Genomic DNA, 144,179 nt, shown 5'->3' on the forward strand with positions numbered 1-144,179 from the left:
TCGATAGTATCACAATAACATTAGTTCAGTGCTCTTAATAAGGTCTCAGTGGTGTTACAATGATAAGATCAAAGTAGTGAAAAATATTTTTTCTTCCACTTGTTGAAGAAATAGAACTTGGCACAACTGCCTATGGAGATATATCAAGGATCTGAATACAAGCACAAGGGACCAACTTAAGGAAAATCAAGTAAGTATTGTCAAAATGCACATGCAAGTCTAATGAGGTGTCAAATCAGATGTATGTAATCACAAGGCAAGTATGTACATAAGCTTTTAGATTTTCAATAATTCTTGTTTATAGCTAGTCTAAGATAAAGAGTGTATTCTCTAGATAACATATTAGAACCTTAATCCTCTTCCTCTAGGATTTACAAGTAGTCTAGGGTCTCAAGTAAAAGGTCCTACTATTGATTGAAAGAATGAAAAATTATCATAGGATTCCATCCTCCATGATTATGTAGAAGATATAACTTATGAAATTAAATTATGTTCTTGGTATCACATGTTGTGCTTGCAATTATGTACTACATGTATAAAAATTATGGCTTAATACAAAGAAGACACTTCAAGGAATCCTTCCAAGGTTTGTCAATATATAGGTATGATTCTCTTAAAGGTATGATCATCCTATTTTTTAAGTTTGCATTACATTACTAACATCGTTATGTCTAGTTGCGTTATATCATAATGATTCTTGTTTTGGGTGATTCATCACTCCATAAATATACCCTCCTCATATTCTTAATTGATATTATAGAACCCTAGACAGGTTCTTTGGAAAGACCCTAACCTAAGGGTATGCTAATGTTAATCTCTGAAACCCTAAAACTGCTTAGGGTTATTGGGAAATGATATTTGAAGTTTTTTGTTGATGATGTCATGTTTGGGGTTTTGGTATGACCATGAAAACCATAACATTTTAGGGTTGAAATGATGTTGTATGAAATCCCGAACCTTTCAAGTTTTGGTAAAGTAGGGTTTTCTATGTTATGAATTGAAACCCTAGATCCTTAGGTTTTTGTTAGGTCTATAAGAAAAACCTTTGTTATGTATTTAAAGTAACATCCTAGGAATAAAACCCTAGCTATATATGTGTCCATTGATTGAAAAGCTTGGTCTAGGTCGATATATGTCCAATATATTAATGTTGTCTGACATATGATGTGCTTATGCATGATAATGAATTCCTAGATATGAATGTTGATCTAATTATTAATGATCATGAATCCTAAGGTTTGGAAATAAGCCCTAGTCTAAGTTTGATGTTCTAGGATAATGTTGTTTACATCAAATTTTAGTAGATGCTATTCATGATATTGATTAGTTGTGATTGGTTTTGATTGTAGGATCTCATGTATAAAATCTAGGGTTTACATGAAATCCTAGTAGGATGTATAACATATGAAATTTGAAAATTGTTAGATACATTAATTTGATTTGATTCTAGGTTCTGTTATATGAAAGATCGTGTCATGTCATTAAAAGAACATTCAAACCCTAGATATAATGAGTTTGATATCTTGATGAGCTATGAATTTGATTTAGGGTTTGTAACAAAACCTGAGCAAGGAGTTGAAGTATTAAAGTATAGTCTCTTGTTGATTATGTTTGTAAAATGGTTTCGTTATTATAAGATTTTTTGATATGGCTAACTTCATGTTTCTATAGTTTTGGTTGTACTTGCTATCTAAGTTGTGCAGGTACACAATCTCCAAGATGGTGAAGATGATCAAAAGAAAAATTATGATGAGAATGGTAATCATAAATCTGATAAGAAGGATGGAAGCCATGAAATATACTTTGATGACGAAAAGAAGAAGCTAATCTCCCTAGGTTAATAGGGAGCCCAGATAGAAGAGATCTCCCTGAGTTTAAGAGGGAGCCTGGATAAAGAAAATCTCCCTGGTTGAGAGGGAGAGCATAGTTTTAATTGGAGAGAGAACTTTGAAGGATATATTGTTTTATGTGAAGTTGAAAATGAAAGATTCGGTTGATAGACCTACCATGTTGAGAAGTAACATTAGGAAAACCCCGAAGGTTTGTGTTTATTTATGAATATGTGAAAGTATATTATTGATTGGGGTTGTGTTTAAATCTCTTGAAGTTTTTTATAACACGTTGGTTATCGATCAGTTTGATCGGGAGATATTTGTTGTCCTTGATCTGTTGGATCAAGGAGAGGATTTGTGAGTGAAGCATTGCTTGGGAGGACATCTCGCCAACACTTTGTGTTGATGTCTAGGTCCCAAAGTAGGGAGGGTGGCGTGGGCCATAGAGATCCGAACATGGATACACACCTAGATCCTTGGGTTGATGGTTAAAAAGTAAGCCTGATGGTACCCAGAAAGGTTGAAATCTTGAGTCCATCTTATTCCCACCCGAATAGATTTCCTTGGTCAGGAATCTAGTCCGTGGCATTATGGTGCCTAAATTGTTGAGAGATCAATGGATAGATTTCCCTCGTCGGGAATCTAGTCCATGGCATTGTGGTGCCTAAACTTCTTCGTAGATGATGTGTTTTGAGATCTTCCATGTACCTCTTTCGTTATTTGTAAATATGAATACCTCCCTAGTTAAGAGGGAGTGTCGAAGAATGTAACTAGGTTCGGTCTTCATAATTGTACTTGAAGTCAAAACGTAATATTTGTCAAAAGAATTTTTTGTTATTAATTTAATTAACTTATTAAAACATGAGTTTCATGCTTGGGTCAATTGTCTTAGGTCAAGCCTCCATTGTAGGCTTTAGGATTATTTATTTGGGTCAAAGTCAATTTGTTGTTTGGTCAAAAACTCCTCCATCAAGTTAGCCTCTTCTCCATCAAGTCGGCTTCCCTAAAAATAATTCATGTCGGCCTACACAGAGACACACCTCTTCATAATTATCATGTCAGCTCGTTTATGAACGAACTACTATATATACAAACCTAATATTTTCGCATTATACAACCTTAGAAGTTCATATTTTCAGACAAAAAGTTTCGGTACTATAACATAGAACAAAAGTTCACATTCTAGAGATAATTTCTATAATCACAAAGAGATGGTTTTGGAAATCACAGTGAGATAAATTTCGTGCCTTCATAGTGGACAAAGCTCGGTGATATTACAGTGAATACAGCTAGGTATCATTGCAGTATAGCAGTTAAGATGTTATTACAGTTCAGTGATGTCATAGAAGTTCGATGTCATTATAGTGAGGAGATCAATGGCATTACAATGATAAAGATTGGTTCCACCTTAGTGATGGAGATCAAGAACAGGAGTACATTGTCATTGTTGAACCGAAGTATATATGTTACAGTGTTTGTCAGGCCAGGGTAACTCCAACAATTAATGAGCGCAAGACAGAACTGATGGATTTATTCATTAGACAATGATTTATTTATACATATACACAACGGATCAGTTCATCTTCTAGATGACTGTCCAGCTTCACCTCATCCATTTCGGATTAGGTGTCAACATTCCCCCCCTTAATCTGAAGGGATGTTGGTGAGTCCAAGCATCGTTTTGAATCTTTCAAGCTTTTCTCTTCCAAGCGCTTCGGTGAAGATGTCTGCAATTTGCTCGTTTGTGGAACAATGACGGAGATGGATTGTTTTGGCCTCAACATGATGTCGGATCAGATGATATTTAGTATTGATGTGCTTAGTACGATCATGGAACTTTGGGTTCTTGGCCAATTTTATTGCAGAGGTGTTATTGTATTTGTTTTACCTGCAAATCTTCAAGAATTTTCCTGAGCCACACAATTTCTTTCGTTGCTTCAGCTGCTGCCACATATTCTGCTTCTGTTGTGGAATCTGCTGGTACTGATTGTTTGCGTGAGCTCCAGGAGACAGCTCCCGATCCAAGACTCATAGCATATCCTGAAGTAGATACCCCAGTTTCTTTGTCTCCATCGAAGTCTGAATCAGAGTATCCAATCAAGTTGAAGTCGTCCACCTATGTATACTTGATTCCAAGGTCTTGAGTTCTCTTCAAGTACCTTAGAACTCTTTTTGCAGCATACCAATGTCCCTCACAAGGCCTTTGCATAAACCTGGAGAGGATTCCAACAGCAAATGAAATGTCTGGTCTGGTAGTAGTGAGGTAGATGAGACTTCCTACAAGCTGTCTATACTTTGTTGCATCCTCAAATTCCTTTCCTTCAGTAGATGTGAGCTTCAAGTTTTGTTCCATTGGAGTAGAAAGGGGATTGCACTCTGTCATGCCAAATCTGTATAACAAATCTCCAATGTATTTCTTTTGAGAAAGAAATATGGACTTTGGATGTTGGGTTACTTCAATGCCAAGATAGTAATGAACATAGCCCAAATCAGTCATTTCAATTTTTTTTCCTAATTCTTTCTTTATGGATGCAATATAGCTTTCATTGTTCCCTGTCATTAAAAGATCATCTACATATACCACAAGATATACAACTGTTTTGCCAACTTTCTTGACAAATAAAGTTGCATCATCAAGATCAAAATGATTGAAGTTGAGTTTCAGAAGATGCTCAGTTAGTTTTTCATACCAGGCTCGTGGTGCTTGTTTGAGGCCATACAAGGACTTCACAAGTTTGCATACTTTGTGTTCATGTCCTTTCACAGCAAATCCTTCAGGCTGGGACATAAAAACATTCTCCTTTAGATCTCCATTCAAGAATGCAGTTTTTACATCCATTTGATGGACTTTCCAACCGTTCTGAGCAGCTAGTGCAAAGAGTGTCCGGATGGTGGCCCATTTTGCTGTGGGAGCAAAAGTTTCCTCATAATCGACCCCTTCCTTCTGTGCAAAACCTTTTGCCACAAGCCTAGCTTTGTGCTTGTCAAGTGAGCCATCAGCTTTGTACTTGTTCTTATAGACCCACTTGCAGCCAATTGGTTTGGTTCCAAATGGAGGATCAACCAGCTTCCAAGTGCCATTCTTTATGAGGGCATCGTACTCCTTCTGCATCGCTTCTTTCCATTCATCATGAGAAGTAACTTCTTTGAAGGAAGTTGGTTCAAAATCTGTAGACAAGTTCAATTCACAATCATAAGTAACATCCATATCAACAGGTGAATTAGAGTTATCTACATCACCTCCATCTTGTCGGTTTGTATTTCTGGTTCCTGTTTTTCCAATTTCATCAGGATGAACACTTTCAAGTGTCTTTGTCAGCCACTTTGGGGGACCTTTCTGAGATGGTCCAGGCTGTTCTGTTGATTGAGTTGGGTCTGAATCAAGATTGAGTCTCCCAATTCTATCAATTACATCACTTAAAGCATCATCCGTTGTTGGAGTGTCATGCATGGGAGATTGTTCTTCAGAAGAAGATTCCACATGTTGATCTAGTATAGGAATCCCCCCTTCAAGATGTGGAATCTGATTATCAAACTCTTGGAATGATTTCGGTTTTGTGAATCTATCCAAGCGATCAAGTTGCCGCTCAACAACACTGTCAGATTTGGATGATTCAAGAAAAATGACATCTCTAGATAAAACAAAATTTTTATTTACTTCATCATAAAGGCGGTATGCTTTAGATGTGTTTGAATACCCCAGGAAGATACACTTACGACTTCTAGCACCAAGTTTGTTTCTATGTACCTTTGGTATTAAAGTATAACAGGTGGAACCAAATATCCTGAGATGTTTTACCGAAGGAACATGTCCATACCACAATTCATAAGGAGTCTTGTTTCTTATAGCACTAGATGGACATCTATTCTTTATATATGCAGCACATAGAACAACATCAGCCCAAAACATTGTCTTTACATTTTTGAAGAAAAGCATGGATCGTACCATATTCAAAATTGTTCTATTCATTCTTTCGGCTACACCATTCTGTTGAGGATTATAAGGCACAGTTGTTTGATGTTTAATCCCATGTTGGCGAAGATAGTGTTCAAATTCATTTGATGTATATTCTTTTCCATTATCAGTGCGAATAGACCCAATATGAGATTGTGCATCATTTTCAATCCATTTATGAAAATTCTTGAATGTTTGAAAAGCATCAGATTTGTTCTTCAAAAAATAAACCCAACACATTCTGGTGTAATCATCAATAAATGTCATGATATGTTTATTTCCATTTGCAGAAGAAACAGGCATTGGACCACACAAATCTGAATGAATAAGTTCAAGCTTCCTATGTGCTCTTGAATGTGAATCATGAAAAGACTGTTTGCTGTGCTTTCCTAGAATGCAAGCATCACATTGTTTATGTTTTCTAGGAATTGTAGGCAAACCAGCAACACCATTTTTCTTCAACAAGCGGAGACTATCATAGTTTAAATGTCCAAATCTAGCATGCCATAATAAACTTGATGGAAGTGCACCTTCTTCATGATGAGAAATATATGAGAAATGTTGTGCATGAGCAGAGGTTCCTTGCAGTTTAAGAAGTCTTTCTTCTTCTATACCCCTCATGACAAGTGAGTGGTCAGATGCCTTTCTTACCTCAAGTTTGCCATCAAACATGTGAATGGAGTGACCTTGCTGGCGGATGTGGACCAGGGACAACAAGTTTCTCTTCAGCTGTGGGAGATATAGAACATGATCCAAAAGAAAGTCTGGAAGACCAGGCAGTTTAAGCCTGATTGTGCCAAGCCCTGATGGCTTGATTTTTGACTGATCTGCAAAGTATACTGCTCCATCAACATTGTCAGTGAAATCTTCAAAGAAATCTCTCTTATGAGTCATATGACAGGTTGCTCCTGAATCAAGCAACCAGTCATTTTTCGAAGAAGCAAGTGAAGCATTAAACAAATCTTCATTTACTCCAATGTTACATTGTGCCTCAATATAGTGAGCGGATTCAGGTGCTTTACCTTTGTCTGTGTCATCAGTTTTACCTTTCTGCTGATTTCTTCTCTGCTCAACCTTGTCCCATGGTAGCTTGCATGTAGAAGCATCATGTGATCCATTTCGTTTGCAGCGAATTCAATGCAGATCTGCCTTTTCTGCTTGAGGATGTCTGCCCCCCCTGCCTCTGAAGTATCTTCCTCTTCCTCTTCGTCCACCTCTTCCTCTTGTAGAATCTTGAGCAGGATGCTTTTCTTTATGAGCAAGGCAAACAGTCTCTTCAGAAGATTCAGGAACTGTTTTCTTTCCAAAGGCTTTCTCTCTTTCAGCAAACTTTTTCACAAGAGTGTCAAAGGTTATATCTTTAAGATTTCCATTTGCTTGTAAAGACTCAAGATAGTTAGAGTAGGTAGGATAGAGTGCTTTGAGAAAGGCAATAAGAGAGATATCCAGCTCAACCTTAGTGGATTTAATATCATGCACTATAGACTTTATTTCAGATGCAAGAGTAAGAGGATCATTATTTTTCAGTTCAAGAGTGAAGAGTTTAATCATGAGCTGAACAACTTCAAGTGCAGAATGTGTATCATAGAGTTCTTTCAGCTTTTGTAAAGATTCAAAGGCAGTGGAATAGGATGAAATATGACGACTTACTTCCTCATTTACAGATGCTGCGATCAATGCAAAGGCTTTGCTGTTCTTGTTTTCCCAAATGGTGAGTTCTTTGTCTGATGTGGGCTACACAGGGTCTTTGTCTTCTTCTCCGACACACACTCCTTTCCACAGCTCATTGTAGATAAGGGTGTGTTTTACCATCCGAGACCATTCAGAATAGTTCTCCTTGCCAGTGAGAACTATTCCGACCATTGAAATGATTGAATGCATTCTGTAAAAAAAAATCTCTGCTAAAAAAAAACTTCTGTTGATAAAAGACTTCTGCTGGAAAAAAAATCTTATGCCACAGCTTTATGCACTTTATGCCACAGCCTTATGTAACTTCTGTATGTAACAATGCATCAGTTATTAAAAACAGTCTTTTACTTGAGAACAGATTCAATGGTGTTCCATTTTCCTTCATACATCAAAGGCTCTAAAACATTTCATAGAGCACTACTGGAAAAACTTTGAAATAGTGAACTAATGTATGAACAACGCATTCAAAAACTCAAGCGCATTCAAAGAACACTGTTTGGACAGGTTTTTATAATTGCTCAACTTCATTAACTCACACAGTCTCCGACACACAACTTTTACCAACGCATAACCACCATTCAAAACTGCATGCAACATTCCGCTACACATACAAAGTAAGGGAGCATTCAACTTTCGCAAAAATTAGTTTCTGGCAACAACCGATGCCGAGAGCAGAAATATGTCAGAAACGCAGTCACCATTTCAAGCTTTAATAAAAAACGCAGTCACCATTTCAGTCTTCAATAAAAAACGCAGTCTTCAAATCCACGGTCACAGCACCAATGTATATACCATGTCAGTCTTCAATAAAAAAACGCAGTCCACAGCACCAATGTATATACCATGTCAGTCTTCAATAAAAGAACGCAGTCCACAACACCAATGTATATACCATGTCAGTTTCTATACAATACAACGCAGCGTTTCTTCAATATAACGCAGACTTCAAAACAATATAACGCAGGCTTACTTCTATACAATACAACGCAGCGTTTCTTCAATATAACGCAGACTTCAAAACAATATAACGCAGCTTCAATACAATACAACGCTTATGTATAAACATTTGTATATACTGATGACAATACTCTGCTCATATACCAACCATGTTACAGCAATTCCATGCAAAACGCAGCGATACCACAGTTCTGAAGTGGGAAATCTTGAGTATTACGATACCAATAGATACACAAGCATGCGCTTCAATAGAATCTCATAAAAAACGCAGCGATACCACAGTTCAAAAAACGCAGTCTATGCCACAGTCTTTACAAAAAAAACGATACCATGTCACCATTACAAAAAACGATACCTCAGTTTTCAACGCAGCCACCATTGCAGTTACCATTAAAAACGCAGTCATGGTTCGACAGCAGAGCTTCAACGCAGCGTTCCAGGGAATACATGAACGCATCAGGCTCAAAAACGCATCAACGCTCAAAACGCATCAACGCTCAGGTAAAAAACGCACATCAATTACTCATGGTCAGAGGGCGCAGTCTTCAGAGGCGCTTAGGACAGAGGTTTCATGAGGCAGCAGAAACCTGGCAGAGGCAGGAGTTATTTATGGGACCTGTGCTCTGATACCATGTTAGGCCAGGGTAACTCTAGCAATTAATGAGCGCAAGACAGAACTGATGGATTTATTCATTAGACAATTATTTATTTATACATATACACAACGGATCAGTTCATCTTCTAGATGACTATCCAGCTTCACCTCATTCGTTTCGGATTAGGTGTCAACAGTGTTGAACTGAGATATAATTGTGTTCTGTGACCAAGCTATCAAACATACTACTAGAACGTGTCCAAGTTTTATCATTGCAAGGAAGAACACATTCAATAATTCAATGCTACTCACAAGGCTGACTTGATGGAGGGAGTCTCTAGTTTGTAAGGTTCTTGGTTGTCTCATCTTGAATCTACTAAAGGAAGAACTTTGGCTGGGTTTTCCTCTAGAGTGGGGTTTTTCAGTGGCAGTGTGCCTACATCTTGTGTCCTCTTCTATTTGTTGCATGGAATTAGTCTTGATGATAAGAAAAGATAATTCTAAAGAACAAATAATAATAATGAAAACATCACAAGATAATGTCATAATAAGAGAAATTGTTTAACTGCCACCTCCTTGGATTTCTCAACGGTGAGGATGAGTGTGACTTAGTGACTAAGTGACAAAACTTAACATATGGGACAAGCCTTAATGTACAGGATAAGATGACAAGGTAAAATTAAATGGGGAAGGATAGGGATCAAGACCCAATGAATCCTACAAGAATATGAGCTAGGTGACATAATATGAATTTTGTAGGTATGGTCAGTCTTCATAATTTATATTTTAGCCCTTGTAATGTGTAAAGAATTTGTAACACATGTTCTTCTTGTCATTTTGATTATTTATCCCTTTAAATAATTATATTTAATACACGTTCTTCATGTGGGATTGAAAAGAGAAAAATTTCAAAATTTGAATTTTGAATTTTTGGCTCCAAGATAGTCAAGTCGGACCAAGTGAAGAGACACAACCATTTGTGAAGGTAGAACAATATATAAAGGCATTAGACCTCATGCAAGAAAGAAGTTTATGGGCATCCAAGCGATGGACAAGAAGGGTGAAAAAGAAGAATGAGGATCTATCTCTCTCTAGCTCACATTTCTCTCTCTAGATCTTGCACGTGTGAATTTTGGACAAGTTGCGGGGTCGAGTTGTAGGGCCGAAGTTGCAAGGCCAAAGTAGTAAGGCCGAAGTTGCAAGGTCAAAGTTGTAGGGTCGAGTTCCAGGGCAGTTTGAACACTTGACATGAGGGTTGCAGAACAAGTTGACCATATGCTTTGTTGGTCAATTTGACCTCATAATTGACTAGCAACATTAGATGTATCTCTTGTTGAACTTAAGAATTTCTTTAAGAAAAAGGTTCCTAGGTTTTTCCCCTAAGTTGATTTTCCTAGGGTAAATCTTGTGTTCTCTTTGTGCATTGTGATCTCTACTATCCTTTTGCTTTTATGGTTGAATTTCTGAAATGTAATTTCTTTATGATAATCTAGAATTGTTAAAAGAACATCTATATCATTAGAAGTAATTATCAATATCTCAGAAATATTGTGCTTGTATATATTGCAATTGAAAACTCAACAACTTCGACAATTATGCGACTTGAAAGAGATGGTGGATCAAATAATATGAAAATTGATTCTCTTTCTTATTTTGGTTTTTAGAACAATTTTTTTAAGCTTTTGGAATTTATATTTTCCTTTCTTTTGTTTTGGTGTTTTTGGTTAAAAACAAAAACAAAAGAATGCTTTTGCTCTTTAATTTATAGTGATGAAATGATCACCATATATGAATAAATGGTTTAAAAAACATAAGTAGGGAACATGCTAACCTAAAGGTAATGACTAATAATATTCCATAGGTGTGTATCCTTGTAAAGAATGAATAAGTGTGGTTCATTGCAAATGAGGCTTTTAAAATATGAAAATGGTGAAACAATGGTTCATTAGGGTAATTTCAAAGTGGGGAAAGAAACCAAACTATAATCACTTCAGAGTACATTGGGTAAAGGCCAACAAATGATATTAACTTCATGAATATAATTTTCTTCAAAATACATGAGGACATGACATGTTAATTTGCCTCCAGCTACAATGCATTGATGAATGAGAAGGTTTTGAATGAAGACTAGGATTTAAAAAGCTAATGGTGAGGGAAGTTGAAGTTCTATTGTATCCAAATCAAAAGCCAATAACCTAGAATTTGAAGGGCCAATGGCTCCCTAGGCAAACAAAAAAATAATTCTTTTAGAAGGGAAAGTTTGAAGGATTTCTAATGTTGATATAATAGTGGGAGATGTGCCCAGATTATCCATAAGATTGTAACTGTAGGTGGCTTTTGCATGCAAGTTGTATGTGGCCCACTTCAAAGATGCTTTAGGAACATGAGGATGAGGATCAATAGTAGGTTGAGGTATATGTAAGGGGCCGATGGATGATGGTCGTATTTCTATTGTTTCATTGGATTTAGGGTTGGGCATTCCATGTGTGTGAGAGCATGTATGTAGGTGAGTTTCATTCTATGCAAGAATGCAAATGGCATGTTTGATAGGATAAACATTGGGATATGGATTAGAGGATGAGTTCTTCAAAGCCGTTTAATCATTACCCACTAATTTATTTTGGGGAAGGGATTCAATACAACTTTGGGTTGTTGTGGAGGAATTGCTTGTAATCATGGGAAGAGGTTTGAAAGAGCCCTCATAGTTTCCATCCATTAGAACTCAAGCATTTCAAGATAATGATGCATAAAAATTTCATAGATCCCACAAATGGCATAGAGGAAGTTCATCTCTAGACAAGTGTTCTTTCCTTTTTGGGGTTGATTGTTGTTTCACTTACCATTGTTTGATTGAATAGGCTAATTGCCTCATTCCTAAATCTAGTTTGTCTCAAAGGGAAAATTCTTACCAAATTTGTGTTACCCTTCTTGTTAATTTTAGGATAACAATGGTATGTTCTATGCTTAGAGCAATTTTACTTCAATTTCTTTATTAGCCCAATATATCCAGTTTAGCAATCACATCAACATGATAGTAAAATGCAGATATAACATAAACAATAACTATAGAAGACTAGCCAAGACAAGAAGACACAAGATATGGCACTAGCAAGGGACAAAACCCAATGTGGGGAATCCTTGATCAATTCTTCTTATAATTCTTCAAAAGTTCAGCATAGAGAGAGAGTACAATGTATAACATTCACTTGTCCAATTACAGTGAAAATTTGATCAGTCAAACAACAGAAACAGAAAGCCCTAACCATAAAGTCAACGATAGTCAACAGGGCAAAATTCTTCCTCAATTCAGTTTGGTCAAACCTAGTCATCTTTGGCCTCCAACAAAAAGTATAATCAGCCCAAAAACAATTCGAAAAGGTCTAGTCAAACCTGGTCAACAAAAGTCAATTATGCGGCCAGCCCTAGCACAGTCAACGCTGGTCAAACAGGAGTCAAATTCTCCTTGGATTTCATGCCCAGAATTGCGGCCTGCTAAAACAGAAATCCTCCACCCAAAATTGTGCCAAAACAAGTCAACGCAAATCAAAATAGCTTCTACAATTTTCGGTCAAATCTGGTCAATGGCTGGAACAAAAAAACCTTCCTTTCCTTCGCACGTGTGGAGAGCAGCTTTTGATTTTCGTACCCAATCAATGAAGGAGAGAGAAGATGTGAGTGATTGAAGTGTGTCCAAATGAGGAGGCATCATGTATTTATAGGCAAGCGTTGAGGATGAATAAACGTGACTATTGGGCTTCTGAGCCTACATGAGTTTGTTGGCCAACCTTGACAATTTATCCATAATCAAAATAAATTCATAATTTCATTTGTACATGTCAGAAAGGGATGATATTTAGATCAATCCTACACCTCTCGGAGAGAGAAATCCAAGAAAAATATGAGCTGTCAAATGTGAAGTTTGGCCCTAGTTGCCAAAATTAACACTCACTATCAACTAAGGAGAACTTCACCTGTCAAACTGTCTGACAATTTGTACCATCACTGCTCTGCTTTGATATGATCTGTTGAACTATAAAGAAAGAAGAAATGATCAAGAATGTATCATACCATTCTCCACTGGGCCGAAGTCAATCTCCAATAAAAGAGAGTGTGCCATACCACTCTTAACCGACCTGAAGTTAGTTTCCATTGATCCCAGATCATTATCAACATCCTAGCATAGGGAGTACAGTAGTACAAGATGCACCCATCGGTAGTATTATGGTCCCTATCCTCATTTCCCTACTCATTGGCCAGATGAGAGGTACTTCCCATGAGTCTCAGACTGCATGGATAGGATGTGCCAGTAGGAGAAGGTGAACCACTCATCTTGCTCATATGCCATAGGAGAAGGTGAACCACTCATCTTATGCATATGCCACCATGGGGTATCACAGGGGAAGGTGAACCACTCACCCTGTACATCGCACACCAACAGGGGAAGGTGAACCACTCACCCTATGGTCGCTCATCGCTCCAAGAAGTACCGCAAGCCCCCAAGAGCTCCCAGAGCTCAACATCCATCTCATACGGAACCCTCATAAGAGGGTCTCTCCACGACTCCAAGTCGTTCACGAAAGGTTAATAATTTGACCTTCCCCAGGGGCTTCGTAAGAATATCGGCGACCTGATCATCAGTCCCAATGTGTTGGAGCCTTATTTCTCCCCGTTGTACCATATCCGGCATAAAGTGGTACTTGATATCAATATGCTTGGAGTGGTCATGAAACACGGGATTCTTTGAAAGACGAATCCCACTCTAGTTGTCACAGAAGATCACGGTGGTATCTAACACATGTCCAAACAACTCACTAAAGAGCTTCCTCAACCAAACAGCTTCACAGGAGGCCAAACTAGCAGCAATGTATTCAACCTTAGCGGTGCTCAAGGCAACTGACTTCTGCTTCCTACTCATCAATGATATCGAAGAAGAACCTAGAGAGAAGCAACATCCTGTTGTGCTTTTACGATCCACCACACTGCCAGCCTAGTCTACATCAGAGTAACCATGGAGCCTCACATTCTCGACAGTGTATCTCAATCCATAAGTGATTGTCCCTCGAAGATATCTCAAGAGATTCTTGGCAGCAATCCAATGTATGTGATGAGGCTCGACCATGAACTGGCTTAATGTATTCACTACAAAACATATGTCCAGACGAGAGTTCACCAAGAACATCAGGGCCCCCACGAGATGACGATACTCAGAAGGATTTCCCAAATCGAGCTCAGCATCATTTTCGCATAACTTCTTGAAGTTAAGTTCCATCGAAGTAGTCACGGACTTGTAGTCCACCATCCCAAATCTTTCAAGTATATTCACAATATATTTTCCTTGATAAAGGAAAATCTCGCCTGGCTTTTGCCAGACCTCCAACCCTAGGAAGTATTGCATCAATCCTAGGTCCTTCATCTCGAATTCAGAAGCCAACTCCCTCTTACATTGATGAATAAGAGCGTCTGCACTTGTCAGAAAGATATCGTACACATAGAGTACCAAGATGAGAGGTCTATCATTCTCAACCTTAAAGTAAAGGTTCGGATCAACTTCACTTCTTATAAATCCCAGCTTCATTAGATAGCTATCGATCCTCTCATACCAAGCCCGGGGTGCTTTCTCCAACCCATAGAGGGCTTTCTTCGACCTGCATACATGTGTTTGATGATATTGAACTTTGAACCCCTCAAGTTGTTATACATAGACTTCCTCATTAAGTGAACCATGCAAGGAGGAAATCTTGATATCCATCTAGTGAAGATTCCATCCTTGCGAGGCAGGAAGGGCTATAATCGAACGGATGGTGGTGTAGCGGGAAACCGGTGCAAATATCTCATCATAATCTACACCTTCCTTTGAGAGAAGACTCAAGCAACGAATTTGGCCTTGTACTTTTCAGTACTTCCATCAGTTCCATGCTTGATCTTGTAGAGCCATTTCGAGGTGACAATAGATTTGTCCTTGGGTATAGGAACCACATCCTAGAAATCGTTTTTCATAATCGACTCATGCTCTTCATTCATTTCATCCTTCCAAACTTGGTGTTTAGCAACTTCTTCGAATGTGCAAGGCTCAGATTGAACAATGGTGCTCATAGCAGTTAAGTAACCTTGGTACCTATTCGGCTTCTTACTTTCACGAAATATCCCCCTAGGTGCAACATGTCTCTCGGCATCTTCGAGAGTCTCCCTAATCCATGAGGGTCTCCTTTTCGAGGAGGAGGTCTCATGAGGGGGTGGATCAATGGGATCCATTGGTTCTTCAATATCGAGCATCTGCTCATCCTGCGGTTCTCCTTGATATCCGGAATCTGCTTCTTTTTCATTCCTTGGAAGAGGAAGGTTACTAATCTTCCCAAGGGAAGCATACTCATTGAAAGTGGCATTGTGACTTATCTCCACTTCTCTTCGACCAGACACATAGATCCTATATACCTTAGAAGTTTCATTGTAGCCCACAAATGTTCCTTTCTTCCCAAAAGCATTCAATTTGCTTCTCTTTTCTTTCGACACATGAAAATATATGGGGCTACCAAAAATTCTAAAGGGAGAAACATCAGGCTTCTTACCAGTGAAAACTTCTTCGAGTCTTGGAGTCCAATGCTTGATGAGAGACTCTATTTTGAACATACACAGCGGTGTTTGCAGCTTCGGCCCATAATAACTTTGGAAGGCTTTGATCATGAAGCATGGCACAAGTGGCTTCTACGATAGAATGATTCTTCCTTTCAGCAACACCATTTTTATCAGGAGTATATGTAGTAGTAGTCTCCCTCTTAATTCCAACTTATCTACAATAATCTTTGAACTCATTTGATTTATATTTGGTTCCATTATCGGTCCTCAATATTTTAATCTTCTTCCCAATTTGATTTTCGACCAAAGATTTGAAAGAACGGAACCATGAGAATACTTCATCCTTCTTCTTCAAGAAATATATCCAAGTCTTGCAAGAGAAATCATCTATAAAGATTGCATAATATAAGTGTCCTCCTAATGAGTTCACGGGCATTGCACCAGATAGATCATAATGAATCAATTGCAATATGTCAGTAGTCTTGCTATCACTTGAGGGGAATGATTCCCATGTATGCTTTCCTTCGGCACACCCCTGACAAACACCTTCATGTTCTACTTTAAATTCGGGCATACCTGTCACCATCTTCCTCGCATCGGGTAGAGCCTTATAATGTAGATGAGAAAACCTCTAATGCCATAATTCAGATTGAAGTGATGTGTCGTAAGACATAGCTCCCAATGGGCTTCCTCCAACTTGATATAGGCTATCAACCCTGAAGCCAAGTGTAAATGCATCTTTGAAATTTTTATTCCACACACATACCTTTCCATCGATGAATGCCACCTTGAATCCTTTGTCCTCCATCGATGAAATAGATACCAAGTTCTTCTTTAGATCAGGTATATATAGTACTTCTTATAGATGAATGGTATTACCTTGATTCAATTGAAGAGTAACATTCCCAACTCCCTTCACGGGATAGGTGGCATTGTCTCCAAGGATAATTTCTAAATTTGTATCCCTTTCAATCAGATTTGAAAGAGCTTCCTTATACCCAGTGAAGTGCCTTGAGGCACCACTATCAATCAACCAATTTCCCAAAGTGTCCGAAGGAGATGCAGTAGAAAGGCAGATATAAGATAGAATTATTTTTGCTTGTTATCAACAACATTAGATTCATCATACTTGGTGTTTCTTGATCTCTTGGGAGGGTAACCATTTCCTTGATGAGAAGTGGGAGCATTCCTTTTTCCTTGGTTTTTGAATCTGTCATTCCTTTGATTTTTGTTGCCCCTGAAATTGTTGTTGTTGTGGTTGTCATCATCATGAGGTGTATCCCTTCTATTAGGACATTCCCTAGCATAGTGACCAAACTGTTGCAAATGAAGCATCTTCCCTTCCTTCCATTTTTGAAACCCTGCCTTCCTTGACAATGCTTCTTTGAACCTGCATTGTTCTTCTTTTTAGCACGAGCGGAGAATGCAATAGAATCATTCCTATTTGAAGGCATATCTAGTTCCATCATCCTTGTTTCTTCTTAAGAGCATCTAGTCAGCAATTCTTCAAAACCTAGAATCTTGTCGTTGTTAAGAATAGTAGTGTTGAACATGTGCCATTCACAAGGGAGTCCTCCAAGGGCAATGAGGGTAAGCTCCCTATCAGCAATAGCTTCTCCAATCGAAAGAAGATCATTTTATATCTTTGTAATCCTCATGAAGTAGGATTGAATATCTTCATCTCTTCCTTTCTTTATATCCTTCAGTTTGTTCTTGAGGAAAAGAATTTGATTTGCATTGCTAGATTTGAACATGCCAACCAACTTGTCATATATCTCCTTTAATGTGTTCAAATTGGAAATGTAAGCAACTAAATGCTTATGAATAGAATCCTTGATGATCTTATTGGATTTGACTTCACCCTTATTGTATTTGGTTTTAGCAGTAGCCGGTGCATTAGAAGGAGGTTCTAAAATCTTTCCCTACTCATAATCCATCACATCTTGCTCTTCTAATGTCAAATCAAGAGACATCTTCCATGCATGATAATTAGAATTATCATGAATCTTATCATCAAACTTGAAGTAGGACGTGGAAGCCATTGAATCTTGTCTTTGATTAGTGATTACTCCTCTTGGTGATTCCTCTTCTCACTCTTCCCTGGGCTTTGTCTTCACCTCAACTCCAATACCATGTTAATTTTAGGATAACAATGGTATGTTCTATGCTTACAACAATTTTACTTCAATTTCTTTATTAGCCCAATACCAATATCTAGTTTAGCAATCACATCAACATGATAGTAAAACGCAGATAGAACATAAACAATAATAGTAGAAGACTAGCCAAGACAAGAGGGCACAAGATATGGCACCAACCAGAGACAAACCCCAATGTGAGGAAACCCTTGATCAATTCTTCTTATAATTCTTCAAAAGTTTAGCAGAGAGAGAGAGTACAATGTATAATATTCACTTGTCTAATTACAATGAAAATCTAATCAGTCAAACAACAGAAACAGAAAGCCCTAACCAAAAAGTCAACATTGGTCAACCGAGCATAATTCTTCCTCAATTCAGCTTGGTCAAACCCAGTCAACTTCGGCCTCCAACAACAAGTCTAATCAACCAAAAACAATTCAAAAAATTCTAGTCAAACCCAGTCAACAAAAGTCGACTCAGCGGCTAGCCCTATCACAATCAATGTTGGTCAAACAAGAGTCAAACCTCCCTTGGATTTCATGCCCAAAATTGCAGCTTTCTAAAACAGAAATGCTCCACCCAAAACTGCACCAAAACAGGTCAATGCTTGGTCAACGCAAGTCAAAACAGCTTTTGCAATTTTCGGTCAAATTTGGTCAATGGTTGGAACATAAAACCCTTCCTTTCCTTCACACATGTGGAGAGTAACTTCAGATTTTCGTACCCAATCAATGAAGGAAAGAGAAGATGTGAATGAGTGAAGTGTGCATAAATGAGGAGGCATCATGTATTTATAGGAAAACATTGAGGATGAATAGATGTTGAGCCTACATAAGTTTGTTGGCTGACCTTAACAATTTATCCATAATCAAAATAAATTCATAATTTCATTTGTACATGTCAGAATGGGATGATCTTTAGATCAATCCTACACCTCTCGAAGAGAGGAATCCAAGAAAAATATGAGTTGCCTCATATGAGTTGTCCAATGTGAAGTTTGGCCCCAGTTTCCAAAATTAAAAATTCTTCTTTCCCTTGGTTTGTTGTTGTTAAGAAGGGTATTTATAAGCTTGGTTTTGTTAATACAAATAAGGTTGGACCAAATTAACATTGGAAATGGAAGCAAGGATTTTAGGGAATGCAAATTGTTGATAATATCAAGGCATTGTGGTGCACCTTCAAGGAAAGGGGCATACTAGTTAGGAAAAGAATATACGGGCTATGAATGAGGTACTAGTGCTTTGTTATCCATTGTAAGGTGGATTGAAATAACCTTGGGGCTTAGCAAGTCCTCCATAGAATATGATAACCCCTCCATAATGATCACCATAAAGACTAGAATCATGGTTGATAGACATATGTCCAAATTAATTGGCAGCGTAAGGCATTGACATATATATAAATTTTGTATCTTCTAAGTGAAAACTTCTTCAAATGCAAATAATGCCAATTCTTCAATACGCACATCACCACAATAAGTATCTAATGGATCTCCAGAAATGCCTACATTTACTTACTCTTTGCTTTCCTTTTAAAAGATCATTTTTGCAATTAATCCTTATGGACCCAATTTTACACATTAGTAATAGTCAAGCCCACTCTTACTTGTCACTCTTTTCCATTATATAATGTTGTCTTTGGTGAGGAATCTCTTTTTGAATCTCCAACAATTGCTCTAATTTCTTTAGCTAAGAGATATAAAATCATGTCTTTTAGAGTGTGTGAAGACCTTTGATTGAGAGTCAATATTGAGCGGCAAATTGTTTAACAAAATGGATTTGGCATCATCTTCCTCTACTATAGCTTCAACTTTAACTAGTTGTTTGATTAGAGTTCTAAGATTATTATGTGGCTAGGCATAGTGACTTTGGTAGATATTTTTAATATGACTAACTATAGCTTCAAAGAAAACTTTTTATTGCTACTTTTGCTCCCAATAGCTTATTCGAATTATACCAAACCTCTTTGGATGATTTTTCTAGATTACATGATGCAACTCAAAGTCTCAAGGAAGGAAGACCAATAATATATTTGATTTTCTTGCATGTACTCTATGATTCCAATAATTTGTTTGGAGTTGTAGGCAATTTCTTAGTCCCTTTTACTAATCCCCGCATGTTTTTGTTCATCAACTACACCTAGGTTTTCACTTTCAAGTATAGAAATTTTGATCAATGATTTTTTCTAAAGAAGTTTGCATTTTGAAATTTTTGTGTAAGTTTTTCTAGAAACAAACAAAAACTCTTGGAGTATACCTCTACAAATTAGAGCTCCATAAATACCTATATGGTGAACTAATATGTGGTGACTTATTATATAGGGGTGACAAATTGATGTATGACAACTAGCAGCAATGGTTATAGGTTGGTAGCCACTGCTTTAATCTAATTTATTTTTCCTTGGTAACTAGCTTCCATTTTTTTTTTCTCTTTGGTAATTGCCTTTTGCAAATTTTCTCTTTTAGTGGCTAGCTTCCATAAAAGATTGCACAACTATAGAATTTTCCTTGTTCACTAGTCATCCTTTCCTTATTGGTGTTGGTTCACATAGATTGATAATTACTCCTTTATGATATTATTTGAAATGCATTTGCATCAATCTATACAACAAATTCAACAATATGCACTTATATACCCCTATGGTAGTCTCCTTCGCTAGGTAGCGACTTTAATCTTACAACATTATATAAAAAATTATCAATCTTCCCACTATAATACCATGCTATAAGACTAAGCTAGATCACTAAATCTCAAAACCCTAGATAGGGTTGAGAAAGAGATACACAAAATAACACAATATTATATTAAGGAAATACTTCACAGAACTACAATGAGATTTTTATACACATATTTCAAGAGGCCATAATTGTTCAAAATACTAAACACTAATTATAACCAAAAACCTAGAGGCCACTAAGGTGACTTTTATTGACTTTATTACATATATAAGCTTTATATTCTTAACACGTTTTTTCTTGAAAAACCAATAAATGACAAAAGACATTTTGTAACTCCTAAATATACATAGTCATCAATGTGTATTAGATCCAAGCTCTAATATATGGAATGCCATGTCTTATGATTCCATGTATATTGTAAAAATCAAGAAATTCATTCAAAACAATACCTCCTACTATGTTTAGGTAATTGTGTTTATCCTAAGATCATTGATTTTCCTACCATTCTCTTTTTCAACTAAAGCTTTGAAATTTTTGAAAGTTCCAAACACTGAATGATTTCAATTCCATGAAGTGTGCCCTTGTTTTCCTTGAAAAATAATCGATAAATATCAAAAATACTTTACACCTACTTAAAAGTGTGTTATCACTATACCACAATCATCAATATGGATTACCTTGAATACATGCAATACCCTTGCCTTATCATGCTCAAACTTAGTTTGGCATTGTTCATATGCTATGCATGCCCCACAGACTCCCTTTTTTTTATTATCTTTGATAAACCACTCACCATGTTATCTTTGTTTAACAATCCAAGGTAAAGTTAATTCATGTGCCCATCCTACAATCAATTCCTTGAGATGGCATTCACCAAAATTATTAATGCCTTCCTGTGATTCCTTCAAATCTATAATGATAATTTCTATGTACTTGTTTTCCCATAACATTGTTTGTTGTTTCGTTAGTCAAACAAACATTTTTTTTAATCGAAAACAACAACAAAGTTTTCATATCCAATTTTGCTTTTGGATTGCAAATTTTATTTCAAATCAAGATATACGGACCACTTTTCATGCCATTGCATTGCTATCTAACAATGTCATTAGCACTTTGACTTAGGGTACATCTTCATGTTTTATAATGGCTTCACTTTTGCAGTTATAATGTTTTTCTCCCATTGGTGTATTTGGTTGTCCCAACAAACTCAAGGTAGCAAACATTATGAGGCTTCCTAGTGTATGCCCATGAGATAACAATTAGAGTTAACCACGTTACTTTCAAAAGAGCTGCTTCTATCGTTGTTTCTATCACCATGATCATCTCTATCTTTATTGCTATCTCTACCACTACTAGAATTTGATCCAACCTTTTTCTTTATCTACCAAAACCTCTTTATTTACCATTGACTTTGTATAAAGTTCCTTGTCTTCATTTCACTCAAAGTCTTATATGCTTATAAATGTATAACAACTACTTCATCAACTAACACAATAGTGATCCTATTCACAACAAGAATGCAAATGTACCATACAATGTTTGCAAACTATTTAACTAGATGGTTACATATTATTTATCATTGATCTTTTCACATTTGAGAGTTGTCTTGTTTTCTTGAAATATTTTATGATTGAATCATGTTCAAACAATTCTATAAGTAATTGTCCATAGCAAAAAAAAATTGAGAGTTGTCTTGCTTTCTTGAAATATTTTATGATTGAATCATGTTCAAACAGTTTAACAAGTAATTGTCCATAGCAAAAAAAGCTTGAATTTGATTTAAGGTCATGTCTAATGTTGCATGAAGTTTTTGAGCTGCAGCGGAGGTGGGGAGATGATGGGTTTGAGGGACCATTGTAAGTTACCCTAAATTTGTTGATGACAAACAAACAAGGACACAAAATATATATATATTTTTTAAACAAAAAAATTGAATTTATTAAAAAAAATTAAAAACTAAAATTCTAAAAACTAAATCACCTATCACTTTTTGAGAATCACTATATATCAAAAACTTGCAATAAGTAAAATTTCATGTCACAGTTCTCACCAACCGCTTCTAAGAGAAAGATTGGCACTAAGGACACACAAGAGGGGGGAGGTGGGGGTTGTTTTAATTTTAATTGTGAGATGAGGAGCATTCAAAGACATCAAGTCCCAACTCATACAATCACACTCAGGTATTTGGTTCATATGCAGCACTGATGCTGACATAATTTAAATTTAAAATGTCCCACGATCCTTCTAGCGTTGCTGAATTACTTCATTTGATGTCATATCCGCTCTCTATGGTATTTTTGCAAACAATTCCTGATCACATACCTACCTCTTTTCTTCATAGAAAAGTATTTTGTATTGTTAGACTCTACATTATCTCCATTGAGGCTTACATACTAACCAATTTGTAGCTCGCAAGGAAGCACACACCTATTTGTTTAGCCAAACAGTAAATTTCTTCTGCAGCCTGCTAGAAGTGTTTCTGATTCATAGTGATCCTGTTGATAGAAGTCTAGGAATCATTTGTTTCTTCATCATCTTCTTCTGGTTTCACAAAAAATTCAATGTAAGAAATACGATTCTGTGGTTGCTTATTGCCACTAGGATCTACAGGCTGCTGCTGACCAGGTGCAGGTCGAACAGAAACCAAATGTTGAATCTTCAACAGCCCACCTGTCCCAATTGTTAACTTGCTCCCTCTGCTATCTTTTAAAACACCACTTGGAATATTTGCAGTAGTTGCATGGAGAAACTTATATTTATACCTGCAAATGTAAAATTGTTGAAGAAAACATAGGAACTTGAGAACTGTTCTTAGTTTCCTGAGTTGAAACTTGTCAATGAAGAAAGCATATTGACAATGATGCTGAAAGGAATGAACACTAATGGTGTCATAGCATCAAAAAGCAAGGATTCAAGTCACTGAGAATACTCTGTTTAGGGGAATATCTCATCAAATTAAGCAGTTACCTGTAAGAAACAAAGTGATCACACTGGAATGCAATGAAGAGATCAGATTCAGCATTATAAAAGAAGTCAATCTGTAAAACAGAAATCCAACCAAATATGCTTAGCACATGAATTTGGAAACAATAATGAAATTATGAATTTAAGCATTGCTCGTAATGCTAATAATTCAAACAACATATGAGATACCTGCAAATCACCATGACCCTCACCCCTAAAAGTAACAACAGGAGGATCTGGATTTAAAGATAACTGGATGCTGGAACCTGGCCATTCAAGGTCCTCTATTGCTTCTTTCAACGCAGTAGACTGGAACAACACAACAACTGATCAGGAATAATTAAAAACTGAAACAGCATATGTTATTTCTTCTCTTAAATCAGATATCAAATCTCATATTTTTTTATATTGAGTCTTTTCTAAACCAATGCCATATAGCCAATCTAATTCAAATGAACTACCCTATGTTGATGTAGATCCCTATATATCTTCTCGCATAATTTTTGAAAGACTTGGATGGTGGATTTCTTTAATCAATTGCATAAGTTGCCTACACCTATAAGTTTAGTATTTCCAAGGCTTATAGTCTAATCTGGCTCACTGGAATCCTGAAAAATACTTTACCTTAACTGCAAAACTTACTGGCATCCTACCAGTATTCTCAACATTGAAATCCCAAGGAATTGTTTCTGGAATCCTGGTCCTGATTTCAGCATATATAGAAGCATTGTACGAATCAATTAACCTGGAAAGACATGACTGTAAGATCACTTTTTAATTTAATTTAAATCTTTCAAATAATGAGATCAATTCACGGTTTCTGTGATGATCAATTGAAATAAAGAAAATTGTTAAAGACATGTCAAGGAAGTCCTTAGTTTCTATAGGAACGATGAAATCTTGGAATCAAACAATAAGGAATCTGCATCTCTCAGACAGAAAAGATTCATTTAAGGTGTTCAATTTGCATGTAAGATTGAGAACAAGAAAGTATGGGGCCAACATAGACGTCAGTACTATTATACTGTCTATAAGTCTTAATACTACAAAATCTTGGATATTAGGTAGCCCATTGGTATTTGCTTGAGCATGTTATGATCATCACCAAACATTCGTAAATTCAATCCTAACCTAAGAAAGCTTAGTCCCTGCATTAAACTAATCTCTCAGAATAACAAGAACTCTACCAAACGTCTTTAAAGTCAAGCCTATCAAAGGAACATTTGAGTCTTAAATCAAATAATGCAGTAAAAGCAGTGCTGCTATGTGAATGTAGAATCTAAGGCATTTATGCAGAAGCTGTGGACCTCTTCAGCTGAAAAGAGGTGCCAAGTCACTATATGCATTGAGATGACAACCTTAAACGTATTCCATTCATCCACATCCAGAACTTAAATCTAGGAGATGTGAATTGGGAATTCAGCATGTCAGGCTTATCATAGCAAAATAATAAATTACTTCACACATCTGAAACATATGAAATATGACAAATAAATCTTAGTGGAAGTGAAAAACGGATATATTTGAGAATTCATGGTTTTTAGAATATACAGAGTTTATATGATAAATGCAACAGACTTGAAAACTTCAATCATGCTGACCTTGTCAGTCTACCTCCCAAATGCCGACTTCTATGTTTACACTAGTCAAACAACGTGATCAAAACCATGATGGACTGGCTGGATATGTAATAAATATGTGCAATAGAAAGGGAAGTTTCGTGCATTTTTGTGAAGAATTTTCTTCTCAATCTCATCTTTATATATATAATAATTTATGGACAGATCTAGACAAAGATCATCCATCAGTAGAACCACTCATTTTTGTTTCCCCGAATTTATGAATTTGTTGTATGATTCAGCACTTTCAAAATTCACTGCAATAATCATCTTCTTTATAGCCAAATAAGATCTTATATGTAACCATTTTGCAACTTTGAAGCAGATGTATTCCAGAATCCTATCATGGGCTTCTGTAACGAACTAAATTCTTGATATGGAATGGAGCAGTATGATAGCCGAACAATAAAGGTTATCATTCCAGCTTGTCCAAATATGATATGTTATTCTGTTCTTCAAAAATATGATCTCTTTTACAGAGCATGACCTTCTTTGAATAGGCATACACAGACGTCATATTTGACCATGTCTCTCCCTTTTGATTTGAACATATATATTTACTATTTACTATACTCTTTACTATCCTCCAGGCTCCCATACCATTTCCTCCTGGTTTAGATGGAAAGCATCCCTGTTTTCTGCCCGGTTTAAGAAGGAAATTAGATGATGTGAAAATCAGATTTATAATATCATTGCCAGAGACTATTTACACAATAAGGGTTCTTCTGGAAATGCTAAGCTGGTGTGCATTAATTAAAATGACCTCATCATCAAAAGGAAGAACATTGAAGGGTCCTTGAAATGGTAGCTTTCTGCAGGTGCTGAAAATGATAACCACATCCAAGAGTGCCGTCTTACACAGACCAAGGCTTCAACTTCAAGTGATTCTGATCATTTTTGCATTCTTCCCAACATGACATTCAGTGGGAGCATCCTCTGCCGCCACTTTTGAATATTCACTTTGATATCTCTTCATGAAATTCACGTGGTAAGCTTTTAAGTTTTATGTATTTGTCCTCTTTGCACTTTGTAATGTCATTTTGGGGTCCATCTATTGCTTTCTCCTCTTTTAAATATCAACTAGATACACTTGCTGCCCTTGCATGTCTTCCCTTCTCTTCTGGAACTGTTTACCCATAAATGAGCTTCATAATGTCCTGTCCACCTACACCTGGCTACTTCACAATATATGTAAGTCCACTGTCCAAATGTGTCAATGGATTTTCTTATAGCAAGTTCTGAAGTAGTTAGTTTCTCTGGGATAGATGCTTCTTGCTATCAAGCAAAAAGGTGTTAATGGTACCATTTGGATTAGTGGCTGGAACAATGGCAAGTGAGGTGATGAACAGAGAAGTTGGGCTCATCGAGTGCTTCAAAGATTGAATATTTGTATGCACATCCATACCCTCTTTCAATGCTCATGATTTGTAGCGGTTTTAATTTTTACGATCGTTGAACATAAAGCAACGTTACCATAATTAGTGTTAAAATTGGCAACTAGGGCCAAACTCCATGTGGGTCATCTTATTTATGGCAGCTGATATTTTTCTTGGATTCCTCTCGTCGAGAGGTGTAGGATTGATCTAACAATCATCCAATTCCGACATGTATTTATGGAGATATGAATTTATTTGTATATACTTGACAATTTGTCAAGGTCGGCCAGCAAGATAAAGTGTGTGGCACACCCCCAGCTTAACCTCAACGATTCATATAAAAGGAAGATACCTTGTGGCATTATTTCACATCATCTCAACACTCATCTTCTCTCTTCATCTCATTGGGCCAGCGTAGGAGCAGTTTCTCTCACACGTGCAAGAGGAAGGATGAATTTTCTGTTTTAGGGCAGCGTTGACTGTTTCTAGGGCAGCGTTGACTTTCTGGGCTGCGTTGACCAAGCGTTGACCTATGCATGCTGTTTGGGTGCTGTGTTGACTGAATTGTTGACTAGCATTGACTGGTTAGGGCTGACCGCAGGCCACTGATTATTGACTGCTGTTTTGACTGTTGACTGAGGGCTGTTTTAGGCTGCTGAAGTTTGCTGTTGAAGACCAAGTTCTTCAAGGTTGACTAGAGGTCAATCTCGGGCTGTTTGACTAGCTTTGACTTTATTGGTTGCTGATTTATTATTGCTGATATAAAATATCAGACTTGTGATATTGTACTATCTCTCTCTCCCTCTGCTGAATTATTGAAGATTATAGAAGAATTGATCAAAGGGTTTCCCCACATTGGGGTTTGTCCCTGGCTAGCCGCCACATTTGGTGTCTCTTGTCTTGGCTTGTCTTCTGTTGATTTATTTATGTTCTATCAGCATTTTACTTTATGTAATGTGATTGCTAAACAGTGAAATTGACATTGGGTTAATAAGAAGAAATTGAAGTAAATTGCACTAAGCATAGAACATACCATAACTTAACAATTAGTAATTCCCGTATTAGTCATCCCACTCTCTGTGATATTCCCACTTAGCAATATTGCTAAGGGGAAATATCAATTTTGCCAATTTTGTCATATTTTGCACTTACACTTAGGAAAAGTGGGTTGTGGAACCCCACTTGAGTTTTTGGAGCTAAGGCAAGGGGCAACTTAGGAGAAAAGGGAAAATCCAATGGTTAGTGGATGGTGGCGACCACTCCAAGGAGGAAATACAGCCCCCTCTATGAAATACACATTCCTTGGAGGGAAAGATGAGAAGTTCGATGGCTGGGCTCCACATGGGCAATTGGGAGGCACAATGACAAACTAGGAGGAGGCACTCATTTTGGGCATCTTTGATCATTTGAGCATTCACCTTGACTAGCACGCTTGAGTTGGAAGTCAAGTCTGCATGCGCTGTTGAGCACAAGATATTTTCAGGGGAGAATCTCACCCTTTTTTCGGCGAACCTCGAGTGCCAGCCCTAGGAGGGAGTTTCCATCATTTTCAGATCGATTCGGGAGCATTGCAGCATGGTTGTGGAGTGGATTCAGCAAAGACTGCAAGGGCCTCCGTAGTGCTATTTCGTGCCACACGTGGGACACAAGGAAGAAGAGGAAGTTGGGGCCAATTGTTGCGAACATCAGCATCGAGATAAAATCAGCAAGGGTCTGAAAAACCAAAAAATCATAAAAATCGGGAAAATAGCAGTGAAAATTGGCAAACATCAACAAAATAAAGATACCATAAAAATCTCTTTAAAAATTAGCAAACATCGGCTAGGCCAAAAAATTGTGATTTCAAGGTAAAATCGGGTTGTTATCGAGATGTTCATAACATTGGATTGGGCTGAGATTTAGGAGGGGTTCCGGGAGGAGATTTGTTGAATATCTTAGCCATTTTGGGGGCATTTAGCAGCAACATTTACAGGTGGGTCGAAATACCCAGCAGCTAGAGGAGGAGGTAGGGAAAATTGGGCAAAACTCTGAGGTCAACGTTTGGCCAATTCCTTTGTGGGTTATTGGAGGAGAGCCTGGGGTTAATTTCTCGGAATTTTCTACGCACTGGAGGAGGTCCTAGCAGCCATTGTTTGCAGCCAGCAATGCAGCTTCCCAAGGGGCAGTGTAGAGATTTGTTGCAGACAGCTACCCTTGTGTTCGAGCAGCTGATTTCATCACCTGGGCATTGTTAGCTTGCCTTGGGCAAGCCCAGGTGCATGCATTCCGATCTTATCTTGTACCTAGCATTTACATTAATAAAATGACTCAGCTCAGCACAGTTTATGACATTTTTTGGGTGTTTAGTGTGGTGTAAATTTGTGTGTGTGTTTTTGATGTGTTTGCTTTGTTTATCATTGTAAACTTCCTTTAGGAATATTACAGTGGTACCAAAGCTCATAGTCTTGGCTCAGCCTATGGGAGCAGTATCTGTCTATGACACCAGAAGACCAGAAGAACATGACTTATTGGAGGCAGAGGTACAGAAGCAGGGAAAGGCAATTGCAAATTACCCCAGGTCCAGTGATAGTTGAACCAAAGGTTGAAAGGCCAAACATGGGAGATAATGAAGGAGACAAAATGGGTAAAGAGGAGGAATTTTCCCAACACCTTCTAAATGTCGTTCGGGATTTGTCTAAAGGTATTGAGGAATAGAGGCAGCAAACTTGCAGCAACAACAAGGGAAAAGGGATTCAAGGGGAATTCCAATTTGGTGAAGGCTTCGACACTTTGCAACACCACAAGGCTAATGGCCCTAATGCATCTCTTGTTCCCAATACACCACCCAGGTCCACTATCCCCACATTTTTAGCATCCGATGTTGGAGGGTCGCAAGGGCAAGAGGAGATGCCCATGGGGAACTATTTTGTGGAGTATCAGTCCTGAGGCTATTACCTTCACGGACTTTTTCCAGTTGAAGGGTAAAAATAAGAGAAAGGGGCAAGGCAGATGAAGCTACGCACATGGTACCAATTTGCAGTGCACCATGTGGAGATTGTTCCTCTTGAATTTGGATGGTTCATCCAAGAGCTCGGCGAAAGCATGGGTTGAGAAGTTAGATGTCTACTTCCAATTCAATCAGATGACAAAGGGGGAGGCAATTAAAATTGCCACATTGCATTTAGACGAAGAAGCCCACCACTAGTGGTTCCATGGGCTAACCACGATGGGGCATGCAGGAGTTAGAGCCTATGAGGATTTCACTAGGAGGGTGTTGGAGCGTTTTGGGAGGAGAGACCCGAAGGAGCACTTTGGGGAGTTGAAAAGGCTCAAGTAGACGAAGAGTGTTGAGGCGTACATCTCTGAGTTTCTGAGATTGTCAGTGATGGTGCCTGATCTATCAGAGGCCAAGAGGGTTTTCATGTTCGTAGAGGGGCTAGCAGAGCCACTGAGGGGATTGGTGAAGTCCAACAGGCCCACCACCTTGCAGGACGCAGTTGGGTGAGCGCGAGATGTGCATGATGCTCTACCTAGGGCTAGAGCGTCGGTACCACCCAGACAGGGGTTCCAACAAAGGGGGAGAGACACTAGGGCTCCACCATCGAGACCCAACCATGGGTGTGGACAGTTGGATGAGGAGAGCTAGAGAAACCTATGGAAGAGGAAGTTATGCTTCACTTGTCAGGAACCGTGGGCACCAGGCCATAGATGCACAGCAGGAAAGGCCCACTACATGAGGTCTACTCTGATAGTGACTAGGAGGACGATGTAGAGTTGGAGGCAGGTGGAGATGACAGCATGGCACACGTGGAGAGGGGACCACCACCACCAGAGGGAGCCCCTTTCGCACCAGCAGGAGGGGTCCTTGCGTCCATATGTGGGGTACCTAAGTTTTTTACATTGAGGATCAGAGGCATAGTGTAGGGGCAGCGTGTCTCAGTTTGGTGGACAGTGGGGCCACCCACAACTTCATCGATGCACAGATGGTGCAAAGGAGAGGGATCACGACCGAGGAGTTTGAGGGGTTCTCAGTCCTTGTGCCAAGGGACAGGACCATGCAATGTACATGTTATGTTCCCGCTCTGACAATGACCATGGGGAACTACTTTGTCACAGATAATTTCTTCGTGGTGGATGTACCAGATGCTGAAAAATCTAGGGCAAAGTAGTGTAGTGTGATTCTTCGTAACTTGATAACAATTTGTGGAGTCTTTTTACTTTTCTTATTAGCTTAATCTTCTTCTTATTATTATTAATGCATGCGTGTGTACTTATCAAACTGCTACCAAAACATAAGAACAAGAACACAAGATGTGGGCTCTCTACCAGGGCCAAAACCTCTCTTCTCTTGTTAAATTCGAACAAGTTATTTAAAACATATAAATAACGAAATAAACACAATGCAGTCTCAACATCTAAAGATCATCAGCTGAAAGAAAACAAACACACAAGTGACACCGATATTTTTGGACAAATGTCCCCAGAAAAACTCAATGCGGGAAAACCGATACAACTATTTTGAGGGTTTATTATTATGCAATATTTCCTTGAGTACAACTGGGTGCCAAATTGGCTCACTCGACAGAGAAAAATAACTGGCAGCAATACCTCTACATTCGGAAACGGGTATTCAGAAAACTTGTCCCAGGAAACCCTCTCCAGCGACTCTGAAGCTCTACGCTAACCCTTCTGGCCTCTACATCAGCCCCAAACCCCTCTACGTCAGCCCTCTGAGGTACTGCACAACCTCTAGGACCCCCTACATCACTCTAGCTGCTCTCTGCATGGATGACGCAGTCCCTCTAGCCTATGTGTTATCTCTGCTAGGCTCTGCGTGGCCTGCTCTGGTTGCTGCTCTCACTCTCTACTTCTGCACTGGTCTCTTGGCACTGTCTTTGCCTCTCTGTCCAATACTCACTGCCCCTTGCTGTTGATCACTGATTCGACATTGCTTAGCAACCCTGCTCTAGCAAATCGAATGACTGATCACTCTAGTGTGTTCTCCAACTAACCCTCAAGCCTCCTCTTATAGTTTCCCTATTGGTCCTTCAACGGCCGAGATTACATCTCTAATCAATGGCTACGATTAGATTTGGTTTGATCCATGTCTTTTGGAACCTTCTAACCCAGTTTTATATTAATACCCATTAATATTTTATTTTTCCTAAGTTTAGACTTAGGAACTCCATTAAAAATATTAATTATTTTAATATCTCCCAAACCGGGTACAATCTGTCCAAACCATTTCTGGGTCTTGGAGATCTCATGTGCTTTAGCCTCTCCACCAATTTTCATGGCTAGAGCACATCTGATGCTACCCCAAATCAACACTCCCTCTTAGCGAGGATTGTGCTCTAGTAATACTCCACACTGAGCATCACTCTGATTATACGGCACCGGTACCTGTGCTGATGCTAGGCCTCCCCACCCAACATCCTTTGCACTGTTGCATCCTGTATTGTTGCCCATGGCTCTGCCACTGCCACTGCTACATCCGTACAACAGCTCCCTCTGCATCTGTGCTGCTACTGGTCCATCCTCCCAACACTACATCTGCACTGCATCCCCCTCTCATCATGCTGCATCATGCTACTGCACTACAACTCAGTTACTGAGAAGTAAGTGACTAATCCACCCAACTTCTGACATTCCTGTCAGGCTAGAAACACTCCCAATGTTGAAGCTCCCTCTGTCGCTAACAAGTTCTCCCTCTACTGATCTCTGTGTTGTTGCAACAACTCCTTGCATCTCGCACCGTTGCACACCTCTTTGTGCCATCCTGCACTAGTGCAACACTCTTCGTGCCTCTCGCACTGTTGCAGCCTGCTAGCCTCACATTGCCCGTGGACTACTGCACTGTAGCACTCTCTACCGCTTCATCCGCATCTGTTTCTAACAACATCCGCCAGTCCTGCTACTCCTCTTCGGGGCTCCCGTAGCAAGGTTTAATCCAAGAGGTTGGGTACCTCAAGGATCCTGCCCCTCATCGCCTATAGTCCTCCTGAATACAGCTCGATGTCTCCCCACCTCTTCTCTAGGGGTACGTGAGCACTCATGGCACAATCGTCATCCTCCTCGACTTCCTTCTACACCTTTGCTGGCGCTGCCTTAGAGTCAAACGCCTCTCCCTTGTTCTTCTTCCTCGGACACTGGTTCGCATAATGACCCAGTTCCCCACAGTGGAAGCACTTGACCTTGGAGAGGTCCTTCTTCTTCCTCTTCTCCTGCTTTCCCACAGATGCCAGAGCTACATCCTCTTCCTCTTCCTTCTTGATCCGGACTCCTTTGTTGCTACTTCCCGCCTTGCTCAACCGCTTGATCTCCTCTTGATGAAGAGTCGCCCACAATTCTTCCCAATCTGGAAGATCCGCCCTACCCAGTATGCTCTGGACAAATGTCTCCCACTCCTCAGAGACTGTGTTAAGTGCGGTCCTTACCATCATCCCTTCATCCGGCGTGGCCCCTCTGGAAGTCAATTGGTCCCAGATCTTCTTCAACTGACCGAGGAAGAGATTTATCTGCTCCTCCTTCTGCATCTGGTATGACCGTAGTTGATTCTCAGGTAACATCTTCCTCTGCACGGAAGTTTGTTGGGACGACGTCTTCAAGGTGTCCCACATTTCCTTTGTCGTCTCCTTCTCGACAATATGTTGGACCACATGATCCTTGACCCCATCAAGGATGATGCATTTTGCCTTAGCCATTGCCTCCTCGTACTTCTCATTTGCTACCGGGTCATCTGGGATAGCCATTGTTCTCAAGGAGAAGCCCATGATGTGATGTCTATCTAGAATGGACAGGATCCTGGCCTTCCAGACCACAAAGTTGGATGCCCAGTCCAGCCTGTCCTGATCCGTCAGCCCATTCACGGCCATCTCGTTGCTCTTCTGTCGGCTCCTCCGAGTCTTTCTACTTCCCTTTGGAAGTTCTCCTTCGACTCTTGCTGAGTCTCTCTACTTCTAACCTAGAAGTTCTTTGTTGGACTCCCTTTGAGTCTCGATTTCCCTCCTAGAAATCCTTCTCCCAATCGTCAAGTCGCCCCTCTCCGATCGTTTGTGCACCGGCAACACTGATCCGGATTCCTTGGCTAGAAATTCGCCTCGATAGCAACTCCCTCTACCTTCGCTTTGCCCTGTTAGGTATTGTTCTGACCATAGTACCCCACCAACTTTGCTCCCGCAAATTGCCCACATCTTCCTATGCCCCAGCAACTGAAGGACCGAACCTCTAGGTTCTGCGCAATCCCAGCACTAGCAAAAACAGCTCCCTCAACCACTGCGTCAACCCTCCTGGTCTCTGCATGATCCTCTCTCTGCCCTCCTCAGCCTCTGCGCTGGCCTCTCTGGCCCGGACTGATGATGCAGTCCCTCAGCGTCAACCCTTCCTCTGTCGCTTTTGCAAGGATCAACTTATGTCACTAGGGACAGTTGATTCTGCTGCAAATGCTCTGCTTAGCTAATGCCTTCAGCTTTCCTGTGATCTGGAACCTGGCTTTGATACCATGTTGAAATTTCTAAGTCTATCTGTTAGAAATTTAATCTGTATTCTCCTGGTTTATTTCTTCTACTTGTTAAATTCGAACAAGTTATTTAAAACATATAAATAACGAAAAAAACACAATACAGTCGCAACATCAACAAATCATCAGCTGAAAGAAAATAAACACACAAGTGACACCGTTATTTTTGGACAAATGTCCTCGGAAAAATCCAATGCGGAAAAATGGTGCAGTTATTTTGAGGGTTTATTATTATGCAGTGTTTCCTTGAGTACAACTAGGTGCCAAACTGGCTCACCCAAACAGAGAAAGATAACTGGCAGCAATACCTCTCTATTCGGAAACAGGTATTCAGAAAACCTGTCCCACGAAACCCTCTCCAGCGACTTTGAAGCTCTGCGCTAGCCTTTATGGCCTCTGTGTCAGCCCCAACTCCCTCTGCATCAACCCTCGAGGCACTACGCAGCCTCTGGGACCCTCTGCATCACTCCAGTTGCTCTCTGCATGGATGATGCAGTCCCTCTAGCCTTTACGCTGTCTCTGTTGGGCTTTGTGTGGCCTGTATTGGTTGCTACTCTCGCCCTCTGATTTTGAGCTGGTCTCTTGGCACTGTCTTTGTCTCTCTGTCCAGTACTCACTACCCCTCTTTGTTGATCACTAATTCCACTTTGCTTAGCAACCCCGCTCTAGCAAATCAAATGACTGATCACTCTGGTGTGTTCTCCAACTAACCCTCAAGCCTCCTCTTATACTTTTCATGTTGGTCCTTCAACGGCCGCGATTACATCTTTAATCAACGGCTAAGATTAGATTTGGCTTGATCCATGTCTTTTGGAACCTTCTAACCCAGTTTTATATTAATACCCATTAATATTTTATTTTTCTTAAGTTTAGACTTAGGAACTCCATTAAAAATATTAATTATTTTAATATCTCCCAACCCAGGTACAATCTGTCCAAACCATTTCTGGGTCTTGGAGATCTCATGTGCTCTACCTCTCCACCAATTTTCATGGCTAGAGCAAATCCGATGTTACCCCAAATCAACAGATCACGAACGAGGAGTTTGAGGGGTTCTCAGTCCTTGTGCCAGAGGACAGGACCATGCAATGTACATGTTATGTTCCCGCTCTGACAGTGACCATGGGGAACTACTCTATCACAGATAATTTCTTCGTGGTGGATGTACCGGATGCTGAAGAATCTAGGGCAAAGTAGTGTAGTGTGATTCTTCGTTACTTGATAACAATTTGTGGAGTTTTTTTACTTTTCTTATTAGCTTAATCTTCTTCTTATTATTATTAATGCATGTGTGTACTTAATCAAACTGCTACCAAAACATAAGGACAAGAACACAAGATGTTGGCTCTCTGCCAGGGCCAAAACCTCTCTTCTCTTTAGCGGAAAACCCTTTAGTGAATTTCTCTTATTGAAGCTTCTATTGATTAATGCCAAACCCTAGACCCCTGACTAAGAGATCCTCCAAGCACAGGTCAAGTCTTTACTCCTTTTTGCACCATATACCCCGGCACTTCTTCCGGCACTTTGTTTCCTGACACTTCGTCCTCCTTCTTCCGACACTTTGTTACTATGAATCTTGTTCCTCTTCTTTGAGTCTTCTAGATGAGATGTTCTTCTTTGATCCCTTGCTCAAGTATACTTCAACTTTGACCAACCAAGATCCTTCTTGAGTGTATGACTGTTCTGTTGTTTTGCTGCCCTAGTTTCTCGCACGTGTGGAGAGTATCCTTAGTGTATTAGGTCTTTCTTCCTTCGTTAGAGAGAGGGGCTCCTTCGCTTGTCTTGAGAGACCTTGTGAGTATAGTATCAAACCCAAAAAACACAAAATTATGGCATGTTTGTCCCTGTTGTAGCATCTGCAGATTTCTCCTCCTCTTCCTCACACGTGTGACTGTTTCTAGCCCTAGAAACAGTCCTTTATCTTCGTTGCCCTTTATCCTTCTTCATTGCACCTTGTAGAACCTTTCTTCTTGTCTTTCTTTGTTCTCTAGTCTTCTTTTCCTTGCAGATTTCAAAGCATAATTGATGTTTTTCATTTGGAGTGGACAGCCTCCTTAAATAGAGGATTGTCCCTCCATTTAAGCCGACTTATAGGCCGACTTCATTGACTGTTAGCAGGTCAAATTGGAAGGTTGTTTGTAGGCTGACTTGGAGGGCAGTTTCGTGGCTGATTTGCTGAGCAGAATTCACACATTTTCTATGGTGGTGTAGCATGCTTGAAGGAGCTTCTTGAAGGTGTCATTACATAGGATCAGACTTGACTTTTCTTGGAATTTCCCCTTGACTTTAATATATATTTGTACATAGTGTAACATCCCTTAAAGCCTTCAATATTTTCTCTTGACCATTTGACTCACCTATAGCACTTTGATATGTGCTAGACCTAATTCAATGAGCAAGAAACTCATTGACATATCTTATAAAAATAATATTTCTTTTTCTTGAATAAGTACAAATATCAAAAGTACATCTATGAACACCGAACCTAGTTACACTTCCTTCAACACTCCCTCTTAACTAGGGAGGTATTCATACAACATTACAAGGTGTTTGGCTATTATCAATCTTGAAGAATTCACATAAGAAAAACCGGATTTGCAATCCATCTGTTATAGCATCATATCCATCAACATTGTCATAGTGCAAGGCCTTGACTAACAGCTCCATCTCTTGACGAGACCATGAGCTACAATGCTGGTGAGACCAATGATTTATAGATAGCTTCATCATTGTCTCTCAAGGTACATACCCACCCAAGTGTTCTCCAAGTATGAACTTCTAGGACTATTCTTATCTTGGGTTCCCAGCACTCAAAAGAATATCGGTCCTCTTGCCTACTCTTGTCTTGGATGCCCTACACATCCTCAAAGAGTATCGGATGCCAGATGATTACCTAATCCTCCCATTCTTTCTTCCCAAGTGAAGACAAGAATGTTGTGTCTATCTTGTGTCTACATTTCCATTCATGGCCTTCATCTAGACTTACGGTTGTTAGTCTTGGTCTAGTGCATGACCCATGAAATGGAAAACACAATTGTCACTCATTTGTAATCAGGGGTGATTCAAAACTCCCTCTTGATCAAGGACTTGTCAAAGCTCCCTCTTAACTGGGGACTCTTTTCTTAATCAGCAGCTTCTTCTTCGTGGGTCCTTCAGATGCTTGATCTCCTTCCTTTCTTGATGTTATGAAGACTTTCTTCGAACTTCTTCTATGTAGGGCACCATCCATCGATCACTTTCCTTCTTGGTTTGTCATGTCATTGCTTTGTGGAAAGTGACTATCAGGTTTTTCTTGTCATCTTGGCTACTCCTTTGTCATCTTGTCCATGCTTCAGAATACTCTTCTCATGGATGCTTCATTATACTTTCTTGATTACATGTTTTGACCTAGTAGCCCATCATGGCTTCACCCTAATATTGCTTCAACATTGCCTTTTCTTTTGTTGGATGGCTTCTTCGTCACAACATCTTTGTGGAGTAGAATCAATTATCGACACTTTTTACATCTCCAAGGCCTTCATAGATGTCAAGGGTCCTTTCTTCCTCTATCAAAGTTGTCCTGCCTTCTTTCAGGAGAACTCTTTTAAGGCATTTTGTCAGATAGTGAGTCTTGGTGATCATGGTGTCCTTCACATGCTTGATCTCTTTCTTCATTAGCTTCTTCTCAGATAGATAGGTCAACCATCTAATGTTTCTTTGTGAGAGCATTCCTTCATTGCTTGCTTTCTAGACTTGTCCACATTTCTTCTTGCTTCTTAGTCAGCAATCTTATGCTCCTTATGTGAGGATATTCTTGGTGAAAGAGATTCTTTCATGCCTGATCATGTTATATAACTGTACCCATGACTCAATAATATACAAATGAAAACATGACTTAAACTTTGATGCATACATACCTCATCTTGATTCTCCTTTGATCATCTTTTGGTGTGGCCCTTCTTGCTTCATCTTAGCTTGCCTGCATATCATTATTTTCTTGAAACCCATGAATGGGATTCCCAATGAGACATCTGCTTTGGTTCATGAACCTTCTTTTGAAGATTCCATCATAGGATCTTAAAGATCCTTGCCTTGCAAACGTTTTCTTTCTTTTGATGATGTAGGTCTTCTAAGATTCTTATCATGATCAATTTTCTTTCATCATGTGTAAGGTCTATACTAAGTATGCTTCTTCTACATGAATATCTTGAGCTATATCTGCCATGCTCCTATATTCTAGAAGATATTTCTGCTTATGCGTTTTCGTTCTTATCATAAATGCTACATCTACATGAGTATCTAGAACTCTATGTACATCATGTTGCTAGATTCTAGACAATGCTTCTAGCCATGCAATTTTAATTTATTCCTACATGCTCCTATCCTACTCAAAACTTTGAAAGAAGTCTAGAAGTAAAGAGTTTGACCTAGTCATAGTAGAGATCCGAAGGATCTTCCTTCTTTTGCTTCTTTCCTTCTTTCATCTCTTGAGTTATGCGAGCTTCTTCTCTCTTCCTTTTGTTGTTGTCCTTTTTAAGCTTAGGACAATTCCTTTTGTAGTGTCCATATTCTTGTCATCCAAAACATTGGGTTTTGGACATGTCTTTGTTTGTTTGTTCTTCGTGGACCAAACATGCCAAATTTACCCTTTCTTTTGGTCATGGTAGCAAATGCTTGCTCCTTTGACCCCATATCTTCTTTTGCCTTAAGTCTGGTTTCCTTTGTTATGCATAGAGACCACATTTCACTGAGTGGTTGCTTCCTTCTTGGCATATATGCTAGATGTGAAGTTTCCCCACTCCTCAAGTAGAGCATTGAGTACTACAATTGTCATCTCTCTGTCAGACATGACTTCCCCAAGCTCTTGAAGTTGATATCTCACTTCAGAGATTTTCATGAAGTAGGGAGCTATTCCTTCCTTTGTTATCTTCACCTTGTATAATTCATTCCTCAGATATATTACTTCTCTGTTGTGGATACCGAGAATAGCTCTACTAGCTTATCATAAATTTATTTCGATGTCTCAAACTTGGAGACACAAGGAATGAGAGAGTCTTTGATTGATCTTATCAGAATTCTTTGAGCTCTTGTCTCATTCTTATTGTACTTGGCTAAGGCTTGAGTCTGTTCCTTAGCATGGATAGTGATATTCCCTTTGACATGCTCTAGGAGTTCATTTTCCTTGAGTAGTATATCAATCCTCTCCTTCCATGCAAGAAAGTTATTGGTACCTACCAATTTATTGCTTTCCTTGCAAAAAGACATTGATGTATATTCAGAAGGGGACATGTACTTAATAGATTTTGAGATGTAATGGATTTGCTTCCTCCATGAAGGCTTGATGGCTTGTCTTCCATGGATCTTGATGTTATTCAAGTTTCCTTCTCCAAGTGGACTTACTTGGTGATGATGTTTCCTTGAAGACTTGTAGCTTGATGTAGGTCCTGCATCAATCTGCTCTTCTTTGTAGGTGCCTTTATGTAAGGCTCTTCGTCTAGCTTTGTAGACCTCCTTGATGATTGATGGATTGTATACCCTTCTTGTCCTTGAAGTGATTGAAACTTCTAGGCTTGATGCTTCAAATTTGTAGATGCTTTTCCTTGATGAGTGTTCTTGAGTTGCCCTTTCTTCGATGTGTCACCTTACCTCTGATACCATGTTGAAGAATCTAGGGCAAAGTAGTGTAGTGTGATTCTTCGTTAATTGATAACAATTTGTGGAGACTTTTTACTTTTCTTATTAGCTTAATCTTCTTCTTATTATTAATGCATGTGTGTGTATTTCATCAAACTGCTACCAAAACATAAGAACAAGAACACAAGATGTTGGCTATCTGCCAAGGCCAAAACCTCTCTTCTTTTGAGAGGAAGACCCTTTAATGAATTTCTCTTATTGAAACTTCTATTGATCAATGCCAAACCCTAGACCCCTGACTAAGAGATCCTCCAGGCACAAGTCAAGTCTTTACTCCTCCCTGCACCATATACCCCGGCACTTCTTCCTGCACTTTTTTCTCCGGCACTTTGTTACTATGAATCTTGTTACTCTTCTTTGAGTCTTCTAGATGAGATGTTCTTCTTTGATCCCTTGCTCAAGTATACTTTAACTTTGACCAACCAAGATCCTTCTTGAGCGCATGACTGTTCTGTTGTTCTGCTGCCCTAGTTCCTCGAACGTGTGGAGAGTATCCTTAGTGTATTAGGTCTTTCTTCCTTCATTAGAGAGAGGGGCTCCTTCGCTTGTCTTGAGAGACCTTGTGAGTATAGTATCAAACCCAAACAACACAAAATTATGGCCTGTTTGTCCCTGCTGTAGCATCCGCAGATTTCTCCTCCTCTTCCTCGCACGTGTGACTGTTTCTAGCCCTAGAAACAGTCCTTTATCTTCGTTGTCCCTTCTCCTTTCTTCGCTGCACCTTGTAGACCCTTTCTTCTTGTCTTTCTTCGTTCTCTAGTCTTCTTTTCCTTGCGGATTTCAGAGCACAATTGATGTGTTTCATTTGGAGTGGACAACCTCTATAAATAGAGGACTGTCCCTCCATTTAAGCCGACTTATAGGCCGACTTCATTGACTGTTAGTAGGCCGACTTGGAGGGTTGTTTGTAGGCTGACTTGGAGGGCAGTTTGGTGGCTGATTTGCTGAGCAGACTTCACACATTTTCTATGGTGGTGTAGCATGCTTGAAGGAGCTTCTTGAAGGTGTCATTACATAGGATCAGACTTGACTTTGCTTGGAGGTTTCCCTTTGACTTTAATATATATTTATACATAGTGTAACATGCCCTTAAGGCCTTCAATATTTTCTCTTGACTATTTGACTCACCTATAGCACTTTGATATGTGCTAGACCTAATTCAATGAGCAAGAAGCTCATTGACATATATTATAAAAATAAAATTTCTTTTTCTTGAATAAGTACAAATATCGAAAGTACATCTATGAAGACCGAACCTAGTTACACTTCCTTCAACACCAGACACCAATGTGGTGATGGGTGTCCAATGGCTCTATTCTCTTGGTCGAGTCACTACTGATTAGAGGAAGTTGGAGATGGAGTTTACAAGGTCGGATGGCAATTTGGTTGCCCTTAGGGGCATGCACTCTTACCCTCCACAGACTGTCTCAGCACACAAGATGGAGGTTGATCTGAGGCAGGGTGACATTGAGTGGGCGATGAAGTTGAGGATTTCTAAGGCTGGGGGTTAGCCCAAGCCACCACAACCTAACTTACATGCCATCCTAGACCCGTACCAGGTAGTGTTTGGAGACATACCACTAGGGCGGCCGCCTGACCAAGGATTTGAGCACATGATTGTGTTAGATCCGAGGGTACGGGTTGTGATTACCACCCCGTACGGACATCCCAAGGCTTACAAGGGTGAGATTGAGCAGGCCATGCATGAGCTATTGGCAATTGGGCATATTAGGCCTAGCTCTAGCCCTTTTTCTTCATTAGTTGTATTGGTGAAGAAGAAGGACGGGACATTACGCATGTGCATAGATTATCGGGCCCTCAACAAGAAGACCCTGAAGAACCTCTACCACATCCCACACATAGATGAGCTGAGAGGGGCCAAGTTCTTCTCTAAGATAGACTTGCATTCGGGATACCACCATATCAGAATGAGGAACTAGGACGTCCCCAAGATGGCTTTGAGGTATCACTATGGGCACCTCGAGTTCCTGGTTATGCCCATTGGGCTAACCAACACACTTGCCACTTTCTGATCCTGCATGAACCACTTATTTCGTGGGCAGTTGCAGAAATTCAAATTGGTGTTTTTCCATGATATTTTGATCTATAGCAGGCCCTGGGAGGAGCTCTTGCAGCAATTGGAGACGGTGTTGCATATTTTGGAAGAGCAGCGGTTTTATGCTAAGCTATCCAAGTTTGAGTTCAGATTGACGGAGATGCTCTATCTGGGGCATATCACTGGGGAGGATGGCATGAGAGTTCATGAGGAGAAGATCAAGGCTATCCGGGACTGGCCAGTACCTCGAAATGTGACAGAGTTGAGGGGTTTCGTGGGTATATGTACCTACTACAAGAAGTTCGTGAAGGGCTTCTCCCAGTTGGCAACTCCCCTCACCAATTTGACAAAGAAGGGGGCATTTGAGTGGACAGATGGAGCGTAGGAGGCCTTTGAGCGCCTCAAACAGGTTATGAGTAGTTGCCCAGTGTTGGCACTCCCAGATTTCGCATAGCCCTTTGTACTTGAGTGTGATGCATCAGGGGAGGGCGTAGGAGCAATCTTGATGCAGGTGGGGCACCAAATAGCTTTTGAGAGTTAAAAGATACTTCCCCACGAGAGATTATACTCCATAAACGACAAAGAGATGCTAGCCATCATGCATTCGATAGCCAAGTTCAGACAGTACTTGGTGGGTAGTAGGTTCCGAGTGAAGACAAACCACAATAGCCTCCAATTCTTTTTGGAGCAGAAACAACTGCAAGAGAGACAACAAAAGCAAGTGAGCAAGCTTTAGGCAACCAACTTTGACATTGAGTATGTCAAGGGTAGGCACAATGTGGTAGTTGATGCGTTGTCAAAGAGGTCGGCAACCATTTCATTTTTTTTTTATCTCTTATATTTCTGCAATCTTCATAGGTGTGTAGATCATCTTCCGGATTCATTGCATTAGATTGTTGTTGCTCGACGTTTCGAACCATCAACGGTGGTTCATCATCAGGAGAATTTGTGAATACGGTCTTATTAATCAATTTAATAAATAGATGTAGGAGATGCCAGAGATGTATTTGCCGACAGATCTTAGGGTTTGTTTAAACTGTTATTTTAAAATATTTATTCATTTATTTTATTATTATTATTATTATTTTTTATTTTTTTTAGTAATCAATTATTTATTTATTTTATTATTATTATTTTTTTTTTAATTTAATAAATAGTTAATTAATTAATTTTATAATCTATTTATTTATTTATTTATCCTATTTTATATATTTATTTATTTATTTTAATTGAATTGTGATTTACGAGGGTTCTATTATGTTTATTATTATTTAATTGTTTTGTTATTTATTTCTATTGTTTTAAATAAATTTAGTTTTAAATAAATTTATGTTTTAAATAAATTTAAATAATTTCAATCTGCTTTAGCTGAACATTCAAATAAAACTAAACACCAAATTTGTATAGAGGATACATGCATTCTTGCCAAAAGTGATCACTACTTTACTAGGAAATTTAGAGAAGCCATAGAAATCAACAAACACCCAAATAACCTAAACAGAGACGATGGATGGACCATAAGCAAAAATTGGATTCCAGTCCTTTCAGCGAATCTTAACCCTCCCTTACCTCACTAACCACCATCCTCTTCTAAATTACCCATATGAGGTATCTATACCATTAATTTTAATCTTAAAAGGCGGAAATTAACATCTTTTTAAAATCAACTATATAAGAGCTTGAAGACATCTCAGCTTATGAAACTCAAATCATCTAATCCTCTAACTATGAAACTATCACTAATATTTGAAATTATACTTAATCAAGCCAAGCAATTTGAATAAGATATAAATTAGAATAATATAAACAAAAATTTAAATCAACATCATAAAAGCTTAAAAAACCTCAGCTTAAGAAACTTTAATCTTACAATACTATGAGATAATCTAAACAAGTAATTAAAATAAAACCTAACTAATATAACTAAATTTATTATAAAAAATTGAAATAAATAACAAAACAATTAAATAATAATAAACATAATAGAACCCTCGTAGTTCACAATTCAATTAAAATAAATAAATAAATATATTAAATAGGATAAATAAATAAATAAATAGATTATAAAATTAATTAATTAACTATTTAATATATATATATTATTAATCACATAAATCCAAAAATCTAAAGTAAAAATTAACAAAAATTTAAAATCACCCTCAACTTAAGAAACTTTAATCTTACAGTACTAATCAAATAATTAAAATAAAACCTAACTAATATAACTAAATTTATTTAAAACAATTAAAATAAATAACAAAGCAATTAAATAATAATAAACATAATAGAACCCTCGTAAATCACAATTCAATTAAAATAAATAAATAAATATATAAAATAGGATAAATAAATAGATTATAAAATTAATTAATTAACTATTTAGTAAATTAAAAAAAATAATAATAATAATAATAAAATAAATGAATAAATATTTTAAAATAACAGTTTAAACAAACCCTAAGATCTGTCGGCAAATACATCTCTGGCATCTCCTACATCTATTTATTAAATTGATTAATAAGACCAATATTCACAAATTCTCCTGATGATGAACCACCGTTGATGGTTCGAAACGTCGAGCAACAACAATCTAATGCAATGAATCCGGAAGATGATCTACACACCATTTCATTTATGAACATTTCGCCAGATTGGAGTGCGCAGTTGCTAGTGGAGTATTCCAAGTTATCGATTTGCATGTGAGATCCTTGATGGTGCAGTGACGGATGTCCAATACAGGGTGATGAACGAGGTGATTTACTATCAGGGCCGGATTTATTTAGTGCCCAGCTCCTAATTGAGGGAGAAGATCATGTAGCCTACCCATGACTCACCATTAGCAGGGCATCAAGGGTTCACCAAGAGATACAGGGCTATCAGGGAGCGCTTTACATGGAGGGGCCTTATCGATGATATTGTGAGGCATGTCTGGGAGTGTGATACGTGCAAAAGGAACAAGGGTAAACAGACAAACCCTGTTGGGTTGTTATAGCCTCTTCCTATCCCTGAGGAGGAAATGGGAGAGAATCTCGATGGATTTTATCACCAGGTTGCCTACAATCCAAGGCAAGGACTGCATACACATGGTGGTAAACAAATTGATGAAATTTGCCCACTTCTTTGCTATTTCGACCTGGTCCTCGACCTCACAAGTGGCTAAACTATTTTTCAGGGAGGTGTTTCAGCTCATGGTCTTCCGAAGACCATTGTTAGTGGCTGGGACAACGGGTTCATGGGGAGATTTTGGTAGGAGTTGTTTTGACTGGTAGGTACGGAGCTCACCCCAACTACTAGTTACCACCCCCAGACAAATGAGCAGACGGGGATTGTAAACAAGTGACTAGAGGGCTATCTATGCAACTACATGACGAGCCAACAACGTGCAAGGATACGGTGATTGCATTTGAGTGAATACTGCTACAACACAACGTACCACATATCCATAAGTATGTCCCCATTCAGATCTTTAAACAGTTATGATACATTATCTTTCGCTGATGTGATATTTGGAGATAGCAAGGGCCTAAGGCCCAAGGATTAGATTTGAGAGAGCCAAGATATTTTGCGGGCTCCCAAAAATAACCTACAGACTAGACAGAACCAGCAAAATCTCTACGCTGACAGGGGCCGAGCAAAAATGAAGTTTGAAGTTGGGGATTTGATCTACTTAAGAATTCAGTCGTATAGACAATCCACGCTCAAACAGAAGGGGGTCGAGAAGCTCAAGCCCCGCTTTTATGGGTCGTACAGAGTCACCAGGAGAGTTGGGGAAGTGGCGTATTAGCTGGAGCTACAACCGAGTTGCCGAGTTCACAACATTTTCCATGTGCCTTTCCTGAAAAATGCATTGATGCAGCTACAGAGTTACCGCCCATGGATGATGAGGGGCAATTGTTTCTGGAGACAGAGGCCATTTTGGACACCCATGAGGGACACTTGCAGAACAGGGTTATCAGGGAGTTTCTAATTAGATGGAGGAATCTACCCGATGAGGATGCCATTTGGGAGGGAGAGCAAACACTCCAACATACATCATTGCAGTTGCTCGAGGACAAGCAACATTTTGGCAAGGAGGACTGTGATATTCCCACTTAGCAATATTGTTAAGCGGAAAATTTCGTTTTTTCCAATTTTGTCATATTTTGCACTTCCTGTTGGAAATAATACTGAGAGGGGAGGTGAATCAGTATTTACAAATTAAAAACTTTTTCATTTCCATAATCAGATTTATATACGCTACTTCAGTGAAGGGAACTCGCGTGTGCACGCAACTGTTCTTAAGGCAACCAACATATATCAAGTGAACTTATAATTCAGATAATTCATCATATGCTGATCTTTAATTAGTGCATCAGTACTTTATTAAACATTAAATAGTAACCATGTGCAGTAATAACATAATAAACCATCACACATAAGCAACACACATGAACACCAAGATTTAAGGTGGAAACCCAATGTGGGTGAAAACCACCTGCTGCTATCGTCTCTGTCTTCTTTTAATAATAAGAAAATATGTTTACAATCTTGTATTGGTGCAGACTCATACCAGTACGTAGGCACCCACCTGCAGAAGGCTACAACCTTTTCTCGTTTTCCAGCTGCTACTGGAAGGGAGCTACAACCCCCTAGCTCTTGTAATAGCCGATTCGTTTACTAGTACGTAGGCGCCAACCTATAGAAGGCTCCAACCTTCACTCATTTTCTAACTGCTACTGGAAGGGAGCTCCAACCCCCTAGCTCTTGTACTGGCCGATATGTTTACCAGTACGTAGGTGCCAGCTTACAGAAGGCTACGGCCTTCTCTCTTCCTCCAAGGACCACGTTTCATAACTTTTCAGACTGGATACTCCTGGAACACAACACCACAGTCTGAAGGCCACGTTTCATCCAATTTTCATATTGGACCCATCAACAACATTGAAGCTCAAAATTAATCACCGCTGCAATACAACCATCAAATACATCTGCATCAACCAATCACTAAAACCCAATCATCAATCTCTGATATAACTGAAATAATCAATTATTGAAACCTCTGAATCTCTGACACAAATGAATCAAACAATCACTGAAACCTTTGGTGTACTGAATCAAACAATCACTGAAACCTCTGACATACTGAATCATACAATCACCGAACCTCTGACACAACTGAATCAACCATTCATTCAAACTTAATCAAATTCAACCAAACAACTGGAACAAACAGATCACTGTAACCAGTACACAGATCTGAACCCAGATCACTGCATCAACAACCAGAACTAACTGTAACTTCAAAAGGCATGTGTCAGAATGTATACGCTCCTTCAATGAATCCAACCTGCATTTATACGCTACTTCCTTTAGCCCAACCTACGTATATCTCTAAAGATACTGAATCATAAAACTTCTGAACCACAAACTGTACCAATCAATGACATTCTGAAGATCTATTGTCATATTACAGAGTTCTAAACAGATAGCAACAAGGATCACCCTTCCTTCTCAATCAATCAATCAATCAGACTCAATTTCCTTATACATTCAGTTCTACTTTCAGATCTAAGAAGACATCATTGACAAACAACAGTAATACAACAGCAAAACAGCAATATTGATCTGATAGATCAGTCATCCCTAAACATCAAGCTTTTCTTTTGCATTTTGTCACATCTGTAAACACAATTGCCATGCAATATGTCACATCTGATATCTCTTCTGTAGATTCATCTAATTATGATATACAAGTGAGTTGTTCTACTACAAGTGGGTTGCCATCAAGTACAACACATGTATCATAATGCCAACAATCTCCCCCTTTGGACTTGATGGCTGCCATGTTGGTGTTGATTACTGCAAGTTGTAGAGCCTATTAGAGATAACAAGCAACACCAAAATACTCTCCCCCTTTGACATCAAGGGCAAAGGGCGAACCAAGATACTCTCCCCTTTTGATATCAAGGGTAAAGAGCTGACCAAAATGAGGACTTTCATATCTGAACAGCTAAATATAAACATTGATCATGCTCCTCCTAGGCACATGCTGAATTCTCTGATTAAACTCCCCCTTTGAGATGCACTATATCATCCATGCTCCCCCTAAGCACATGCAGAGTCTGCAAATATATTTTCTAAAAGAATAACATGACTCTATAACTCAACTATGTGAGTATGACCTTCCTACCACCAATGACTCATATACATGCATCAATCTCCCAACCAAGTGGGGATATACCAAATTTGACTCATCTACCCAACCAAGTCGGGATATATCAAATGTTTATACATGACTGAAATATATCAATTATTACATCATCCTTCCCATGCATAGCGGGGGTATAAATTACATCATATGAACAAAAGGACTCATTAAAAGACTATGACAGACAGAGAAATATTATTACATCATGGGCCTTTATATGACTTTTTCATCGAGTGATATACATGACATTTATAACAAAGACCAAAGATCTAAACAAGACCATGATAGTCATTAGCAACTATCATACACCATATATGATCTACACCATGAGCATCTGTTAGCAACATCCAGACCCGCAACCTGTATATGTCCATCATCAGTTCCGAAGATATGACAAAGTAAATATCATCAACCTGTGACAAAGTATGCCGCATATAGATATCCACTCATCCTCTTGATCTCATCAACTTGCTTCGTTTCCTTAGTAGAAAGAGCCTTATCATAACCTATCAACTAAGCATATGTCATATCTCCAAGCAGTAACACAAAATCATTCGTATCATATCATATGTACGTAAAAATACCATAGTCATCATCTATGATCATAACATCATCAAGAACAGCATGATCTTTCCACAAGAAAACTCAATATATCAACCGTGTACTATCTAACATCTGATAAGCATCAACCACGATAATCGACATATGTGAGTATCAACCTATCATCATAAGGTAAGAATTCATCATCATTATGTGACCAAGTAAGCCATGTCTCTGAATATCCATGTCTTCAAAAAGCTATGTCTTCATGAGACCTGCAATAACACCATTCTCTTGGCCAACCAACGATATTTTTCAATATGCAACTTCAGTGATCATCCATGTATCCAACATAATGTGTATCCATCAACTATGTATCTAGCAAACCATGAGCTCATGGTCATTTGTCAAGATTTCTTGATACCATCAACAACAACAATCCTCAACCATGTGAGAGCCAAGAACTATAGGAATCCTACATCATAACTGCACCACATGAACTTTATGCGTCTTTGAAGACATGATGACACTAGCATAAAAGAAATGAGTAGCTCATCATCAACTAATGAAGTTGTGTACTCAAACTTTGTATTTCTTCTTGTCCTTATGAAGATCACCATGTAAGCAACATATATGTACTATATGCATCATCAAAAAGTCATCCACAATCATCCATAAATCTGATAACAACTATGTAACCCCAAGAAATACAAGTATCATCTGAAATTTCATCATGGGCAACTCATAACCGTAACATAGCATGATGTATCATTTAAACACTTTAGCTACATAAGCATCATCACCATTGACGAGAATCATTAGGTACCAAAGACTTCTAAACATAATGCCAACAATGCATTATTAGAAACATAACATATTCTCCCCCTGAACATGTGCCACCTGTTCACTGTCAAATCTGATCATTGCATATATCTGTAAGAAATATCAAAGCATCATCATGAATCAGATATACATCAAGTCATCAACAACTTATGAGGATTAAAAAGCACTTCTAGATAACCTCCACACACTGTAGTCATCAAACATCAAGACAGAAAATATAATTGATAATTGTTTGAACCATATCAAATCATTTATCTGAGTCTGTCCCACTGCTTCTTCATCAAACCAATATGTACACGACTATGTAGCTTCTAACTCGCGTATATACGCGACTTGTCTTCATGATAACTGCGTATGAGAATTAGGACACTGAAATTTCATACTTTCAGTTCCTTCTGAGTCTGTTCTGTCTGTATATTGAGCTATGCCACATCTTTCTGTCTGTAATTCCTTCTTCTTCCATACCTTGGAGTGTGATGATGTTTGTTCCTTTTGGTATGTTGGCTGAAATTTTCTCCTGCATTCTTTTTCTATATGCCCAAACTTGTTACAAGCATAACATCTTATATGTTTCATATTCCTTCTAAAGCAGTCAATGGCTTTGTGACCAAACATATTGCAAGAAAAACAATATCCCTTGAAGTACCTGGAAGCTGATGATGTTTCTGTGTGACGGTTATTAGCTTGAACCATTCTACTTCTGCATCTTGCTGCAACATGTCTAAAATTATGACATATAAAACATTCAACATTATTCATCAGAGGAAAGAAGCGATTATCACTTCCATAGTTAGGAGTAGATGATTTTCTTTTAACACCTTCTTTCCTTGGTTGTTGATGGGGTTGACCTCTTATCTCCTTATTGAGCATTTCAAATTTTGCACTAGATTTCTTTGCTTCAGTTTGTGAGCTAGATTCTCCTTTAACAACTTCATGAAAACCAAGACCATATTTGATGGTAGGAGACCTTTGACTACTAAGAATATCATCCAAAATCTTAGTACTATCTTGAAATCGTAAAAGTTTATCCTTTTCTTCTAATTTACCTTTTAGGATATTTACCTCAACTTGATATTGCTCTTCCTTTTCAAGATACTGCTTCTTCATGATTTCTTCAGTTTTTCTTCCTTCTTCCACTTGTTGCCTTAATTCGAGAACTTCGTTTTCTTGTTCTTCAAATGCTTGGAGTAGTTCTTCATTCTGCTTATTTGATTTTTCAAGATCTTCTTTTAGAGAGAGGATCTTAGCTTCAAGACTTTCATAGTAACTGGATCTATCTTTAAGTTTCTTGATTGTTGTACTCTTTTCACTTACTTCATTTCTTAATGATGTCACTTCATCCTGCAGCTTTTGACATTGATCTTCCTTTTCCTTGTATTGCTTCCTTACCTTGTTTCCTTCCTCCAACTAATATTTTAATCTGGTAACTTCTTCTTTGTAAGAACATTCGCTTTTATCAATTAAATCTTCTTGATCTCTAATTATATCTATGAGCCTTTTAAATTCTGCCTCTATTTGATTTCTTTCTCTTTCACCCATAAGAGCAAATTCAGTTGTTTCGCTATCACTTTCATTATCTTCAAATGAACAAAGAAATGTATCACCAGAGGACAACAAATTCATACCTAATAATTCTTTTGCTTGTTCATCTTCATTCTAAAGTGATTCTGAATCTGAAGAGTTGCTTCCACATATTCCCCAATCGTTTCTCCCACTGTCACAGTTCCTTTGAGATGCCTTCTTCTTTTGAGGTCCTTTCTTCTTTAGCTTCTTTCCCATTGTTTCTACGGATCTCCTTCAAGCAATCAAGCTTCTGCCAAAGGACCTGCTCTGATACCAATTGTTGGAAATAATACTAAGAGGGGGGTGAATCAGTGTTTACAAATCAATAACTTTTTCATTTCCATAATCAGATTTATATACGCTACTTCAGTGAAGGGAACTCGTGTGTGCATGCAACTGTTCTTAAGGCAACCAGCATATATCCAGTGAACTTATGATTCAGTTAATTCATCATATGTTGATCTTTAATCAATGCATCAGTACTTTATTAAACATTAAACAGTAACCATGTGCAGTAATAACAGAATAAACCATCACACATAAGCAACACACATGAACACCAAGATTTAAGGTGGAAACCCAATGTGGGTGAAAACCACCTGCTGTTGTCGTCTCTGTCTTCTTTTAATAATAAGAAAATATGTTTACAATCTTGTATTGGTGCAGACCTCATACTAATACGCAAGCACCCACCTGCAGAAGGTTACAACCTTCTCTCGTTTTCCAGCTGCTACTGGAATGGAGCTACAACCCCCTAGCTCTTGTAATAGCCGATATGTTTACTACTACGTAGGCACTGACCTACAGAAGGCTCCAACCTTCACTCATTTTCCAACTGCTACTGGAAGGGAGCTCCAACCCCCTGGCTCTTGTACTGGCTAATATGTTTACCAGTACGTAGGCGCCAGCCTACAGAAGGCTACGGCCTTTTATCTTCCTCCAAGGACCACGTTTCATAAATTTTCAGACTGGATACTCCTAGAACACAAGACCACAATCTGAAGGCCACGTTTCATCCAATTTTCATACTGAACCCATCAACAACATTGAAGCTCAAAATTAATCACCACTACAATACAACCATCAAATACATCTGCATCAACCAATCACTAAAACCCAATCATCAATCTCTGATATAACTGAAATAATCAATTATTGAAACCTCTGAACCTCTAACACAACTGAATCAAACAATCACTGAAACCTTTGGTGTACTGAATCAAACAATCACTGAAACCTCTAACATATTGAATCATACAATCACTGAACCTCTGACACAACTGAATCAACCATTCATTCAAACTTAATCAAATTCAACCAAACAACTGGAACAAACAGATCACTGTAACCAGTGCACAGATCTGAACCGAGATCACTGCATCAACAACCAGAACTAACTATAACTTCAAAAGGCATGTGTCAGAATGTATACGCTCCTTCAATGAATCCAACCTGCATTTATACGCTACTTCATTTAGCCCAACCTGTGTATATCTCTAAAGATACTGAATCATACAACTTCTGAACCACAAACTGTACCAATCAGTGATATTCTGAAGATCTACTGTCATATTACAGAGTTCTAAACAAATAGCAACAAGGATCACCCTTCCTTCTCAATCAATCAATCAATCAATCAAACTCAATTTCCTTATACATTCAGCTCTACTTTCAGATCTCAGAAGACATCATTGACAAACAACAGTAATACAGCAGCAAAACAGCAGTATTGATCTGATAGATCAGTCATCCCTAAACATCAAGCTTTTCTTTTGCATACGCTACTTGGAAGAGTTGAACCAGTGTGTATACTCAACTTCACCAAAGCGAACCAGCGTATAGATCTGCAAATACTTACTTGTAACTTCGTTGCAATTCCCGACTTCAGACATACCTAGATCATCACATATAAAGGATAAAACATGTGTTAGCAATTAGATCTAAGCCATCCATTATTAGATCACATAATCATAAGTCATTGTGATCTTGAATCTCGATCCATCATTAGATCTCATCCATCATCAAACACTTAGGTACATACTTAGTTCAGATCAAGCAAAGCATCAGAAACCCATAACATGCATATTTGCTTTTGATCTAACACTTCATAAGATATTCATTACTTGTGCACCTGGCCTAATGATCTTCTTCTCCTTATATAGTTTTAGGCCTTTCTCAATACCTTGGACCAAAACTACTTTGGACCAATACCTTGGACCAAATACCTAGGGTCAATACCTTGGACCAAAATCTTGGTTTTCCAACATGTACGTGCTTTTCCTCTTGTGGGAGTGCGTGTATACGTATACGCTCTTTTTGTTCCATGAGCCCGCGTGTATACGCTACTTGGACAAGGTGAACCAGCGTATACTTCTTAAACCATTGTCTTTCTTCAATTTCTTGATTTTGATCTTTAGTCCTTTGTTCCTTCATCCTATTCTTTTGTACCATTACTTTGTTCCCTCTGAATAGACCTGATATAATGTGATTTGCCATTGTACATTACTTCTGAATTAATTCCTTTGAACTGCCTTGCATTTTGTCACATCTGTAAACACAACTGCATGCATTCTGTCACATTTGATATCTCTTCTGTAGATTCATCTAGTTACCATATACAAGTGAGTTGTTCTACTACAAGTGGGTTGCCATCAAGTACAACACATGTATCATAATGCCAACACTTACACTTAGGAAAAGTGGGTTGTGGAAACCCACTTGAGTTTTTGGAGCTAAGGCAAGGGCCAACTTAGGAGAAAAGGGAAAATACAATGGTTAGTGGATGGTGGGGACCACTCCAAGGAGGAAATATGCATTCCTTGGAGGGAAAGATGAGACATTCGATGGTTGGGCTCCACATGGGCAATTGGGAGGCACAATGACAAAATAGGAGGACATGCTCATTTTGGGCATCTTTGATCATTTGAGCATTCACCTTGACTAGCACGCTTGAGCTGGAAGCCAAGTCTGCATGTGTTGTTGAGCACAAGAGATTTTCAGGCGAGAATCTCACCCTTGCTTTGGTGGACCTCGAGTGCCAACCCTAGGAGGGAGTTTCCATCATTTTCAGGTCGATCCCAGAGCAGTGCAGCGTGGTTGTGGATTGGATTCAACAGAGACTGTGTAGGGCCTGCACAGCTCTATTTCATGCCACACGTGGGACAAAAGGAAGAAAAGGAAATTGGGGTTGAGATTTGAGGAGGAGTTCCGGGAGGAGAATTGTTGAATATCTCAGCCATTTTGGGGGCATTTAGCAGCATCATTTACAGGTGGGTCGAAATACCCAGCAGCTAGAGGAGCTAAGGGAAATTGGGCCAAAATTCCGAGGTCAACATTTGGCCAATTCCTTCGTGGGTTTTTGTGGGTTATTGGAGGAGAGCCTAGGGTTAATTTCCTGGAATTTTCTGAGCACCGGAGGAGGTCCTAGCAGCCATTGTTTGCAGCCAACAATGCAGATTTCCAAGGGGCAGTGCAGAGCTTTGTTGGGGACAGCTACACTTGTGTCTGAGCGGCTGATTTCATCACCTGGGCATTATTAGCTTGCCTTGGGCAAGCCTAGGTGCATGCATTCCGATCTTATGTTGTGCCCGACATTTACATTAATAAAATGACTTAGCTCATCGCAGTTTATGACATTTTTTAGGTGTTTAACGTGGTGTAAATTTGTGTGTGTTTTTGCTATGTTTGCTTTGTTTATCATTTTAAATTTCCTTTAGAAATATTACAATGCTATCAAAACTCATAGTCTTGGCTCAACCTGTGGGAGCAGTATCGATCGATAACACCAGAAGCCCAGCAAAACGTGACTTACCGGAGGCAGAGGTACAAAAGCAGGGAAAGGCAATTGCAAATTACCCCAAATCCAGTGATAGTTGAACCAGAGGTTGAAAGACCAAACATGGGAGATAATGAAGGAGACAAAAGGAGTAAAGAGGAGTTTTCCCAACACCTTCTAAAGGTCGTTCGGGATTTTTCTAAGGGTATTTAGGAACTGAGGCAGAAAACTTGCAGCAACAACAAGGGCAAAGGGATTCAAGGGGAATTCCAATTTGGTGAAGGCTCTGGCACTTCGCATCACCACGGGGCTCATGGCCCTAATGCACCTCTCGTTCCCAGTACACCACCCAAGTCCACTATCCCCACATTTTTAGAATCTGGTGCTGGAGGGCCGCAAGGGCAAGAGGAGATGCCCATTAGGGACTATTTTGCGGAGTATCAGTCCTATGGGCCCGACTTTAGAGAGGCTATTAGCTTCATGGACTTTTGTGCCAATTGAAGGGTAACAATAGGGGAAAGGGGCAAGGCGGAGGAAGTTACGCACATGCTACCGATTTGAAGTGCAACATGGGGAGATTGTTCCTCCCAAATTTTGACGGTTCATCCAAGAGCTTAGCAAAAGCATGAGTTGAGAAGTTAGATGTCTACTTCCAACTCAATCAAATGACAAAGGGGGAGACAGTTAAAATTGCCACATTGCATTTAGACGAAGAAGCCCATGACTGGTGGTTCCATGGGCTAACCACGATGGGGCATGTAGGAGTTACAGCCTATGAGGATTTCACTAGGAGGGTGTTGGAGCGTTTTGAGAGGGGAGACCTAGAGGAACACTTTGGGGAGTTGGCAAGGCTCAAGCAGACGGGGAGTGTTGAGGCCTACATCTCCGATTTTTTGAGATTGTCAGTGACGGTGCCTAATCTATTAGAGGCCAGGAGGGTCTTCATCTTCGTAGAGGGGCAAGTAGAGCCACTAAGGGGATTGGTGAAGTCAAACAGGCCCACCACCTTGGAGGACGCAGTTGGGAGAGCGCGAGACTTCCAGGATGCTCTACCCAGCGCCAAAGCGCTAGCACCACCTAGAAAAGGGTTCCAACAAAGGTGGAGAGTCACTACAGATCCACCACCGAGATCCAAACAAGGGCATGGACAATTGGATGAGGAGACCCGGAGAGACCTCCAGAGGAAGAAGCTATGCTTCACTTGTCAAGAACTGTGGGCCCTAGGCCATAGATGCTCAATGGGCAAGGCCCACTACATTGAGGCCTACTTTGACAGTGACCACGAGAACAATGTAGAGTTGGAGGTAGGTGGAGATGATAACATGGCACACATGGACAGGGGAAGACCACCACCACCGAGGGGAGCCCCTTTTGCACTAGCAGGAGGGATCCTTGCATCCTTACGTGGGGTACTTAAGTTTTTGACATTGAAGATCAGAGGCACAGTGTAGCGGCAGCATGTCTCAGTTTTGGTGGACAGTGGGGCCACTCGCAACTTCATCAATGCACAAATGGTGCAGAGGTCAGGGATCACAACCGAGGAGTTTGAGGGGTTTGCAACACTTGTGCCGGAAGACAAGACCACGCAGTGTACACTTTATGTTACCGCTCTAACAGTGGCCATGGAGAACCACTCAATCACAAATCATTTCTTCATGGTGGATGTACCGAACACCAATGTGGTGATGGGTGTCCAGTGGCTCTATTCTCTTGGTTGAGTCACTACTGATTGGAGGAAATTGGAGATGGAGTTTACAGGGCTAGATGGCAACTTGGTTTTCCTTAGGGGCATGCACTCTTACCCTCCACAAACTGTCTCAGTACATAGGATGGAGGTTGATTTGAGGAATGGTGACATTTGTGCGATGGAGTTGAGGATTTCTGAGGTTAGGGGTCAACCCAGGCCACCATACCCTGACGTACAGGCCATCCTAGACTGGTACCTGGTAGTGTTTGGAGACATACCACTAGGACAGCCACTTGACTGAGGATTTGAGCACACGATTGAGTTAGAGCCGGGGGTACAAGTCGTGATTACCACCCCGTACAGACATCCCAAGGCTTACAGGGATGAGATTGAGCGGGCCATTCATGAGCTATTGGCACTTGGGCATATTAGGCCTAGCTCTAGCCCTTTTGCTTCATCAGTTGTCCTAGTGAAGAAGGACGGGACATTACGCATGTGCATAGATTATCAGGCCCTCAACAAGAAGACCCTGAAGAACCATTACCCCATCCCACGCATAGATGAGCTGAGAGGGGCCAAGTTCTTCTCCAAGATAGACTTGCATTCAAGGTACCACCAGATCAGAGTGAGGGACTAGGATGTCCCCAAGGCGGCTTTCAGGTGTCACTATGGGCACTTCGAGTTCCTAGTTATGTCCTTCGGGCTAACCAGCGCACCTGCCACTTTCCAGTCTTGTATGAACCACGTATTTCGTGAGCAGTTGCAGAAATTCTTATTGGTGTTTTTCGATGATATTTTGATCTATAGAAGGACCTCAGAAGAGCACTTGGAAGCGGTGTTGCATATTCTAGAGGAGCAGCAGTTTTACGCTAAGTTGTCAAGTGTAAGTTTGGAATGATAAAGATGCTCGATCCGGGGCATAACATTGGGGAGGATGGCGTGAGAGTTCATGAGGAGAACATCAGGACTATTTGGGACTGGCCAGTGCCCCAAAATGTAACAAAGTTGAGGGGCTTCATAGGTATATGTAGCTACTATAGGAAGTTCATTATGGGCTTCTCCTAGTTGGCAAATCCCCTCACCGATTTGACAAAGAAGGGGGCATTTGAGTGGACAGATGGAGCATAGGAGGCCTTTCAGCGCCTCAAATAGGTTATGACCAGCTGCGCAGTGTTGGCACTCCCAGATTTCGCACAACCCTTTGTACTTGAGTGCGTCGCATTAGGGAAGGGCGTAGGAGCAGTCTTGATGCGGGGGGTCACCCGATAGCTTTTGAGAGTCGGAAGCTACTTCCCCACGAGAGATTATACTCCATGTAGGACAAAGAGATGCTCGCCATCATGCATGCACTAACCAAGTTCAGACAGTACATGGTGGGTAACAAGTTACGAGTGAAGACAGGCCACAATAGCCTCAAATTCTTTTTGGCGCAGAAACAGTTGCAAGAGAGGCAACAAAAGTGGGTGAGCAAGCTTCACGCAACAACTTTGACATCGAGTATGTCAAGGGTAGGCACAATGCGGTAGCTGATGTGTTGTCCAGGAGGTCAGCCACCATTTCATTGATGAGCATTGCACCAGATTAGACGACAGATTTGCTAGTGGAGTATTCCAAGGACCGATTTACATGTGAGGTCCTTGATGGCGTAGCGACAGATGACTAGTACAGGATGATGAACAAGGTGATTTACTATCAAGACCAGATTTATTTACTGCCTAGCTCCCAGTTGAGGGAGAAGATCATGCGGGTTTCTCATGACTCACCGTTAGCAGGGCATCAAGGGTTCCCCAGACATACAGGGGTATCAAGGAGCGCTTTGCATTGAGGGGCCTTAAGGATGATGTTCTGAGGCAAGTCCAGGAGTGTGATACATGCCAAAGGAACAAGGGTGAATAGACACACCCTACTGGGTTGTTACAACCTCTTCCTATCCTTGAGGGGAAATGGGAGAGTATCTCAATGGATTTTATCATCGGGTTGCCTACAGTCTAAGGCAAGGACTGCATATATGTGGTGGTAGACAGATTGACAAAATTTGCCCACTTCTTCGCTATTTCAGCCTGGTCCTCAGCCTCACAGGTGGTTGAACTATTTTTTAGGGAGGTGTTTCGACTTCATGGTCTTCCGAAGACCATTGTCAGTGACCGAGACAACAGGTTCATGGGGGGATTTTGGCAGGAGTTGTTCCGACTAGTGGGCACGAAGCTCACCCCAAGTACTAGTTACCACGCCCAGACTGATGGGCAGACCGAGATTGTAAACAAGTGCCTGGAGGGTTATCTACGCAACTATGTGACGAGATAGCAACGTGCATGCATACGGTGGTTGCATTTGGGCGAATGCTGCTACAACGCAACATACCACATGTCGATAGGTATGTCCCTATTCAGAGCCTTGTACTGTTATGATGCATTATCTTTCCCTGATGTGATGTTTGGATACAGAAAGGCCTCAAAGGCCAAAGATTGGATTCAGGAGAGCCAAGATATTTTGCAAGCTCTCAAAGATAACCTACAGACTACACAGAACCAACAAAAGCTCTACACTAAGAGGGGTCGAGTACAAATAAGTTTGAGGTTAGGGATTTGGCCTTCTTAAGACTTCATCCATATAGACAGTCCACGCTCAAAAAGAAAGGGGACTAGAAGCACAAGCCACGCTTTTATGGGCCATACAAAGTCACCACGAGAGTTGGGGAGGTGACGTATGCGCTGGAGCTACCCCCGGGGAGCTGAGTTCACAACATTTTCCATGTGTCTTCCCTAAAAAAGGCATTGGGGCAGTTGGTGATAGTAGCTACAGAGTTACCACTAATGGATGATGAGGGGCATTTGGTTCTGGAGCCAGAGACCATTTTGGACACCCGTGAGAGACACTTGCGGAACATGGTTATCATCGAGTTTTTGATCAGATGCAGGAATTTGCCCAATGAGGATGCCACTTGGGACGAAGAGCAAATACTCCAGCATCCATCATTGTAGATGCTTGAGGACAAGCAACATTATGGCGGGGAGGATTGTGATATTCCGCTAAGTGGAAATATCAATTTTGCCAATTTTCTCATGTTTTGCACTTACACTTAGGAAAAGTGGGTTGCAGGACCCCACTTGAGTTTTTGGAGCTAAGGCAAGGGCCAACTTAGGAGAAAAGGGAAAATCCAATGGTTAGTGGATGGTGGGGACCACTCCAAGGAGGAAATATGCATTCCTTGGAGAGAAAGATGAGAAGTTCGATGGCTGGGCCCTACATGGGCAATTGGGAGGCACAATGACAAAATAGGAGGAGACACTCATTTTGGGCATCTTTGATCATTTGAGCACACCTTGACTAGCACGCTTGAGCTGGAAGCCAAGTCTGCATGTATTGTTGATCACAAGAGGTTTTCAGGCAAGAATCTCACCCTTGCTTCGTTGGACCTTGAGTGCCAACCCTAGGAGGGAGTTTCCATCATTTTCAGATCGATCCAAGAGTATTGCAGCATGGTTGTGGAGTGGATTTAGCAGAGACTTTGTAGGGCCTGCGCAACTCTATTTCTTGCCACACGTGGGACACAAGGAAGAAGAGGAAGTTGAGGTTGAGATTTGAGGAGGGGTTTCGGGAGGAGAGTTGTTGAATATCTCAGCCATTTTGGGTGCATTTAGCAGCATCATTTACAGGTGGGTTGAAATATCCAGCAGCTGGAGAAGCAAGGGGAAATTGGACCGAAATTTTGAGGTCAACATTTGGCCAATTCTTTTGTGGGTTTTTGTGGGTTAATGGAGAAGAGCCCGAGGTTAATTTCCCAGAATTTTCTGAGCACCGGAGGAGGTCCTAGCAGCCTTTGTTTGCAACCAGCAATGCAGATTCCCAAGGGGCAGCGCAGAGCTTTGATGGGGACAACTACCCTTGTGTCTGAGCAGCTAATTTCATCACCTAAGCATTCTTGCCCAGATACATGCATTCTGATCTTATCTTGTACCCAACATTTACATTAATAAAACGACTCAACTCAACGCAGTTTATGACATTTTCTGGGTGTTTAATGTGGTGTAAATTTGTGTGTGTTTTTGCTATGTTTACTTTGTTTAGCATTGTAAATTTCCTTTAGGAATATTACAATGGTATTAGAGCTCATAGTCTTGGCTAAACCTGTGGCAGTAGTGCCAGTCTATGACATCAGAAGACCAGCAAAACGTGACTTACCAGAGCCAGAGGTACAGGAGCAAGGAAAGGAAATTACAAATTACCCGAGATCCAATGATAGTTGAACCGAAGGTTGAAAGGCCAAACATGGGAGATAATGAGGGAGACAAAAGGAGTAAAAAGGAGGAGTTTTCCCAACACCTTCTAAAGGTCGTTCAGGATTTGTCTAAGGGTATTGAAGAACTGAGGCAGCAAACTTGCAGCAACAACAAGGGCAAAGGGATTCAAGGGAAATTCCAATTTGGTGAAGGCTCCGACACTTCGCATCACCACGGGGCTCATGGCCCTAACACACCTCTCGTACCCAATACACCACCCAAGTCCACTATCCCCACATTTTTAGCATGCGATGTTGGAGGGTTGCAAGGGCAAGAGGAGATTCTGATGGGGGACTATTTTGCGGAGTATCAATCCTATGGGCCCGACTTTAGAGAGGTTATTACCTTCAAGGACTTTTGCTAGTTGAAGGGTAACAATGGGGGAAAGGGGCAAGGCAGCGGAAGCTACACACATGGTACCGATTTGCAATGCACCGTGAGGAGATTGTTCCTCCCGACTTTTGATGGTTCATCCAAGAGCTCAACGAAAGCATGGGTTGAGAAGTTAGATGTCTACATCCACATCAATCAGATGACAAAGGGGGAGGCAATTAAATTTGCCACATTGCATTTAGTGGGAGAAGCCCATGACTGGTGGTTCCATGGGCTAACCACGATGGGGCATGCAGCAATTACAGCCTATAGGATTTCACTAGGAGGGTGTTGGAGCGTTTTGAGAGGAGAGACTCGGAGGAGCACTTTGGGGAGTTGACAAGGCTCAAGAAGATGGGGAGTGTTGAGGCCTACATCTCCGAGTTTTTGAGATTGTCAGTGATGGTACCTTATCTATTTGAGGCTAGGAAGGTTTTCATTTTCGCAGAGGGCCTAACAGAGCCACTTAGGGGATTGATGAAGTTCAACAGGCCCATCACCTTGGAGGACGCGGTTGGGAGACCGCAAGAGTTGCAAGATTCTCTACCTAGGGCCAGAGCGTCGGTACCACCCAGACAAGGGTTCCAACAGAGGCAGAGAGACACCAGGGCTTAACCACCGAGAGCCAACCAGGGGTGTGGATAGTTGGATGAGTAGACCTGGAGAGACCTCCAAAGGAGGAAGCTATGCTTCACTTGTCAAGAACCGTGGGCACCAAGCCATAGATGCACAACGAGCAAGGCCCACTACATCGAGGTCTACTCTGACAATGACCAGGAGGGTGATGTAGAGTTGGAGGTAGGTATAGATGATAGCGTGGCACACGTGGAGACAAGCCACAATAGCTTCAAATTCTTTTTGGAGTAGAAATAACTACAGGAGAGGACAGAAGTGGGTGAGCAAGCTTTAGGCATACGACTTTGACATTGAGTATGTCAAGGGTAGGCATAATGTGGTAGTTGATCCATTGTCCAAGAGATCGGCCACCATTTCATTGATGAGCATTGCGCCAGATTGGAGGGCGCATTTGCAAGTGGAGTATTCCAAGGACTGATTTGCATGTGAGGTCCTTGATGGCATAGTGACGAATGACAGTTACAGGGTGATGAACGAGGTGATTTACCATCGAGACTGATTTATTTAGTGCCCAGCTCCCAGTTGAGGGAGAAGATCATGCAGGTTGCCCATGACTCACCGTTAGCAGGACATCGGGGGTTCACCAAGACATACAGGGCTATCACGGAGCGCATTGCATGGAGGGGCCTTAAGGATGATGTTTTGAGGCACGTCCTTGATGTGATACGTGTCAAAGGAACAAGGCTGAACAGACACACCCTGATGAGTTGCTATACCCTCTTCCTATCATTGAGGGGAAATGGGAGAGCATCTCGATGGATTTTATCACCGTTTTGCCTATAGTCCAAGGAAAGGATTGCATATACGTGGTGGTAGACAGATTGACGAAATTTGCCCACTTCTTTGCTATTTCAACCCGGTCCTCAACCTTACAGGTGGCTGAACTATTTTTCAGGGAGGTGTTTCGACTTCATGGTCTTTCCAAAGACCATTGTCAGTGACCGAGAAAACAAGTTCATGGGGGGATTTTGGCAGGAGTTGTTCTGACTGTTGGGCACGAAGCTCACCCCGAGTACTGGTTACCACCCCCAGACTGATGGACAGACGAAGATTGTAAACAAGTGGGTGGAGGACTATCTACCAACTATGTGACGGGCAGTTGTGTGCATGGATACGATGGTTGCATTTGGGCAAGTACTACTACAACACAATGTACCACATGTCCATAGGTATGTCCCCATTCAAAGCTTTGTACGGTTATGATGCATTATCTTTCGCTGATGTGATGTTTGGAGACAGCAAGGCCCCAAGGGCCAAGGATTGGATTCAGGAGAGCCAAGATATTTTGCGGGCTCTCAAAGATAACCTACAAACTGCGCAGAACCAGCAAAAGCTCTACGCTGACAAGGGCCGAGTAGAAAGGCAATTTGAGGTTGGGGATTTGGTCTTCTTAAGACTTCAGCTGTACAGACAATCCACACTCAAACAGAAAGGGGCTGAGAAGCTCAAGCCCCACTTTTATGGGCCGTACAGAGTCACTAGGAGAGTTGGGGAGGTGGCGTATGAGCTGGAGCTACCCCCGGGTTGCCGAGTTCACAACATTTTCCATGTGTCTTGCTTGAAAAAGGCACTCGAGCACCAGGTGACAATAGCTACAGTGTTACCACCCATGGGTAATGAGGAGCATTTGGTTCTGGAGCCAGAGGCCATTTATGACACCCTCGAGAGACACCTGCAAAACAGGGTTATCAGGGAGTTTTTGTTCAAATGAAGGAATATGCCTGATGAGGATGCCACTTGGGACGTAGAGCAATTACTCCAGCATCCATCATTGCAGTTGCTTGAGGAAAAGCAACATTTTGGCGAGAAGGACTGTGATATTCCCACTTAACAATATTGCTAAGGGGAAATATCGATTTTGCCAATTTTGCCATATTTTGCACTTACACTTAGGAAAAGTGGGTTGCGGGACCCCACTTGAGTTTTTGGAGCTAAGGCAAGGGCCAACTTAGGAGAAAAGGGAATATCCAATGGTTAGTGGATGGCGGGGACCACTCCAAGGAGGAAACATGACCCCCTCTTAGAAATACGAATTCCTTAGAGGGAAAGATGAGAAGTTTGATGGTTGGGCCCCACATGGAAAATTGGGAGGCACACTGACAAAATAGTAGGCACTCATTTTGGGCATCTGTGATCATTGGAGCATTCACTTAACTAGCACACTTGAGCTGGAAGCCAAGTCTGCATGTACTGTTAAGCACAAGAGATTTTCAGGCGACAATCTCACCCTTGCTTCGGTGGACCTCAAGTGCTAGCCCTAGGAGGGAGTTTCCATCATTTTCAGATCGATCCGGGACCATTGCAGCGTGGTTGTCGGTGCATGCTTTTCGATGTTATCTTGTATACAGCATTTACATTAATAAAATGACTCAGCTCAACACAGTTTATGACATTTTCAGTTGTTTAATGTGGTGTAAATTTGTGTGTGTATTTTTGCTATGTTTGCTTTGTTTGTAAACTTCCTTTAGGAATATTACAATAGTATCAGAACTCATAGCCTTGGCTCAGTGTTAAAATTGGCAACTAGGGCAAAACTTCATGTGGGTCATCTTATTCATGGCTGATAATATTTTTATTACATTCCTCTCATCGAGAGGTGTAGGATTGATATAAAGATCATCTGATTCCGATAAGTATTCATGGAGATATGAATTTATTTTGATTATGGAATTATTATCAAGCCGACCTACAACTCATGTAGGCTCAAAAGCCCAACAGTCGCATCTATTCAAACACCAACATTGTGTATAAATACAGGAGGACTTTTCCTCATTTGGACTCACTCATCTCATCACATCTCTCTCTCTACTGCGCAGAAAAGAGTCTCTTCTCTACTGTGCAGAAAAGGGTCTCTCCCTCACACATGTGAAGCCGGAAGCTGCTGAAACTGAAGCTGCAACTGCAGAAGTAAAGATTGACCTGCGTGGACTAGAAGATCTCCTCATCTGAACTGCGTTGTAGGTTCATCTAAACCTCCTCTAAAAGCTACAACTTTTGGTGGTGGAATCAAGTCAATTCGACGGACGGTTTGCAAGATATCGACTGCCCTAGTTTGAAGCCGGAAGCTACCGAAACTGAAGCTGCAACTGTAGAAGTAAAGTTTGACCTGCATGGACTAGAAGATCTCCTCATCTGAACTGCACTGTAGGTTCATCTGAACCTCCTCTGGAAGCCGCAACTTTTGGTGGTGGAATCAAGTCAATCCGACGGACGGTTTGCAAGATATCGACTACCCTAGTTTGAAGCCGGAAGCTGCCGAAACTGAAGCTGCAACTACAGAAGTAAAGTTTGACCTACATGGACTAGAAGATCTCCTCATCTGAACTGCGTTGTAGGTTCATCTGAACCTCCTCTGGAAGCCGCAACTTTTGGTGGTGGAATCAAGCCGATCCGACGGTCGGTTTGTGAGATATCGTCTGCCCTAGTTTGATGATGAAGCCGCTAATGCTGATGTTGTTGATCTAGGGTTTTCTACTGCTGATATGAATCAGATTTATTGTACTATTTCTCTCTGCTGAATTATTGAAGATAAAAGAAGATTTGATCAAAGGGTTTCCCCACACATCGTGGGGTTTGTCCCTGGCTAGCCGCCACATCTTGTGTCTCTTGTCTTGGCTTGTTTTCTGTCGATCGCTTAATGTTCTATCTGCACTTTACTTTATGTAAATGTGATTGCTAATCTGTGGAATATAATAAGAAAAAGAAGTAAACTGTTATAAGCATAGAACATACCATATCTTAACATGGTATCAAAGCTGAGGTGAAGACAAAGCCCGAGCAAGAGCAAGAGCAATCACCGAAGATAAGATAGGCAAGGCTATCATAGAAGAACAAGGAGTGTTGGACCATGTAAGAGGCAATATTGTTGAGCCTCCATCAAATGCATCCGCTGCTGCCTAGAACAAATGGAAAACCAGAGAAGTCAAAACAGAAGATCATCCGGGACTCTATCGACAAGCACTTGGTGGCCTACATCTCCAACCTGAACACCTCCAAGGAAATCTACGATAGACTAGTGAGTTTATTTAAAGTTAATGATGCAAATCAAGTTTTGTTTCTTAGAAATAAGCTGAAGGAAATTCATAAGGGTAAAGATGAGAGTATGCAAGCATACTTCTTAAGAATCATCGAGATCAAGAACGATCTCCTATCTATTGGGGAGACTATTACTGATAGAGAAATGGCACTCACGACTCTTGGAGGATTACCATCCGAATGGTACGTGTTCAGGACTACTCTTCTGAACAATAATGTAATTCCTGGTTTCAAGGAATTAATGGCTAGATGCATTCAAGAAGAAACAAGGGTAGAAGAGCAAGAAATGCCCTTACCTAAAGGTCCTCCTACTGCCTTTTCTTCTCATGCTAAGAAAAGAAATAATTCCGAGTCTAAATCAAAAAGAAAAGCTAGACCTAAGGGTGGAAGAAAAGGACGATGTTACATTTGCAATAAAGCAGGTCACTATGCAAGGGAATGCCCTAATAGAAAGGACTCTCACCGTGATGATAATCAAAATCCCTCTCATGGTAATCGAAGGCATGGAAAATTCAACAGCAAAGGTAAAAGGAATGCTAGAAACCAAGTAAGAGGACAACCATTCAAGAAGACTAGAAATTTCAGGATGTATTAAATGCACCTGACCTCAAAAAGAACCTAGTGTCCATCTCGACAATGGAAGACAAAGGCTACAAGGTAACCTTCAGCGATGGCAAGGTACGTGTATCGAAAAATAATGTTAAAGATGCCTTTACTCTTGGGTTTCGTGTTGATTCATTATATCAAGTCGATGGAAGTCCGCTAGGTATCATCTCTTATGACACATCTCTTCAGTCCGAACTTTGGCATCGGAGGTTTGCCCCCCTTCATTATAAATTTATACTCGGTGTAAGACAAATGGTGACAAGGATGCCTGAATTTCGAGTAGAGAAAGAAGGTGTATGTCCAGGATGTGCCGAAGGAAAGCTCAAAAGGGGACCATTCCCCTCAAGCCAAAGCAAGACCTCCAATATATTACAGTTGGTTCACTCAGGCATATCTGACGCTGGCATTAAGAGGGAGACTACTACACCACATACTCCTGAGCAGAATGGTGTGGCGGGAAGGAAGAATCGTACGATTGTGGAAGCTATCCGAGCCATGCTACATGATCAAAGACTTCCAAAGTTTCTATGTGCTGAAACTACAAACACCGCCATATATGTACAAAATCGATGCCATCATCAAGCATTGGGTTCCAAGACTCCTGAAGAAATGTTCACCGCCAGTCAAAGGGAAGTCATGATTAGTCATGATGTCACCTTTGACGAAGATATGGCTCTCAACAAGGTGGACAATCTTCCGACTTTGAGGAGCTCTCAAGAAGTCGACACCAGGGAATAGAAAGAAAAGGATGATGAATCAATGCCTGATGTAGAAGAACCATGGATCCAATTGATGCTCATCCACATGAGCCTTCCTGTTCTAGGAAGAGGTCTTCATGGCTTAGGGGGATACTTGATGATGCTGAAGGACATGCTGCACCCCAAGGAACCTTTCGTGAAAGTAAGAAACCTAACAGGTATCAGGGATACTTGACCATCATGAGCACGATCATACAAAATGAGCCTTCATCATTCTCAGATGCCATCAAGCATCAAGTATGGAAGGATGCTATGATCAAAGAATATGAGTCTATTACGAAGAATGATGCTGGGAAGTAGTTCCCAAACCCCATGACAAGACAGTTGTTACTTCCAAATGGCTTTACAAGATAAAGCATGCAGCAGATGGAAGTACGAAATAGTATAGGCTCGTTTTGTTGCTTGTGGTTTCTCCCAGAAGGAAGGTATAGACTATGATGTGATATTGCACTTGTTGCCAGATATATGACCATCCGCTTGATCATAGCCCTTGCGGCTTCACAAGGATGGAACCTACATAAGATGGATGTCAAGACTGCGTTCTTACACGGTTCGATCAAAGAAGAGGTCTATGTGGAGCAACCCGAAGGATTTGAGATTTATGATTGAAAATCTCATGTATGCAGGTTGAAGAAAGCTCTCTATGGGCTGAAGCAAGCACCCCGAGCATAGTATGAGAGGATCGATAGCTACATGATGAAGCTGGGATTCACTAGGAGTGACGCCTATCCTAACCTTTACTTTAAGATTGAAGATGACAAGCCTCTCATACTATTGTTGTATGTGTATGACCTCTTTCTAACAGGTGCATACACTCTCATTCACAAATGTAAGAGGGAGTTGGCTTCTGAATTTGAAATGAAGAACCAAGGACTTCAAGTGTGGCAGAAGCCAAGGGAAATTTTCCTATCTCAAGGAAAATATGTGGTGAAGATTCTGAAAAAATTTGGTATGGTGGACTGCAAGCCTGTGACTACCTCGAGGATCTTAACTTTCAGAAGTTATATGGTAGTGATGTCGAACCAGATTTGGGAAATGCCTCTGAGTTTCAAAAACTCATTCGCGTTGATGTTCTTGGTGAACCTCCGTCCGAACATATGTTTTGCAGTTAGCATTGTGAGCTCATATTTGGTTGAGCCTCACTAGATTGGTGCCAAGAATCTTTTGAGATGTCTTCAGGACAAAATCTCTCATGGATTGAGATACACTGCCGGAAATATGAAACTGCATGATTATTCGAATGCTGATTAGGCAAGTAGTGTGGAGGATCACTGGAGCACTTTTTAGTGTTGTTTCTCTTTGGATTCTGCTTCGATATAATGGATGAGCAGGAAGTAGAAGTCGGTTGCCGTAAGCACCGCCGAGACCAGATACATATCTACGAGTATGATCTCGTATGAAGCTGCCTGGTTGGGGAAGCTCTTCAGTGAGCTATTTGAACACATACCACTGTGATTCTCTATAACAACCAGAGGTGGGATTCGATTATTGAGGAATCCCGTATTCGTCAATTGCTCCAGAAGATAGACATCATCTAGGATATGGTAAGTCGATGAGCAAGGAGGCTCCATCGCATTAAGATGATGTACAGGTCGATAAACCTTGTCAAAGCCCCGAGGAAAGATCTAATCTGTGATATTCCCAAACGACTTGGAGTCGTCAAAAAACCCTTGTACAAGGGTCCTGCATGTTGCATACATTGAGCTCTGGGAGCTCTGAGGGCTTTTGGTTCTTATTGGAGCAACATACGACCACAGGGTGACTCACCCTCCCCTGGTGGTGCGCACTGGAACAAGATGATTCGCTCTCCTGTGGGACAAGATGATTCGCTCTCCTGTGAAACAAGATGATTCGGCTCTCCTATGTAGCAGGATGATTAGTTCTCCTATGAGGCCTGGATTGATGTGTTCTCCATAGCAATTGTAGCAGGATTGATGTGTCCTCATGTCAGGCCTGGATTGATGTGTTCTCCATGGCGATTGTAGCAGGATTGATGTGTTCTCCTGTGAGGACGGGATTGATTAAGTTCTCCTGTCGAGGCATCCTACCCATGCAGTCTGGGACTCATGGGAAGTACCTCTCATCTGATCAATGAGCAGGGAAATGAAGTTAGGGACCATGGTAGTACCGATGGACGCATCATTGTATCTATTGTACTCCCTACGCTAGGATGACCTCCATTGATCTGGGATCAAAGATACTGGTCTGGGACTAGTGGTAGGAGTTGTACCATACTATGATGCTGACTTCAGGTCAATTGAGACTGGTCTGGGACCAGTGGTACATACTCTGAGACTGACTTCATGTCAGTGCAGTACTGGTCTAGGACAAGTGAGAGTGGTACATACTATGACACTGACTTCGGGTCGGTTGAGACTGGTCTGGGACCAGTGGTACACTCTCTAAGACTACGATACTGGTCTGGGACCAGTGGTAGGAATGGTACTTACTATGAAGCTGACTTCGGATCGGTTGAGACTGGTCTGGGACCAGTGGTACGCACTCTGAGACTGACTTTGAGTCAGTGGAGGATGATATTGGTCTTGGAACAGTGGAGTTGTACTCACTATGACGCTGACTTCGGGTTAGTTGAGACTGGTCTGGGACCAGTGGTACATACTCTGAGACTGACTTTGAGTCAGTATGATACATCCTCGATCATTTCTTCTTCTTCATAATTCGGACAAAAGCAGAGCATAACATAACAACGCAAGAGCAGAGCAGAACAATACAGATCAGTACATGGCAGAACAAGACAAAGCAGAATAGAGCAGAGCAGGGCAAGGGACAGGCTATACAAGGCAGTGCATTTGATGGATGAATAGTAACGACCGATAGACAGATTGCAGATGAAGTTCTCCCTAGTTGAGGGGGAGTGTTTAAATTGGCAACTAGGGCAAAACTTCATGCGGGTCATCTTATTCATGGCTGATAATATTTTTATTAGATTCCTCTCGTCGAGAAGTGTAGGATTGTTATAAAGATCATCTGATTCCGATAAGTATTCATGGAGATATGAATTTATTTTGATTATGGAATTATTATCAAGCCGACCTACAACTCATGTAGGCTCAGAAGCCCAACAGTCGCATCTATTCAAACACCAACATTGTGTATAAATACAGGAGGACTTTTCCTCATTTGGACTCACTCATCTCATCACATCTCTCTCTCTATTGCGCAGAAAAGAGTCTCTTCTCTACTGTGCAGAAAAGGGTCTCTCCCTCACACATGTGAAGCTGGAAGCTGCTGAAACTGAAGCTGCAACTGCAGAAGTAAAGATTGACCTGCGTGGACTAGAAGATCTCCTCATCTGAACTGCGTTGTAGGTTCATCTGAACCTCCTCTGAAAGCCGCAACTTTTGGTGGTGGAATCAAGTCAATCCAACGAACGGTTTGCAAGATATCGACTGCCCTAGTTTGAAGCCGGACGCTGCCGAAACTGAAGCTGCAACTGCAGAAGTAAAGTTTGACCTGCATGGACTAGAAGATCTCCTCATCTGAACTGCATTGTAGGTTCATATGAACCTCCTTTGGAAGCCGCAACTTTTGGTGGTGGAATCAAGTCAATCCGACGGACGGTTTGCAAGATATCGACTGCCCTAGTTTGAAGCCGGAAGCTGCCGAAACTGAAGTTGCAACTGCAGAAGTAAAGTTTGACCTACGTGGACTAGAAGATCTCCTCATCTGAACTGCGTTGTAGGTTCATCTGAACCTCCTCTAGAAGCCACAACTTTTGGTGGTGGAATCAAGCTGATCCGACGGTCGGTTTATGAGATATCGTCTGCCCTAGTTTGATGATGAAGCCGCTAATGTTGATGTTGCTAATCTAGGGTTTGCTACTGCTGATATGAATCAGATTTATTGTACTATTTCTCTCTGCTGAATTATTGAAGATAAAAGAAGATTTGATCAAAGGGTTTCCCCACACATCGTGGGGTTTGTCCCTGGCTAGCCGCCACATCTTGTGTCTCTTGTCTTGGCTTGTTTTTTGTCGATCGTTTAATGTTCTATCTGCACTTTACTTTATGTACATGTGATTGCTAATCTGTGGAATATAATAAGAAAAAGAAGTAAACTATTATAAGCATAGAACATACCATATCTTAACACTCAGCCTGTGGGAGCGGTATCGGTCTATGACAACAGAAGACCAGCATAATGTGACTTATAGGAGGCAGAGGTATAGGAGTAGGGAAAGGCAATTGCAAATTACCCCAAATCCAATTATAGTTGAACCAGAGGTTGAAAGGCCAAACATGGGAGATAGTGATGGAGACAAAAGGTGTAAAGAGGAGTTTGCCCAACACCTTCTAAAGGTCATTCAGGATTTGTCTAGGGGTATTGAGGAATAGAGGCATCAAACTTGTAACAACAACAAGGGCAAAGGGATTCAAGGGAATTCAAATTTGTTGAAGGCTCCGCACTTTGAATCACCACGGGGCTCATCACTCTAACACACCTCTCGTTCGCAGTACACCACCCAGGTCCACTATCCCCGTGTTTTTAGGATCCTGTGTTGGAGGGCCGCAAGGGCAAGAGGAGATGCTCATGGTGGACTAGTTTGTGGAGTATCAGTCCTATGGGCCCGACTTTAGAGAGGCTATTACCTTCACAGACTTTTGCCAGTTGAAGGGTAACAATAGGGGAAAGAGGCAAGGTAGAGGAAGCTACACACATGGTACCGAGTTCCAGCACACCATGGGGAGATTGTTCCTCCCGACTTTTGATGGTTCATCCAAGAGCTCAGCAAAAGCATGGGTTGAGAAGTTAGATGTCTACTTCCAACTCAATCAAATGACAAAGGGGGAGGCAATTAAAATTGCCACATTGCATTTCGAGGGAGAAGCCCATGACTGGTGGTTCCATGGGCTAACCACGTGGGGGCATGCAAGAGTTACAGCCTATGAGGATTTCACTAGGAGGGTGTTGGAGCATTTTGAGAGGAGAGACTCGGAGGAGCACTCCGCGGAGTTGACAAGGCTCAAGCAGACGGGGAGTGTTGAGGCCTACATCTCTGAGTTTCTGAGATTGTCAATGATGGTGCCTGATCTATCAAAGGCCAAGAGTGTTTTTGTGTTCGTAGAGGGGCTAGCATAGCCACTAAGGGGATTGGTGAAGTCCAACAGGCCCACCAACTTGCAGGACGCAATTGGGAGAGTGCAAGACTTGCAGGATGCTCTACCCAGGGCCAGGGCATCGGTACCACCCAGACAGGGATTCTAACGAGGGGGAGAGAGACTAGGGCTCCACCACCGAGATCCAACCATGGGTGTGGACAGTTGGATGAGCAAACCCGAAGAGACCTCCGGAGGAGGAAGCTATGCTTCACCTGTCAGGATCCGTGGGCACCAGGCCATTGATGCACAGCGGGTAAGGCCCACTACATTGAGGTCTACTCTGACAGTGACCACGAGGACGATATAGAGTAGGAGGATGGTGGAGATGACATCGTGGCACACGTGGAGACGGGACTATCACAACCACCACCATCGGGGGGAAGTCCCTTTCGCACCAGCATGAGAGTTCCTTGCATCCTTACATGAGGTACCTACGTTTTTGACATGGAAGATCAAAGGTACAGTGCAGGGGCAGTGTGTCTCAGTTTTGGTGGATAGTGGGGCCACCCACAACTTCATCGATGCACAGATGGTGCAGAGGAGAGGAATCACGAACGAGGAGTTTGAGGGGTTCTCAGTCCTTGTGTTGGGGGACAGGACCATGCAATGTACACATTATGTTCCCCTCTGACAGTGACCATGGGGAATTAAACAGTCACAGATTATTTCTTCGTGGTGGATGTACCAGACACCAATGGGGTGATAGGCGTCCAAGGGCTCTATTCTCTTGGTCGAGTCACTACTGATTGGAGGAAGTTGGAGATGGAGTTTACAGAGCCGGATGGCAACTTGGTTGTCCTTAGGGGCATGCACTCTTGCCCTCCACAGACTGTCTCAGCACATAGGAAGGAAGTTGATCTGAGACATGGTGACATTGAGTGGGCGGTGGAGTTGAGGATTTCTAAGGGTGGGGTTCAACCCAAGCCACCACGCTCTGATGTACAGGCCATCCTAGACCGGTACGCGGTAGTGTTTGGAGACATACCACTAGGACAAACACCTAACCTGGGATTTGACCACACGATTGAGTTAGAGCCAGGGGTACAGGTCATGATTACCACCCCGTACAAATATCCCAAGGCTTACAGGGATGAAAATGAGCAGGCCATTCATGAGTTGTTCGCACTTGGCCATATTAGGCCTAGCTCCAACCCATTTGATTCATCTATTGTCCTGGTGAAGAAGAAGGACAGAACATTACGCATGTGCATAGATTACCGGGCCCTCAACAAGAAGACCCTAAAGAACCGCTACCCCATCCCACGCATATATGAGCTGATGGATGAGCTGAGAGGGGCCAAGTTCTTCTCCAAGATAGACTTGCGTTCGGGGTACCACCAGATCAGAGTGAGGGACCAGAATGTCCCCAAAACGGCTTTCAAGTGTCACTATGGGCACTTCGAGTTCCTGGTTATGCCCTTCGGGCTAACCAACGCACCTGCCACTTTCCAATCCTACATGAACCACGTATTTCGTGGGCAGTTGCGGAAATTCGTATTGGTGTTTTTCGATGATATTTTGATCTATAGCAAGACCTGGGAGGAGCACTTGCAACACTTGGAGGCGGTGTTGCATATTCTAGAGGAGCAGCAGTTTTACGCTAAGTTGTCCAAGTGTGAGTTCGGATTGACAGAGATGCTCTATTTGGGGCATATCACTGGGGAGGATGGCATGAGAGTTCAAGAGGAGAAGAACAAGGGCTATCCAGAACTGGCCAGTACCGCGGAATGTGACATAGTTGAGGGAATTTGTGGGTATATGTACCTACTACAGGAAGTTCGTGAAGCGCTTCTCTCAGTTGACAACTCCCCTCAGCGATTTGACAAAGGAGGGGGCATTTGAGTGGATAGATGGAGCGTAGGAGGCCTTTGAACGCCTCAAACAGGTTATGAGCAATTACCCAGTGTTGGCACTCCCAGATTTCGCACAACCCTTTGTACTTGAGTGTGATGCATCAGGAGAGGGCATAGGAACAATCTTGATGCAGGGGGGCACCCAATAGTTTTTGAGAGTCGAAAGCTACTTCCCCACTAGAGATTATACTCCATATACAACAAAGAGATGCTATCCATCATGCATGCGCTAGCCAAGTTCAGACAATACTTAGTGGGTAACAAGTTTCGGGTGAAGACGGACCACTATAGCCTCAGATTCTTTTTGGAGCAAAAACAGCTACAGGAGAGGCAACAGAAGTGGGTGAGCAAGCTTCACGCACGACTTTGACATTGAGTATGTCAAGGGTAGGCACAATGCAGTAGCTGCTGCGTTGTCCAGGAGGTCGGACACCATTTCATTGATGAGCATTGCGCCAAATTGGAGGGCGCAGTTGCTAATGGAGTATTCCAAGGATCGATTTGCATGTGAGGTTCTTGATGGTGCATTGACAGATGACCAGTACAGGGTGATGAATGAGGTGGTTTAATATCGGGACCAAATTTATTTAGTGCCTAGCTCCCAGTTGAGGGACAAGATCATGCAGGTTGCCCATGACTCATTGTTAACAAAGCACCAGGGGTTTACCAAGACATACAAGACTATCAGGGAGTGCTTTGCAAGGAGGGGCCTTAAGGATGATGTTCTGAGGCACTTCCGAGAGTGTGATGTGTGCCAAGGCAAGGGTGAACAGACACACCCTGTTGGGTTGTTACAACCTCTTCCTGTCCCTGAGAAGAAATGGGAGAACATCTCGATGGATTTTATCACCGGGTCACCTACAGTCCAAGGCAAGGACTGCATATATATGGTGGTAGACAGATTGACGAAATTTGCCCACTTCTTCACTATTTCAGCCTAGTCCTCAACCTCACAGGTGGCTGAACTGTTTTTCAAGGAGGTGTTTCGGCTTCATGGTCTTCCAAAGGCCATTGTCAGTGACCAGGACAACAGTTACATGGGGGGATTTTGGTCGGAGTTGTTCCAACATGTGGGCACGGAGCTCACCCCAAGTACTAGTTACCACCCCCACACTGATGGGCAAACAGAGATTGTAAACAAGTGGCTAGAGGTCTATCTACACAACTATGTGACAGGCCAGCAATGTGTATGGATATGGTGGTTGCATTTGGGTGAGTACTGCTACAACACAACGTACCACATGTCCATAGGTATGTCCCCATTCAGAGCTTTGTACGGTTATGATGCATTATCTTTCACTGGTGTGATGTTTGGAGACAGCAAGACCCCAAGGGCCAAGGATTGGATTCAGGATAGCCAATATATTTTGCGGGCTCTCAAAGATAACCAACAAACTGCGTCAAACCAGCAAAAGCTCTATGCTGACAGGGGCCAAGTAGAAAGGCAGTGTGAGGTTGGGGATTTGGTCTTCTTAAGACTTCAGTCGTATAGACAGTCCACACTCAAATAGAAGGGGGCCAAAAAGCTCAAGCCCCGCTTTCATGGGTCGTACAAAGTCACCAAGAGAGTTGGGGAGGTGGCCTATGAGCTAGAGCTACCCCCAGGGAGCCGATTTCACAACATTTTCCATGTGTCATGCCTAAAAAAGGCACTGAGGCAGCAGGAGACAGCAGCTACAGAGTTACTGCCCATGGATGATGAGGGGCATTTGGTTCTGGAGCCAGAGGCCATTTTGGACACCCGTGAGAGACACTTGCAAAACAGGGTTTATCAAGGAGATTTTGGTCAGATGGAGGAATCTGCCTGACGAGGATGCCACTTGGGAGGGAGAGCAGATACTCCAGCATCCATCATTGCAGTTGCTTGAGGACAAGCAATATTTTGACGAGGAGGACTGTGATAATCCCACTTAGCAATATTGTTAAGGGGAAATATTGAAATTGCCAATTTTGTCATATTTTGCACTTACACTTAGGAAAAGTGGGTTGCGGGACCCCACTTGAGTTTTTGGAGCTAAGGCAAGGGCCAACTTAGGCGAAAAGGGAAAATCCAATGGTTAATGGATGGTGGGGACAACTCCAAGGAGGAAATACGACCCTCTTGGAAATACGCATTCCTTGGTGGGAAAGATAAGACGTTCGATGGCTGAGCCCAACATGGGCAATTGGGAGGCATAATGACAAAATAGGAGGCATTCATTTTGAGCATCTTTGATCATTTGAGAATTCACCTTGACTAGCACACTTGAGCTGGAAGCCAAGTCTGCATGTGCTATTGAGCACAAGAGATTTTCAAGCGAGAATCTCAACCTTGCTTCGGTGGACCTCAAGTGCCAGCCCTAGGAGGGAGTTTCCATCATTTTCAGATCAATCTGGGACCATTGCAGCAAGGTTGTGGAGTGGATTCAGGAGAGACTGCATAGGGCTTGCGCAACTCTATTTCGTGCCACACATGGGACACAAGGAAGAAGAGGAAGTTGCAGTTGAGATTTGAGGAGGGGTTCCGGCCCCCAGGAGGAGAATTGTTGAATATCTCAGCCATTTTGGGGGCATTTAGCAGCATCAGCTACAGGTGGGTCGAAATACCCAGCCGCTGGAGGAGCTAGTAGAAATTGGGCCAAAATTCCGAAGTCAACATGTGGCCAATTCCTTCATGGGTTTTTGTGGTTTATTGGAGGAGAGCTAGGGGTTAATTTCCCGGAATTTTCTGAGAACCGGAAGAGGTCCTACCGGCCATTGTTTGCAACCAGAAGTGCAGATTCCCAAGGAGCAGTGTGGAGCTTTGTTGGGTACAGCTACCCTTGTGTCCAAGCAGTTGATTTCATCACCTGGGCATTGTTAGCTTACCCTTGTGTCCAAGCAGTTGATTTCATCACCTGGGCATTGTTAGCTTGCCTTGGGCAAGCCCAGGCACATGCATTCCAATCTTATCTTGTACCCAGCATTTACATTAATAAAATGACTCAGCTCAGCGCAGTTTATGACATTTTCTGGGTGTTTAATGTGGTGTAAATTTGTGTGTGAGTTTTTGCTATGTTTGCTTTGTTTATCATTGTAAATTTCCTTTAAGAATATTACACTCTCTGAAGAGAAAGAAGTGAAAGTTCTCAGCCCTGCCTTGATCATGAAAAGCCCATAAATATTATTATTGTTGACACCAGATGTTTGTGGGAGTTTGAGGGTGCATTCAGGGAATATCTATTCGTTGGAGTTGTGATCATACATGTCACTGAGATCTGATCTCTCTTATTAAGAATTACATCTCAAACAAGAACTGTGCACAGGTTCAGTGTGAATGTGAAAGAAGTAGTGCGAGATATTTTTAAAAAGTAAATTTATTTTTGGAAAACTAATTCCATTTTGTAATTCACTTCAGTAAAAAAAGATGAAAATCTTATATTTAGCAATTGAGTCTAAAATTGTATCTCATACATGACTTAGATTAGAAGTAGTCTTCAAAGGAGGCTATCTCCTAAAGCCTAAAAGTAAAAGACCGGGCAAGGAAAAGGATTTGAACACGCTTGAGCAGTTAAGAAGGTTAAGCAACAAAAACGAAGAGAGAACACACAGCCAGGAAAGAGATGCTTCCAGTAGCACATAGTCCCGTAGAGAAGTTCTGTACACTCATGCAAAAATCTGTACAGTCCTATGGACAGTCCATACAATTCGTATGGAGATGCCATACATCCGTACAGCAGTCACTTCGCTCAGTTCAAGGTGTTTTTGGTATATGCGTAATGCTGTTTTTTGGCAGCATGTGGAGGTTTCATTGTAAATTTTTCGCAGAAATGAAAAGCTGATTTGCAGGAATAACTATCTATGTATGTGTGAAATTAATTCATATGCTTCCACTATTTACTCTAGCTATTGTTCAATTGGTGCTATGGTCTAAAATTTCAGCATTAACTGAGATCATAAGGACATTAGTTACCCAGGGCTTGAAATTTTCACATATTCTCAGCCAGCTCACTGATAACCTCATTTGTTGTCAGATAAATAAGTTGTTGGAAAATCCAGTGTTGCAAACATTGCAAAAATATCATCAATATTGCAAGACTTTCACGATATTTTCGAGGAAAACATTCTATCGGGCGACAATTTTGTAAGATTTTCGTTGCCAAAAATATCGCAATATTTTCTTAGATATTGTGAGAATATCACAACACAACAGAAAATATCGCCCACCTGTGGACAGAGTTGCATTAAAGCGATTTTTTGACCCTTTTTTTAATCATTTGGGAAACTGAAAGAAGAGTTTGGCGAGCAAAGGAGGAGGAGACTGCATGTGCTTGAGCTAAGGACAAAGAGGGCACCATTTTCATTTGCCAACACTATGTTATTGTGAAGTGCAGATTAATTTCCCTCAAAAGTGGGATGCATTTGCAGGTATGGGAATCAATTTCCACTGTTTTTATGTTTTTGGTTTTTTTAGGATTTATAGGATTTCTCTTACCCATTAGTTTTCCCTCATTTTGCCAAGGAAAGAGTGTGCTTGTTTGCCATCATTAATTTGTTGTGAAGAGAGGATTGATTCCAAAAACTGGTGCTGTATTTACTGGTATGTGTAACAATTTCCACCTCATTTTGTTTGTTTTAACAATTTTTTGATAATTTTTCCATGCCTATCACTTTTCCCTCTTTTAATTTTATTTTTAGGAGATCCAACAATAATATATCATCTAGATTCGTATTTCTTTATACAAATTTTTTGTATTCTCATTCTTCAATGTTGATTTTAATTTTTTTTCAAAAAAAATTGTGCCCTAGGTTTAATAATTACACTGAAGGCTGCCCAAACAATTTGGATCCTATGTGAGAATATGGCGAACCCGAGGGGGGGTTTAATAGACGAAGATTGAGTTGCAAGTTGTGTAGGAAGGATATGAGGGGGGGATCACCCAATTGAATGCCACCTTACACAAATTCCTGGACATGAAGTGGAAATCTGCTCAGAAGCGAACCCAGAAATCATTTATATTGCAAACAATTCCCCTGCAAATTTGGGTATGGCCAAAGATAACAAAGAAGCTACGAAAGGTCAGGTTGCAAGAGGAGTTTCCATTCATATGTCCGCCACCTGCATCAATCATATGACTTCTCATCCATCTCACAGGAGCACATGAACAAAGGTGGGCTTTCGACCAAAAGGTACTTTATTCATTTTGCAATCAGGTGCTTATGTTTGTTTGTATTTGGGCATTTGGCATGGTTATGGGGTGACCTAGAAGGAGGGATTTTGACCATGATCTTGTTCCCTCACTTTAAATGGGGGGTTAATCTTCAATCCTAGTCTAATGGGACCTATCCTAATGGCCTAATGGGTAGGAAGGGCACTACTTGGAAAGCCCTAATTGAGATAATGTGTTCCATCTATCCCCATTCCATACTTACCACTTTCCATCTTATATTACAAGCCCTATATTCCAACTCCATTCTTTGAGTTTAACTGACCATTAGTTCTCTGGCATTTGGCACCCATACATCCTCATACTTGGGTAGGGCCCGAAACTTAGCCCTGGGAGGTTTATGCAACTAAAAGAAAAGGAAAAAGCATATATTGGCCACAAGTAAAATAAAAAAAAAGAATATTAAAATGCAAAAGATGGCCAAGACACACATACGTGGCAAAAAGCCTAGCATGGGCTATACCTCACCCTTTGTGGCCATCACCTGATTCCTAAGCACCCTATTGCTCTTATACATCATCAAAGGAACCCTTGCATGTTCTGACCCCGATGGGCGATGAGCTTCCTCATCATTAATGAGTAATACAATTGCTATACATCATACAAAGTAAGCTCTAACCCTTTGAGCTACGAGTAGTAATACAAAGGAAATTCAAGAAAAAGTAAAAGGCACACACGAGGGGTGGAAAAAAAAAGGTCGGAATGGTAGCTCATGCATCTATGATTGCTCCCTCCTCACATCTATACACCCAAGATGTGGAACCCCATCATGTTGGTCCCTTTGGCCATGGCACTTGGCCATGAAGTCTTCTCCCCTCTGTTACCATCATTGTTCACATAATACCTATTGATTCAAGGGTGGACTAAAGAAATGTCACTTTCCCTTAGGGATTGGAAACACTTAACAGGGTTGTCCTTTAGCCACTCCCACCTACGGAGGAAACACCATTGAGAGTTCAAAACTCCAAATTTGGAAGGGAAGCCTTGTCCGAAGTGTCAAATAGCCCATTACTTTAAAGCTTGGTCCACTTAGATGCAAAAATGATTATCGTACATGATGACTTCTTGCTTTCACTAGACTTTGTGATGTGATCGTTAGGTGGTTCCATAGCTATGGCTGGTGCAACTTAACTAGGGCCTAGGCTATTGAATTTTTGTAGCTATGGTCGATCTTAATAATCTTATTTTAGCCCTCCAAATATATGAGAAATGATAAATACAAATTGAATTTCAAGTCGGCTTCAAAAGGAGGGAAATTTAATTTTTTGTCACCAAGAAGATCAAGTCGGCCTGACCCTTTGACACACCTATTCAAGCTCTTTAAGACAACTATATAAAGGCACTCGTCCTCCTCCACTTGGGAAATCAATTCAAATCACTCTTTATGATCCGGATTGGATTGTTATATTGCCTGTCATCCATCCTGATGCTTTTAGAGTGGAAAAAGTGGAGGAATCAACTCACGGGACTGTTTCTACCAGCGGGACCCAGTTTGGAAAAACAGGGTCTGAAACCTTCTGGGAGCATTTTGAGGCATCAAACGATGTTTTTTGGGGGTAAAACTTTGTTGCTTTAGCACCACACCTTTTCATGCTATTCTACACACAAATACCTTTCCAACGACGCAAGAATCACGCCAATTGAAGTCCGTATGCAAAAGTTATGCCACTCAAAAGTTGACCTTCCTATTTTGACAACCATAATTCGAGAGGATTCCACGTCAACCCTTATTATTCATGAAAAAGGGGCTAGCCACGTGACTATGATGTAGAAGACTCTAGAAGAGTTTATATTGTAACTTTGGTTAAGAGTTGAGGTAGTCAAACTTAACCACTAGCAGGCTATCGAGTTGTGTTATAACCGGGCCACTAGGAGGAAAATGGATTTCGTTCTTTCGAGTGCATTTGTTCCATAGCTGAACAAAAATAGCCAAGAGGGATAGGAGGAAGAGCACACAAAGAGGATTTGTGCACTATAGCAACCCATGGGCAACAAGCCATACTTTTTTGTACTTGCAGTCATATTTTCATTCAGAGAAAAAGTGCGGAGAGGCCTCACCTTCTGGCTGGGTTTTTCTCCTGAAAGTGCTTCCCAGAGCATATCTTGTGTCCAATCTATGTGAGCTTTTATTTTGTCATTCTCTATTTTTTGCATAACTTTCATTCACATGCATGCACTATTAACAATAAATCTACAGATCCAGAAATCTAATAAAACTGTAATAGTGTAGAATTTCATATTTTTAATATAATATTATCATATTTGTTGTGAGAAATTATCCAGTGGAATATCCACGACAGTTTACAAATCATAATGGTATCAGAGCAGGTTTCTTTGGGTAGTTTGTGAAGATTTGTAGGGGATCTAGCTCGGCTGGGCAAAAAGTCGAAAAACCCTAATCATAGCTGACGAATATGTGAATAACCCTTGTGATCCAGCGAAGGAGAGGTTTTCATGGCTGGAACAAGTCACAAATATAAGTGGTAATGTAAATCTCCTCATGGCGGACTTGATTAATAAGCTTCGTATATTCAAAGAAGATGGGGGTTCAAATTCAGAAGGGGGTCAAGAGATCGGGAATAAACAGAGAATCGCCCCAAGAAAGAACCCGGAAAAGATCAACCCAGTTTGAGTATCGTGAATCAATCACAACCCCTGTTTAAAATGGAAGCAAAGGTTGATATCAAGTTGTACCACAATGATATTTACGATCTGAAGTTGAATCACTGGTTGCAGCAAGTGGAAGTGTATTTCAGCATCCATCAAATTGAGAAAGAACAGAAAATCTCATTTGCGCAGCTGAAATTAGAGGGCCATGCTCTAACTTGGTGGGAGAGCCACACGAAGACCCTGAGGTTGGAGGGAGAACGTCCAGTGACTAAGTGGGAGAACTTCAAAACCCTCATTAAGTCACAATTTTGCCTTATTGGGTATGTAGAGGACCAATGGATTTGGTGGCACTACTTCAAGAAAAAGTTGGGGCAAAGCATGCAAGAGTACACCACAGAGTTGAAAAAGATAGCCATAATGCTAGGTATCTCCCCAAAGAACGCAAATGTACTCCTCAAGTATTTGGGGGGTCTACACCGCCATCTGCATGAGCAAGTGATGTTGTTCAAGCCTAAATCAGTGGGCGAGGCTTGTATATAGGCACAATACCTGGAGAACATAGATCTGAAGAGAGCACAATCAAGTGGATCGAAGCAAAAGGAACAACAAGATGCTTTTAAGGAGGGGAAGAAGAAGCAAAAAGGGGGAAAAGATAAAAACACAGCAGCCACAGCACATCAATGCAAAGATCCCAACAACCACTGCAACCATTGCAACATTGATGGTCGTACAGAGGAGAAGTGCTAGAAGTTCCATCCAAAGCTAAACCCAAAGAACAAAAAGAAAAACAATAAGAAGAAGAAATCTCATGGCCATTGATTCGAGCAACCAAGTTGAAAGCAACTAGAACATGGATGAGAAGATCATTTGTATTTCAGTGCAAAAAGAGGTGCCTATGAGTAGCCTTTAGCAACAGGAAGAGAAAGAAATGAGCAAACTCTTCCATATAAAGATAAAGGCCAAGAAGAAAAAGATTGATGTTCTGCTTGACTCAAGATCGCATGCAAATCTCATTGTAGCAAAGTTGGTTAAGAAGTTGAGGCCGGAAGTTCACGATCATCGAAACCCATATCCACTAAGATGGGTAAATAAAGATGCAGAGCTGAAGGTAACAAAACATTGCAAAACTAGATTTGGTATCAATGTTGATTTTATTGATGAAGTAGAACTAGATGTGGTTTCGTTTGATGTACATGCGAGATGCAATATTCATGTGGAGAGCCAACCAATATCGTCTTGTCAAGGATGCAAAATCGTTCATTATCAACGCACGCAAAAGCAAGTCCAAAATTTTGTTGGTAAGTGCCAACCAAGCCAAGAAATTTATTATTCCAGCAAGAAGTATGTTTATTGTTTTTAAGATAAAATCAATTAGTAGAAGAGTCATTAAGAGGCAAGGCATACGTAGAGGGGTGTAGGAAGAAACAAAAACAACAACTAGAAGAGTTTCTAGAGGCATACAGGGATGTGTTCCAAGAGCTTAAAGGGTTACCAACTAAGAGGGAAGTGGAGTTCAAGGTCCACCTATTGTTGGACTCCCCATTGACAAACATTGGGTTGTACAGGCAGTCTGTTATCAAAACAAGTGAGGTGAAGAAATAGTTGCAGCAGCTACTAGAACAAGGTGTCATTCGACCGAGTAAATCACCATGTGGGTCACCCATCATCATTGTGCCAAAGAAGGACGAAACTTGGCAAATGTGTATAGATTACAAGACATTGAACAAAATCACACTCAAGAACAGGTACCCTCTGCCCAGGATAAATGATCTGCTAGATCAACCACAGCAAGAAAAAATACTTCACCAAGTTGGACTTAAAGTCAAGATATCACCAGGTTCGAGTCAAAGAAGAAGATAATTGGAACGTTGCCTTCAAAACCAGGCAAGGTTTGTATGAGTGGTTAGTCATGCCATTTGGCCTATGTAATGCGCCAACTACGTTTATGAGATTAATGAATGATTAATTGCTTCCTTTTATAGATTTATTTGTTATTGTCTATTTGGATGAGATACTGGTATACAATGCTACCCGGGAGGAGCACATCTCTCATTTGACGCAAACACTAGAGACATTAAAGAAGCACCAACTGCTAGCAAATCTCAAGAAGTGTGAGTTTGCACAACAGAGTTTGGTGCATCTGGGGTATGTGATGGGTGGAGGAGAGTTGAAGATAGATCCTACCAAGATGGAGACCATCATGAAATGGTCGGTGCCTATTAATGTTTCTGAGGTCAAGATTTTCATTGGGGCAGCACAATACCTAAGGAAATTCATAGCCTCATTTTCAGCGGTAGCAACACCGCTCCATGCCATAACAACAACTGGCAAGAGTTTCTAGTGGAGAAAGGGTCAACAGAGGCCTTTCAAGGAGCTAAAGAAGAAGATCAGTCAAGCACCAGTTTTGGCATTACCAAACTTACAGCATCCCTTTGAAGTGGAGACAGATGTGAGTGGGTTTTCTATGGGAGTTGTCTTGATGCAAGGAAGAAGGCCTATATGCTACCATTCTGGAGTATTTCATGGGGCGGTCCTTAACTACTACCTACGATAAGAAGCTATATGTCCTGGTGCAAGTTGTAAAGAAGCAAAAGCACTATCTCATGGGAAAGGCGACATTAATCCACACGGGTCACCAGCCACTACAATACTTGCAGGCCCAGAGTAAGCTACAGCAGACCAGGCATTACAAGTGGATGGGGTTTCTACAACAGTTTCATTCGGTGATCAAGTACAAGAAGGGCAGCATAAACAAGTTGGTCGAAATGATTTCAAGGCCATCCACATCAAATATCACAACTTTGGGAACTCTTATGCACATGGAACCATTCACCCATGATGCATACCGAGAGGCATATTCAGAGGATGACGACTTCAAAGAGGTGTTTCAACAATTGCAAAGTCGGAGTCCTGTGCATCATGGCAATAGCACTGTTGACTACCATATCCAAGATGGGTTACTCTACAGACTAGATAAGGTGTTCCTAAAGGTTAGAGATTGCAATTGATTAGAGAGGCTCACACCTCCAAGGTTGCAAGGCACTTTAGTGTAGGGAAGACAGTGGCCAACTTGCAGATGTATGTGTATTGGCCCAAGATGCAAGAGCAAGTAGTTAGGTTCATAAGAGGATGCATGCTTTGTTGTACCAGCAAGCCTAGCAACACGAAAGAGGGTCTATATCATCCCTTACTTGTACCCACTCATCTTTGTAAAAGTATTTCCATGGACTTTGTGGGACATTTACCAACAACCAGGAAGGGGCATGACTACCTATTCATGGTAGTTGCTAGGTTCAACAAGATGTGTGTTATGATGCCCTGTAAAAGGACCATCAATGGGCAAGAAGCAACAAACTTGTTCTTTGGACAGGTTTAGGTGCACTTTGGGATACCAAGGAGCATCGTTTCAGACAGGGGTACAAGATTTCTCAATGCACTCTGGACTACATTGCGGGAGAAGATGGAGACGATGTTTAAGAGATCTACAACATTCTATCCACAGATAGATGGGCAAACAAAAGTAGTCAACAGAACTTTGGTGCAGCGTCTGAGGGGATATAACTAGAAGCATCTGAAGACCTGGGATAAAAATATGGTATATATACAACATTCTTACAATAGAGCAGTCCAAACTTCTACAGGAAAGTCCCCATTTCAAACTTGTTTGGATATTTGCCACCTTCTCCTTTGGACATTGCATATGGGCAGCAAAGGGGAGTGAGGGAAGATCTTACAGGAGACGCCTAGAGGGTTGAAAAGTTTGTAGCAAAGATCGGGCAGATCCATCTACAAGTACAAGAGACACTGTAGAAGTCGCAGGAGAAATATAAGGCCAATAATGATCAACATAAAACAGAGAAATTGTTCAAGGTGGGCGACAAAAAGTATGGCTACAATTGAACAAGGAGAGGCTATATGGGCTTGGTAAGAAAATAAAGGCTATGAAGTATGGTCCCTATTGATTTTTGAGTAGCTTGGGAGGTATGGTCCCTATTGATTTTTGAGTAGCTTGGGAGGTACTCCAAGCCCTAGGGTTCAGGGTTTGGAGGGTGAAGCGCCACAAAAGTCATTTGTGGGCTTGGAACCCAAGGTTGGGGTTTTGCACCCATAGATGTTTGGAGATGGATGGAGATGATAGAGGGTGGTGAGGAGAATCCAACGCTTCGAGAATCATCAAAATCCGAATTGTCCTTAATGAGATACGAATTTTTGAAGATCCTGATGGGTTTTTGGACAATCAAGTCATGTAGGCTTGAGACAAATTTGTCCAAAAGACATGTCTCTTCAAAAATTCGTGGAGCCCCTCTTTTGGATATAAATAGAAGGTGATGGAGTTCATTTTAACTTGTCCAAGTGTGTATCTTTCATAGGAAAAACATCCTAAGGTAGTCGCAGCTCAAGAAGGAAGAGGGCCGAAGTGGAAGGGACTATTTTGGTCACGTTTTAGTGGGTTTTACAGGGCCGTCGAGCAGCAGAGTTAGGCTGCATACCTGGAGATGACTTGGTGACTGTTTTGGTGAAGTTCTATGTGGGTTTTCTCTCCTACAAGAAGCCACAGTTGTGAGTGACACTTCCAGCTAGGTTGTAGGCCTTGTTTTGCTTGGGACATAGGGCCGAAAGGGTATTGATGAGCCCAGGTAGGCTGCAAGCTAGTTCAGGCATACAAAAGGGCTTGTTTGGGGCTGGTTTCTAGCCCAGATTGGCAAGGAGTGTGGACAGACCGAGGAAAAGAGAGCTCGCAGCTATAAAGAGGCTTGGACGTGAAGGAGGGAGGTTGTTGCAGTATAGTTGCATCCCTAACCAAAGGTACATACCTATAGCAGTGCAGAACAACCCATGAAGAATGAAAAGGGTATGAGTTTTGATGATGGTTTCGTGTTGAATTGATGCTACTTGGATGGGATTTAGTTGCAGCCTGTGGGAGCCAATTAGAAGGCTCCTCTTGGTGGTTGAAAGCCTCTTCTCGGAGCAGATCCTATAGTGATCGAACTGGGTGCCATTGGACTGGTGGAGGGCAACGTGTTGGTAGCCCAAAGTAGCCTTTGACAAGCAGTCATAAAGAGAGCTCGACAGCTGAAGGTTGGGTGAAGATTGGAGCCCAATGTGCAGTACATTGATGGACTAGTGGATTGCTAGATTGGCAGATTGGAGCTCAGGTGTTGGGTAGCCTAGAAGAGCAAATTGGATCAGCCCGTGTTCATTGAAGTAGAAGTGACTTGCAACAGTGATAGGTGGCAGCCCTCCTGGAGTCTCTATGTGTTGTCCTTTGATGGACTAAGGGGCAGCTAGAGAGCAGATTGGAAGCGAAGGACCGGCAGGACGAGATATGACATAGATGTTGAGCTTGTAGCAAGATTGTCATTGTATCTTGTATTCTTGTACTTGTGGATAATTGAGGGCCATTATCCCTAGTATGGGAGCCCTAGACTGTTGTATTACTCAGTTGGTTTAATATAACGAAGATTGGGTTGTTGTACATATTTGTACAATATTTTGTAAAAAGTTGTTTATACTTGTGCATGTGTGATTTACTGCTATTTATATTCCGTTGTGCAAAGTAGCTTTGTTGAGATTCTTGGTCTAGTAGCGTCAGAGATTTTAAGATTCTATATAGATCCCAAGATCGTGGAAATTCAACATGGTATCAGAGCATGTCTAAGCTACTTTGAGAGAGAGTGAATCAGAGTGTGCACAGCGAAGTACAACTTAAGAGGGTGTTGGTCACATTGTAGGCGAAGGGCTCACTACAATGTCGAACTTATAGGCTAGTCTTTGATATGAGCACAAGTTGGAGGGGTTGTCCAACTATAGTCCTTGGAAGGAAAGGATCAAGTTGGTCTTGCAAGTCAACAGGATTTGGGAGTTCACCGAGAAAGCCATCCAGAAGCCAACTGACCCAAAAGAGCTAGAAGTGTACGAGGATTTAGATACGAGGGTGAGATAGATCACCCTAGATGGTGTGAAGGATTCCCTAATGCCTCATTTGTCTGGGAAGAACACTGCACATGAAATGTGGATGGCTCTTCACAATTTGTTCCAAAATAAGAACGAGAACTAGGTACTAGTATTGGAGGATAAATTGAAGTCCACCAAGATGGTACAGGGTGAAGGAGTGACTTCATATCTGACGAGATTGTCTCTGGTCAAAGATGAGCTTGTTGTCGTTGGTGTGACTATTTCAGATTCTAATATGGTGAGGATTGCTTTGAAAGGGTTCACCGAGGAATGTAAGCCCTTCATCAAAGGGATCATTGCCAGAGAGAAGTTGCCAAACAAGAATAGGTTGTGGGACGACTTCATTCAGGAAGAGTTGCGAGACGAGGATCTTCATCCAAAGAAGAGGGCTTCAAATGATGACATGGCACTTGCAGCATGAATGAAGAGTAAGCAAAAGAAGGACTTGAGTAAAGTCAAGTGTTTCAACTATGGCGAGATGGGTCATTTTTCGTCAAGGTGTCCAATGAAGAAGAAGACGAGAGATCACGAGAAGAAGAAAGGGAAGCAGGTCGCTAGTGTTGCCACCTCTGCTAAGATAGATGCTCTCACCAGGAGGTTGGAGGAGGAGGACTTCGCTATAATCTCTCATTTCTCGCAGGTACTATCAATGAGGATGGATGGTCCATGGACAATGGTGCGTCGAAACATATGACAGGTCACAGGAGGTTTTTGAGACTCTCGCTGAATGGGACTCGAAGTTGCACATGGTATTGGGCGACAAGAGTTAGAAGGAGATCCGAGGATCGGGAGCTGTGCCATTCAGGATGGAGTCGGGATGGGTGATGCGGTTCCAAGATGTATTGTTTGTATTGGAACTCAGATATAGCATGATATCTGTCCCGAAGATCAAGAAGAATGGGTTTGAGGTCGTGTTCCAAGATAGGAAGGCAAGATTTAGACCTAGAGGCTCTAGCTCTGCAGGTATTGTGCTTGGAGTTACAGAGCATGGTCTATACAGGTTGATGGGCATGCCTATGGATCGTGGGAAGAAGAAGCAGATGGACTAGGTACACGTTCCAAAGAAGCAGGTGCAGGTGCAGGCTTCAGAGGTGTAGGTACAGGTTCTAAAGAAGAAGGTCCAGGTTCCATAGACTTAGGAAGAGTCGAGTTCTAGAGGGAGCTTGCAGGTTCAGAGGGAGACTTTGCAACCCAAGAAGAGCGCGTGGTTAGTGGGGAGCAAGGGTGCTCCTATATTAGCGAAGAAGGAATCATGGAGAGATTGGAAAGCGATACAGGAAAAGAAGAAGAAGTTGGAAGCTTCCAGTGACAGCGACACTTCCGAAAGAGGCGTAGTTAATGCTACAAGGATTGTTGTAGTTGTGAGCACTAGTTGTTGCACGAATGTTGCGAGTAGTGATGATGATGATGAGTTACTTCCTAATCTTGGAAGTACCTCCCTCACTAAGAGCGAGTGTTGCTTTTTTAGTAGCTTGGGAGGTACTCCAAGCCCTACAGTTCGAGGTTTGGAGGGTGAAGCGCTACAAAAGTCATTTGTGTGCTTGGAACGCAGGGTTGGGGTTTTGCACCCATAGATGTTTGGGCCAAAACCATGGATCATTTTGGACATGTGATGGATGGGGAGCAGAATCCAAAACTTCGAGAATCGTCAAAATCTGAGTTGTCCTTAATGGGATATGATTTTTTTAAGATTGTGATGGGTTTTTCGACAATCAAGTCATGTAGGCTTAAGACAAATTTGTCCAAAAGGCATGTCTCTTCAAAAATTCGTGGAGCCCTTCTTTTGGATATAAATAGAAGGTGATGGAGTTCATATTAACTCATCCAAGTGTGCATCTTTCATAGGAAAAACATCCTAAGGCAGCCGCAGCTCAAGAAGGAAGAAGGTTGAAGTGGAAAGGGATTGTTTTGGTCACCTTTGAGTGGGTTTTACAAGTCCGTGGAGCAACAGAGGTAGGCCGCATACCTGGAGATGACTTGGGCACCGCTTTGGTGATGTTTTGTGGGTTTTCTCTCCTACAAGAAGCCGCAGTTGTGAGTGACACTTCCAGCTAGGCCGCAGACCTTGTTTTGCTTGGGACAGAGGGTCGAAAGAGTATTGATGAGCCTAGGTAGGCCGCAGACTAGTTCAGGCATACAAAAGAGCTTGTTTGGGGCTAGTTTCTAGCCCAGAATGGCGGGGAGTGTGGGCAAACCTGGGCAAAGAGAGGTTGCAACTAGAAAGACGCATGAACGTGAAGGAGGTAGGTTATTGCAGTATATTTGCAGCCCTAACCAGAGGTACATACCTTCAACAGTGCAAAACAGCCCATGAAGAATGAAAAAGGTATGAGTTTTGATTATGGTTTCGTGTTGAATTGATGCTAGTTGGATGGGATTTAGTTGCAACCTGTGGAAGCCAATTGGAAGGCTTGTCTTGGCAGTTGAAAGCCTCTTCTAGGAGCAAATCCTAGAGTGATCGAATTGGGTACCATTGGACTGGTGGAGGGCAACGTGTTGGTAGCCCAAAGTAGCCCTTGACAAGCAGTCATAAAGAGAGCTTGACAGTTGAAGACTGGGTGAATATTGGAACCTAATGTGCAGTACATTTATCAACTAGTGGACTATTAGATTGGCAGATAGGAGCTCAGGTGTTGGCCAGCCTAGAAGAGCAAAATGGATCAGCCCTAGAGTCTCTATGTGTTGTCTTTTTATGGACTAAGGTGCAGCTAGAGAATAGATTGGAAGTGAAGGATCAAAAGGACAAGATACGACATCGATGTTGAGCTTGTAGCGAGATTGTCATTATATCTTGTATTATTGTACTTGTGGATAATTGAGGGCCATTATCCCTGGTACATGAGTCCTAGACTGTTGAATTACTCAGTTGGTTTAATATAACAAATATTGGGTTGTTGTACATATTTGTACAATATTTTGAAAAAAGTTGTCTATATTTGTGCATGTGTGATTTGCTGCTATTTATATTCTGCTGTGCAAAGTAGCTTTGTTGAGATTCTGGGTTTGGTAGCATCAAAGATTTGAAGATTCTATCTTAGATCCCAAGATCGTGGAAATTCAACAATCCCTTTGAGATACTGGAAAAAGATGGGTGATAATGCCTATCGACTCAGTTTACCACCATATATGCGCATTTACTCAGTTGACAATGAAGAGAATTTGTAACTCTAAGAGCCTTCCATGTTAAATCAGGAAGAGGAACAAGTCCTACCTTCTGTGGAGGATTTGGCACTAGATGCTCAGACAGAGTTGACAGGAGATACAATTTTGCAGAAGACGTCCAAAACTACAAGACAGAGCCAGCATGACCTTTAGCAGATCGGGTTGAAAAGACAACTTCCAAGCAAAGCTAAATGGTACACCAGAGAGAAGGTGGAGGAAAAATTTCCTCACCTCATTCAATAGAAGTTTTTGGGGACCAAAAGCTTCCCAAAATGGGGAGGTGTGATCCGGATTGGATCCTTATATTGTTTGTCATCCATCTCGATGCTTTTAGAGTGGAAAAAGTGGAGGAATCAACTTCTGAGAGCATTTTGAGGCATCAAACGATGTTTTTTGGGGGTGAAACTGTCTCTTTGGCGCCACACTTTTTAATGCTATTCTACACAGAGACCTTTCCAACAGGCAAGAATCGCGTCAATCGGAGTCCATATGCAAAAGTTATGCCACTCAGAAGTTGACCTTCCTGTTTTGACCACCATAATTTGAGGGGATGCCACGTCAACCCCCATTATTAATGAAAAAGGGGCTAGCCATGTGATTATGATGTAGAAGACTCTAGAAGAATCTATGTTGTAACTCTGGTTAAGAGTTGAGGTAGTCAAACCTAACCACTAGTAGGCTATCGGGATGTGTTATAACCATGCCACTAGGACGAAAAGGGATTCCATTCGTTTGAGTGCATTTGTTCCATAGCTGAGCAAAAATAGCCAAGAGGGATAGGAGGAAGAGCACACAGAGAGGACTTGAGCACTGTACCAACCCACGGGCCACGGGCCATACTTCTTTGTACTCACAGCCATATTTTCATTCAGAGAAAGAGAGCGGAGAGGCCTCAACTTCCAGCTAGGTTCTTCTCCCAAAAGGGTTTTCCACAACATATCTTGTGTCCAATGTGTGTGTGAGTTTTTATTTTGTCGTTCTAATTTTCATTCACATCCATGCACTATTAATAGTAAATCTACAAATCCAAAAAACTAAAAAACTATAATAGTGTAGAATTTCATATTTTTAATATAATATTATCGAATCTTTTGTGACGAACTATCCAGTGGAATATCCATGGCAGTTTACAAATCACTTTCATATACATATCTTATGTTCATGAAAATGAGAGGGAGACAACAGATCAAGTTTTATGGGCAGACAGAAATCCTCTGGGTAGACCGAGTTCTTCTAAGACAAATCGAGATCCTTTAGGCTCGCCGAAATTTCTTAGTTTGACCAAATTTGACCTCGGTTTTGTTGTTGGTCTATTTGACTTTATTTTGACAAGAAAGATCAGATTATATCTCTTGTTGAACTGAATAATTTCTCCAAGAAAAGGTTGTTGTGTTTTTCCCTAGAAGAGGGTTTTCCCAAGGTAAATATTTGTGTCTCTTGTTTGGCTATCTCTTTATAATCCTACTGTCGTCAATGTTTTTACTATTGAAATCTTTTGTGTAGTTGCTTAATGATGAATATGAATATAAGAAGGATTAAATCATTAGAAATAATTATTAGATTAGAAGACCTTGAAAAATCAACATGGAATTAGAGAAAAGGTCGAAGAATAATCATTAAAGAGACTTGAAGCAGCTAGTTTTTGACTTTGGATTCTTGAGAAGTTTCATGGCTCCTTCACACCTTACAAAGATGACATGATCCTTGAAGTAGGACGTCAAACCAAACATCAAAATTTTGTTTGAGGGTCGAAGCCCTAGAAATCTATGTCAGAGGCCCGAAAGGCTTTAGAGCTGATTGCACGAAGCCGAGAGACCTCAAGGTTGACCAAGGGAGGGCCTTAAGGTTGATAATCAAGGCTGAAAGATCCTAGGAACTGGGCAAACTAGGTTGCAGACCTTAAAAGGGCCAAGAAGTCTCAAATCCTAGATAGTAGTCCAAAAAAGTTACCTTGAGGAAGCTATTCTATTGTAAGAAAATTGCTTAGTATGAATTTGTGAAGTGCAAGACTAACCTCAAAGAAGTTTGATCGAAACCTGGAAGGATGGTAGAATCGGATCAAGATCTGAAGTCGTCGAGAATCAACAAGATTACTTATTGATTGTGGTGAAAGTACCTATCAAAGGTTCAAGAACTTGGACAAGGACCCAACTGGAAAGAACATCTCTGGAATGCACATAACAAAGTTTGATGAGTCTTGATATTGAAGCCCTAATTACAGAATGATGAAGTCTGACCAAAATCTACAGACATAAATATTTTCTTAGTATTCTAAGACCTGACCTAAGGCCGATCTCTTTAAGGCCACCAGGCAAACTTGTCTGGAGCTCAGAATTGAACTAAGTAATAGGTGTCATACTCTGATAATGATATAATATGAATCTCTTTCATATGACCTATTGTGTGCATGACAAACGAGTTAGTGGTTGAACTTTTGAAGTAATGATGACACAATCCTGAAGCAAAGCAAATCGTATTAAAGTAAACAGTTATGGCAATGAGGATTCAATTCTTCTTTCTTGACTTTGTGGTCACAATTTGTGTGGATTAATTTGAACAAAGTCTTCCATTATGTTCGAACACTAGGCAAGATCAAGCCTCCATGTATCAGATCCAAGAGGAGGCTACCCTAATTACAGGTTAAATCCAAGATTGTATAAATGACAAGCCATTAAGCTGGTTGGTGAATGATTCTATGCAGTATTGATTGACCTGGTAAGTTAAAATTGGTGAAAACATGAAGTCAAGCAAGTCGTAGAAGAAGAACTCACTCCAAAGTTTGTCTACATGATATGTATGCAAAGAGTACCCTGCTAAATTCAATATGGGGACTCTATGCCACATCCTTTTTGTTGGAGAATGTAACTAAGTTTGGTTTTCATAATGTGTACCCATTATGTATTTTATGTAAAAAACAAAAGAAAATTTTTTATTATTATTTTTCTAGACAAGCATGTTCTTCATGCTTCTAGGTTTTTGAGAGTCAAAGTCCTATTTGGACCTAGTGCAAAAGTAAAAGAAAAAGAATTTTCAAATATGTAATTTTGGGTCAAAAACCACTCTAGGTGTCAAGTCAGCCTTGCCCCAATGGACATGTCTATTCACACCCCTCTGAACTATATAAATAGAGGGAAGATGGAGCTCATTTTGACACACACTTGATGGATTGTGGTCTGAAATATCATAGAAAGGACAATGAAGAAGTGGAGGACCAAAGTCTAAAAGAGAGGATTTCTTGTTGAGCTAGAATTTATGGAAGTTTTGCCTTGGTACATCTCTTGTTGTTGGTCTCTTGTTGATGGATCTGCTAGAAAGAAGGAAGGCTTGACTTGGCATCTAGAGGTGGAAGCTTTTTGTGGTTATGGATCTTGGATATCTCAATTGAACTGATTCTATAAGAAGAGAATTTTTTCTGAGTTTTCCCCTTAGAGGGGCTTTGCCCTAGCCTAGAGCCTATATCTTGCGTTCTTTTGTTTCTATGATCTTCATGTTCATGTTATGGTAATTGTTTGATGAAAAAATCAAAATTAAGATTAATAAAGAAGCAAGTTAAATTCACAAGCAATTACTATGGAAAGGAAAATCTAAATTAAACTAAAGGCCTCTCAATTTTCCAACACTTTTCACTTATGGTATTTGTAGGAAAATGTTGTAAGATTACTGCCTCACAACAGATGGATATACACCTGTTGATTTGTAGCATGTAAGCCATCTTGGTCTCTATAGAAGAAATGACATTATTATAAGCCTTGAATTTGGATTATGACAAGATAATGTCGGCTAAAGGAAATGGACCAAGTATGTGCTAAGAACGTTTGGCATTCTAAAGCATGACGTGTTGATTGAAGTTTATGTTTAGACCTATTTAAGGATATTTCCTTTGGTTGCAAGATACATGCTCAGAAATAGAATGTTGTTTTCTAAAACCATTTATTATGAACATTATACTACCATGGAAATATCTCTTATACCTGAGTAAGGGCTCTTGTATTGGCTGAGATATATTGTTGGATGTCATTGCTTAATTCTAGAGCAGATTAGTATAAGGCAAAATTTCCTTCAAGTATTTGAGATATGATCAATTTGATTTGATACAAAAAAGTTGCTCCAAGAATAGAGGGAGCTCAGAAGAGAAGTCATAATACTTGTGCCATACAGTAATCCTAGGGTGTGTAAACCCTAGATAAATCTTGAAGGATATAATTAAGAAAGCCCTAGGGTTTGTGGACAAAACTCTAGAGCTGGATCTAAAAGCATTGAAAAACAATGATTCTGCTGAATGAAAAAATCCTAGCTCGTGCAAGGAAGGAAAGACAAGCATCATGCATTAGCAACTGATGATGAGGATGAAGATGATGAGTTTCCAAATGGATTTCTATGATTTCTGCAAAGAAGGCAAGGATCAAGAGGCAGATGACAAATTCCCTTCAATTCTCAAAGATAAGTACTTCATATCTTTCCTTCTTGATTATTATTGATTTATTTCTAGTCAACCTTTTTTTTTGTATCTTTTGCTTGGTTATATTTGTTCTTCCTTGGCCTCCTAATGAGGTTTGCAAGTACATTATGAAAAGCATTAGGAAGAACAAAGCAAAAGGATTCTCCCAGGATATAGCATAAAAAATTTGTGTTCAAGGGAGAAATGGTACATGTTGACCACTGAAGTGTACCCAAATATTTTTGAAGACTCCATGCCCAAGGATGTATCAAAGGCTTCATGTACCATCAAAGATCATCATATCACCAGAATTTTTCAACTCTACTTCTTCTTCTCATCTTCTTCTGTTGTACTCAGATTCCACAAGCCCTGCGGAGATGATGTAAAGTGATGCTAGTATGATGAGTTGAGTCATGTAACAGGCCTAAGTAACTTGGGACCTTGTCATCAAGTGAGTTTACTCTAGGAGGTTTTTTTCACTTGGTTAATTATTATATCTTTAAGGGGACTTAATAATTAATTGAGTTTTTTCCTCCAAGCATAACCCCAAAGCCAGAGTACGGCTTGAAAGTGAGGCCTTGGGTGAGTCCTAGTGTCTAGAGTCATTGTATATTACCATACTAGATCACTCGTAAAATTTCATGGAATTTGATTAGGTATAGGGGTCATTTTTTAAATTTTTTAAATTTCTTACAGGGCAGAAATTGGAATAAAATCTGAATGTAATATGTAATAAGTGATGTCTAGAGAAGTTGTATGGGGTATGTGTGCTCAAAATTACACCTCTCACCCTCAACTTTTTACTATGACACACTTTGAGGGGTAAAATATAAGTTCTAGGCCATCAAAACCCACTTTTCATAAGTTTGCGGAAATTGTGGCAATAAATTAGCCCAGCAATTAAATAAATTGGAGAAAATAAATATCCACACATGCTAAATGATGTGGAAATGAAGCGCTAAATTATCAAGGAGTTAAAGAGTGATGTGGACTCCGCCATGGACCAAGAATCAAGGAGAAACATGTGACAAAAGGGGAAATCAAATTTCTTGTAGAAGGATCACGAGTTCCCAAAGACAAATCACACAAATTGTGGAAGATAGCTTGAGTTCCAAGTTGAATTGAGTATTTGGTGGAGATTTGATTGAGTTTGCTTGGGATGAAGTGGAGAATGGTCACCTACCACTCCAATTCACACAACCACATGTCCCTCTCTCAATCCAATGAGTTCACGTCAAGGATTGTGTGGGCCTCTCTAGAGGAAATCGAATGGCCACTCGGGAAATTCAAATTTGCATGTAGAGGCATTGGGATTGTCACCCATTTGTCTTGGCATTGTCACCATTTTCCTTGGAGTTTGCTCCCAAACTTCTATATAATAGAGCCCACGTCTCTCACTAAGTATCCATTGTTACGAGCTATTGTGCTTGGGAAAGCTCTGCTCTTATGTACACTTGTTTTCAATTGCAATAAAAAACTTTGAGTTTCATTCATGAGTGTTGTTCCATTGGAGTATGATGATTGGCTCACTACCAGTATAATTTCCTTTGCTCATGCTTTGATTTATGTTATTTCCATATGCTCTTGTAGATTTGTTAATATAAAGATATATTTCATTGGCAATTGATTTAGGTGTAGAAGTCTCTAGCTATTTTCCAATAAATTTCTAGAGTTTTCTTATCATTGCAATTGCTAAATCTATATGGGACTAATGTTGGATTGAAGTTTTGTAGAGGAAAATCTTGTTGGATCAAATATCAAGCGTGAGGGGGAGTCTTTGGAGCTAAGTTGCATGAAACGAGGAAACAAATACGAGTTTCCGAAACGGGCCCAGGTACAAAAAGTGACCCCCCCTAAATTTTGGAAACGGGGAAACGCAATATATATATATATATATATATATATATATATACATATACATATACATATACATATACATATACATATACATATACATATATATTAGGACATTTAAGAAATATGATACATTCTAATTTATTACATTATGATTAAATTGTGAATTGTCAATGCAGAAACTATAAGTCTCTAAATTTACATCACATTACTCATGAATGATCACATAATGAAAATAGCAATATCCAAAATCAGCCACGAGAAATTTCTAATTTCTTGTCTCGTGCTTGATTGAGAGTATCTTCCTACATAGTTGAACGACCTTAGTGCTCTTGATTAAATACAAGTTCCATACCCTAGTATCCTACGTGCTCTTGATTATTAGGAGTCTCCCCTACATAGAGGGTTTGGTTCTCTTGATTAAATACAAGTTCCATACCCTAGTACATGACAAAATCCAATGGAAACATTGCAATCCCCCCAATCCTGAAATTCTGAAAAACAAATAAGTCTGCTTGATTTTGAGTGAGATCTAAAATTCTATTTTTTCCATATGAAATCCAATGAGGGCAAAACCACTCTCAAACATCCTAAGTCATTTCATGGTAATGTTAAAAATTTAAGTAAAAGGATGAAAATGAAAAATAAAGGAGAATGTCACTTTTACTTTAAGAATTTAACATTACCATGAACTACATATCAACACTAGGGCCATAGGCTTGAACATTAGGCTGCCCCACTCAAAAGATCCTCTTTTTTATAACTTCAGAGGCATCCAAAAAATATTTTAGTCGCCCAATAAAAAATTAGAAGTGAAAAAATTAAAAACAAATACAAGAAAAAGTAGAGTTAGAAGAGGAAACTTTGTCGTACGGCCTGCAAACGCGTTTCCGGTCGTACTGGCCACGTTTCTTCCTCAAGAAACGGGCCAGTACGGCCGGGAACGCATTTCTAGGCCGTACGGTATGAGTTTCCTCATTTTCGTTTCGTTTCCGGCTGGAAACAGACCATTCTCCAACGTTTCCTGCAACTTAGCTTTGGAGAGACCAACCCACTATTGACACATTCTCCAAGGAGCTCTCATTGGTTCTTTGAATTCCATAGTTTATCTTGCGAAGAGATTTTCTTGCAAGGATTTTCTTTGACATAGCTTGTATACAAGCAAATACTTCATAATTTAAAATCTCTTTAAAAATTGTACTTTCATTGATATATTTAGCTATTTAAGAGCATTTCCCAAACTAGCCAAGTGGTGGGGTTCACTCCCATCACTTGATTTGGTTTTGTATATTATTTTGTGCCATACTTACATGCTCTTTTACACTAATTTTGTCTTAGTTTTGCAGCCCATAGTTGAAGTTTTGACACAAGTGCCTTGAAGAAAAACTTTTGAACTCTAACTAATTTTCTTGTAGGACCTCTTCTCAGGCCAGGGGGTAACTCCTCAAAATGAATTGTGTTTTTGCATTAAGATTGATCATAGATATGTAGACTTGTAGTAACATTTCCAAGGTTTTGAAGAGCTAAGACTCAAACTTCTGAAAGTATTCTACCCTAATATGCCCTATGACTTCATTTGGTGCTCTACATGGCTTTATTTGGCCTCTTATCCCCGCCAAGTTTTGTTTCGACCTGTAAATACCCCCTCCTTCAATAGATTTTTGGCAATATTTGCAGATCATTTTGCCATCACTCATATCACAATGAGCCCATGCAGAGTCCTTGGCTTTTGGAGGCATGGCAGCGACTACTCAGCCCAAACGCTTTGTTGTTCCACTACTCCAACAAAAAATCGGCAGTCTCCAAGCTTACAATGAAGATCACAAAAACTATAAATGAGATGTGTGAGGCAAATGAGGGGAGACATGCTTTTAAAAGCTTGGAGGGGTTGTTTTTGGAGGGAAACAACCCCAGTTTCCCTCAAAATTGCTCCAAAACTCAAAAAAACCACTCACGTGGGATCTGTGGCCTACCTGGCAATAAACTAGTCGATTTATGACAAAATTGGCTAGTTTACGGAAAAACCGGCGGATTTATGACAGAACCAGCTGGTTTATGGAAAAAACGGTCGGTTCTGTCATAAACCGGCCGATTTATGGCCAGTTAATAGCAAACCCTAGCCTGAACAATAGATTGACCTGATTTTTCTAACAGTTTGATCCCTCCAGCCAATGAACCAACCAGTTTGACTAGTTTCTAGTTCGAACCAGCCGATTTTGAATACTATGGATTAGACTTATCTTTTGAAATGCATATTCCGGTAAACTAAATCATCCTCATCATACAGTGCCAATCACCCAAAAGGTGGCTACAACAATGCATTCCTAGTTGGGATGGTTAATTTTCCAAATTGCAGCCAAATCTTCAAGAAGAGACAGAAACTAGAATCTATTTTTGGGCATGACTGCCCTTAAATTAAACAAAAGGTGGATTTAAGAGGATCTTATTTCCTTCCCTATTTCCTTTTCTAGATCTATTATTTACAATAGCATCGTCTAGAAAATTATTTATTGAGATGCCAATTCAACAAATAGGTATGCTGAGACGCACATTTTACCAGTGTTCCAGAGGGACTCGCCCCCCCTAGGGGTCTAGTTTCCTCGCTCCCCCGCGCTCCAGGGACTTGGGGGTGAGTAGGGGACGTTTCCCCACGCTCCCAAAATGGAGGAAACTCAGGGGGACGTGCCAGGGAAACGTTTCCCTTCCCTGAGGGGGCGTTTCCGAAAAGGGGGACGTGGGGGGGCGTGGGGGTACAAGAGGGATCAAGAGGGGGCGTGGGGGGACGTGGCACACCTTTAATGCATTAAAAACCATTTTTAATTTTTAATTAACTAAACGCTGAACTTAATCTTTAATTAAGGGGACAGAATTACATTCATGTATGACGTTGTTTGTAGATTCAATTTACGGTTGCAGAACCGGGGACAGAATTACATTCACGTATGACGTTGTCTGTAGATTCAATTTATGTAAACTCATCCATAGTTTCATTCAAATTTTATATAAATTCCCACACCTGGCGTCAATAGCAACCAGTTACAATTTGAAAGTTCAAATAGTCAAAAAAATATTATATATATACTGTGAAAATTTTATAAATTCGTACTTTCTACTTGAGGAAAATTGCAACAGCACGTCTTCATTATTATGCCCTTCCCCATGCCTCCTTACTCATCCATAGTGTTCTGCTATCAAGTCCGAACTCATTAAGACACGAATATATGGGCAGGATTTGATTCCCCAATCCATGCTTGTCATTGCCAAATATATAGGCAGCATCATTTGATACCCTGACCTCTGCGAGCATGAAATTGGACTGAGCAGAGAGAGTGATATGTAACCGCAGTATATATATATGCTGCAAGTGATATGTAACCGCAATATATATATATATATATATATATAAGCTGCAAATCTACAGACCTGCATACGCTAAGGAAGCCACGGTGCTCACTCACCTTCTCTCAAAAGTTTGATGGGTCGGAAACCATCTTTTGAATGGAACTTGGTGTCACTCAAAGCTATTGGACGTATGTCAACCACCTGCTGAATTATTATATGCATTATTAAAATAGTTATAAAATAATAATTGAGAGAATGGTTTTTTTTCAAGTCATTTCTATGGTTAATGGCGGTTTGTCCTCTAAGGATGATACAGAAAATAAAATGGTTTAGATTTTGATTTTCGAAAGCCATTCTTATACTAGTTTGTTAGGTTGATATGATTGATATAGGTTTATATTAAGGTTAATGTTTTGTTAAGTTACACATTTATGTTTGTATTTACGTTAAGTGAATGTATATAATAATGGTTGGAATATTTTAAAATGTGATTTAATAAGTAAATAAATTTATTTTGTTTTTAATTAATTTTTTTAATTTATAATTTTATTGAAATCATAATATTATTTAATTGATAATATTTTATTTTTATTTATTTTAAAAAATTGAATTAGAATTTTATGATGTTGTTACTGTTCTCATGTCTATTCAATGTTATATATGCAAAAATTTGTATTTTCAATCTTGATGATTTGCTTTCTCAAGACATTGTTTTGGAATTTAAAAAAAAAAAGAAAAAAAAACAGCGTACCTTTTATAGTGGACTCAATTATTAATTAATAAATTATATTTTATATTTATAAATTTTTAAGACCCTGACGCTCCCCCACGTTTCCTAAAAAATGGTAGGAAGCTTTTGCATAGGCCGCTCCCACGCCCCCTCGCTCCCTCGCCCCCTCGTCCCGGAACCTTGGTGGAACATTGCATTTTACAGTGTGGATAAGTGGATGACAGTCAATGCTTCATATGTGCGTAACATTCTATGGTACCAAAATTTATTTTTTAAAAAGACCATGTAATTGTATATATAAAAACACTCAACCTCAATTTCTATATATACATATAAATACCAGCATAGATTTAGCCCATAGAGTTAGCTTAATTAGTTGTCACCAATGTTTCTGGGCATTTGGCTAGTTCCATGCCAGCAAGTGCACAGTTTGAACTTTGAATCCCCCTCAATGACGTACAATAGTGTATGCCAATGGGTTTACGAGGGATGCAATTCATGAAAATGGAGAAACATCCCCTTGGTTTCTCTGCAAGATTTTCCTCAGCAAAAAAAAAATATACTAACTTAGCTCCATTTTAACCCCAGCTCTATTAAGTGTTGAGCAAGATCAAAAAGTTTGAGGTGCAAATCTCAATTTTTTGTACCCTCAAAGACTACTTAACCAAACTGAAGCTGGCAAAGTTTTTTTAATCCCTCTCAACACTTAATAGATCTTAATAGAACTGAAGTTAAAATGGATATATGCTAATTGTATCTTCAGTGGCTACTTGAGATCTATGATTGCAGAGTTATATATTGAACAACTCTGAAGTTGTTTCTCTAATAGTATGTAGCATGATTAAATCCAAAACCAACCAAACAGACTCCTTGGAGAATGCAAACTACCAACTCAACTACTCCAAGCCACAACAACGCAGAAAAACCTTGAGTCAGAGACAATGAAGCAGTCCAAACTAAAACATCCATCTACAAGATATAGGTGTTCAACTCACATACCTAAGAAGGAGTTGCATGTCAGGTCCAGGATAACGAAGCTCGAGAGCTGTAGTCCCACCAGACAATGTAAAAGTATTGAGGCAGTCAACAAAAAGGCCCAAGCTTACTCCAAACCTTGGTCGCACTTCAGCATTGTAAGCATAACTACGGAAAAGCTGCAAGATATCAAATCCACAAAATTACCTACTTGAAGTAAGGTTCTTATTCAAGGGGTGATGCATAGAATTGAATAGCAAACATCAAAAGCCCATTATTTATTCCCGTTAACCAATATTCTTGCAGTTAAGACTTAAGTTTCATTTGCTTTACGGTCTACTTCCCACTCCTGATATGGATGTAATCATAATCATTATTCCCAGGATAAATATTTGGATTGGTAGAGCTCACTAAAACATGACTGTCGCAAAAATATTTGGATTGGTAGAACTGACTAGGACATGACTGCAGTAAAGATGTCACCTTTTGTACTAATAATACCTTGTTAGACATTCCAATAAACATATTTCCCTTCCAAAAAGAAAATAATTCAAGCCCCTGACATTTGAAAATTGATAAATAATTTGAAAGCTTTTGAGGAAAAACGTTAAAATCACTCAGAAAAATGATGTGGCACCTCTTTCCTGAAATAAGCTCGTGCTTGAAGGCATCCTCGTTCTTCTACAATTATCACAAGTCCATGCTCTGACAACTCAACAAGTGCATCCTGCAAGGAAAATAGGGATGTCATGGCTCACAAACTTCAAGCTGTTCATTTTAAATATCAGACATTATTATAGATATTGCAAAGTTTGATACATGTTATGAATATGGCCCACTATATTATATTCTAGAACGAAGGCAATTTCCCACTGAATGCTTATTTGGAATCTGTTCAATCATGATTTAGTAATGAAGGAGAGGTCAATCATCATTGACCAATTTTCCCTCTACAATGGAATTAAAACTTTCTAAAGAACACACTTGTGACGAATAAACTTTCACGAACTGCCTACATGTGATAAAATTCACAGATATCTACTTAAGAAGTTTGCATTCTTATGCAGACTGAATTTATTTTTGAAATAATAGCGAAGGCTAACATACCTGGATGCTTTCCACAAATGACCTTTAGATAATTAGAGAAAAAATACAAATTGCAGAAACAAAGAACTAAACTATTCTTCAGTGGGAAGTTTATCTTGAATCGTTTAAACCATGTCAATCAGTACAGCTGGAAATATGCTGTTAATAATTTCTCAGATTGAGTAAATGTCTTTCTTCTTAGTTATCATTATCAACTCCGTCAAGCTTTGCAGCAAGACCTTAACTCTGATTCTATTTCATTGATTTGTTGTCCATTAATTCCGTCTTTGAAGAATCAAACAAACTAAATTTAAGGTATGCATGTGTGTAGAAGTACATGTCAGGTACTTGTACTATTTTCTTACAAAGTTGCATATATCATATTCTCAGTTTTCCTGACACTAAAATATATCTACTTTTCTCTCCTCAATTTCTACTTTTCTCTATTTCTACTTGCCATTAACTAATCTATCAGGCCTAATGTTACATAACCGTATGCACAGGCCACTGGAGCCTTGATTCAGTGGTGAGGTCAAGTATTAAGCCATCCAACAGGGCTCCAATCTCTTTGTGGTCTGCCCACTCCTATGTTACCAGAAACACCTAGGAAAAGGGAGAATACACCATCCCATTTAGAAACTGAAACATAGGGGATACATTTTGGATAAGGCAGTGTACCATTTCCAAACTGTATCCAAAAAATTGAAATATTTTCAATAAATTAAAATGAGAGAAAATTAAATTCTCTCCAAGTGGAAAATTTATCAAAAAATTATTGAGGACCTTTCCCAAAAGGAATCAAGTCAAATTATGACAAAGGTCACATTTCCAAGGCAGAAAAGTCCCACAAAAATTCATTGGGCCAGAAAGAATTATTTCCTCAAGAGAAATCGAATTTTTTGGTCCAGGTGGTTATTTTGAATGAGGGAATTTCGAGAATTCTATTTTTTGAAGATTCTCCAGTGGTCCAAAACCACCCAGAAGTCAAAGCTTGGTCCATCTAGCTCAGCAATCAAGGAATTCAAGTTTTTCTGGAGATTTGTGTAGCAGTAATCAGGGGATCGAATTATTTTGGCGAGGATCAAGCCATGGATCAAGGGAACTAGCCTTCTTTCCACTTCCAGGTGCCTCATGCTCTCATTTTTCCTATATAATGAAGTTATTTGCTCCTCATTTGATCATGAAAAAAATTGTAATCAAGCTCCAACTCAAGCTCTGCTGGTCTTTAATATTTTTCTGGAATAATAAAGAAGTCTTTGGGATTTATTCATGGCGGTGTTCCTCTTTTGCTTCTTGTGGTAATATCTTTTTGAATCGTCTTTGGGATTTATTCATGGCGGTGTTCCTCTTTTGCTTCTTGTGGTAATATCTTTTTGAATCATGTTCTTGATGCTCTACTGAATTAAATTTAAAAAGTTGTTATTTCATTAGCTAGTTATTGGATTAACTATTTGCATAGGTATCTTGCATTAGTTATTGGGTTTTAGAGAAGCGTTCAAATTCAATTAATCTAGCAAGTATCTTTAGATTTTGAGAATTATTGTGTTATCTATGCCTCTATTGACCTAATAACTTGATCTTAAGTGTGTAGAGATCTTTTGGTATTCAGACACTGGGCGTGAGGGGAAGTCTTCGATTGGACTAGCCAACTCCCAAGACAAGAAAGCTTAAGAGCCCATTTTGTTAAACTTCAAGACTTGCCTAACGATTTGTTTTGCAGAGATCTTGGCTATTGCTCACCTATAAAAATATTTTACTCATCTATTTTGATTTATTTGTGCATTAACTAAATAGATCTGCTCAATGTTGCGAAAATCACGATCATGATTAAATCAGCGAGGGGAAAAATCGAGAAAAAATCGCTAAAAATAGGGAAAAAAATCGTAAAATACAAAAATATTCATTTTCTTTTCAATTTTTTTAATATCTAAAGCATCTACAACATAAAATAAATACATTGACATGTAAATATGATAAAAGAACTAATATATAAGATGTGCAATATCATTTCTAGTGCTACATCACACATAACAGTGAATCATGTCCTAAATAGTAAGTCCTGACTCCTGAGTCCCAACTCAGCCTCAAAATATCAACAAAAAATATAATAATGTATCTCATACCATGAGTCATAATGTCATACAATGAAATGAACTAAATAACTAATACTACTGATTTCCTCTGCCCCTCTTACGAGAAAATGCAATAGCTTTCCCTTTCCCTCTATATGTAGATGTTGGTGGACTTGGCAATGGACTCTGTTGTGCTTTGGAAGCTGAAAGACTAGGAGCTACAGGAGGTAGACCACATCCTCTACTAGTGGCAAGGGTAGCCTGGGTAGGTGGTGTCACCTCCTCCTCCTGTTGCTCCTCCTCCTCCCCCTCTACGCCTTCCACTACCTCTTGCTCTAACCAATCATCGGCAGACTCCATGAGAGGCCTCTCGACCTCAACCCTCCATGCAGCAGTGGTGTCAATCCCATCCAATGAGATGGCCTCCATATCAGGTATCCTCTCAAGTTGCCTCACCCACAATCGAAGATTGTAGTAGACGTAGACCATGTCATTAAGTCGCTAGGACTCCAACCTGTACAAAGATCATAAAATAATAATTATAAAGAAAATATTATTTAATGAATTCAAAAAATTAATTGGAAATTTGTAATATTTTTAAGTTTTAAGTTTAACCTGTTGCGCTTCTTGTTGTGTATTTTTTCAAATACACTCCAGTTGCGCTCGCATCCTGAGGAGCTACATGTTTGGCTGAGGATTCGAATGGCAAGCTTTCGCAGATGGGGTACTCTGGCACCATAGCGAGTCCACCATGCATCTACAACAAAATTACAAATAAGATAAACATAAGAAAAAAATGAAATTTGAAAGTTGAAGCAAAGTATGAAGTTATGAACTTGAAGAGACAATGAAATTTGAAACAAACTAAAAAATACCTGCCATTTTAATCTTCCTATCAACCACAGCCATCTCAAAGCTAAATGTGCCACCTGCCATCCTGTATATCTCCATTTCTTTGGAGATTTCTGCACGTTCTGTTGGAGATCACACCATCCTCTGAACATAGGTTAAGAATCCATCCATGATCTCAGCATCAAATAAGAACCCACATGGGTAAGAAAATGCGGGGTTCAGGTAGATCCTTGCAGCATGAATGGGACGATGGAGTGTGTTGTTCCATCGTTCATCAATCACTTCCCATAGGAGGAGTTGTTTCTGAAACCCCTCATCTCCCTTATTATCATAGTAGGCCCGAATGGATTCTTTGGCCTTGTCCATGGCCTCATAAAAATAGCCCATTGCAGGCCTTTCACCGTCAACTAATTGAAGAACTTTTACCAAAGGTTCAGTAACGTTGCACACCTCTTGCACTCCTGCCTAGAAGTTTTCCTAGTATGAAACTAATCTGCATATGGCCTCTCCCTCTGGTTTGCGGCTGAATGTCACAACACGCCACTCATTGGAAAAAAGCATTCTCTTCACATCCCACATAGGATTCAAGAGGGATTGAAGAGATATGAAACTAGTGGCAAACCGTGTAATGGCGGATCGCACCAACTCCTTGTTGTTGGTGAATTTTCTCATCAAGCTAAGCACAGATGCATGATTATATATAAATTTTGTAATGCTTTTTTATGAGTCAACAATATCTTTGACAAAGGAAATTTTTCTTATGTCCTCCAACATAAAATCAATACAATGTGCAGCACAAGGTGTCCAAAATAAATTAGGATGCCTCTCCATAAGCATCTTACCAACAGCAACATAATTTGCAGCATTGTTCGTTATGACTTGGACAACATGTTCTGCACCCACCTCCAAAATAAACACATCCAGCAAATCACATAATAATTTTGCATCTTTGATATGTGAAGATGCATCAACAGATTTCATAAACATTGTCCCCTTGGGACAATTAACCAAGAGTTTATAAGGGTTCCCCCCTTTTGGTCGGTCCAACCATCTAACATCATAGTGCATCATGTTTGTGCCCATGATGCCCTAAACTCCTCCAATCTTTTGGTGCAATCAACCTTTTCATCTTGAAGAATGCGGCCTCTAAAGTCATCATAAGAAGGGATTTTGTACCCTGGGCCAACAATTGCAATAGCATCAACAGTAGGCTAGAAAAATGGATTATTCCTTGCAATGCTAAAAGGAATATCACTCCAAAGGAGAAACTTGCCCAACAACTTGTCAGCTTGTTCTTTCTCCGTTTTTTAAGCATTGATGTAATCGATGGTTGTGAACCAGTCGTGGTTCTAGGAACAAAAAAATGATGAGGAAGCTACAGGGTTGGTTGTAGACATTGATGCTGAAGTAGAACCAGTGCCACTTCCATATTCACATCCTAACACACTCCCTGCTAATTGCTTCTTCATATTTGCTTTGGTCACTTTGTCTTGCTCTAATTCTTCCAATGATCTCATGGCTCTTCAAATGATTTCCGCATTTATATTGGTGCAAGGCCCTACATCACATCCAGGGATTTGTGCAAGATGATACTTCAATCTATAAACCCCTGTTGACATATGCTGCCCACACAACTTGCAAAACAAGTTTATTCTATCAAACCCTCCATCAAGTTCACCAAATTTCCACAGAGGATCCAATTTCCTTAGCATGTTTGTAACTCGGTTGAACTCTTGAGTTTTAATGTAAGATGAAGTTTGAAGATGAACCTATGGCACAATAAGAATTGCAAGTTAAAAAAATTACATACATGACACAACACATTGAATTTTTGACAAACAAAAAAAAAACTCAACTCAATCCAACAATAATAGAAAAAATGCACATTCAAACCCAATAAAAAATTATGCAAAAAATAGAGCACAAAAAAAAATTAAAATAATAAATCTAACAATCAAGTTTTTGCATTTTTTACCAAAATGAACCCTCTCCACACTATGCGACAAAAATGAAAAAAAACACCATCAAATCCACTCAAAAATCATTGATAATCAATGGGTTATAGAAACCCAAGCAAAAATAAGAAAAAAACCAAAACAAAATGACCACATTTGGTGCCCATACCTAGAATCCACGGTTTGCCGAAGAAATTTGGTCCAAACACGAAGTTCTCTTGCTTGGGATGCCCTCCTTTTTTCTCCTCCTCTGCCCTAGTAGACGCCTTCCTCTCCTCCTCAACTCTCAAACAAGTCCATTGTTTGCTAAAAATGAGAAATAAAACTCCTCAATTTGCTTATAAAACACGTTGTCCCAGAGGGTCGCGATTTTTTTCCGTTTGAATCGCAATTTTTTTGAAAAAAATCTTTGTAAAAATCGGATGATAATATCGACTGAGTCAAAAAATCGCGATTTTCGCAACACTGGATCTGCTTATAAGAGCCATAGATCATTGTAAATTTTGTAAATTATTTTTGTAAATAACCTTCTCAAATCCTTGTATATATTTCTCTATTTTTGTATATAGCCATTGGGGTTTTATTTTGATTTTCTTGCAGATCTTAAAGAAGGGACGAGGGTTTTTCTCTTGATTTGCTTTGCAGGTTGATTTCTCAAGGGATCAAGGGAAGATCGATACTTTTTGAAGGCTCTAGCCCTCACCTAGTCTAGACAGCAAGGGTTTCTAGCTCAATGTCTCATCCTTGGAGGGTCATCTGTTAAGTTATGGTATGTTCTTATGCTTAGAGCAATTTACTTATCTTTCTTATTATTATCCACAGATTAGCAATCACATGTACATAAAATAAAGTGCAGATAGAACATTAAACAATTGACAGAAAACAAGCCAAGGCAAGAGACACAAGATGTGGCGGCTAGCCAAGGACAAACCCCAATGTGGGGAAACCATTCTGATCAAATCTTCCTTTATCTTCAATAATTCAACAGAGAGAAATAGTACATAAATCTGATTTACATCAGCAACAGCAAACCCTAGATCAGCCAAACTAGGGCAGACAATATCTTGCAATCCGACCGTCGGATCGGATTGATTCCTTCACCAAAAAATGTGGCCTTCAAAGGAGATCCAGATTCACATACAGTGCAGTTCTGAGAGAGAGACTGATGGTCAACGCTAGTCATACTTCTGATCTACAGTTGCAGCCCTAAATTTTGCGTCTTCCTTCCACACGTGTGAGAGAAGAGTCTCTTTTTACGCAATAGGAGAAGAGCCTCTTTTCTGCGTAGGAGAGAGAGAGATGTGATGAGATGAGTGAGGGCAAATGAGGAAAAGTCCTCATGTATTTATACACAAATGTTGATGATAGAATAGATGCGACTGTTGGGCTTCTGAGCCTACATGAGTTGCTGATCGGCTTGATAATTATTCCATAATCAAAATAAATTCCTATCTCCATAAATACTTATCGGGATCGGATGATCTTTAGATCAATCCTACACCTCTCGACGAGAGGAATCTAATAAAAATATTATCAGCCATAAATAAGATGACCCACATGGAGTTTGGCCCTAGTTGCCAATTTTAACACTCCCTCTCAACTAGGGAGAAATCCATCTGTAATTCATCTATCGGTCGCTACTATTCATCCATCAAATGCACTGCCCTGTACAGCTTGACCCCTGCTCTACTCTACTCTATTTTTCCTGCTCTGCTCTGTTATGTTCTGCCTTGTTCTGATCTGCTCTGTTCTGCTCTGCTCTGCTTTGTCCGAATTATGAAAAAGAAGAAATGATCAAAGATGTATCATACCATCCTCCACTGACTCAAAGTCAATCTCAGAGTGTGCACCACTGGTCCCAGACCAGTCCTCAATTGACCCAGAGTCAGTGTCATAGTGGGTACAACTCCTACCACTGGTCCTAGACCAGTACCATCATCCACTGACACAAAGTCAGTCTCAGAGTGTGTACCACTGGTCCCAGACCAGTCCTCAACTGACCCAAAGTCAATGTCATAGTGGGTACAATTTCTACCACTGGTCCCAGACCAGTATCATTGATCCCAGATCATGAAGGTCATCCTAGCATAGGGAGTACGGTAGATACAGCGATGCGTCCATCGGTACTACTATGGTCCCTGTCCTCATTTCCCTGCTCATTGATCAAATGAGAGGTACTTCCCATGAGTCCCAAACTGCATGGATAGGATGCCTCGACAAGAGAACTTAATCAATCCTGTCCTCACAGAAGAACTAATCATACTACTACACAATCGTCATGGAGAACACACCATCCAGACCTCACAGGAGAACTAATCATCCTGCTAACATAATCGTCATGGAGAACACATCATCCAGACCTCACAGGAGAACTAGTCATCCTGCTACATAATCGTCATGGAGAACACATCATCCAGACCTCACAGAAGAACTTAATCATCCTACTACACAGTCGCCATGGGGTGTTACAAGGAAAGTTTTGATTCTTTTACCCTGTGGTCATATGTCGCTCCAAGAAGTACCCCGCACCCCCCAGGAGCTACAAGAGCTCCATACATCATACAGGACCCTCATCAGACGGTTTCTGAACAACACCAAGTCGTTCTCGGAAAGTCAAAAATTTGACCTTTCCTAGGGGCTTTGTCAGAATGTCGGCGACCTATTCATCTGTACCGATATGTTGGAGCCTCATAGCTCCCTGCTACACCATATCTCGAATATAGTGGTACCTGATATCGATATGCTTGGAGCGATCATGAAATACGGGATTCTCTGACAAACAAATCCCACTCTGGTTGTCACATAAGATCACGATGGTATCCAATGTAAATCCAAACAGCTCACTGAAGAGCTTTTGCAACCAGACTGCCTCGCAGGAGGCCATGCTAGCAGCAATATACTTTGCCTCGGCGGTTCTCAGGGCCAGCGACTTCTGCGTCCTGCTCATCCAGGATATCGAAGCAGATCCCAAGGAGAAACAGCACCCAGAAGTGCTCTTACGATCCATCACATTGCCTGCCTAATCAGCATCAGTGTATCCAAGTACTCTCACATCTCCGGCAGTGTATCTTAACCCATATGTAATTGTGCCCCGAAGATATCTTAACAGATTCTTGGCATCAATCCAATGTATGTGGTGAGGTTCAACCATATGTTGACTTAACGTGTTGACTACAAAGCATATATCTGGACGAGAGTTCACTAAGAACATTAATGCTCCGACGAGTTGCCGATACTCGGTAGCATTTCATAAAACAGGTCCAGCAACACTACCGCTTAAATTCTTGAAGTCAAGCTCCATAGGGGTAGTTACAGGCTTGCAGTCTACCATACCGAATCTTTCCCATATCTTCACATATTTTCCTTGAGATAGGAAAATTTCCCTTGGCTTCTGCTAGACTTCAAGTCCTGGGAAATAGTGCATCAGTCCTAGGTCCTTCATTTCAAATTCAGAAGCCAACTCCCTCTTACATTTGTGAATGAGAGGGCATGCACCTATTAGAAAGAGGTCATCCACATACAGCACCAGTATGAGAGATTTATCATCTTCAAACTTAAAGTAGAGGTTAGGATCAGCTTCACTCCTAGTGAATCCCAGCTTCATCAAGTAGCCATCGATCCTCTCATACCATGCTCAAGGTGCTTGCTTCAACCCATAGAGAGCCTTCTTCAACCTGCATACATGAGATTTTCGATCATAAATCTCAAATCCTTCAGGTTGCTCCACGTACACCTCTTCTTTGATCGAACCATGCAAGAACGCGGTCTTGACATCCATCTGATGTAGGTTCCATCCTTGTGAAGCCAAAAGGGCTATGATCGAGCGGATGGTGGTATGTCTGGCAACAGGTACAAATATCTCGTCATAGTCTATACCTTCCTTCTGGGAGAAGCCACAAGCGACAAAACGAGCCTTATATTTTTCCTTACTTCCATATGTTGCATGCTTTATCTTGTAAAGCCATTTAGAAGTGACAACTGTCTTGTCCTAAGGTCTGGGAACTACTTCCCAAACATCATTCTCCATAATAGATTCATATTCTTCGGTCATAGCATCCTTCCATGCTTGATGCTTGACGGCATCTGAGAATGATGAAGGCTCATTTTGTATAATCATGCTCATGATGGTCAGGTATCCCTGATACCTGTTGGGTTTCTTACTTTCACGGAAGGTTCCTCGGGGTACAGTGTGTCCTTCAGCATCATCAAGTAGCCCCCTAAGCCAAGAGGGCCTCCTCCTAGAAGAGGAAGGCTCAGGTGGATCAATAGGATCCACAGGTTCTTCCACATTAGGCATTGTTTCATCATCCTTTTCTTTTGGTTCCCTGGTGTCGGCTTCTTGAGAGCTCCTCAAAGTCGGAAGATTGTCCACCTTGCTGAGAGCCATATCTTCGTCAAAGGTGACATCATGAGTAATTACAACTTCTCTTTGACCAGCTACAGAGATTCTATAGCCCTTAGTATTTTCACCATAGCTCACGAAGATTCCTTTCTTTCCAGATGCACCCAATTTATTCCTTTTCTCTTTTGGCACATGAAAATATACAGTGCTTCCAAAAATTCTAAAATGAGATACGTCAGGTTTCTTACCGGTGAACATTTCTTTAGGAGTCTTGGAACCCAATGCTTGATGAGGGCATCGGTTTTGTACATATACGGCGGTGTTTGCAGCTTCGGCCCATAGAAACTTTGGAAGTCTCTGATCATGGAGCATGGCACGGACAGCATCCACAATCGTACGGTTCTTCCTTTCCGCCACACCATTTTGTTCAGGAGTATATGGTGTAGTAGTCTCCCTCTTGATGCGAGCCTCTTTACAAAAGTCATGAAACTCGTTAGATTCATATTCAGTCCCATTATCAGTCCTTAAGATCTTGATCTTCTTTTCGGTTTTCCCGATCAAGGCTTGAGATGTGTCACAAGACATGACACCTAGCGGACTTCCTCCGACTTGATATAATGGATCAACTCAAAACCCAAGAGTGAAGGCATCTTTAATATTGTTTTTCCATGCACGTACCTTGCCATCGATGAAAGCCACCTTGTAGCCTTTGTCTTCCATTGCTGAAATGGACACCAGGTTATTTTTTGAGGTCAGGTACATATAATACATCCTATAAGTGGATCGTATTACCTTGATTCAATTTAAGAGAGACATTGCCTACACCTTTCACGAGGTATTTCATATTATCTCCAAGGACAATTTCCGGGTTAGTTTCTTTCTCTATCAGATTATGGAGAACCTTTTTGTAACCATTGAAGTGCCTTGAGGCACCACTATCAATGAGCCAAATTCCCATTGAGTCCGAAGGAGCAGAGGTAGATAGAGCAACTGGTAAATAATATTCATCTTGCTTATTATCAACAGTGTTGGATTCATACCTGGAATTTCTAGCCTTCTTGAATGGTTGTCCTCTTCCTTGATTTCCAGCACTCCTTTTTCCTTTGCTATTAGATTTGTCATTCCTTTGATTGCCATTAGAGGGATTTTGATCATCGTCCCAGTGTGAGTCCCTTCTATCAGGGCACCCCCTTGCATAGTGACCTGCTTTATCGCAAATGTAACATCATCCTTTTCTTCCACCCTTAAGTCCAGCCTTTCTTTTTGATTTAGTCCCAGAATTATTTCTTTTCTTAGAATGAGAATAAAAGGTAGCAGGAGGACCTTTAGGCATGGGCATTTCTTGCTCTTCTACCCTTGTTTCTTCTTGAATGCATCTAGCCATTAATTCCTCGAAACCAGGAATTACATTATTGTTAAGAAGAGTAGTCATGAACATGTACCATTCGAATGGTAATCCTCCAAGAGTTGTGAGTTCCATTTCCCTATCAGTAAGTCTCCCCAATAGATAGGAGATCGTTCCTGATTTCGGTGATTCTTAAGAAGTATGCTTGCATACTCTCATCTTTGCCCTTTTTAATTTCCTTCAGCTTATTTCTAAGAAACAAAACTTGATTTGCATCATTAACTTTAAATAAACTCACCAATCTATCGTAGATTTCCTTGGAGGTGTCCAGGTCAGAGATGTAGGCCACCAAGTGCTTGTCGATAGAGTCCCGGATGATCTTCTTTGTTTTGACTTCGCCGGTTTTCCATTTGTTCCTAGCAACAGCAGGTGCATTTGATGGAGGCTCAACAATATTGCCTCTCACATGGTCCAACACTCCTTGATCTTCTAAGGTTAGATCGAGAGACATCTTCCATCTGTGATAGTCAGCTTTCTCATGGAGCTTGTCTTCGGCAGGGAAGAGTGTTGAGGACCCCATAGTTCTTTTAGGATAGCCTTGCCAATCTTCTCTTCGATGATTGCTCTTGCTCTTGCTCGGGCTTTGTCTTCACCTCAGCTCTGATACCATGTTAAGTTATGGTATGTTCTTATGCTTAGAGCAATTTACTTATCTTTCTTATTATTATCCACAGATTAAAGTAAAGTGCAGATAGAACATTAAATGATTGACAGAAAACAAGCCAAGACAAGAGACACAAGATGTGGCAGCTAGCCAAGGACAAACCCCAATGTGGGGAAACCCTTTTGATCAAATCTTCCTTTATCTTCAATAATTCAGCAGAGAGAAATAGTACATAAATCTGATTTACACCAGCAACAGCAAACCCTAGATCAGGCAAACTAGGGCAGACAATATCTTGCAATCCGACCGTCGGATCGGCTTGATTCCTTCACCAAAAAATGCGGCCTTCAGAAGAGATCCAGATTCACCTACAACGCAGTTCTGAGAGAGTCTGATTGTCAACGCTGGTCAAACTTCTGATCTGCAGTTGCAGCCCTAAATTCTGCATCTTCCTTCCACATGTGTGAGAGAAGAGTCTCTTTCTGCACAATAGGAGAAGAGCCTCTTTTCTGCATAGGGGAGAGAGAGAGAGAGATGTGATGAGATGAGTGAGTGCAAATGAGGAAAAGTCCTCATGTATTTATACACAAATGTTGATGATTGAATAGATGCGATTGTTGGGCTTCTGAGCCTACATGAGTTGCTGGTCGGCTTGATAATTATTCCATAATCAAAATAAATTCATATCTCCATAAATACTTATCGGAATCGAATGATCTTTAGATCAATCCTACACCTCTCGACGAGAGGAATCTAATAAAAATATTATCAGCCATGAATAAGATGACCCACATGGAGTTTGGCCCTAGTTGCCAATTTTAACATCATCTAGCCATTTAGCCTCCTTCTTTAAGGCTGCAAGGGTTTAGGGACTCTTCTAGGCCTCTCAAGGCATCGATCAATTTTTTGTGGATTCTTGATATCAACGAAATTTTTTAAGGGAGCCACTAGAGTTTTAAGCCCTTTTTCACTTCAGATTTCAATTTTTGGGCAAGGGTTTTAATTTTAAAATTTTGTAAATAATTTTCCAATTATTTTTCAATTTTTCTATTAAGATCTTGACTTGGGTCTCGATTCTGTAGGCTCATAGGCATATTTTGTGGCTCAAGTTTGGATTATATACCTTCCTTTCGCTAGCTACTAACTTCATTGTCAATTTCTAGCCTAGCCACAGGCCTACTAAAGGTTATTAGCCCTAGTCGCAAGCCTCCTAAGGCCTCTTGATCTTGTCATTGTATTTTGAGACTAACCCTTGGTATTTTGCAAGCCTATATCCATACTCTCAAAGGGTTTTTATCACTAATTTTTTAGCTTGGGACTAGCCTCTTGGAGTTGTCACTTGAGATAATTTTTTGAGGGCTAGCCGCTAGTCCTTGAGGCCTCTTTCACCCTAACCGTGAGCTTTTGAGAGGGTCGCATACCTTCTTATCTAAAGCATATCTATTTGGAGGGTTTTAATTGGAAGAGTTTTAAGGCTTAAAACACATAATTCATCCCATAAATTTATAAATTTTCTAGCCTTTCTCTTGGTAGGTCGTGGGCTTTTGTGGATTGGTTCACCAAGGACATGGGGTTTCTTCAGGTCTAGTGCAAATCATTCATCACTAAAGTTTTTCATTTATTTGCTTGTGGTCTCATCTTTGACATTTGTTGACTTGAGGAGTGATTATTTATTGTAGAAGTGCCTATCATCTTTGTAATCTCCTCAAGGTGTTGGAAGAGCCTTTTCCTATTGTCTTAAGGGCTTCTTCTTCATTGTGAAGTTAATAATAAAATTGATCATCTTGCTTGAAGGGAGGTTGGGATTCAATCCCATGGTATCCCCCTCCTTATTTAACAGGGAGGAGCCTCTATCTTCTTAGTTAGTTTCCTTTGCTCTTGTTTAGATTTAGATACTAACATTTTCTATTGCTCTCATTGATTAGATAAGCTTTCATTGATATCATAGGTTAGATCTAATCTTTGAATTGCATCTTTTCGTTTCATCTTGTCAGCAATCTCATTTGTCATTATCTATTTGTGCTTGCATCATTTAATTCTCACTTGTCTCTATAGTTAAATTATATAAGTGAAGAACATCCTAATAAGCATTATAACTAAAGGTATTTGATATTGTTGTCATTGTTTCATTGAGTTATCTTAAAGTGCTTCATCAATTTACTAATGGAAATCTTATAATCTTGTGTTTTAAAGTGATATTCATAAGCTTGGTTATAAGTGGTTGTTAAAATGGGAACTAGGGCCAAACTCCATGTGGGTCATCTTATTCATGGCTGATAATATTATTATTAGATTCCTCTTGTCAAGAGGTGTAGGATTGATCTAAAGATCATCCGATTCCGATAAGTATTTATGGAGATATGAATTTATTTTGATTATGGAATAATTATCAAGCCGACCAGCAACTCATGTAGGCTCAGAAGCCCAACAGACGCATCTATTCATCATCAACATTTGTGTATAAATACAGGAGGTCTTTTCCTCATTTGGACACACACATCTCATCACATCTCTCTCTCTCTCCTGCGCAGAAAAGAGGCTCTTCTCCTACTGTGCAAAAAGAGACTCTTCTCTCACACGTGTGGAAGGAAGGATGCAGATTTAGGGCTGCAACTGCAAATCGGAAGTTTGACCAGTGTTGACCATCAGACTCTCTCTCAGAACTGCGTTGTAGGTGGAACTGACTCTCCTCAGAAGGCCGCATTTTTTGGTGAAGGAATCAAGCCGATTCAACGGTTGGTTTGCAAGATATTGTCTGCCCTAGTTTAGGGCTGATCTAGGGTTTGCTGCTACTAATGTAAATCAGATTTATGTATTATTTCTCTTTGCTGAATTATTGAAGATAAAGGAAGATTTGATCAAAGGCTTTCCCCATATTGGGGTTTGTCCCTGGCTAGCCGCCACATCTTGTGTCTCTTGTCTTGGCTTGTTTTTTGTGGATCGTTTAATGTTCTATCTGCACTTTACTTACTGTACATATGATTGCTAATCTGTGGATAATAATAATAAAAGAAGTAAACTACTCTAAGCATAAAACATACCATAAATTAACAGTGGTTTAATTTCTCATATTGAAGCATTTTTCCATAATTGTAATTTCATTGAAGCAATCTAATCATCATTTGCATCATCATTTACCTCCAAGCATAAGCTTGGTTGATAGAGAGTTAGGCCCACCTTCTTCATATCCAATTTGAGAAGCTTGACACTTACTCAACGATTAAAATAGGCGACCTTGCATTTCTCCTGTGGGAAATCCCTTGTAGAAACAGAGGCACTTGGATCGTTAGAACTCCTAGGTAGGTATAGTTAATGAGGCCTTAGCCTCCTTCCTTAGTGGTTCTCTCTACAACCTTGTTTAAGACTTGCTTCAAAACAATTGAGAAGAAGGCCTTCACCCTTAGCATAGGCATTTAATTAAAATCAACCAACATCTTGCATCTCACATAGATAGATCTTGCGTTCATCCATATTTGATCATTGTAATTGGAATTGTGAGCTCAATCTATGAAGGAAAGCTTTACATTATTGTACTTGTCATTTCAAGCTTATTGTTCTTTGAATATCGTATTTACTTGAAAGAACAAGTCTCTTTTTCTTGCAATTGCTCTCTAAAGGTTTATTGCTCATATATCTAGTTATCTTGATCTGTTGATTTCTCGTACTAACCCTTTTTTGCAACATTGCTTATTTTGTAACTTGAAATATCATTATTTGTCATTGTGCAAGTATCTTTAAAATTATTTGAGCATTGTTTCCAAGGCATCGGTCTCTAACTATCCAATCTTAAGTGTCACATTGATCTAATTAAATGTATCTTTTACCTCGCATTGCTCAATAATTATAATCTCACTTGTCGTCTAATCTTAATTCAAGTTACTAGGAAAAGCCATTGCCTTGCCCTTGGATCTCCTAGACTTATTGTTTCAACAAGTTTTTCCTTAGTTTTTTCTATCTTTAGGGACTGTTACCCACCATTTTGTGGGTGATATCTCCAGGAGAAAAAATTTCTCCAAGATGGTCCTCAGCCGGCAACCAATAGCCCCTTACAACCACCAACTAGCTCGTTGTGCCACTTCTCTGCCACATGAGCCAGCCATGTGGTTCCTCACCCCTCTGCCATGATCGTATGTTTGAAGGTGGGCCTCTCGAACCTAAAGGTATGCCTTGTCATTTGGTAATTGTGTATTGTAGTTTGCTTATCATGGACACTTTTGAGGCATGGATTAATGGGGGATTCGGCGAAAAGAATGGGCTAGGTCTGTGCTTTTGTCCCCTAGACCCCTTTGGGATGTTAACCTCGGATTCTAGTACAGTGGGATCTTTTTTACTAACCCTTTGGCTTTAAAGATGGTACTTCATGGGAAACCCTGATTTTGGTCGCGTGGTCCCGCTTCCCCGTCCACATATATTACCCCCTTTCCACTCTGTATGACCCCATTCATCATTTCTCCCACCTGAGTCCACATTCCTCCACTGGGTCCACATAGGGCTCGCTCTCCCCTTCCCCTTGCCCACACCTTGGGTCGAGCCTGGAATGACGCCCCAAAGGTTATGTAGTTGAAAGGAAAAGTAAAAGCATAATTGGCCACATTTAACAAGAAAATGTACCACAAAATGCAAAAGATAGTCAAGACAAACACATTTAGCATGTGGGCAAAAGCCAATACATGAGCTCTACCCCATCATCATGGCCATCACCCTGGTTCCTACAGGCCCTAGATGAGCCTCCTTTATCATTTAGGAACCCATGATTGTCCCAACTCCTAGTGAGCAATGAACCACCCTACTTTAAAGGGGGTATCCACTACCATATCTCACACACCATGCTCTTACCCCTTGAGCCCCGAGCAGTTAATTAAAGAAAAATCATAAAAAGGCAAAAGGCATATAAACAAGGGTGAAAAAATCAAGGCCAGGGCACCTCATGTACCACGATTGTTCCCTCCTATACATTATATACCTGAGTGTGGGCTTCCCTTTTTACTAGCTACCTTTGTACCCCAGCGTGTCACCCAGGGCTGCCCCTTTTGATTCCCTACTCCATTCATCTCTTTATCACATGCTGCCACATTTTAAAGGATGTACCTTGGGCATATTATCCCCTTTAGAAGTAAAAACCACCTAACGGGATACTTGGTTAACCCCATTTGGAGCTTGGAGACATTAGCACATGTCAAAGCCCATTATGGAAGGACATGCCATTATGAAGTCCCCACCTGTTGTCCATGGTTTGTAAGCTCTTTTACTCAATTTCCTTGATGACCTGTTGTACTGGAATGCTAGGGGATGCATTGGATATTATGCAAGATTGCAGGTGGTCTCCATCTTGGATTTGGTCTCCCTATATGGGGTCCTAATCCTCCAAAGGACTACATTAGCACATGTAGAGTGTGTGTTGAGAGCCATGGACCTCCACAGCAGTAGACAACACTCCATGGATTCCCAGAGATGTTCAGAGATTGTTCAAGATTCACCTATTGGACGAGGAAGATGCACTTGGTTCACCTTTGCCCAGCCAGCCCCACAGTTGTACCATGCACTTGGCAAATGACCCAAGACTTGTATGTTGATGTGGCATCACTTACACCATCATTTGAGCCCTTAAAGATGGTTTACAGGCATCTTCGACTTACTTGGAGACCCATGAGGTCACTTGTGTGCCCTCAACCATTGAGAGCACCACAGGTTTATTATGTGGAGAACAAGGGGCCAACCCCTTGTCCATTGCTTTTGGAAGTCCAATTCATCATTTTGGCACTTATGGACTTCATCAGGCCTCTTAGAGAACCCAACGACATGCATTATTGATTCTTCGACCTCTTGGGAGGCTTATTATTGTGTTTATGAGCTAGGATCATTAAGGTCACTTCACACCCATTTGTTGATTCATCCTTCACAAGTGACTTTCCATATACAGGATCTCCTCCCATCGGTAAAGTCTGTAAAGAGTAGGGAGTCTTATTTGAGGGGACAGTGGGCTAATTCTCCATTGTTGCCCTTGATCTAGCAGTTGTCCCTTTTAGGCCCCTTGCTTGTTTGAGCGGTAACATTTTGGCATCATTGTTGGGGAAACGAAACATGTGTTTTATTCCCCATACGACATATTGACATATTATTATTATTGGCAACTCCATTGGAAGGACGAAGCCTTGGTTGTTCATTCAACTTTAAAGTTAATGCTTATGGGGTGTGTTAGCGCTTGAGATTTCACCCTAGGCTGAGGAAGGTAAACCTTCAAGGCAACATCAAACCATTTCACCTCGTAGCTAGCCCTACGGGGTATGAGAAGGCTCTCTCCGGTCAATCTCAGTAAAATATTCAATGGACAGAGATGACCAATACAGTGACACTGATATTAGGCTAGTAAACTGATAAGGAGGGTTGATTTAAAGTTTTTTGGGGTTTTTGGTGGCAATTGGAGGGAGTGCAATTCAAGGTGCGGGGATTGAGCTCAGGTTTTGCAGGTGGGTCTTTGGGGCAAGGTAGGAGTTTGTGCTGATGCCTTTAGCTGAGATGGATGATCAAGGAAGAAAAAAGAGAAGCTAAAGAGGGCAAACAATGACTTTGAATCCTCTCTAGACAGTGGAAAACATAAACATTAAACAAATTTGAAAGCTGAGCATGGCAAGCATGAATTCAAACTTTATCACTTCATTTGTTTAATAAGCTGCAGTAAAGAAAGAAATGGAACACATAAACACACTTACAATTACAATAAGAGAACACACCATCAACACAAGAGTCCACAAGAATCCCAATGATGTCTGCAAAACCCTGGTCTTCCTTTTCCTCAAATTGCAGAGATACAAGTACAATATACAATGATAGCTTCTCCCTCAAGAGAACCATGAAAATGAGCAAGAGAAGGCATAATATAGATGATCTAACTCCTTTCCCCACCTCTAGGGGTCGAGCTCAGCTTCCTAGGAGCTGTTTCAACTAATTCTAAACTGAGCACTAGATAATAGGCAGTCAAAACAACTTGCCTCTAAAACTTAGGGAACCTATCCATGCATTAAATATTTACCATTTACATCAAAGAATCTTCTAGAAGTGATCAAGGAGAGTAAAAGTATCTAAGTGCTATGAAAATTACACAAAAATCCATCATTTACATGCCTCAAAAGTCAACCAAGATGAAAACAGTGTTTTGCTGGCCGAACTGGTCAAAACAGGCAAATTTCCCTGACAGGTCGCGCACATCACTCTGACTGGTCGCGCACATTCACAGCTCTGTTTGAGGGCCTTCCCGGTGTCCAAATCAGGGGCAAGATAGCTCGTTGGAAAGGTCTGCGAGTCTACTTTCCAACCCCACTGGAATTTCTGAATTTGGAGTTGATTTGACTCCTCAAAAGTCATTTCTCCCAAGACAGCTTTCTGCAACTCAAAATAGGGGCAGAAAGTCAAAATTTGCATGTATTTTGAGCTTTTGGAAGCCCAAATCTCCATAAAATCTGAAACCCATCCATAGGCAAGTGTATTTTTGCATGACAATTCCAAAAATGCAAAGTTTTCCCCGTTCTGAGTTGCCCCCATGTATGGTCGCACGCGGGGTGAGACCAGTCAAATGGCCAAAACCTGTAAAATTCCCAAAAAATCCAAAACTGCCTCAAAACTCTCAAAATTTCTTGGGTTTGCTGCTAGGAGGATGCTAATGAGTATCATGGTGAGTGAGAGAGGCCTCAGCCAAGATACGGAGCGGGTTGGTCTTCTTCTTTCTCTTACGGGCCTCGGAAAACCTCCTTTGGAACATCTTCATTTTCGCCTTGCAAACATGCATCCTCGCCCAATAATGATTCTTCATGTTCCGTAGCAGCCTCTTGTCCTGGTTGGCCTTCTCCAACAGCCTCTCCAAGCGAGCATTCTCCTGAATGAGCAAAGACTCCCAGTAGCCTCTGAAATCACCTCCGGAAATAGCACAAAATGCACCCCTGCAAGAGTGACCTGCCCATCATGAAGGTGCAAAACAAATAAGCGGGCCAACTCCCTGTGGTGCTGAATCTGGGCAAGCCTCTCACAGAACTGAAAACATGACATATAAGGGAAACAATTCACTGCCAAAGGGCAGGCCTGTAATTCTGCTAAAGATGTGGGCTCTTCTCTCTTATGATGACCACCTTTGCCACCCCTACGGGGCCTCTGCTGTACCTCAACCTCTGTGGAAGAAGACCGGTCATCACCTTGCTCATAGGTTTCAGTGGTTGACATGGTGCTTTTGAGCAAAGTGAAGAAAATAGACTAAGTTAACTGCTGCCCTGTCTGCAAAAATGCTGAGAAGTATGCTCGATCAATTTAGCAAGCAAGAGGGCGATTTGAGAAAATTTGAAGTGGTTCTGTGAGTGACAGGCTGACTAGTCGCGCACGGGCTTTGACTGGTCGCGCACAGCCTGACTGGTCGCGCCCGTTAGGAATTAACACTGCGGAGGAGCTGCTGACTGGTCGCGCACTGCCCAACTGGTCGCGCACTGCCCAACTGGTCGCGCACAGCTCCTGAGTGGTCGCGCACCTGAAAATGACCCAAATTCTCTGCAATTCGCCTCCTTTCGCCTTCTTCGCCCTCTCACTCTTCTTTGCAAGCTCTTAGATGCACAATGAGGGTGTTTTAGAGGGAATTTAACTCTTTATAAGCCCAATTTGAAAAAATTTACTTACCAAACCCACTTTCTAATGTTTTGTTTTGACATTCTCTTTAACACTGTTTTGAGTTTGCTTTGTCCTGAATTTGACTTTTTGAGTGCTTTAACTCCGTTCTTTTTGCAGGTAGACCATCTGATGGACTCTGGCGAGGAGACCAGGGTTATTGCCGGCATTGTGAAGAATTTTTGAAATTTCCTTATTTTTTACAAAATTGACATGACCTTGGCTTTAAAAACATGGTTTTTAAATCCAAGGTATAAATGAGTTGTACCTGATGAAAATATCAATGAAACATATTTACATACCTCCTTCCGGCTTGCTGGGGACTCATGGGCTTTTGACTCATGACATTGCAAAGACTTTTGACCGAAACCCTAGACCTAAGACTTTGGACTTCAAGACAAAGCAAAACAAATGTGACACAAGCTCATTAATTGATATGACCTGATCCAGCAAAGCCAAGAAGGGAACAAGGACCAGCTCCTCCATCGGTTTTATGGCATGCCTAATGGAATGCAAAACTGACATCGATGAGACACCTACTTATGCATATGTAAAGAGTTTTTTGATCATTGATGGAGGGCATCATGACCGACACTAACAGGGTGAAGCAAGCATCTATCAAGACACTTTAACTCACCCTGGTGACTCCATTTTAATCCTAATACGCAAAATCATAGAAAATGAACTATCGTATAAGAGAGATTGATCTTGGCCCTACATTTGCAAAACTCACTGACTAAGACATTCAAGAACTACAAAAGAGTGGAGATAGGTATCCAGAATCTTACCAAAATGTATTGGAAGCTATGGATACGGAATTCATGCTCAGGTTTTATAGATCACAACAAGTGCAACTCGACATAATGAAAGATACCTATGAGAGGGATCCTAATAGCCTCTTTGACTTGGCTTGCCTAACCTATGCTTTGAATATTCTAACTGACCTAATCAATGATAAATGTTATAGTCAACCAAAGGGTAATCAATTGGATGACATTGAAGATAGCTCGAGTATTGGTGGGGATGATGAGCAAGCATCGGCTATAGAGTTGGAACTTGGAAGACAATGACAATGAGAAAGGGAATATCTCTAAGGATGACGAAGAGTTGGGTCCTGTGAGCCTCCAAATCACGCAAGAAAGTATGTATGAATATAGTAGCTCGTGTTGGGGGTTAGCAAGGGAATGTAATTCTAATGAAGTATTCCCCTGTTTATATGAAGAAGAGGTGATGCTTCATAAGATGAAATGTGAATATAAAGAGAACCCTACTAATGATATCCTCCTAGAAGCATATTACCAAAATCATGTAACAAATACCTTAGCCATTGTTCTTCAAGAAAAGAGAGAAGAAGAGAGGTCCTACTTAGATGAAGATAACCTCGAGGATCTTGGTGATGAACAAGAAGATGAGTCCTCGTTGGGTCCGCAAGATGGACAAGATGATTTTGAAAGCACATGTGTTGAGGAGGATGAGGCTATGGGAAATAAAGTCAAGACTAACATTACCTTTCTCAAGGGTATCACTCCTGATGACTCTCCTTTTGAGAACCTTGAGGAAGGTGACCCCATGAGCTCCTTGGAAGATGACATTGGAGATTATTTCCGCATTGAAAAGGAGAAATGGGAAATTGTTGGGCCTCAATTCGGTTGTGCTCCCATTTATGATATTGACAAAGAAGATGAGGCTAAGATTGGTTTTCCCTTTTTCCCAGGCATTACTTGCGATGGCATATTCATCCATACCCTTGGGAAGGAGAATTATTATCTTCCCTTGCATGAAGAGGGACAGTTGGAAGTAATTGATTCTCCTTTTAATGAAAACCCAATCTTTGACGCTTATAATGAGGAAAGCAATGAGGCTCCTACCTACCCACCTTATGATTATATATCCAAATCACTTGAGCCTTCAGATTATGATTTTGGGGATGGAAAACCTGTTGACTATGATACTTCACCCTTCCCTTTGCCTTTCCCTCTTGGTCATCATCTTGAGTCTTCCTCGAGTGAGTCACCTGTCCCTTTTGGTATGATCTCAAGTGACCATGACCCTTTTCCCCTTTTTGAACATGGTGTCAAGGAAGAACCCTTCATTGAATATATTTTATCCCCTTTGACTCATCCTCGGGATTATCATCACTCTGCAACCTCCCCTCCCCAATGTGACCATCACCAAGGGCAACCTACTTGTTGCATTACTCATCTCCCTCACCCTTCATTCCCCTCTCATCACGACCTTGCGGCATTTGCAAAGCATAATATTATAAGCAATGATTGTGATAGGGAGTTCTTGAGAGTGATCTTTCATACCATCATTGTATACTTAGAGGGAAATCCCTGCACTTCTAGATCAAATTACCCTCCTCCTCTTAGGGCTTCCTTTTACATCATATGGAGATCATGTTTTCCCACCTCCCACCCACTTCAGCCTCCATGTGATTGTGTCCACATTCGCTTCAACTTTTCTTTCGTGAGTAATTATATTGGTCGGCATATGTATAGTGACATGATGATATGTTGGTTACACTGGCTTTATGATCACACTTAGTATTGCTCTTACCATATGCAAGTTGAGGTAGGATGCATTGCATGTTGATTTTGCATTAGAACTAATGTCATATGTTTCTTTTTCTCATGGTAGATTAGCTACAATTAGATTTAAAAACTTCATTTTACTTCTCTGAGTCGATTTTATGAGCCTAATCGAAGCATGTGCGATCATGAGACGCCGTGAAAGCATGGTGCCCCATGTCTTTCATCTATTATGTGTGCAGGTAACAGGTTTGCGGTAACCAAGAGATTGTTGGAGTTCTCGTGACCTCCTCTTCCGGTAGCTTTGTCCACTTCTTCGAGAGATCACGTCCCAGTTGCAGCCAGATGTTACCCACCATTTTGTGGGTGATATCCCCAGAAGAAAAAAAAATCCAAGATGGTCCTCAACCCGCAACCAGCAGCCCCTTGCAGCCACCAACTAGCTCTTTGTGCCACTTCTCAGCCCCCTGAGCCAGCCAAGTCGTCCCTCACCCATCTGCCATGATCATAAGTTTGAAGTTGGGCCTCCGAAACCTAAAGGTCTACCTTGTCATTTGGTAATTGAGTATTGTAGTTTGCTTATCATGGACACTTCTGGGGCATGGATTAATGGGGGCATTTGGCGGAAAGAATGGGCTAGGTCTGTGCTTTTGTCCCCTAAACCCATTTGGGATGTTAACCTTGGATTCTAGTCCGGTGGGATCTCTTTTACTGACCCTTTAGCTTTTGGGATGGTACTTCATGGGAAACCCTAATTTTGGCTGTGTGGTCCGACTTCCCCATCCACATATATTACCCCCTTTCCACTCACTGTGACTGTTAAAAAATCAAAAAGACAGAAAGATTTTCTTATATAGATAATTACTTGTGATTCTTTTATCTTTTAGTTCATCAAGAAATTACCAAAACAATAACACAAAGACAACAAATGTAGGCGGACAGCTAGAGCAAAATCCCAATCTAGGAGAAAACCCAGTCAACAATTCTTCCTTCAATAGTTTCTCGAGATAATCCAGGACTCTAAACCCAAACAAAGATTCCCTCCACACCAAGTCAACCCTCACTCCTTGCAACCCTTCACAAGCAACTTCGACCTAGCAACAAAAGATTCAACCCAGTAGCAGTAGCAACAACAACTTCGACCAAACTTGGAGAACTTTGATCTCCCTTGATATACCTCGGGCAGTAAGAGTTATCCCAAAATTTCGGTTTTGAGTCCTTCTATCTTCCTCTAGAAACTTGCACTTCTTTCCAACTTTTCCAACCCTTAAACAATTTCGCACTTTTCCAGCTACAAGGATCAAACTATGAGAGAGCGAATGAGATGCTCCAAATGAATTCGAACTCCTTGTATTTATAGCCCTTTTGTGAGGTCGAATTACCTGTCTTGAGGCCGACTTGGTGTAGAGGAGAATAAATTCATTTTTGACTCACAAATAATTCTTTTTACATGAACTAAAAGCCCAAGAAGGGTCTCTATAAATGTACAATGACTCAGAATAAATCCTAGAAGTCCTCAATGGGGACTTTGACCTAAAATATGATGACCCAAGCATGAAACCCATGCTTTAACAAGTCATAATAATAATAATAATAATATTTTCTTCATTCTTTTGATAAGTACATCTCAAATACATTAATGAAGACCAAACCTAGTTAGAAATTTCAACACTCCCTCTTAACTAGGGAGGTATTCATCAGTACAAGTATAAAGGAAGATCTCAGAACACATGAACCATGAAGAACATTAGGCACCGCAATTCCATGGACTAGATTCCTGACTAGGGCAATCTATCCAAGGTTCTCTTACAGTTTTAGGCACCGCAGTGCCATGGAATAGATTAATGACCAAGGCACTCTATCCAAGTAGGACTAAGATGGACTAAAGCTTTCAGCCTTTCTAGGTACCATCAGGCTTACTTACTAACCATCAACCCAAGGATCTAGGTGTGTATCTGAGGTCAGAGCTCCATGACCAACACCGCCCTCCCTACCTCAGGAACTAGACATCAACACAAAGTGTCAGCCAAATGTCCTCCCAGACAATGTCTCACATACAAAACCTCCACTTCCCAATTATTCCAATCGGTAACAAGTCCTCCCCGATCGAACAAATTGGCAACAAATCTCTCCAATCAAATTGATCAACATCACTTAAGCATGTGAAAACATGCCATCAAACTTCCGAGAGACTTACCTGTATAAACACAAACCCCAATCAATAACAAACTTTCAAATGTGCATAAATACAAACCTTCGAGGTCTTCCAAACAACTTGATGTTGCTTCTCAACTTTTTATAATAGGACTTAGAGCTTTTCCAATGAATCTTTGACAGAAGATTCCTCAATCATGCAACTTCCTTTCCTACTTCCCATGCAGCAACATATTTCACAAATCGATCAGGCTTTTCTTATCTCAGCAACCCTTCAAAATACATTCTCCAATTTTCCTCTCTCACTCATGACCTTCACTAAAACTTACAGTTGTTAGTCTTGGTCACATGAAGTAGAGAACCATATCCGTCACTCCCTCTTAATTAGAGGGGATCTAATCATTCTTGTACAGGGAGTATTCTCAACCATCCTCTTATCCTAGGGAGATTCCTTTCATCCGTGCTCCTTCTCAACCTAGGGAGATTTCTTTCATTCAAGCTCCCTCTTAACGTAGGGAGATTTCATCCAGGCTCCTTCTTATCTTAGGGAGTTATACTTCTTTACAACATCATAGAATCTTTCGTGGCTTCCATCCTTCTCATCAGTGTTATCATTACCATCACCATTCACATCATGCTTATCACATCAACTTTTCTTTACGAACATCTTCACTATCTTGAAGATCACATACCTACAAAACTTAGATAGTAAGTACAACCAAATCTATAGAAGCATGAAGTTTAACCATATCAAAATCACGGAAGCATTCAACTTTATATATCAGATGCCCAAACTTACAAATAAGAGACACATAATCTTCAACATCTTGCTAGGGACTTTGTCATAAACCCTAGACTACTTCATCAAGGCTTATTTCAACTTTTATTACATCTAGGGTTTCAATGTTTTGTCCATAGGTATGACATACGCTTCTACAACATATAGCAAACCCTAGAAACAATTCAAACAAATATAGATCTACAAAGTATCTAACAACTTTCAGAATTCATATGTTAGACTTCCCAGTAGAGTTTCATACAAACCCATGAGATTTAACAATCAAAACCAATCACAAATCAGTCAACAACATGACTATTTTTCACTAGGCTTTGTTACAAACCCTAGATTTTCTCAATCAAACATCAATCACAACTAAAACTCAGATTTCAACAAACTTACACAAATCTCAAATCATCACATTTTTAACATACATCAGAGATTTTCACTTCTCACAAGGTTTTACTCCAAAACCCTAGATTTCACATATACTATCACCCAAGAGAAACATACTTTGGATAGGGTTTAGTTCCAAACCCTAGGACTCATGACCATCAACAATTAGGTCAACTCATATATCTAGGATTCCATCATCATGCACAAGCATATCACAACATGTGTTAGTCAAACCCAACTACAAATATCAATAAGAGTTATACGTATAACATACTAGATCATACTAGGGTTTGATCGGACAAATACACACATCCCAAGGAAATCATTTCGAAGACTTTATAAGGGTCTTGCTTATACATTCTACCAACCCTAATGATTTAGGGTTTCAACACAAAATATAGCAAACCCTAATTTATCAATCCTTCAAAGGTTTGAGATTTCAAACCTTACCATTCAACCCTAACAAGTTAGGATTTCCATAACCATAACAAAACCTCAAACAAGACATCATCCAAGCATCAATCAGTTACTTTAGACTTCATCAAAACATCACACGTTTTCTTTCAACAATAACCCTAAACAGATTAGGGTTTCACACATAATCATCGACATACCCTTAGGTTAGTTTTTTTTTTTTACAACAAACCTTTCTAGGGTACCACAAGAGAAATCAGAGATGTAAGGAGGGTAGATTTATCTAATGATGAATCACCCAATCAAGAATCTTTTAAGATTCAAGAAAGCTAGATATAAACATGTTAGTAATAGCTTATCAAGAATGGAGAAAGCAAAACTTGTAATTCAAAACATATCTCATATCTCTTAACAAACCTTACACTTTAAATGCTTTGTTTTGTGAAACCTTCTTCCTTGAGTCTTTAACAAGTTTTCCTAGACAAAGAAAATAAGGGGAGACATGTGATTAGTATTTTATGCAAACAAAACCAAATAAGTAAGGAAAACTAAAAATGAAAATGGTAACAGGATATTTATCTTTGGAGGTTGATGAGGGCTCCCTCCAAGCTTGAGGGATACCTATAACCTTAAGAATAAATAAAAGATTTTTTTCCAAAAATATGTTAAAGCTAGAAACTAGAAATCAAAGTAAAATAACAAAAGCTTAGATCAAAGGACTTTAGTAGTGTAAGTCCCTTAAATCCAATTCTTCAGACTTAAGAGCATCAAGGCCAGGGCACCTCATGTACCACGATTGTTCCCTCCTATGCATTATATACCCAAGTGTGGACTTCCCTTTTACTAGCTACCCTTGTACCCCAGCATGTAGCCCAAGGCTACCCCTTTTCATTCCCTACTCCATTCATCTCTTTATCACATGCCACCACCTTCTAAAGAATTTACCTTGGACATATTATCCCCTTTAGAAGTAGAAACTACCTAATGGTATCCTTGGTTAACCCCATTTCAAGCTTGGAGATATTAGCACATGCCAAAGCCCATTATGGAAGGGCATGCCATTATGAAGTCCCCACCTTTTGTCCATGGTTTGTAAGCTCTTTTACTCGATTTCCTTGATGACTTGTTGTATTGGAAGGCTAGGGGACACATTGGATCTTATGCAAGATTGCAACTGGTCTTCATCTTGGGTTTGGTCTCCCTATACGGGGTCCTAATCCTCCAGAGGGCTACATTGGCACATGTAGGGTGTGTTTTGAGAGCCATGGGCCTCCACAGCAGTAGACAGCACTCTATGGATCCGCGGAGATGTTCAGAGACTGCTCGAGATTCACCTGTCGGACGAAGAAGATGCACCCGGTTCACCTTTGCCCAGCCAACCCCATAGTTGTACCATGCACTTGGAAAATGACCCAGGACTTGTATGTTGATGTGGCATCACTTACACCATCATTTGAGCCCTTGCAGATAGTCTACAGGCATCTTCGACTTATTTGGAGACCCATGAGATCACTTGTGTTCCCTCACAGCCATTGAGAACACCACAAGTTTATTATGTGGAGAACAAGGGGTCCAATTCATCATTTTGGCACTTATGGACTTCAGTAGGCCTTTTAGAGAGCCCAACGACATGCATTATTGATTATTCGATGTCTTGGGAGGCTTATTATTTTGTTTGAGCTAGTTTGGTGAGCTTGTCACCTATAGATAGTTATTTGCGCATTATTTTAGTTGATGGGCAAATGTAGGCTCAAATTAGGTAATTCAAACTCCTAATGAGAGTATAAATAGGAGAGACATGAATTCATTTTGTCTCATCACTTGGATTGGATTATTCTCTCTCTTGAGAATTTCGCACTTCTTTCTTGGAGGACAAATTGGAGCATGGATGAATTTTGATGTTTGGATTGAATTTTCTTATCTTGGAGCTTCTTTATTGGCAAATGTATTGATGGTTGGATATATTCTCTTACATGTAAGTACGATATTGATGCTATTTTCTTTTACTTTGTCACATACATTGATCAAAGGATTTTCGTTATTTTAGGGCTAATTGTTGCGTGCATTTACTGCTTCATTGTGGAATTATGTTTCTATATAGCATGTCTCTATGTATGGGCCATGTTTGTTGAACAAATTGTCCTAGAGATCAAAGTTATCTTAATAAGCCATTTTCAATTGCAAGCAAAGTATAAACGATTTAAGGTCACTTTATTTTTCTGCCTTAACATTGGACGAAGTTGCCCTTAGAGCCTCCTTGAGCTAGAAACAAGATTTGTCTTCACAATTATTCCTAACTCCATATCCCCAAAAGGAATTAGGCACTGATCCACCATAAGGTGATCATCTTAAAACCTTTTTCTTCACCTTTTTCCCCTTCTCTTCTAGGTCTAGCCACGTTGGGCCACCTAGGGCATCACTTTCCCAACAAAGTAGCCATAGAAAAAGTTCGATCTCCTAGCCTCTACTGCGTTGGTGTGTCCTCAAGGTCTCCTCCAAATTTGAAGAAATTGTGACAGTGGGATTGTGAGATACCCCAAGCCCTAGCTCTAAGATCAAACTGTGCCTTGGTGTTCCCTATGCTACTACCTCATAGGACCAGTTTGACACCTCTAAGTGAAAACTCTTGTTTTGATCATTTCCCCTTCTTTATCTGGGTTAGGATCATCATTTGTTGCTAAACCTCCCTCCCCTTAACCTAGGTTGGGTCCACTTGGTCTCGTGTGGTCCCATACCTTTGAAAAGTTAATTCTTCAAGAACCACTTGGGAAACCAAGTTCAACAAGGATTTTAGGGATTGGTAAACTCCTTTACAAGGCATATTCCTTAAACCTAACCCTTAAACCCTCACCTCCTCTCCTAAAAAGCTTAGTACCTTGCTTGAAGAGCAAGCAAGCTCCATTCTTAACCTCTTTCTAGGAAAAGGATCATTAAGGTCACTTCACACTCATTTGTTGATTCATCCTTCACAAGTGACTTTCCATATACCAAGTCTCCTCCCATTGATGAAAGTTCGTAAAGAGTAGGGAGTCTTAGCTGAGGTGAAAGTGGGCTCATTCTCCATTGTTGTCCTTGATCTAGCAGTTGTCCCTTTAGGAGTCCCTTTTAGGCCCCCTACTAGTTTAAGCGATAACAGGGACTAACCCCTTAGCCTGCCTAGGAGAGAGCTTAAATAGAGTGAGTAGGGAATAGGTGACAGCCCCGACTTTGAGCGTTGTGCCATAAAGACTATACTTTGAGGAGTTGGAAACTTTTCCCATGTTTAGGTGTGCATCTTAGGCGACAACACAACACATATAATCTGAAGCATCTTAGACACTGATCTTGTGCGAGTTGTCTTTGTAATGGCTTGCAGTCCTATGGAGCAACAAAGTGAAGGGATTCTGTGGATTTTTCTTTGTTTAATTTACAAAAGGGTTTCATTGAGCTTTACATAGATTCTTTTGCAGGTCTGTGGCTAAAGCAGAAATAGTTCAAACTTACTACAGTATTTTGTCTCTGATTGAAGGTTGTATATGTATGTTTGAAGTCTTGAGTTTTGGGCATGGAACATGCATTAAAAGCTCTAAGATCCTTGCGGCCAGAAAATTTTGAAAAGGGTTTGGATTTGTTACTTGGCTTAGGTTTTTGCTAGGAGCTATTATAATTTGCAGGGATGCCTAAGTCTGTGGCCAAGGTTGTATTGAGTATTCAAATTCGAAGTGTTTGTTTTGAACAATTCGCAGGTGTTTATGATAAGTGTCTCATTGTTTTGTAAGTCCCTGCAAGACCAGCGAAGAAGTAACTTGAATGCTTAGTATCCCTGTGGTCAGTCAAAAAATTCAAAGGGGGGTTTCACTTGGTTGCCATGATGAATTCTTGCAAGTTATTAAGGGCATGCTCCTCTCGGCGTTCTACAAGGTGGATCACTATGGATTTTCTGTATAAAAAGGGTTTTGGACTAGTTGAGGGCACAAGGGTTTCGTTGGTTTTCTCTTGCAAGGATAAATCTCGGTGCCCTATCTGTGCCTGCAGCCTTTGATTAATAATCTAGTGATTTTGTCATATTGTAAAGCCCTATGTCTTGGAATTGAATTTATGTCTTTTCAACATCACTTGTGTCTTTTGAAGCTCACTCAAAGGCTTGAATTTTATCGTGTAGTTCCTTTGTGATTCCGTGAAGGTTGTGGCTCAACCTTTATAATGGCATCTCTTGAAATCGCTATAACCCTACAACAAATATGACACAAGCCTTCACTCTGTAAGTTGTATGACAGACCCTGATGCATGACAGTGATAATAACCATGATGCATATATACTTAGCAGTGTATATATATCAGTGACACTCTATGGATTATTACAGCGTTGGCAGAACCCCTATAACAATGATCTAAATATATATAACAGTTTGATGCACATGGCTATATGACAGTGACCTCAATATAAATGACAGTGCTCTTGGTTTATGACAAAGAGCCTTGATATGGCAGTGATCCCTGTTGTATGGTACTGAAATCTGTTGTATGGCTTGCATTTATGATAGTGATAACATGGCAGTGAACTTGGTGATGACACTCTACAGGCAGTGAACTTGTTGTATGCTAGTGACACTCTACAGGACTCTTAATGGCAGTGATGAGTATGTTAGTGATTTGTACGAAGGGTCTCATTTGTTGATTTGGTTGAGGTATAGTAATAGTGGCAGTAACAACAATAAAAGAGCAGAAGTAAGGTAAGCAGGCAGTGACAGCAGACAGGTTTGGAGCAACATGATAGCAGCAGCAACAGTGGCAACAGTGGGTAGCAGCAGCAGTAGAAGCAGTGGGCAGCAGTGGTAGCCTTGGCCAGTAGTGGCAATATAGTGCAGCAACAGTGGCAACAGTGACAGTGGAAGTGAGAGTAGATAGTGGTAGCAGCAGCAGCAAGTGATTGTGGCAATGAGGTAGAAGTGGTTGGTTGATTAATTGTAAGGGAGGTTGAGGACTCCTGCAGACTTAGTCTGTAAACATCTTCAGGTTTGGGGAGTATTCTACTTCCTTGCAGTTTAACTGGTAAAGCTTGTATGTAACCACACATAATGCAAAGCTTTGATTGAGACGAAATTTTTTGTGTACTGTCCATGTGATGTGATAATGAGGTTTCATGCTTCGATTGAATGCTCTAAAGAATTAAATTTAACTAACCAATTGTGTTAAAATTAGGGAAATATTGATTCACCCCCCTCAGTATTTCCAATAGAACGAAAGAGGAAAGGAAAGTCCAGAATCAAAGATTGAGATATAATGGTAGCAAAATTTGAAAGTAAATTCTTACCCAAAGATTACCAGCTAAATCTTTTTAAATAGTTACAAAATCTTAGACAAAGGTCTATGTTAGTCAAAGAATACACTGAAGAGTTTTGCAAATGAACATTAGAGTTGCTCATGTAGAGGAGGATGCTGAGAAAGTTGCAAGATACATTAATGATTTGAGATATGAGATCCACAATGAGATTGGCATCTTACCCTTGAAGACAGTTGAGAATGCATATCAAGTTGCCCGAAAGGCAAAAGAGAAGATTGCTAGAAAACAGAGTCAAAGAGGTAGACGAAAAAGGCCTACAAGAGGCAAATGAAAAGCAAGCAAGCGAGGGGACATTTCAATCTCCAAGAGCAGAGAGTGGAAGTCCCAATGGAAGTTCACCAAGAGGGGGTGATTCAAGAGGAAGGAGATCATTTTCCAAAGGCAAAGGTCGAGGTAGAGACTATCTGCCCAAATGCTATAGATGTGGAAAATTAGGGCACATATCTTGGGAATGTCCTAAAAATGCATCAGCAACCCAAATAGGTGCTCATGATGCAAAAGCAGAGGAGGAGAATGTAAACTCAACTACAACTGAAGAAGTAATGAAGCAAGGGAGTCTTTGTTGATGAAAAGAGTGGTGATCAAGTCAGAGAAGGAAGTTAAACAACCAGCTCAGAGGAAGTTTGTATAAAACTATATGCAAATCTAAAGGTAAGTGTTGTAAAGTTGTAATTGATAGTGGTAGCATAGACAATTTAGTTTCCACTGAAATGGTAGAGAAGCTAGATTTGAAAAGGACAGCACACCCTAATCCTTATAAGGTATCATGGTTGCAAAAAGGCCATCAAGTTCTAGTTAATGAACAATGCAAAGTAGAATTTCAGATTGGGAGATATAAAGATGAGATTGTATGTGATGTGATGCCAATGGATGTTTGTCATGTTTTGTTGGGAAGGCCATGGAAATATGATAGGAAAGTTATCCATGATGGAAAAAGAAACACATATACTCTTGAGAAAGATGGTCATAAACATACCTTGATGCCCTTTCTAGATGAAGGAGCCAAAGATGAAGTTGGTTCTGTTGAAGAATCTAAGGCATTCAAAAATTAGGGTGATTCTTCGTTACATGATAACAATTTGTGAAGTATTTATACAATTTTATCTTAGCTTAATGTTTCCTTTATTATTAGTGTGTATATGTTTACTTCATCAAACTGCTATCAAATAAAAAGAGACAAGAACACAAATATTTGGCTTTCTGCCAGGGCCAAAACCTCTCCCTCTTGGAGAGGAAAACCCATGCAAAATTCTTCTTATAGAGATTCCACTGACGAATACCAAGACCACGACCCCTGACACAATCTGCCTCTCCAAGACCAAGACATCAATCCTTTTCTCCATCACTGTTGAGATCTCCATCATTGCTTTACTGTTGCATTATTGAGATCCTCGCTTCTTCTGTATCATTGACTACATTGCTACTGCATCATGACTGCTCCACCGAGGTGATCTCTATGCCTTCATCGAGAACTTTATCTTCAGGAACAAGATCAGTTGCACCTTAATGTAGATTGAGATGATGTGTAGCATTAAGAGATCATGATCTTTGTTATCATCATTGTGCTGAGACTTGACTATCATGGTTATTACTGTTCCTTTTTATCATACCACAACTGCAACCCTTTCCATTATATATAACCTTCGTCGCTGCTCCTCGATATGCATAGATTGATCATGATCACAGTCATTACTGAAACATTATTACGCTGAGACAATATTCATGACTGTCTATATATGTCGAGACTGATCCATTCATAGGTGACTGCGTATGAATTAGTGTCAAGATAATACGTTGTAGTGAGAGCATCAATGTACGTATATTCTAAGGTTGCCATGAGACTGAGTACTCATCATTGTAATGCCGAGATTGTGCCTCTTGTTTACCCATGCGAAGATTACAGGGATGCCATACCATCCGTAGTCCTGATCAATTGTCTTCCTGGAATGCGAGGTCTTCTTCCTTCCATCCGAGAGCTAGTCTTCCTACACCTTATACCCATCTGAGGTGCAGTCAGACTCTCCTTGCCCTAATGCGGATCTGTTCCGAAATCACATAAGAAATTGCGAGTTCTATCCCTCCTTATTTGTGAAGACCTGCACCCATCTTCACATGAAATTTCAGAGAGAAATCTGAAACTGTGATCTACCTTTTGTTGATACCTTGACAGTGTATTTATAGTAATGTGTGCTCTTATTTGAGCCAACGTGAGCCCATGAACGGTTGTGTCTTTTAACCAAGCCGGCATGACTTTTATTAGTGTATTTAATTCATAGTTGGAGCCAACATGAAGACCTCTTCATTGTTTTGCTTGCAGATTTCGGTGTGCTTGCTCTTGGAGGATTTTTCTTGGTCTTGGAGGGTTGATACACAACTTTGAGGACTTGTCTACATTTACATAGGCTCAAGAAGAGCTTTCATTACATGACATGACTCTTTGACAAATAAATAAAATCCTAAAGACATCAAGAAGTCTTTGACCTAATGACACTACTTGCTCATGAAACCCATGAAGCAAGATATACAAAAATAAGTTATTCTCTTTATTACATCATTTACAAAAATCATGTCATTATGAAGACCAAACCTAGTTACTCTTTCAACACTCCCTCTTAACTACGGAGGTATTCATAATGGTACTTGGTCATTCTCAATCTAAAGAATTTCTCATAAGAAGAATCGAATTTGCAATCCATTTGTTATAGCATCATTTCAACCAACATTGTTTCCATATCGCAAGGCCTTGACTAACAGCTCCATCTCTCTCTTAGATCAGAGCACAATGTTGGTGAGACCAATGACTGATATACACACATCATCATTGTCTCTCTTAGGGTCATACCCACCAGGGTGTTCTCCAAGTATGCCCTACTAGGACTATTCTCATCTTGGGTTCCCAACCCTCAAGAATATCGGTCCTCTTGCCCACTCTTGTCTTGGATGCCCTGCCACATCCTCAAAGAGTGTCAGATGCTAGATGATTACACAATCCTCCATTCCTTCTTCCAAATTGAAGACAAGAATGTCGCGTTTAACTCTCCCTCTTAACCAAGGACGAGTTCCAAGTTTCTTCTTTACTCAAAAACTTGCTCGAGTTCCTTTACTCATAGGAACCTCCCAGAGCTCCCTCTTACCCAGGTACTGTATCATTAGCGCTTTATAGGGTCTTCTAGTTGACTGATGATCCAAGACTTCGATGTCATCAATTTCTTCACAAGTAGGGTTCAGCTATCCATCACTTTCCTCCGTCATGTCATTCCTTCCTTTCCCGGAAAGTATCCTCCTTGGCTTTACATCTAGGGATTCCTTCACATGGCCATCTATCTTCACCTTTTCTTCAATGGTTATTCACAAGGTACATAGTTGTGATATCCTTCACAACTCTCCTTATATTGGCCCTGCACACATACCCAGAATTTTCCAAGAGGTCAGACACCAAAAACAAATCACATATTACCTTTTTGGTGATGGCCTTTTCTAGTGACATCTTCTTGTAGGTATCAACATCTTGCATACATGTTGACATATCTCCCAATGATATCTGTTGTCAAGGGTCTTCATCTTTTCAGACTTCCATCAGAGTCTTCACATCACTCTGGCAGATTTTCTGGTCAAGTCTTCTTGATCCTCTAGATGTTGATTGCCTTCATCATGGTTGCATAATCCACGATCTCTTCCATCCTCACATCTTTCATTCCCAGGAGATTTCAATCAGAGTTCTTCAATTGTAATCAACTACCTCATACTTTATATCAGGACATATTATGTTGATTTCATCTAATGTGGCTTAAGTCTTTCAGCATCCTTTCAGAGGAATAGATCTTTTCTCTTTTGATCATGTTCGATCCATGTTACCTGCAACCATATGACATGACATTACAATATTAAACAAATACAGGCATACATACCTCATTATTCCTTCAGGCTTCTTTCAGCAACTTTCTTGATTGAACAGATCTTCAATCCCTTGATCTACTTCATCATGTTATCAGTCCTTCATCTCATGATTTCCATAAGTCGGAATTCCTAATGAAGCTCTTGCTGCCTTCCCAGACTAGGGGATCCTCCACTGAGGTTTCTATCAGAGACTCTTCAGGATCTAGTATATCCCTATCTGGCAAATGTTCCCTTTGACCTCGATGACTTCTTCCTTTCCTTGATATTCAATGAGATTCCCAAGAGCTATGTTCTCCATGATTCATACGAGCTCTTGTTTCCATGATGCCATGATGCATCTTCTTACCATGATCATATCTGCAAGGACTTCTAATAGGATCCTTTTGAGAGGGACACCATCTCATTCATAATGGAGATCTATTACTCCCTCTTTCCCTGATCCTTTCTTCAGCTTCCTCCACCCTTCCGGCAATATGAGCTCCTCTTCCATAGTATTGTTCTGTCTTGTCAACTTTTCTTTTCTTTTCTGCACTTATTTGAGTCCTTTCAACTTGTCCTTCTCTATCTGGCATAGAGACCACAAACTGTTGATTGAAGTAACGTTCTTGTTCATAGACAATTGTTACCTTGCTTAATGATGATTATCTATTCATCATTTTCCCATATCTCTCAATTGAGATCTCATGAAGATATTTCTTCATTCTTTGGCACCTTCTCCACTGCATTTTAGAGAGTATATCCTCTAGCATTTCATGTATCCTTCCTATGTCTTCTTTCTTACCTTATGGAACCTTAAGTTCTCATGACTTCAAAGGAGACCTTGATGTACTGACTTCTCTAAGGATAATGACCACCCTTCTCATTTCATGCAAGACCCTTGATGACCCATCCAATATATAGGTCTTCTTGCAATCATGAAGTCATAAAAACAAATTTGATTATAAAATGGAAAAGGTACTTACTTGATTGTGAAGATGAAATCTTCACCTTGATCAAGTTGGCAGTAGTTGGTGCTTCCTTCGACTGAGATCTTTGATATGCAGATTGCCTCCTTTGCCTTCGAGCTATCTTGATTTATGTAATTGGGCTACATAAGGAACCTTGTAACATGCAACATTGACTTGAGGTTGTCTTGTCGAACATCTTCATCCTTCATCGAGTTCAGTCCATACAAATTATGACTGAAGTGTAGTGAGACCCATTACTATGATCTGATTCTGAAATGATTGAGATCACTGTGGTATGACATAGACCAAAACTGTGGAAGTCACCAAGGATGTTGCCATGAATCTTGAGATCTGACTGCTTCATACTTTTGTCTGTCGTCCTTCAAGACCCTTGTTGTTGTAGACTATTGTTGTAGGCTGCCTTCTTTGATCTAGGTCTTGATCTTTGAATCCCTTGATCTAGTGTTTGACCAAGATGTAGTTCTTGACATTCTTTTGCTTGAACCTTGATCTCTGCATGTCTCTCTTTAGCCCTCTTTTAGACTTCAGAAACCATCCCTCTGATACCATGTTGAAGAATCTAGGGCATTCAAAAATTAGAGTGATTCTTCGTTACATGATAACAATTTGTGAAGTATTTATACAATTTTATCTTAGCTTAATGTTTCCTTTATTATTAGTGTGTATATGTTTACTTCATCAAACTGCTATCAAATAAAAAGAGACAAGAACACAAATATTTGGCTTTTTGCCAAGGCCAAAACCTCTCCCTCTTGGAGAGGAAAATCCACGCAAAATTCTTCCTATAGAGATTCCATTGACGAATACCAAGACCATGACCCTTGACACAATCTGCCTCTCCAAGACCAAGACATCAATCCTTTTCTCCATCACTGTTGAGATCTCCATCATTGCTTTACTGCTGCATTATTGAGATCCTCACTGCTTCTGTATCATTGACAACATTGCTACTGCATCATGACTGCTCCAGAGATTACCACCAAGGTGATCTCTATGCCTTCATCGAGAACATGATCTTCAGGAACAAGATCAGTTGCACCTTACTGTAGATTGAGATTATGTGTAGCATTAAGAGATCATGATCTTTGTTATCATCATTGTGCCTAGACTTGACTATCATGGTTATTACTGTTCCTTTTTATCATACCACGACTGCAGCCCTTTCCATTATATATAACCTTTGTCACTGCTCCTCGATATGCATAGCTTAATCATGATCACAGTGATTACCGAAACATTATTAAGCTGAGACAATATTCATGATTGTCTATATATGTCGAGACTAATCCATTCATAGGTGACTGCGTATGAAATTAGTGTCATGATAATACGTTGTAGTTAGAGCATCAATGTACGTATATTCTAAGGCTGCCAGGAGACTGAGTACTCATCACTGTAATGCCGAGACTGTGCCTCTTGTTTACCCATGCGAATATTACAGAGATGCCATACCATTCGTAGTCCTGATCAATTGTCTTCCTGGAATGCGAGGTCTTCTTCCTTCCATCCGAGAGCTAGTCTTCCTGCACCTTATACCCATCCAAGGTGCAGTCAGACTCTCCTTGCCCTAATGCGGATCTGTTCCGAAATCACATAAGGAATTGCGAGTTTTGTCCCTCCTTATTTGCGGAGACCTGCACCCATCTTCACACGAAATTTCAGAGAGAGATCCGAAACTGTGATCTACCTTTTGTTGATACCTTGACAGGGTATTTATAGTAATGTGTGCTCTTATTTGAGCCGACGTGAGCCCATGAACCATTGTGTCTCTTACCCAAGCCGACATGACTTTTATTAATGTATTTAATTCATTGTTGGAGCCAACATGAAGACCTCTTCATTGTTTTGCTTGCAGATTTCAGTGTGCTTGCTCTTGGAGGATTTTTCTTGGTCTTGGAGGGTTGATACACAACTTTGAGGACTTGTCTACATTTACATAGTCTCAAGAAGAGCTTTCATTACATGACATGACTCTTTGAAAAATAAATAAAATCCTAAAGACATCAAGAAGTCTTTGACCTAATGACACTACTTGCTCATGAAACACATGAAGCAAGATATACAAAAATAATTTGTTCTCTTTATTACATCATTTACAAAGATCATGTCATTATGAAGACCAAGCCTAGTTTCTCTTTCAACAGGTTCAAGTGTATAAATAATGAGTGGAAAAGAGTTGCTACAAGAGATTAAGAAAAAGGAGGTACATTTTGGTCTAATTGGGAAGCCTCAAGTAATCCTTACTAAAGAAATTACCTAAAGAAATTAGAAGCATGTTGGATGAGTTCGCTTATATAATTGTTGATGAGATACCAAATAGTTTGCCTCCTATTAGAATTGTTAGCCATCACATAGACTTAATCCCAAGATCAACTCTTCCAAACAAAGCAGTGTATAGGATGACTCCACAGAAGAATGAGAAAGTAAAAAGGAAAGTTCAAGAGTTATTGGACAAAGGTATTATCCAAGAAAATTTAAGTCCCTATGATGTACCAACAGTGCTCATTCCAAAGAAGGATGGTGGATGGAGGATGTGCATTGATTCAAGGGCCATCAACAAGATCACAATCAGGTATAGATTTCCACTCCTTCGCATTGATGACGTAGTTGATTGTCTTAGTGGTGCTAAATACTTTTCTAAAATTGATCATGGATAACACTAGATCAGAATTAGAGAAGGGGAGGAGTTGAAGAAAGCCTTCAAAACATATCATGGACTATATGTATGGTTAGTGATGCCTTTTGGTCTTTACTAATTGTTGAGTTTTTATAGTGTCTTCTATACTTCAAATTACTTCAAATGATTTAAATCTTTTTCACATTCTTATCCATTATTTCATCATTAAGAAATTACACAGAAGACATCAACAAAGTAATATTTCAAAATTCAAACAATAGGATCATGAAAAGACAGCCACACAAAGTACACAAGTGCTTATCCTAGGAAAACCCACATGGGGGAAAAACCTACCAACCTTTTTCTTAGAGAAATCATTAAGTTCAACAAAGATACATCAGTCAAATACAAGGTCAACCAAACCAACAATGTAGCTAGATCAAACTTGGTCCACTGCCTCCTAGTCAAGTCATAAATTTGCCCATGGTCTGATTACGTCTGTTGTTGCCTTAGAAAATTTGATCTTGTAAAAAAGATCATTATCGTGGTTTGCCTCAGCTCTGTATGTCATAGAATCAACATAGCCTTCCTCATATGCAATTTGACTATCTTCAGAACAATAGCCTCCCTCAGATGTAATTTGGTTAGCCTCAGAATAGTCCAATAAGTTGCCTCAGATTTTTCCAACGAGCTACCACAGATCCATCTTCTTTTTGCCTCAGATAATGCTATCTGCTTGCCTCAGATTTGGGGTCTTCACTTGCCTTGGATTGATCTGCCACAAGAGATCCAAATTGCTCTTGGAGGGAGGTCGAATGATGTCTATATATATAGTGGACTGGCTATCCAAATGGGTGCATCTATACTAGGGCCGACTTGAACATTTGAAGGGACCAACTTGACTAGGAGGAAGCCGACTTGGCTTTTTTTGGAGCCAAAAATTCTGTTTTAAAAATTCAAATTTTCTTCTTTTGAAAAGAGCACGAAGAACATGCTTTACAAAAGAAAAAATCCAAGCATGAAGAACATGCTTTACAAAAGAAAAAATCCAAGCATGAAGAACATGCTTTATAAATTTATTACAAATACATCAGGAGTAAAAATATTAATTATGAAGACCGACCATAGCTACAAAATTCAACACTAATGTCCCTAGTACCTTTATGAGGCCAATGAATGAAGTTTGGAAGGAGTTCACTAGCAATTTTGTTATTGTGTATCTAGATGATATTTTGGTGTACAATCTGACAAAGGAAGAACACTTAAGACATCTCAGGTTAGTTTTGAGCACCCTGCAGCAAGAGAAATTGTTGATAAATTTAAATAAATGTAGCTTCATGAAGAAAGAGTTGGTATATTTGGGTTTTGTAATATCTGAGAATGGGTTGAAAATGGATTAGGACAAAGTGAAGGCACTTGCAAATTTGTTATTGTGTATCTAGATGATATTTTGGTGTACAATCGGACAAAGAACACTTAAGACATCTAAGGTTAGTTTTGAGCACCCTGCAGCAAGAGAAATTGTTGATAAATTTATAGAAATGTGGCTTCATGAAGGAAGAGTTGGTATACTTGGGCTTTGTAAGTTCTGAGAATGGACTGAAGATGGATCTAGAAAAAGTGAAGGCAATTATTAACTGGCCTGTTCCAAGGAATATTAGGCAAGAGGCTTCCATGGCTTGCAAGATTATATAGAAAATTTACAAGCACTTTAGCACTATTTGTGCTCCCATTACAGAAACTATTAAGGAAAGTAACCAGCCTTTTAGATGGACTAGAGCAGCTGATAGAAATTTTAAATTGTTGAAGCAAAAGATCATTGAGCAGCCAATTTTAGCCCTACCAGATTTCAGTAAATCTTTTCAGGTTGTAACAGATGCAAGTGGAGCCGCCATTGGTGTTGTTTTGAGTCAAGAAGAAAAGTAAATTGCTTACTTCCATACAAAGTCGAATGAAGCAAAGCAAAAGTATTCTTCTTATGATAAAGAATTTTATGCTATTGTTCAAGCTTTGAAAAAGTGGAGGCATTA

At 40.3% G+C, this 144,179-nt stretch overlaps 1 protein-coding gene across 3 annotated transcripts; it reads right to left on the reverse strand.

The window, feature by feature from the left end:
* Positions 1 to 22,505: 22,505 nt before the first annotated feature.
* LOC149220732 (uncharacterized) lies at positions 22,506 to 102,874 on the reverse strand. Of its 3 annotated transcripts, XM_089382845.1 has the most exons (7): positions 102,750 to 102,874; positions 102,137 to 102,291; positions 24,008 to 24,128; positions 23,573 to 23,692; positions 23,387 to 23,457; positions 23,090 to 23,181; positions 22,506 to 22,960 (listed from the first exon to the last, which is right to left on the reverse strand). In XM_089382845.1, exons 1-7 carry the CDS (start codon positions 102,861 to 102,863, stop codon positions 22,929 to 22,931), a joined length of 705 nt encoding a protein of 234 aa, XP_089238971.1. In that variant the 5' UTR covers positions 102,864 to 102,874; the 3' UTR covers positions 22,506 to 22,928. The 3 variants fall into 3 exon arrangements, with proteins under 3 accessions (XP_089238971.1, XP_089238970.1, XP_089238969.1); XM_089382844.1 differs by having other exon boundaries at positions 22,506 to 23,181; positions 24,008 to 24,086; XM_089382843.1 differs by having other exon boundaries at positions 22,511 to 23,181.
* Positions 102,875 to 144,179: the final 41,305 nt, after the last annotated feature.

Source organism: Pinus tabuliformis, chromosome Q, assembly GCF_031772625.1.
Source record: "Pinus tabuliformis cultivar Carrire ecotype Pingquan chromosome Q, CPIR1, whole genome shotgun sequence".
Taxonomy (NCBI): domain Eukaryota; kingdom Viridiplantae; phylum Streptophyta; class Pinopsida; order Pinales; family Pinaceae; genus Pinus; species Pinus tabuliformis.

What these genes read in the sequence shown, in the direction of transcription:
- LOC149220732 (XM_089382843.1), bottom strand. Translation starts at nt 102,863, where the DNA reads ATGACATCCCTATTTTCCTTGCAGGATGCACTTGTTGAGTTGTCAGAG. An exon ending in CAGTAAGTTTTGCAGTTAAG is followed by an intron (nt 23,693 to 24,007) that starts GTAAAGTATTTT and finishes GTGTTGTTCCAG; the next exon opens with TCTACTGCGTTGAAAGAAGC. An exon ending in GATCACTTTGTTTCTTACAG is followed by an intron (nt 23,182 to 23,386) that starts GTAACTGCTTAA and finishes TTACATTTGCAG; the next exon opens with GTATAAATATAAGTTTCTCC.